General features: G+C 51.4%; 7 protein-coding genes and 1 non-coding gene across 25 annotated transcripts in view; 5 read left to right on the forward strand and 3 right to left on the reverse strand.

Annotated features, from left to right (window-relative positions):
* The first annotated feature begins 223 nt into the window (after nt 1-223).
* Nucleotides 224-12,709, forward strand: Helz2 (helicase with zinc finger 2). The gene is made up of 18 exons (XM_041641871.1): nt 224-640; nt 958-1,141; nt 1,215-1,322; nt 1,836-2,353; nt 2,453-3,094; nt 3,966-4,749; nt 4,928-5,003; nt 5,146-8,848; nt 8,975-9,177; nt 9,261-9,431; nt 9,514-9,675; nt 9,755-9,902; nt 9,985-10,101; nt 10,173-10,365; nt 10,507-10,860; nt 11,032-11,188; nt 11,289-11,456; nt 11,548-12,709. The coding sequence occupies exons 1-18, from the start codon at nt 363-365 to the stop codon at nt 11,670-11,672; spliced, it is 8,091 nt and encodes a 2,696-aa protein (XP_041497805.1). The 5' UTR covers nt 224-362; the 3' UTR covers nt 11,673-12,709.
* Nucleotides 12,710-15,108: 2,399 nt separating this feature from the next.
* Fndc11 (fibronectin type III domain containing 11) lies at nt 15,109-16,110 on the reverse strand. The gene has a single exon (XM_041641665.1). The coding sequence runs from the start codon at nt 16,108-16,110 to the stop codon at nt 15,109-15,111; it is 1,002 nt and encodes a 333-aa protein (XP_041497599.1).
* A 5,688-nt stretch (nt 16,111-21,798) lies between these two features.
* Nucleotides 21,799-28,038, forward strand: Srms (src-related kinase lacking C-terminal regulatory tyrosine and N-terminal myristylation sites). The gene is made up of 8 exons (XM_041641928.1): nt 21,799-22,199; nt 24,720-24,841; nt 25,244-25,410; nt 26,060-26,201; nt 26,302-26,460; nt 26,944-27,125; nt 27,206-27,362; nt 27,613-28,038. The coding sequence occupies exons 1-8, from the start codon at nt 21,799-21,801 to the stop codon at nt 27,804-27,806; spliced, it is 1,524 nt and encodes a 507-aa protein (XP_041497862.1). The 3' UTR covers nt 27,807-28,038.
* Nucleotides 28,039-31,525: 3,487 nt separating this feature from the next.
* Ptk6 (protein tyrosine kinase 6) lies at nt 31,526-39,510 on the forward strand. The gene is made up of 8 exons (XM_041641934.1): nt 31,526-31,755; nt 34,376-34,497; nt 34,885-35,048; nt 35,456-35,609; nt 36,058-36,219; nt 38,164-38,345; nt 38,814-38,967; nt 39,323-39,510. The coding sequence occupies exons 1-8, from the start codon at nt 31,526-31,528 to the stop codon at nt 39,508-39,510; spliced, it is 1,356 nt and encodes a 451-aa protein (XP_041497868.1).
* Nucleotides 39,511-45,632: 6,122 nt separating this feature from the next.
* Ppdpf (pancreatic progenitor cell differentiation and proliferation factor) lies at nt 45,633-46,842 on the reverse strand. 3 transcript variants are annotated; one of them, XM_041641779.1, is made up of 5 exons: nt 46,703-46,842; nt 46,433-46,514; nt 46,283-46,360; nt 46,066-46,162; nt 45,633-45,983 (listed from the first exon to the last, which is right to left on the reverse strand). In XM_041641779.1, the coding sequence occupies exons 2-5, from the start codon at nt 46,485-46,487 to the stop codon at nt 45,866-45,868; spliced, it is 348 nt and encodes a 115-aa protein (XP_041497713.1). In that variant the 5' UTR covers nt 46,488-46,514; nt 46,703-46,842; the 3' UTR covers nt 45,633-45,865. The 3 variants fall into 3 exon arrangements, with proteins under 3 accessions (XP_041497713.1, XP_041497712.1, XP_041497711.1); XM_041641778.1 differs by having other exon boundaries at nt 46,433-46,619; XM_041641777.1 differs by having other exon boundaries at nt 46,433-46,842.
* A 4,881-nt stretch (nt 46,843-51,723) lies between these two features.
* On the reverse strand, nt 51,724-51,825 carry LOC121440916. The gene has a single exon (XR_005973398.1). It is a non-coding gene; the product is annotated as a U6 spliceosomal RNA (small nuclear RNA).
* Nucleotides 51,826-69,308: 17,483 nt separating this feature from the next.
* Nucleotides 69,309-78,124, forward strand: Eef1a2 (eukaryotic translation elongation factor 1 alpha 2). Of its 2 annotated transcripts, none has more exons than XM_041641675.1 (8): nt 69,309-69,597; nt 70,803-71,019; nt 72,390-72,569; nt 73,059-73,355; nt 74,783-74,933; nt 76,025-76,281; nt 77,061-77,295; nt 77,704-78,124. In XM_041641675.1, the coding sequence occupies exons 2-8, from the start codon at nt 70,876-70,878 to the stop codon at nt 77,829-77,831; spliced, it is 1,392 nt and encodes a 463-aa protein (XP_041497609.1). In that variant the 5' UTR covers nt 69,309-69,597; nt 70,803-70,875; the 3' UTR covers nt 77,832-78,124. The 2 variants fall into 2 exon arrangements, with proteins under 2 accessions (XP_041497609.1, XP_041497611.1); XM_041641677.1 differs by lacking the exon at nt 69,309-69,597 and adding an exon at nt 70,566-70,683.
* Nucleotides 78,125-90,623: 12,499 nt separating this feature from the next.
* The window catches only part of Kcnq2 (potassium voltage-gated channel subfamily Q member 2), a 60,153-nt gene continuing 12,531 nt past the window's right edge, over nt 90,624-138,245 (forward strand). For 4 of the 15 annotated variants that reach the window (XM_041641859.1, XM_041641868.1, XM_041641864.1 and 1 more), the window contains exons 1-12: nt 90,624-91,114; nt 111,804-111,894; nt 112,854-112,980; nt 113,304-113,479; nt 114,385-114,510; nt 116,225-116,335; nt 116,791-116,886; nt 121,180-121,274; nt 122,445-122,474; nt 125,508-125,576; nt 129,655-129,684; nt 137,947-138,170. In XM_041641859.1, the coding sequence (XP_041497793.1) occupies nt 90,819-91,114; nt 111,804-111,894; nt 112,854-112,980; nt 113,304-113,479; nt 114,385-114,510; nt 116,225-116,335; nt 116,791-116,886; nt 121,180-121,274; nt 122,445-122,474; nt 125,508-125,576; nt 129,655-129,684; nt 137,947-138,170 (1,471 nt within the window). In that variant the 5' untranslated portion in view covers nt 90,624-90,818. Of the gene's footprint in view, nt 91,115-111,803; nt 111,895-112,853; nt 112,981-113,303; nt 113,480-114,384; nt 114,511-116,224; nt 116,336-116,790; nt 116,887-121,179; nt 121,275-122,444; nt 122,475-125,507; nt 125,577-129,654; nt 129,685-134,217; nt 134,272-137,946; nt 138,171-138,245 lie in introns of all 15 variants that reach the window. The other 11 variants (XM_041641855.1, XM_041641862.1, XM_041641857.1 and 8 more) reach the window with 5 other exon arrangements.

Raw genomic sequence — 138,245 nt, forward strand, 5'->3', positions numbered from 1 at the left:
ACCTTCCCCGCCTGAATTTGAAAGCTGCAGTGCAGGGCACCAGTGCTCTGGATAGGCCGCAAACCCCAGCTGAAACGATCCGAGCAGAGTTTGGTGGCCATTTCCAACTGCTCTGTGCCCTCTGCTTCAGGTGCCGTCCCCCATGCCTCCTTCCTGTGGATCCCAGGGGCCATTGCCCTAAGCACCAAATCTGCCCCACAATCCTCATTCATGTTATAACTGAGGGCCGAAAGCGGCAATTTGTGGAGGTGCGGCCACAGCCACAAAACAGACGTCCTTTAAACTACTGCAACTTTGTGGGCCGTGGGGTACCATGCCGCCACGGGGTCTCACGCTGTGAGTATGCGCACAGCGCTGTGGAGATGGCAGTGTGGAAGGCCGAGCAGCTGGATGGGCTCCAGAGAAGAGATCTGCTCACATACCCTCTCCTTGGAGAGGACAGAAGGAAAACCAGTCATGATCAGCCCCCTGTGGTCCAACTGTACTGCTATGCCTGCTTGGTCACCTGTAGTTCTCAGGAGGCGTTTGAGAACCACTGTTCCTCCCTGGAGCATGCGCAGATGGTGGCCTTTGACCGGGCTGTGCACTGGAAGCACCGTGCCCCACCAATGGGGCTCTCCAAATTTGAGCTCTGCCCTAGGTAAGGAGAGTTATGTGGGAGCTTAGGGTAGGAGAAGAACCCCTACGTCAGGTCAGCACCAGGGATTGTGAGGCCCCACATCTATGTGCCCTCTGCATGTCAGGCTAGTACTTCAGTGGCCTCTGAAGAAGGGCCCTTGTGCCAGCCCTTGCCCTGGAGATTCAGGGTGTAAAGCTAATGAAACCTCTATTCCCCTCACTCCAGTGTAGCATCTATTCCTACTCTCAGTACAGGCCAGGGTTGGGCTGAGAGGGTTAGCTTCCGAGGGGGGCTGTATCTCCGTGAAGTCCTGCTGATGTCACGGCTCATCTCTCCAGGCCTGACGTCTGTGAGCACGGAGATGTCTGCATCCAGGCACACTCACAACAGGAGTTGCAGGAGTGGGTTCAACGGGCGCAGGCTGTGGAGCTGCGGGAACAGGCTGCCTGGCAGGATGGGCTGGTGTCTTACCAGGCACGGTTGCTAGCTGAGTATCAGTGCAGCAGCAAAGAGGTGTTGGTGGTAAGTAGAGACTTGTGAGACTAGGGAGGTGAGCCGCAGGCTGCCCTGCTGAAAGTCAGGCTTTTGTGTGCAGATGGCTGAGACTGTCGATGGAGTATGTGTCACTTGCCCCCAGCCACTGGTGCACCAGGCCCAGGAGAAGAAGACCCAGCACGATTGGATGTTCTCCATCCACTCCAAGGTGAGGGTTCAACAGCCCTGAGATTTCAGATCTTATGGGCAGACCCTGCCATGGGTGGATAGGTGAGCAGATATAGGAAACCTGTGGTTTGGAGCTGTTGCTGCCAGGGGCTCCACTTCTGTGGACCTAAGATAAACCCTATAGCCTGTTTCCTCCCACAATGATAGGTGAGCATGGCACCCTTACCCAATGGGGTCACTCCACTCAGTAGGGTAAATTAACGGAAGAAACAGGTGTGCCAGTGTCCTAGAGGGTGAATGTGACTTGTAATTACAGGAGCCTGAAAATCCCAGCTGCTCATCCCTTTTTCTTTAATGTGTGCTGGGCCTTAGGCAAGCCATGAGCAGAGGTGAAGACCAGGGCAGACTGAGCAGTCTGAGGGTCCCATACTCAGAAAGTGACAGGCTGGCTCTCTCAGGAGGATTGGGTGGTCAGGGCTGAAGGAATCACCACGGACCCTGAAAGAGGCTGAGGGCGCATTTGATACCACTTCAAGGCTTATCTCCTTTCCAGGACCCTTTGCTACATGTGGCTCTACTCAAGCAAGAGCCTGGAGCAGCCTTCTCACTGGTGGCCCCCCGCCTCCCACCAGGCCAGCTCTATGCACGGGGAAATCACTTCTGTGTACCCAATTCCCCAGCCCAGTTCCAGGTAGGGGTGCATGTACAGGCTGCCTCCTTTGGCAGCTTTGAGCAATGGGTGGTCTTTGACTTCGGTCACAGGCCGGTGCTGCTCCAGAAACTGAAGTTGCAATTGGGCCAGGCGCAAAGCCTGGGTCTCTGTGGGAAGCCAGCACCCAGACAACCCCAGGAGCTAGACTGCTGGCATACAGGCAACCGCCATGTGGTGCTTGAGGTAGATTGGACACCTGAGCAGGAAGCCCTGATGGCCAAGTACAAGGTACCCTCCCTGGCCCTGGAGTTCAGTCACAGTACCGTGGTCTGGGGCCCCATCTCTCGTACAAACTACCGGCAGAGGATGCACAAGTTTCTCTATGAAGAGGAAGCAGCTCAGCAGAAGCTGGTAGCCAAGTAAGTGGGGCAGTGGGGCTAGTAGGAGCGACCCAAGTCTGGACTTGGAGAGGGGCCTTTGTCTGCGGCATAGAGAGCTGACCTGTAACTTTCCACCAGGCTGGCCATGAAGGGCCAGGTGTCCCTGAAGACGGCACTGCAGACACCGGCACTTGGCATGCTCTTTGCACCACCAGGAGCCCTCTATGCCGAGGTCCCTTTCCCTTCTTCTCTGTTGCCAGACACGGACCAGGGCTTCCTGCTGAGCCGGGCAGTTAGCACAGCCCTTGTAGCTCCTGTACCTGCGCCTGACAATACGGTATACCAAGTGCGGCTGGAGACACGGGCGAGCTCAGAGAATGCCCTGTGGCTGCTGTTATCAGCACGGTGCTGCGTGGCTTTGGGGCTGCGACCACAAGACACCCCCATCTTGGAGGTGCAGTTCCAGATTGACCCTCTGACCTTCCGGTTCTGGCATCAGGCAGTAGACTTGCTGCCTGAGGAGCGCCTGGTTGTTCCTGACCTGCCCGCCTGCTCCCTGCCCCACCCCTGGCCCGTCCCACCCTCGTTCCGTGGCAATCACAAACAGAAGCTGGCTGTGGAGCTCATTGCAGGCAGAAGACCCGAGGGCGCAAAGCCCATCCCACCGCTTCTCATCTATGGCCCCTTTGGTACTGGCAAGACCTACACACTGGCCATGGCTGCCCTGGAGGTTGTCCAGCAGCCCGACACCAAGGTGCTCATCTGCACACACACCAACAGGTGAGCTCAGAGCTGCTTTCAGGTTGCTCACCACTGCCCTGTTGCCCAGGATATCCGGCTCTTTGGTTCTTAATGAAGATGCCCATAGTGGCTGGTTGCAGTTTTCAAATCCAACTGGGGTGCCCTGAATCAATGCATATATTATGTGGGTAAGGAAATGTGGGTGGCTTTCCACAAACCTTGGACCAAGGAGAGGGTTGTAGTGGTGTTGTGTTTGGCCTACCCCATGTTTCCTGGGCAAGGCGTTGTTGTTTTTTTCTTTTTCTTTTTTTAAATAGAAACAGGCTATTCAACCGAGAAGTTCCTCTTTGACTAGTGTGGTTTTTCTAGTTCCCTAAATCACATATTATTACAGGCATTGAGTTTTTTCACCCAGAGAATGGGGTGAAAGGAAGAGCCCAGAGCGATGGCTGTGTGCCTTGCCTAGGCTGAGCTGAAGGTCTGAGTGGCAAGGCTATTGCTTACCTGGAAGGTCCTAGGCAGCACCTTCTTGGCCTCTCAACTCTCAGGCTCTGCTCCTGAGGGCCGGTCACCAGTTCTCGTTGCCAAAGCTTGCAGCACCCAGGAATTATGTTCAGGATCAGTGTCAGCCCCCGGCCACCAAGGCTGTCTCAGGCTACGGCTAGCTCTCTGCTTGGCCTCAACTCAGAGACCACCGTCTCTAAGCTACCCCTGACCACCCGGGCTCTGGCCCTCCCTGTGTCTTTGCTTTTTGTTCCCTTTTGAGTACATTTGAGTCCTTGGATGAGACCCCTGTCTGTCTGCCTTGTGAGTGAGTGTTCCTGGCATCTAGGCAAGGCTGAACACACATGTTTTAGCCAGCAGCCTGAGTCCTGAAGGAGCATCCCACAGTGCCTCACCCTTCCTACAGTGCTGCAGACATCTACATCCGGGAGTATTTCCACGGCTATGTCAACAGTGGCCATCCAGAGGCAGCTCCGCTCAGGGTGATGTACACAGACCGCCCCCCAAGGCAGACCGACTCGACCACGTTACGGTACTGCTGCTTAACGGAGGACCGCCAGGCCTTTCGCCCACCCACGGGACCAGAGTTGGTACAACACCGATTGGTGGTCACCACCACTTCCCAGGCTCGTGAGCTCCAGGTGCCAGCTGGCTTCTTCTCCCACATCTTCATTGACGAGGCAGCCCAAATGCTGGAGTGTGAGGCTCTTATCCCACTGGCCTACGCCTTGTCATTAACCCGTGTAGTCCTGGCAGGGGACCACATGCAGGTCACACCTAGGCTCTTCAGTGTGCCCAGAGCTAAGGCAGCCGGACACACCCTACTGCACCGCCTTTTCCTGTACTACCAGCAGGAGGTACACAAGATCGCCCAGCAGAGCCGCGTTGTCTTCCATGAGAACTACCGTTCAACCACAGCCATCATCAACTTCGTCTCCCACCATTTCTACGTAGCCAAGGGCAACCCTATCCAGGCCAGTGGCAAAGTCCCATGCCACCCCCAAAACTATCCTCTCATGTTCTGCCACGTGGCAGGCAGCCCCGAGCAGGACATGTCCATGACTTCCTGGCTTAACTCAGCCGAGGTCACCCAGGTAGTGGAGAAGGTGCAAGAGATCTACAACACCTGGCCTCACTGCTGGGGACCCCGGGAGCAGAGACACATCTGTGCTGTCTCCCATGGTGCCCAGGTGAGCTGTCTCCTCTGGCTTCCACGGCTTTACTTTCTTTACCTGTGAGGGATGGTTTTGTCCTTTTTCCAGTCTGATCCATGCGACCATGCTGGGGTGAGGGTGTATAGGGATTGGCGAGAGGGCCTGGTTCTTACCGGGTAACAGGCTCTCAGAACCCTGGACTTGTCTGCTGCAGGTCAGTGCACTGAGGCAGGAGCTAAGAAGGAGGAACCTGGGTGAGGTGTCTGTGGGCAGCTTTGAGATCCTGCCAGGTAGGTGATAGAATTGTGGGCCGGGGGCCGGCCTAATAGGGAGGTGGCTTCCAGCCCATTCCTCAGACTCGGATATGTAGGGTGGGACTGGGTTAGCCAGTCTGCTGATCTTACCTGGCCATCTGATCCATGTCTCCTACAGGGCGTGAGTTCCGGGTGGTGGTATTGAGTTCTGTCCACAACCGCAACAGTCTACTCAGCCCTGGGGCGCCGACCTCAGAATTCTTCACTGAGCCTCGGGTGCTGAACACGGTCATGACCCGTGCGCAGTCTCAGCTGGTGGCTGTGGGAGATGCTGTGGCTCTCTGTTCCTCTGGAGCCTGTAGAAAGCTCTGGAAAAGCTTCATTCGTGAGTGCATAGAGCACCACAGTGTCTTCCCTGAGGATCTGTCACTGGGGCAGATCGAGCAGGGTGTGGCCCAGAGACAGCACTGGGCTTCTTTGACACTCAGAGCTGGGGGCCCAGATGCGAACCACACAGCTATGACACAGGATCCGCCCAGACCCACAGCTAACGGAACCACAGTCACAGTGAAGACGGAGACTGGAGCCATAGCGGCAGTCACGGCACAGATGGCGGCAGTTACAGCAAGGGACACGGCAGGAGGAGGCTCAACCTCTCGGCATGCAGCAACGGGAACGTCTACCCAGGAGGGTGGAATGTCTGAAGAACCTGAGGATTCTGAATCTGACTTCTGGCCCTCTGACTGGGCGCTCAATGCTGATGATGCCATCCTGAAGGAACTCCTTGACGAAAGCAGGCAAGTGACCGTGACGGTTCGGGAGGATGGGCTTCTGGACACCATGGTTTGGCCTGCATCCCCACAGAAGGCCCGGCAGTACACAAACCTATCGACCACGATGCTGCGTAAGTTGCTGCGCTCAAACCCCAAGCAATACCGCCGCTGCAGCTTCCTACAGGAGACCTTTGAGAGAGCACTGGCCACGCCACTGGATGACACGGCCTCTAACCCTATCCAAGTTAGGGGTCGCCTGAACTGCGGGATGGCCTTCACTGGGGATGAGGTGTTAGTCCAAGTCCTAGGCCCAGCAGCTGATGATAGGGGCATCTCAGGAAGCCTGCGGGGTCGTGTGATGGGTGTGCTGAAGAGAAGGAAACATGAACTGGCCTTCGTATGTCGAATGGATGAGTGGGACCCCCGAATCATGATCCCCATCAACAATTCTGTGACCAAGATTTTTGTGGCAGAGATGAAGGACCCGCGGCAAGTTCCCATCCATCGCCTCGTTCAAGGCCAAGTGAAGCGCGTAAGGCATGAGAATCTCAAGCTTGAGGACCGGAGCACCCGGCTTTTCTGGGTCCGTATTGTCCTCTGGCGAGAACGTTTTTACTACCCACTAGGCATCATCCTGGAGGTGCTGCCCAAGGCCATCACCTGGGAGCAGGGCCTTTATATCCTTGATCTAGAGCATGGCCTGAAGGCCCACACACCAGACCCAGCCTCTGTTTCCAAGGCTTTGCAGAGATACCACTCAGAGCTAAACACGGCCTCTGGTCCCCGAGAGGACTGCCGCTGCTTCTTGACCTTCACTGTGGACCCCCAGGGTGCCTGCAACCTTGATGATGCCCTCAGCGTCCGGGATTTAGGCTCAGTGTGTGAGGTAGCTGTGCACATTGCTGATGTGGCCAGCTTGGTGCCCAAGGATGGAGCGCTGGACGTGGAAGCCCGCCAACGGGGCTCTGTGTTCTATGCCCCCAGCAGGGAGCCAGTACTCATGCTGCCAGCCAGCTTATGCCAGGATGCACTCAGCCTTCTGCCAGGCCAGGATCGCCTTACCATCTCTCTCTTCCTCACCATGGAGAAGGGCAGTGGCCAGATCAAGAGTCTACGGTTTGCACCGTCCATAATCTGCAATGACCGCCAGCTGTCATACGAGGAAGCTGAAGAACTGATCAAGGGGCACCCTGGGGGTGGCCTGGAGATGCCAGCCCACCTGAACTCTGTGGAAGCCTGCGTTGTGGCTGCCTGTTACTTCTCTTGGATGTTGCGCCGTCAGCGCCTGACAGCTGCCTGCTACTATGAGGCGCCAGATGAGGACAGCGTGCTGGGCTTTCGCACGGCCCACATCATGGTCCAAGAGTACATGATCCAGTTTAACAGCCATGTGGCTGAGTTCCTTGTGGGCAATAAACACATGCAGACACTGATACCACTGAGATGGCAGCCCACACCCAATAGGCAACAGCTTGACGGTGTTTTTAAGAAGCACGGAGGACTGGTGCCCCTGTCGCTGCACCTGTGTCAACACTTGAACACCCGCTACACCCCCAGCAAGCAGCTGTGTCTCCTGACTTCCCTCTGGAAGCAAGTGCAACTTGCAGCTGGTACTCAGGACTATCTCCAGATGGTGGATCTTATTGCTACCGATGACCTGCACCCTTCACTGGCTCCTGCGTGCCTGGACTTCCGAAAGGCTCTAGGCCGCTCTGTTTTTGGTCGTTCCAGCCAGGGTGAGCAGCAGCCCGCAGGTCACTACTCGCTGCAGGTAGATTGGTACACCTGGGCCACTTCGCCCATCCGTAGGTACATGGATGTTGTGCTGCAGCGGCTTATCCTAACGGCACTGGGCCACAGGGGCTATACATACTCTGCCAGGGACATCGACGGTCTCTGCCAGGACTTCAGTCGCCAGTATGCCTGTGCCCAGAGCTACCAACGGCGGGCCTACAGCCTGTACCTGGCCACCCAGCTCAAGGCCCAGCCTCGAGGCAAGCTGGGCTTTGTGGTGGATGTCGAGATGGGTGCCCGCTGCTTCAAGTTGCTTTTCCCTGTCAACCGAGAAACCCTGCCTGACCCCTGCCCTATCTACTACCCCTCCCTGCAGCTGGCCGAACACCCCGAGGAGCTAGTGAGCCAGACAGGCCTGCGGCTTGTATGGCGGCGCCGTATCTACTCGGTGCAGGGGTCCAAGCCAACTTTACCACTGCTGGGCACGAGCCTTGATCCACACACCCAGACTATAGATGCCGCCCTGTGGACTCAGCTCCTAGTGCTGGTGAAGGAGCAGCGCTGGGCTGAGGTCGCTGCCCTCGTCCAGGAGCAAGACAAGAAGCCTCCTCGTGGGAGGGAGCGGGTGCAGGTACACCAGAGTCGCTGTGGGCACTTCACGGAGGTGGCCTGTGAGCTGAGCAGAGGAGATACTCTACAAGTACAGCTTGGTGCTAGCCTGCAGCGGGGCTTCCTGGCACCAGCTTTGCAGCTGTGGACGGTGGTGCCTGGCTTCAGCCTCTGTCTGGAGCACATGGAACGGCCGGGTGACTGCTTTTCGGGTCCCGTGCACCAGGCTCTGAAGGACCGCTACCGAAAAGCAAGCGAGTACTCAAATGTGTGGAAGCCGCTTTGCGCCCTGGAGTCCCTTACCAGTGCCGTTTCAGAAAACGACTCCATTGTGCTGCAGAATGTTCATATTTCCTGGGACGCAGATCGGATATCCCAGGGGCAACTGCAGGGCACCTTCCAGCTGGAAGCTGCCTTTCTCCAGGAGAACAGTATCAACGTCCACTTTGACTGTTGCTATCTCTGCATTCGGCTTGAGGGGATCCCTCTCTCTTTAGCCAGCCCACTCCCTGCACCCAGATGCCTTGGACCCTTCTTGAGCATTGACCCTGATACATATACCTGGGTGGCCCATGGCCTGGCTGGTGACTGGGACCAGGGGCTGGGCGGTGACTGGGACCAGGAGAGTGTGGATGATCGGCAGGAGGTTCCCAGGCAGGTACATTTCTTCATCCACCACATGGCCATGGAGAAGGTTCCAGAAGAGGTGCTGAGACCTAATGCTCGGTTCACTGTGGAAATAATACCTAAGCAGCTTCCTGACCTGTGAGTGGTTCCTATCACCTGCAGGAGAAGGTCCCAGGACCTCCTTGGGCTCCCCTATCCTTGGAGGACATGGCCCCCTCCTTAGGAGAATCCTGTTTACTTTCCCATATCCCTTCTCATCCCCAGCCGCAAGGAAGAAGCTGTGCGTAGACTGAAAGACGCATCGCCACTGGTCATCAGCATTGCCTTGGGCCGGCCCATCCCCGAGCCCCTTCACCAGCCCCGTCACCGGCCCATCCTCGAGCCCCGTCACTGGTTTATCCCTGAGCCCCATCACTGGGCTATCCTCGAGCCCGGTCACCCATCTCAGCAGCACTCTTTCTGCAGGGGTAGGTCTGCTTTTCAGCTTCCCACCTCTCCCCAGTGCCTGGTGCTCAAATGATCCTTGGCTTCTGTTCCACTTCCACCCTAGCACCTATCAGCAGGTTCTCGGGGCGGCAGCACCTGCGACCGCCTACCGGCACGTTCTTGGAGCGGCAGAACTACAACATCCCTGGTGGGCGTCATAAGCTGAACCCTAGCCAGAACAGAGCCATCAGGAGTGCTCTGGAGAAGCAATTCACAGTCATCCAGGGTCCACCAGGTGGGGTTCGTTTACAGAAGCCAGGGACTGCCCTGGGCAGGCAGGTGTGGCCGTAGGTACTCACACTGTCCTCTGTCCACAGGCACAGGGAAGACCATTGTGGGCTTCCACATTGTATACTGGTTCCATAGGTTAAACCAGCAACAGATGCCACCTGGCCGAAGCCCTAGTGGAGAGGAACAGCTGGGGGGCCCGTGTGTCTTATATTGCGGCCCCTCCAACAAGTCCGTGGATGTCCTGGGAGGTGTGTGAGGAGTAATGTGTGGGACTCCAGAGGGTGCTGGGCATCGAGGTACAGTCTCTCACATCTTCACTTGCCCTAGGACTGCTCCTGAGTAGGAAGACAGAGTTGAGGCCCCTGCGTGTGTATGGGGAGCAGGCAGAGGCCACTGAATTCCCACTGCCAGGAGTGAGTAGCAGGAGTATACTCACCAAGACCTCCCAGGAAGGGAGGCCGAATCAGAGCCTTAGGTACATAACACATCAGTCTGTGCTGGGGCTGAAGCAAGGGGACCTCCACTGGACAGGGTTTCACCAAGGTTCTGCCTCCTAGGAGCATTACCCTTCACCATCGGATCCGCCAGGCCCCCAATCCCTATGCAACAGAGATCAGAAAATTTGATGCCCAGCTTCGGGAAGGGAAAATACTCACGAAGGAAGATCTTGTGGTGTAAGTGGTGGGCTTAGAGGTGGAACTGCCCTTTGGCAAGCTCACTGGATGACGTGTGTCACCTCACACAGGTACAGGAGAGTCTTGGGGAAGGCACGCAGGTATGAGCTCGAGCGGCACTCAGTCATCCTGTGTACTTGCTCCTGTTCGGCATCGAGAAGCCTGAAAACTCTCAGAGTTCGACAGATCCTTATTGACGAGGCAGGCATGGCCACTGAGCCAGAAACCCTTATTCCGTTGGTGTGCTTCTCGCGGGTTGAGAAGGTGAGGTTGGAGGGATCTGGAGCTGCTCTCTGGGTTCCTGGGGGCGGTAGGTAAGCATCACTCTCGGTTGAAGATGACCAAGAAGCGGGGATGCCTCTGGCCGGATAGCTACATGGATGCCCTACCTGTCTGTGCTTCCAGGTGGTTCTGCTTGGAGACCACAAGCAGTTGCAGCCTGTGGTCAAGAATGAACATCTGCGAAACCTGGGGATGGACCGGTCTCTCTTTGAGAGGTACCACAAGGATGCCATTCTGCTGGACACACAGTACCGTATGCATAAGGACATCTGCTCCTTTCCCTCCATGGAATTCTATGGGAGTAAGCTGAAGACCTGGTCTGACTTGAAGCGTCCACGCAGCATCCTGGGCCATGCTGGCAAGGAGAGCTGCCCTGTCATCTTTGGCTATGTGCAGGGCCAGGAGCAGAGGCTGCTGGTGTCCACCGAGGATGGCAATGAGAACTCTAGGGCCAATCCAGAGGAAGTAGCGGAGGTGGTAAGTGTCAGAGCACTCTCTTTGGTGCATGATAGGACAGGAGAGGCTTCCTGGATGAGGATGAAGGCTAAGGAAATCTTCAGTGGTCAGGAAGGCTGGGAGCAAGTGAGGCCCCTGTACTCTGGACAGAAGGACTGGGTTCCAGCTCCATCTGCCCCGTCATTTACTTAGGTCCGCATCACCAAGCAGTTGACCCTGGACCGGATGGTGGATCCCAAGGACGTTGCCGTCCTTACGCCCTACAATGCACAGGCTGCTGCAATCAGCAAGGGCCTCAGGCAAAGAGGGGTCATCGGAGTGACTGTGACTTCCATAACCAAGAGCCAGGGTGAGGCCACTCTAAGGAGACTGTTTCATTTGTGTGGGAGTCATCAGAGGGGTTGGTGGGCAAATGTAAACTCATCTACCGCTCCCTCCTCTCCTCCCAGGAAGCGAGTGGCGCTATGTGCTGGTGAGCACGGTCAGAACATGCCCCAGGAGTGATGTGGACCAGAGGCCAACCAAGAGCTGGCTCAAGAAGTTCCTGGGCTTTGTTGTGGACCCTCACCAAGTAAACGTGGCCATCACCCGGGCCCAGGAGGGGCTGTGCCTCATTGGTGAGGGTTTGCATTTCTGGGAAATGTTGGGGTGACGCGGTGTCAAGCATGCTCAGGGCAGAACTAAGAGCCACCTTGATTCTCCCTGCAGGGGACCACGTTCTACTACGCTGTTGCCCACTCTGGCACCGTCTCCTAGACTTCTGTGAGGCCCAGCACAGCCTTGTGCCTGCTGAGAAGGTGCGGGTCCAGAGAAGGTCTGCTTTATCTTCCTGAAGAACTCCCATCTGCCCAGCCTTTGATGTGCCAGCGACTATGCCCCTCATTCTCCTCTGCCAAGGCCCTGGGCATTCAGTGGATTGTCACAGATCTCTGTCCCAGCTAAACACTGGTAGACCACTTCTGCTATCTTCCTGGGAAAGACCTTGGTATTGGCTGCAGTGACAGTCTTATGGGCGGTGGCCTCTTCCTGGGCCGGAAGCAGGCTTAATAATGATGACCTTCCTGTTTGTGCCTGGACTTGAGTGGAAGGGAAAGAGCTGTAAGTGGGACCCTTTGATCCCGTGTTGCTTTTCCTGGAGCATTTGGTGACTAGGACACCTCTTAGTGGCCACAAAAGACCCCAGGATATATCTTTGCTGTCAGTGGGAGCTTAAACAGGAATGAAACTCCTCTGAGGCTGTACTCTGACAGAGATCCATCTGTTGTTGCACTGGGCACCAAGTATTCACTTGTCATATTTTTTAGTCTTAATAGCCTAAAGCTAGCTCCTCTTACTGTGCCCCTCAGAGTGAGCAAGGAGGCATTCCTGGGAGAAAGACTTTTTGTCTTTTATTAGCTACTACCTTATGTCACACAGGGCTGCCTGCTCGGATAGGGGCAGGGAGTGCAGAGCCAAGCCAAAAGATCACAACAGTCCTAGGAGGCGAAACATCACAGGCAGCTGGGAATTAGGTAGCCCAGTCCCACTGCTGGGCTTCTTCACCAAGCCTTCACGCCTGTTTCTAGGGCTTTAGGACAACCTAAGTCTCGATCTTTTTCTGCAGGACTGAGCAGGTCTCATACTCCCACCTCCTGGCAGTTCCAAGGCTGCAGCCACTCCCTTCTCAGTGACTCCCCTCTCCTGAGGTCAGAGATGCTGCAAGCCCACACCAGGAGAGGTGGGGCTTCTAAGATCTGGCTGCAGAACCTCCTGTGAGAATAATGTCTTGTGTTTTCTACAAATTAATTTTCTACATTCCATCTTTTAATCTTTTCTCAGGTCATGCCTTATATAACTGTATAATTTTATTATAAAAATTTCTCTGAAAGTTCTCATGGGTATTTTGTGGTATGGACAAGAGTAGACAGGACTGGCCTTCATCTTGTAGCCATTGAGGGAGTCAAAGAAGGAGCTGAGTACAGGACCTGGGAGAATGGGGAGAGAAAGTAGGGGTATCCTGTCTTATGACTGAGAAAATGACTACAGTCTTAGGAAGCTAGTGGATAATTTAGCAGAGATGGGCTGGAACTGGAGAGCTAAGTCTGTGCTGTAGGTTTGGCTGACTGCTCTTAGTCCCCAGGCTGAAGCAGGTCCAAAGTCTTTATGGCCGTGACCTCAATGACAACTTGTCTGTTCTGAAATTGTCCTCTAGTACTTTGGACCCCACAGCCCCCTCCAAGTCAACTTGTGACTTGAGTCCATTTGGCCTTTGACTTGCAGCCAAACTGACTTAACCTCACACAGCTGATACAAGAATGCTAGGCCCACGAAAACGTGGTGGGCATTCCTAGAGACTCTGTAAGAAGATGAGGTCCCTAAGGCCTGTCTGTTTCTAGAGTTGAGAGGAACAGCAAAGGACACCAGCTCCACCTGCCTCCTTATCCACCTAGGTCTGCAGCTGAGTTTGGCAGGGATGTAGTGTCCTGGCTGGGTTCCTGGGGGCAGCTTGTGCTAGAGTGTTAGGGGTGTGAAAATTGAAGATGAGCAAGGGGTTGAGTAGTTCAAGAGCAGCCATAGTAGTGGAGTTTAGGGGTGGATATGTACTAAAATAAACAAGGCATTTCTAGATGGTGACAGCAGGATCTCCCTCACCTAGAGTCAGGGAGGGCTTCTTAGAGGGAGGGGCCTTGAACTTGCTGGAAAATAGTAAGGATGGTTTAAAGATGGTTGTTGGAGTTCAAGAAGAGGAGAAAACACAGATCCCATCAGGAATAAAGTTGCGGAGTGTGGTGGAGGTGAGGGTAGGGAGCCTTGAGAAGGCATTGGCAATAGTGAGCAGTATACAGGCTGAGGAGTAGGCTCTGTGAGCCAGCTCCGCAGCATCCAGTGTCTGTAGTAGCTCTGCTGTGTGTCCACCTCTAGGCTACACTCTCTGGGCCCTAATGGGACATAAGGCTGGGCCATAGTTGGGGATGGGAGTCTTCTGGTCCCAGTTAGTCAGCATGCCAGGCTACTAGACCCTCATATGGGTCCATCCTACATTTTTAGAACTACATCTATCCTGTGAGACATCCATAAGCAATTGGCACTTGAACAACACGATACCACAGAGAATGACAGTCCTGATTTGTCTGTCAGTGACTGGAAGTACCTGACTTGCTACCTAGGCTGAGCCCCAACAGGCAGAGCCTATCCCCAGTAGGGGAAGTGGGGATCTTTATTACTCCCCACCCAATCCCACTCAGAAAATGACCCCTTTTCCAGTGGGGGTGGAGGGATTCCCTGTCTTTGACCACCTGACCACCTGCTTCTGACAGTCCCGGCCATGTCAGAATGACCATCACCCATGGTGTGTGTGGTGGGGAGGAAGCTGGGCTCAGTGTGCTGTGTCAGCTCTTGTTCCTTTCATCAACTCTGCTGCTTTGCCCAAGGGACAGGTGCTATCGTTCTGGACCCAGAGGTGACTAAGCCTGCATCTACCTTGTGATTATTTGTGCGTGTGCACGCATGCTTGTGTACACGCTCTCATACGTGCACACATGTGCATGTGCACGTGTGTTAACCTCGGTGGAAGACCTTAATGTCAAGGTGCCCTGGACAGCAGTGAGGAATGTTCACCTATGTGGACTGAGTATCAACTACTAACTAGCAAGGAGAGTAAGTGCTGCAGGAATGGTCACACTTTAGAAGCTAGGCACCACTGAATGTCTTAGAATGTCTTAGAGAAACTCCCAGCCAGGCTTCCTTTCTGGGATCCTCACACACTTGGGGTGCCCATGAACTTCAGCTTACTTGGAGAGAATGTAAGACCTTTATTTTAAAAATAAGACATCATTTGGTCCTGGGCATCCTTGCTCCAAGCCATCTGGGATGCTAACACCAAGGCTCTGACTGCCTTCAGTGGTGTCCAGACAGGACCAAAGTATCACCTTCCTCAGGAATCTCAAGTGAGGAGGCAGGTAAAGGACACTGGTTCTGGCTATGGGGGCAAGGGCCTTGTGAGGTTCTGAGGCTGAGGGAGCTGAGTTCCCTTGGAACAGCTCTCATTATTAGAGGTGGCAGCCAAGTACCAGGGGCCAGCACTTCCTGCTCCAATGGACTGTGGTCCTGAAATGTCCAACCTGGAGCTCTTCTGGAAAAGACAGAAGGCATAGGGGTTCTGGGGCTTGTGGGATGCTGGGCCATCAGGAAAACACTATATGGTTGTTGTTACCTTAAGGCCTAAGCAGGGCTGTGTCTTTAATCTGGTGTGTGTATATTCCTCTTTATTAGTGGATAAATATTAGAAAATCATCTCTCAGAAGGTGTGGTCAGGGGCAGGCTGGACTTGCCCAGCCGACTGGGGGCAGGCCCTTCAGGGGGTCCTGGTGTGGTCTGCAAGGTGAGGCTGTCCCGCCAGGGCTCATACACCAGGGTGTAGCTTTCTGCTCTCTTGATAGTGAACTTGTAGGTACGGTTGGGCAACAGGTTGTGAACGTCAAAGGTGCAGGCAGCCACGGGGACTATGCCGCACTGTGTACACTCCTGTTGTGTCCGCGGCTCCAGCAGTTTGAAGCGCAGCTCATACTGTTCTGGTGCTGCTGGCTGGATGGTGACAAACCAGCGTAGGCTGACCCAGTCCTGATGGGCCACTGACTCCTTCCGGTCGAACATAACTGGCATCTTAGTGCTCAACATAAGCCGGATGTGTGGGATTTTGGTGGCTCCAATGTCAGATACCAAGCGGTGCTTGACATGCAGGTGCCCTGGTACCATCATGGCCAGGAAGTTGTCCATAACAACTGACAAATCTGCCAACTGCTGCTCCACAAGCCCCCAGCCAGCCAGGAAGGGCCGTGGGTCAGGGGCCTCAAGCAGGGCGTCCAGTGCCGCTCGGCCATGGTCCAGCTGTTCCAACAGGTCCCCGAGCAGCAGGAGCTGGATCTTGGTCTGTGCTGTGCCCACCTTCTTCATGCGCTGAAACTTCCAGGGGTCAATGAGCTGGAACATGGTGTTAGGCAGCACCAGTGGGTTCTGGTCACCCAGGGCCAGATGCTTAGGGAGGATCTCAATGTAGTAGGAACACTTCTTGAGTAGTTGCATGCGGGCATGGTGGCGCTTGAGCAACTGGGGGCTCAGGTCTGTGGTCAGAAACTCACGCAGCACATTGCGGCGCTCCATATAGGTCCTCCAAGCCTCCGGCTCCAGCAGCTGCTGGTCCTCTGCTTCCTCCACCTCCTCTGAGTCCAGGAAGGAATGGGGACTGTCCAGCTTCATTTTGTCCAGGGCCAGGCCTGTCACCTGGAAGTTCATTGTCTAGGAGCTGAGGGTAAGGACTAGGCATCAGCTGTGACAATCAGACTGGCTGTGCCCCCAACCTAAGCCTTCTACCCCATAATGGTCTTTACTCTCCATCCCCTGGACCACAGCCTTCTGAGCAGAGAGAGACCCATGGATGGAGAGACTAGTAGGCTGGGTACTGGACAAAAGTAGATGATAAAGAAGAAACTTCTATCAAGGCACCAATAGTCTTTTGTGGTGATGAGCTAACCGGGTTGAGAGTGGGCTATAGGATCAGAGTGGTCTGGAAAGAAACTCTGGGATGCCAACCAGCTGGGAGACGTCAGGAGCCTCAAGTTCCTCACCTACCGTGGATAATGGATGGTTCCCATTAGGCTGTGGAGAAGCTTAGGATGACCCTTGGGGTACTGATGAATTGCCCATGTACCCTAGTAGTCTCCAGAGACCTGGTACACCTCAGCACTGCTACCATACTTGGGGACAGGGCTAAGCAAAGACCAGATTCTACATCACCCTCCCATGGAGAAGGTCCTTGTGTGCCCAAGAACAGAGTAGATTCCATCCTACCATCTCACAGATGGTCACTTTTTGATTTTGACATAGCATCTCATTCTGTAGCTCAGGCTGCCCTCCGATGTAGCTCAGGCTGCCCTCCGATGTAGCTCAGGCTGCCCTCCGATGTAGCTCAGGCTACCCTCCAACTCCTCTGCTCAAGTCATCTCCTCATCACACCCTCTTGAGACTTCAGGGGTATATGCTATTGTGTCTAGTTTATCCCAAAGTTGGAATTGTTGACCCCAGAGTCTTTCCCTCCTCTCCTTGTTCCCATACCAGGTCCCCAAATCTGGCCGGTATGCCACAAAACCCAGCAGCCAGAGCTTCCGGGAGGGACCAACATCCTGCCAGTTGTCCCTGGCACTGGGCCAGTGGCTTCACTTGGAAGTTTCAGGTTGTGGAAACTGGGGTTGAATGAGAAACAACTAAAAGACTGTATGACTAGCTTAAGGTCACCCACACCCGGGTCCCTACTAGTAAGGTTCATTCAAGTTGGCTTCACTTCCCAAAGACCATTTTAAAATTACTTGTGTGTGTAAGGAGTGCTATGACAGGCGTCTGGGACGGCAGAGAATGGTTCCTGAAAGCAAGCTGAGACCAGGGCCCCAAGACCCTGAGTCAACACAGTCCCTTGCATCGAGAAAGCTCTGTGGGACCCTCCAAAAATTACTTTCCCCATCTGTTATCCCATTTCCTCGGTGGAGACTACCCACCTCGAGCCCCTGGCCATGCCTCTCCAAACCCTCTACCTACCACTCCTCTTCCGGATCACCTCCGTGAGCCCCAGCCCCCCTCTGCAAAGTGCCTGGCGCCCACCTCCTCTGCGGAGTCCAGCGGGAGCCGCAGGTGCACTGTCTGGTCAAAGCTCCGCCTGCTTCTGGCCCACCTGTTGCCATGGGAACCACTGGCCCTTGTGACGCGGCGCGCTGGTTCAGGTGTAGGGAACTCTTGGTTTAAGGGCTAAACTCGGCCGCAGCAGGGATTTACGTTCAGGGCCGCGCGGGTTTGAAAACAAGTTCGATCTTAGCCCCACTGGCTAGTGAAATTGTTCCCTGGCTTGGTGCCTGCCAGACGCCCAGGAGCCACTATGGTGGCTGGGTTGACAGCTTGGCTCGAAGTGAGGTTCCCTGAATCACGGTAAACTTGTATCTTTGAGCGGGACAGCGCTGACGTCTGGGGCCCAAGAAGACCGCGGTTGCCAGTGGAGTGCAGGAAAGGAGCGCCTACTTGACGTTCCAAACCAAGCTGTAGCCTGCGGATCTCAGGGGAGATAGAAAAAAGAGGAAGAGATGGATAGGATCGCCTTAGCAAGCAGTCAGCAAGGCGAAGGGTGCTGGTTTTCCCAGATCTTCGGAAACTCTAGTCTAGATAAACGGGGTCTCCATAGCTTCAAGGGTCCTCAAAGGAATTTCCAAGTATGAATCACCCTCATACTACGTACTGGGCTCTAGAACCCTGAATTTACTACCCAGATCCCTCCTCTCTTTAAGAGTCTGCTTGGGGTTACTCCTAGCAAGGGTCCCAGACACCTGAAAGCTGCAGGCTCATTTGCATACAGTGGCTGTCCTTCCACAGAGCTCCCAGCCCCCTGGTGGCATCTAGCAAGCCAGGAAGTACCTTTCCTACTTGTCAATCTACACCAACTACCGGCCTTGGAGGGCCTGGAGGAGGAGGGAGAAGTGATGGATGCTGGGTCTGTGCTCCTCTAGGGTAGTCATGGTAACCAGTGTTGGGAGTCTCTAGTACAAGAACTAGATTCCCCTCCCCCGCCCCCAACGAAAGGGATGGCATCTGAAGGTCCAGGAGGAACAAGCCACAGGAAGAATGCCAGCTCCCCAGCTCTTCCTCAGGAAGGAGGTGGGTGAGGCTCACTACCCTCTTCTTGGGGGTTGGGCTTGCTCCTCAGTCCCACTCTATCTTCCTTTTTCTCCACTACTCTTAACTTTTTAATTTTACCGTATGTATGTGCACCATGAGCAGGGGTTAGAAGAGGGCATTGGATTTCTTGGGACTGGAGTTAGGGGTGGTTATTAATCCAGCATGTAGATACTGGCCTCTGAGCCCAGGCAGTCAGCAATAACAAGTGCTTGTAACGTCTGAGCCATTTCTCCAGCTCCTCTTATTTTTAATTAAAAATTTCATTTTGAGGTGTGTACAGACAGTCCCACGCAGATTTTGCTGTGCTTTTGTTTGTTTTTCACAAGGGTGTTAACCATGTAGCTCTCACTGATCTGAAACTCTGTAGAGCAGACTGGGTTCAAACTCACAGAGATCCACCTCCCTCTGTCTCCCAAACTCTGGGATTAAAAGGCATGCATCACATGCACCGCCACAGCTGGCTCTCTGCAGATGTGAAGAATGATGAGCCTACAATCCCACTTATCCTTCATCCTTTCTCCCAGATACAAAAAGTACAAGATTATACCACGATACAGGGTAAGGTCTGTGGCCGCAGAGACACCTCAGGGAGTCTGGCAGTGTCTTAGTTTTTATTGCTGTGACAAGATACCACACAACCAAGGCCACTTCTAGAAGAGTTTATTGGGATCATGACCATCATGGTAGGGAGTGTGGCAGCGGGCAGGTATGGTGCTGGACCAGTAGCTGAGAGCGCACATTCTTATCTGCAAGATTGAGGCAGAGAAAGCCAACTGGAGATGGCTGGGCTTTGGAAACCTCAAAGCCCCTCCCATCCATGACATACCTCCTCCTACAAGGCAAACCTAATCCTTCCCAAATGATCCAACTAACCGGGACCAAAAGTCAACTATGTGAGTCTATGGGGCCATTCTCATGTAAGCCACCTCATTCCATTCCCTGACCGCCACAGGCCTGCGGTCATACCATGATACAAAGTGCATTTAGTCCATCTTCAAAAGTCCTCATAGTCTTTTTGGAGTCTCAGCGCGGTTTAAAAGTCAGTCTCAAGGGACTCAAGGCAGTCTCTTAATTGTAAACCCCTATAAAATGGGTGAGATGCTTTTTTTTTGTTTGTTTTTCTGAGAACGGGATCCCACAAATTCTCTTCTTTCTCTGATCTTGGGGAGGGACTGAATTCTCCTTATCTATAGGAAGAGAAAGAAGACTCTTCTACCTTGCGGCTTTTCTGACAGCAATTGGCTCCTGTCCTCTCTCAGCATTTCCTTGAGCTGATAAAAGGTCTGGGGACAAGGACTGGAGAACAGGTCATTGGACAGAGCAGAATCCTCTACTCTTGACCACCAGCCTGTCTTTGGGCTTCAGCTACACATACAATGTGCTGAGTCACTGAGACCAGGACCTAGTGGCTTTAGGGGCAAGAGAGTATCCAGGAGGAATCTACATTCAGTGCCCTAGGCCTGACCTCACCGTGATCAGTGCAGAGGGAAGTTCTCCCTGTGGCTTCTCAACCTGAAGATAGGAAGCTTAATTTCTTACCAGGGAGGTACATCGTTAACACTGAGGACTTGGGTGTGAAAATTTCCATTTATATTCAGTGAGGCAGGTGGGTTGTGAGCATTGAGGCCTCTTCTGGCACTCCCCAAATTTTATATTCATAATTACCTTTTCTGGACACACACCAGGCTATATCTCTATGACATGGAGCTTGTGCCTTAGGGTTCCTGTCCCTTCCTGGCTGCTCAAGCCCACTAGGATTCAGCTACCTGGGATGCTGGAAGGACAAAGCCAGTAAGCTCATAGGTATCTCTGGTATACCGGAACTTACAAATTGCCCCGGGTTCTTCAGAGAAAAATCTCTGCTTGTCTAGGGTAGATGGGGAAGGAACCAGTTCGATATGTTTGTAGTATAAGCAGCAATTACATATGGAGGCTTAGTAGTCACCACTCAGTGCTAAGGTGCTGTGTTTGGGAGAGAGAAGCCAGCAAGGGGGCAGGCAGTCTGTTGGTGAGACCCCCCCTCCTCAGACTAAAACAGGAATATATTCAAGAACTGAGCTTGCTGGAGTTTGGTCCCCATTTCCTGACTCAGGAAAAATTGGGTGGCAGGCGGCTTGCTTCATTACAGACAGAAAATTTAGGAGTCAATAAGAGCCTGTCTGAGGCTTATCCCCGCCCTTTGCTTGCATTCTGACCATATCCCCAACCTGGAGTCCTAGGTATCGGTCTCCCCTTCTCTGCAGTAGTAGTGAGTATCTCCTGGCTGTGAAGTGACTCAGACATCATATTCCAGCCACACCTCCTAGGTACCCCAGCACCTCACGATTCCCCTGAGATCACTATCACCATTTTTCAACACAGAACCAGGATGCCAAGAGCTTACTGTGTGTTGAGCATTTACTCCAGAGGTCACTGCTAAGTTGGACTGGTTACCCAAGCTTACTGGCATCTGTCCTATTCGGTGTGATGTGGCAGGCAGGGATGGGGGTGAAGTGATGTGTGTGTGTGTGTGTGAGAGAGAGAGAGAAAGAGAGAGAGAGAGACAGAGAGACAGAGAGAGAGACAGAGAGAGAGACAGAGAGGAGAGAGAGAGAGAGAGAGACAGAGAGAGAGAGACAGAGAGAGAGAGACAGAGAGAGAGTTATGTTAAAGAATTAGCTAACATTTAAAAGCCAAATAGTGTTTCATAGAAATCTGGCCACTGGTGATGAGCTGCTCCCTCTGCAGACCCTATTGTCCTAGGGCAGCTACTGGCTGCACAAGCCGGGCTAGCAAGTCAGAGTGAGCCCCTATAACCTGTGCCTGGGAGTGTATAAGTAAGGGCAGCTTGTTCCTGTGGGACCTCCTCTCCCCGCCCCTTCCCATAGGCTCCGCCCAACTCCGTCTCGCCTGCTGCAGCGCAAATCTCAAGCCCAGCAGCTTTTAACCCTAGCCGAGATCCTGCTCTTCAGCGCACACAGCTGTGGAAGGATAGGCGCAGCACTCTGGGTGGCCCACGCATTGATACACCATCCAGGAAACTGACATGTGTTGTGTGCCTGATTGAGGAGCCCTCTGTAAAGACCTCCAAGGTTAGGGTTAGGGTCTGTGTCACCTGTCACTTCCCATCCCGTGCCGAGTAAGGACGTGGGCAGGAAGCACGGGGTAGCCTGGCTGTCCCACCAGCCTTTCCAGTTTCTTCCTCTCACCCTGGGCTCCTTGGTGCATGGCTGTCTTGTTCAACCGCCTCAGCGGCAGCACTGAAGAATACTGACCCAAGTCGGCTCCATGCGCCTCCGTCCACAACCGGGCCCCCTAGGCATGGAGCCTTTCTTCCGGAAGAGGCTCACTTTCTTGTCCTTTTTCTGGGATAAGATCTGGCCAGCCGGTGAGCCGGACGAAGACATCTCCCGGATCCAGGGACTCGACGACAATTCCGTGCTAGAGCAGCCCGCTGCCGTTGAGCCTTGCAGCTTTCCCGCCCCACGCGCCCGACTCTTCCGCGCGCTCTACGACTTCACTGCTCGGTGTGCAGAGGAACTGAGCGTCAGCCGCGGGGACAGACTCTTCGCCCTCAAGGAGGAGGGTGACTACATCTTTGCCCAAAGACTCTCTGGGCCGCCCAGTACTGGTCTGGTTCCAGTCACCTACCTTGCCAAGGCCACCCCTGAGACACCTTCGTACCAACCGTAAGTATCTGGGCTTGGGAGATGGAGCTAAAAGGCTGCCGTGCCCAGTGGAATACGTCAGGGTTTTGAGAGGAAGAAATACCTGCTTACAGTCAGGGAGGGCTTATAGAGTGCCGGCTGGCACTGGGCTAAGCAGGCAGGTGTGGCATCGCAGGAAGAGCTACATAGCTGAGGGGGGACCCGGAACTGAGCAAGTCCAGGCAACCAGTTGCTGGATAGATCAGGTGACATAGCATTGCACTGCTTGGAAAGCTGGGGGCCACACCTGAGCCTCCAGGTGGCTCTACAGGGTCCCCAGTACTTCCAGGCACTGTAAACCAGGGCAGATCCAATTGTTCACCTGCCCCTCTTATCTTTCCATATTCATCCAACCACCTCAAATGGAGTCTAAGTGTGAGGCAGATATATCTCTGATTTGTTTTAGTGAGTGGGTTTGGAGGAGAGCCTTCTCTTTGCCTCCAAAGCTAGGCAGTCACTGGCAGAGAAAGGCTGGTTTTGATGCCCCAATCTTGCATACCAGCAAGGATGCAGTGGGGTCATGGGCAGGAATCCATTCAAAGTTCAAGAGTTTGTCTAGGAAACTGTCTCTGGTTTTGCACTCAGCTGGTTCTGGCCTGAGTCCTCTGCATACCAGCCTCTGGCATTAGCATTGCTCAAATCAATCTCTAACCTCATGAGGACCCCCTCAGCCATAACGGCTTCCCAGGAAGTTTTGTGTGGTAGGTAAAATGGAGCCATAGAAAGGGATCCAGACACTTGCCCCGTGCCTGCTTGCTGGCTCTCAGCAGTGGGTAGACTGGGCCAAGTAGCTGTTTGGGTGAAGGTCTCAGGTGTGGGAGACAAAACTTGTGAACAGGTCCTGTGGGCTGCGGGCAGGGCAGGCAGGGCTGGGCTCAGGGAGGCAGCACTGCTAGTGGGAGAGTTAATGAAGGCCTAGACCTGAAGATCAAAGAGCTGACCACACTTACAGTGTCATTAGTCCCAGACATCTGGCCCTATAATCCAGGGAGAGACCCTGGAGGCATATCCTTCACAGATAGGGCTGTTGCAGAAGCCCAGCTGTATCCCATAGTGACTTGGATCCTGTCATGGCTTCAAGGAAGGACTAGGGCTGTGTTGGAGAAACTCCCACTTCTGCTCTCCCCCACAGACTTGTCCTGTTGTCCTGAGAAGGGACCTTACCCCAGGGGCTCTGCATCTGCCAGAAAATCCCAATTCCCTGCCCACAGATCCTATAAGTAATGGCTCTGGTTCTTCATAGAGAGGCAGTAAGCATCAATGGTCTAGGCTTCCAGGTTCTGAAATGAGTTTGTGGACTTTCCTGAGCCTGCTACGTAGCCCAGGCTCCATCTGTATCCTTGCCATCCCTCATCTGCATTCAGCCTGCCAGTACTAACCCTGCTTCTCACACCTTGGCCTCTGTCCTCTTATTTGCTAATATCTTTCTGTTCCAGCTGGGCTCATCCCCCCTGCTCCAGCCCAGGCCCACACCCTGGCCATGCCAGTTCTTCCCCGTGTATCCCTAGGAGTGGGCCTGTCTTGTCTGCTCTTTTGTGAGCTGACCCGAGTCACACCGAGTGTCCCCTATTACCTTGCCTCCAACTGAGGGGACTGAACGACTAAGCTCACAGGACTCTTCTTGTATTACTGTGGTCCCCAGCACACTGGGTTCCTGGAAGCTCTCAGAAGTGGAAAAGCTTGGACAGGAAGTTGACCAGCTGTGGAACCCTGTTTGGGACATGGGGAGCAGAGGTGGCTGCAGTGGAGTAGCTCTGGGAGTGGCTTGTCTTTCTAAGGTTGTTTCTGGCTCCTAAGAATAAAGGGAGTGGCCAAGCAGAGTGGTACATGTTTCTAATTCTAGCATCCAGAAGCTGAGGTAAGTGAATCTTTAAGGCCAACCTTGTCTACTTAGCGAGTTTCAAGCCAGCCAAGAGGCTGGTCCACCTAGGTATGGCCCTTCAGAGGGTAGGAGGTACTTAGAATATGCCCTCCCCCTTAACCTTCTACTGTCTGCTTCGGCTAACATCCTGCCCACCCTGCCTTAGCCTTCCTCTTCTGGGATACCCAGGTCCCATGTAAGCCAGTCTCTCAGATGAGCCATGCCCAGACAGGTAACACCCCTGGTTCCTTCCCTGGCCATACTAGCAGCGCTGTGGGTACTTTTGGGACTGTTCACTGGGGACCTCAGTTCCCTGTGGACCCCCACAGGGACTCAACAAAGTCTCAAGTTGGGGGTTTTGGTCTTTGTCCAGGGATGTTAGCTTTTGTGAGGCTTGGTAGTCACATTCTGAGCAGGGAACGAGAGTTATCTTAGAGAAACAGAATGAGTAGCCCAGGTTAGTGGACAGTCATACCCGTGTGAAGAAGATTCCAGTCACCTGATGGTGGTGGCCTGGGACCTCAGCTTCAGGCACTGGGCACATTTTCTCCCTGAGAGGCAGCAGGGCATTGAGGCCTCACACCTTTGCCAGGGTCACATAGCTGGGCCTGAGAGATGACTGTTGTGTCCTGGATTTGCAGCTGGTACTTCAGTGGGATCAGCAGAACTCAGGCCCAGCAGCTGCTCTTGTCTCCTGCCAATGCACCAGGGGCCTTTCTCATCCGGCCCAGCGAAAGCAGCATTGGGGGATATTCCCTATCAGGTACTCAGACAACCCCTCAAGACCTCATATCTTGTTCAGCTCTCCTTGGCCAGACTCTCTTGACTTTGGAATGGTTAATCCCTATACTGGAAGCCCTTATATAGACAAGTTAGTCATCAAGCTCCCTCCCTTCCTTTCTTCTACTTTCTCCCTCTCCCCACTTTCTCCATTCACGACCTAGCAGACTTAAAATTTCATTCAACATGTACCTACTTAACACTCTTAGTCCCCAGGCCCCCCTGGCTGTCCTGTGGCCCGTAGCTTCCCATGTCCCCTCTTGCACAGAGTATTGTTGACCTCAGTGACCCCCATGGCCAATCTGACCAGAGCCACTTGGGATGCTGGGATATGGGTATCTGGGGCAGGTGCAGCCAAGACACTGTTACTCATTTCTGTCTCCAGTCCGGGCCCCAACCAAAGTCTGCCACTACCGCATCTGCATGGCACCCAGTGGCGGCCTCTACCTGCAGGAGGGCCGGCTCTTCCCCAGCCTGGACGCATTGCTTGATTACTACAAGACCAACTGGAAGCTGATTCAGAACCCTCTGTTGCAGCCCTGCATACCCCAGGTGGACCTGAGACAGTCTCCATATCTGGGGACCACCGAGGACCCTATCTTAGAGTCTCCCAGCAAGCCTCTGGCTTAGACTTGGCCAGGGAATATCCAGTGTCCAATGGCTTCTTTATTCTGATGGGGTTGCCCCCATTCACCAGTTTTATCTCCTCTGAGGCTGTTGGAAGACTGGGGACCCTCAAGGGGGATAGGGGCACCCAGTTTTGTCGGGCATCAGGAGGAGTCAAGGCTAGTGTGGGAAGGCACCCAGATCTGCTTCAAGTCCCGAGGGCAGAAGCTGAGAGAGGAGATATTATTTCCCCTAGTATCTGATATTATTGGGTACAGGGCAGCAATCTGGTTCCTCTGGTTCTGTAATCACAGCCTAGCCAGGGGTTATAATGAGTGTTTGTAGACGGATGTCCGGCTCTGGTAAAGCGGATGCATAAGTCCCCAAAGCAATTAGCTTCATAGCTCTGGGCTTGGCCTCCTGGAGGTCAGCTATGGGCTCCCCTTTTTCCCTGACTGGGCCCGGAGTGAGGGAATGCTGGGGAGGGAAAGGCTGAGACCTGTTGCTGGGGTTCTTCCTGACACTCACAGGGAGGCTAGGTTCAAACAGGAGCTGGGGGAGTCTTAGGCAACACACTGAGTGTCCCTTCCCACAGATGCCCCTGGCTCAGGACGAGTGGGAACGACCACGATCAGAATTTGTCCTTCGGAGAAAGCTGGGTGAAGGCTTCTTCGGGGAGGTGTGGGAAGGCCTGTGGCTGGGCTCTATGCCTGTGGCGGTGAAGGTTATCAAATCAGGTGAGGCCTTGCTACCAGGCTTGGGCAGCACTGCCCTCTGACCCCAGAGCCTGGGGCAGTGGTGGCCAAGCACAGTCCTGGAGCGGCATCCTTTCCACAGCTGACATGAAACTGGCAGACCTCACCAAGGAGATTGAGGCGCTGAAGAGCTTGAGGCATGAGCGACTGATCCGGCTGCACGCCATATGCTCCCTGGGTGAACCCGTGTACATTGTTACTGAACTCATGGGCAAGGGCAACCTGCAGGTCTACCTGGGCAGTGAGTGAATACCCTCCCCGAAATCACCCTGCAGCAGCCACATCTGCCAGCCCTCATGATAGCATTCAAGCCCTGGGTCCACCAAACAGAATCTTTAGGCCTTTGGAAGGGACACATGTGGCCCAGGATGCAGACATCTGGTCCTACTGAACCTCTGATCGGCAAAGGCATTGAGGCCAAGGGTCTGGGCCAGGCCTACATTTGGCTACCTTGGGGGTAGTCTGGGTTAAGTACTATCTCTCTTGGGGGTCCAGGGAGGTGCCAAGAAGCAGCTTGCACTGGGGCCTGTGGTGAGGGCAGGACTCCCTTTTTCATTTTGTTCCTCGCCTGCTAGGCCTTAGCAAGTGGTGCTGTTCTCACTTCCTCCGAGATGGGGGAGGGGGAGCCAAGGCACAGAGGAAGATTGTGTGCCCGTACGCACTTGTCTTACTGGCTATCAGCCTGTGCCCTCGGGAGTTCGCCACCCCTCCCCTCTCTCTGCAGGCCCTGAGGGAAAGGCCCTGAACCTGCCTCACCTACTGGGGTTTGCCTGCCAGGTAGCTGAGGGCATGAGCTACCTGGAGGAACGACGTGTTGTTCACCGGGACTTGGCCGCCAGGAACGTGCTCGTGGGTGATGACCTCACCTGCAAGGTAGCTGATTTTGGCCTGGCCAGGCTGCTCAAGGTCAGTGGGGCTCTAGGCTCCTAACCCCGGCAGAGGGGAAGGCGTTACTCTGAGTTCCCCACCATTACCCTCATCCCCAGGATGATGTCTACTCCCCAAGCAGTGGCTCCAAAATCCCTGTCAAGTGGACGGCACCAGAGGCAGCTAACTACCGTGTCTTCTCCCAGAAGTCAGATGTCTGGTCCTTTGGCATCTTGCTGTATGAGGTCTTCACTTATGGCCAGTGTCCCTATGAAGGTGAGCTGTCTGAGAGGCAACTATAATTCATCATAGCAAGTTTAGTCAGAGGGAGGTAGCCTGGGGTCCTCCCTGAGAGAAGAGAGAGACTGCCCTGGGAGTCACTGATCCCCAAAGATAACCTGGATAGGGGCTGGAGAACCAGTACAGACTGGTCTTGCAGAGGCTGGGGTTGGGGGAATCTCTTTGGTGTCACCCAGACAGAATCAAGGCAACTGCTGCCTGGCCCCTCTCGCTGGCCCCTTACCAGGAATGACCAACCATGAGACACTACAGCAGATCAGCCGTGGATACCGCCTGCCACGCCCAGCTGCCTGCCCAGCAGAGGTCTATGTGCTTATGGTGGAGTGCTGGAAGGGCAGCCCCGAGGAGCGTCCCACCTTCGCCACGCTGAGGGAGAAGCTGAACGCGATACACCGGCGGCTCCATCTGAGCCTCACGTGACCACGTCTCCAGCCCCACAGGCAGCAGTTCTGGCAACTGCTTCCTGAAGGGTGTCTCCCCAGGGAACGCTCATCACTAACACACACGGGAGATGCTATACACCTGGGAACGGCAACAGCCTGCGAGAACCAAACACACCAGATGGATACATGCAGATGGGGCCTGGTCATGAGTACCCACTTAGAAGTGAGGGCTGATGTCCTCCTCCTGGCATAGTTTGAATCCCTGGTGTTTCCAAAGTGTTGATAAAGCATCGAAGAAGGGCTGTAAGAAAGTGCTGGACAACGGAATTCCAGCAAAGCCAGCCATTTCCTCCCTGCCCTCAACTCCCTCCTAAGATCAGGGATGAGAAGCCCAATTTCTCTCAAGTCTTACTGTGGATTAGATGGAATATCCGGTGCAAGGGTTCCCAAGCGTATCTCAGCCTTTTGAGCTGGATACTCAGAGGAGACAGTAGCATCACCTGCCCAGCCCACTGCCCCACAGGTATGGGCAAACCTTAGGCACACAGAGTCAGCTTCAATAAACGTGTTCCAAATGGATTCACATAGCGGCTCCCAGAATGGAGTGCTGGAGACTCTAAAAGATGGGAGTTGAACCGCACCCAGAGCCAAAGCGGCATTACAGTGTGGACCCCCATGATATTAGCGGTGAAGATTGCCGGAGCCAAGTGAACAGCCCCTTCCAGCTCCCTGGCCTGGGGCTGAAGTCAGAAGGCTCTTCAGTTTCAGAAAGGTGGTCAGAACTCCTAGGCCTTGTCCAGATGCAGAAGGATGGAGATATAGGAAGGGTTCTGACAACCAGACAACCTACTTTCTGGGGCAAAGCCCCTGTGGGTCACTTTTGTGTTTGAGCGTGACACCTGCAGAAGTTGGGTCCTGGGTCACTCAACACTTTAACCAGGAGTGATACACTGGGGATTAGGGGCTTCTGCTCAGGGACCCAAGGCCATTTCACTCTCCTAGAAGCTGTATCCAGAAGGCTGTAAGGCAGAAAGCCTGGCAGTCCCCTAGAGGAAATGGAATTTGGGGCCAGCTCTGCACCCACTGAGGCCAATTTGTTCATGACCACCAACCATATTTGTGGGTTGGGTAACAGAACTGGGAGCTGAACTTCACATGTGACGTGTTAAGTTACAGCAAAGAGTTTGGGGCTTAGCCAGTCATGGGCTTTCTCGTGGGGAAGCAGGGCTGAATGAGAGGGACTGAGGGCATGGATTGCACCATAGGTGGAGGTGGTGAGAACCCAGTCAACCTGGCTGCAGGTTCAGAACTGGATGTTCCTAGGAGCTGTGGAGTCCAGGCCGACAGAGTGTGCTGACGGTCTCTGTAGGTGGAAGGGGCAGTTCGGATTGGACTGAGGCTTCTCTGCCTTAACCCGCAGCTCTGATCTCTGGAGGGGAAGAATCTGGAACTGGCAGTTGGCTGCGGGGGTCTCCCTGCTTTGCCAGCACACAGAGCAGCAGTGTGGGTCCAAGGGCTGGTATAAGATGGTAGCATTCTGATGTTAAGAGGCTACCATGAGTCAAACCAGGAGGACACTAGAGACAGGATGGCACAGCCTGGGGAGAAAGATGGTGCTGGGATTGTGGCCAAGCCACGGAAGCAGGTTTGGCTGGGTCTTGGCACATTCCTGTGTGTTTAGTCAAAGATGAACAGGTTTGGCCCTCCGTGGAGAGGCCAAGGACTTTTGAGCTACCCGATGTATCTTCCATTGAGCTGCCCACGGTCTCATCTAGGGACACATAGCTGTCTGGGACGCAGCTTGGACTCAGAGGCTCACAACTCTGAGGGTTCTGGAGCAGACAAGGGAGGCAACCAGAGTTCCTGAGGCTGACCTCTGCCCGTACTATCCTTCCTCCTTTCCTCTTCCTCTAATGCCTCTTTCCCACACCTTATGGGAACTGGGTTGGTGTGAAGTTACTAAATAATACATGTTGCTATCCTTAATCCTATTAGGAAGCGGGGGAGTCGTGCTATAGCTCTTCAAAGAAAGAATATTCAAGACCTGGCCCAGTTCTCACCTGTAGATTGTTAGCATGCATGTGGACCAGGGTTTTTGATCCTTAGCATGAAGCAGCAGCATTCCCACGCTTCTCTGCCAAAAAAAAAAAAAAAAAAAAAAAAAGGACGAAAAAGATTCAAATAGTGCTGCAGCCTGGATAGCTGAGACTGGCAGGGGGTGCCGGGATTGAGACACCAAGGCTTCTTTTCAGGTGGAAGAAGAACAGCAACCTTTATTTTGCCGAGCAACCTTTATACCTCTACTCCTTCTGTGGAGACCCACCAGCCAGAAAGAACACAAACATCCTTGTCAATTACAGACCACAAGGAAGTTCAGCTGTCAGGGGGAGTGAGGGCAGCTTGATCACAACAAATGGGTAGTCTCAACAAATGTTATTTCCCATGTTACGCTTTCTTACAGACTTGTCAATTTCCCTTCCCACCCCTCTCCTCCTGTATAGGAGCACCCCACAGTGGATACAACTGACCAGCCGGAGTGAGAAAGGCGGTTAGGGTCCCTTTGGAGATGGGGAATCTTTGGAGTTTTAAAGGTTTAATGGGAGGAGAAGGGACAGTTAGGAAGACTGGAACAATCACAAGCAGGGCTGCCAGAAATTGGGGAAACATGGGAGGTGAGTTGAAAGGGGCCTGGGAGGGGTGTGGGGGGTAGGTAGAGGCAAAGAGCAGGAGGGAAGGTTGGGAAAGAGGGAGGAGGGGTTGCAGAGGCCCCGGTGGTGTGGGCACTTCTTAGTCATTCCTCACCTTCTATGGCTGCCCTCTTGTGTACTTATCTGGGAAGACAGGACGGTGCCTGCTTCTTGAGCTGATGTCTATAGTTTACAGACAAGTCAGAAGATACCAGGAAGCCCTCTAAACCATCCCATAACCCACACAGATGTATATGCCTTCATATTCCTTGGCTCTTGTTGTGTTCCCAGCTGTCATCATGTGGTCTAGCATGCTGTCCCTGGGGGAACTTCTTCAGTATACAGGGGCATCTGAGCGTTCTCATTTAAAGGAGGCTGGGATATGTCCTCTCTTGGTCCACAAGTCTCACCCAGGCCCCTCCCACCCTTGTTTTTAATGCAGGTCCTACCTGATTGTCTTGATGCCATCCCTAGATCTAGTCCTGCCAGTGTCTGGTGGGTGGACACCTATCCAGGGAGGTGGCTGTCAGGACTGTTGAGTCCTTCATGATTCTCAGTATCTGTTAGTATGTGCTCCATTGGCAGGCACCAGTCAGTGTGGGAGGGTTTCTCTGTAGAAAAGGCAGCTCCTGGCTCTCAACTCTGTTCCTTGTGTGTTCTAGCAACCTGCCCACCGTCCTTGAGATTTCCCTCTACCGCTCCCCTCCCCATTCTTTGGCTCTAAGACTCACACCCAGGGGTTGAGGGCTCAGCTGATAGCTGTATGCTCACCGTCTAGTAGGCTATTCCTTGTAACTGTGACTGGACCTTGTAAAGAGGTTGTTTAGATGGCAGACTTCCACTGGAGAAGAGTGTGAACACCCGGCATGGATTGATCCTGAGGACAAAGGCAGAAGGTCCTTTGGGGTGGAGACACTAGAGTCCATCTCCAATGGGTACTAGGAGAGGCTGCTCTTCTGACCGTATAAGGAAGTAGGTGTGACTAGCTGGCTGGGGAAAATCCTGCCTGTCCCTGCCAGCAGCAAGTGTCTACAAGCAGCTCACAGCTGGCTCTGCCATCGAGCCTGCCATGATGTCTCGGGACAAGGACTACCCGGGCCCTAAGTACATAGGCCTTTGGGACTTCAAGGCGCGAACAAATGATGAACTGAGCTTTCAGGCAGGAGACCTCCTGCATGTCACCAGGAAGGAGGAAAAGTGGTGGTGGGCCACCCTGCTGGATGCAGCAGGCAAGGCCTTGGCTGAGGGCTATGTGCCTCACGATTACCTGGCTGAGAAGGAAACTGTGGAGTCTGAGCCGTGAGTGACCCTCGAGAGATGGTACAGGGGAAGAGGTGGGAATTGGGATGGACTGAGGAAGTCAGAGGGTGTAAGATCCTAGCTAGACATTCAGTTGGTCATACTCTGATCTTTAACATCCTGGTACAAGGGTTGCCAATGGGGCTGTGCCTCTGTGTGGCACTGACTGGGGAATGGGGCCTCTCCTTTGGACCCACCCATGACTACTTTCCAGCCATAAGTACTGTTCTGCTAGGACTCAGATAGGACAGAAGGGCCCAGTGTGGATTTTTAGGATGCTGACTGTAAGGGACAAGATCTGTGTGGGAATTCAAGAGCTGTTGGAGGTGTGAAGTGCTCACTTTCCAAGCAGTCAGAACCAGATGTGCGACCTAGTTACAGGAAACCGAAGGCTACCAGGGCACGCCTATCTATCACCTATCACGTTTGGGTACATACAAACACGGTGGTATGTATCTTCATGTTTCCTCAAGAACCCCAGTCCACTGTTCCTGGCCACATACCTGAGCCCCTAGAGGCTTTGAGGAACTACAGTAGTGCCTACTGTGGGCACTGCCCACAGCCACCCAATTGCTCTGGGCTAAGGTTGGGAAGGGTCCAGCAGGAGGGGTCTCTTGTTTTGCTCCTCAGGCCCCCCCTCCCTAACTCCTCATCTCACATTGAGCACCTATTGTGCCCAGTGGAAGACTGAGCACACAGGAGACAAAAACCAGTGGTAAACGGTGCCTATGACAGTTTCAGAGACGGGCTCGTGATGGGAACAAGGTAGATGGGTGGTGTACATGAAAGACCGAGAGGAGTCAGGTGGTGGCACGTGCCTTTAGCATTCAGGGAATAAAGGCAGATGGATCTGTAAATTCAAGGGCAGTCTGGTCTACATAGTGAGGTCCTGTGGTGAGGGAAGGGGAGGAAAAAGAAGGGATCCTGTATAGAGAAGAGGCCACTATAGCAAGAGCAAAGGCCCTGAGGTGCTGAGACTTTAACACAGGTGAGGAAGTCAGAAGAGCAAAGCAGAGGCAGCCACGTGGTCAGAGGGGTCTGTGGGAGAGACGAGAAACTTCAAGAGTTTGAGCTGAATGTTGGGCTCCCTGTGGAGCCCATGTTCCAACCACTCTTGAGGGAGTTGGAGACTCCATGGACAGAGATGACCTATGGAATTCCAATGACCTATGGACTTTTCACCTGTAGTTCAGTTCAGGCATGTCCAGCCCTTGTGTTGGAAGCTAGCATGTAGAAACCCTTTTGAATGGGAGTATGTGCCACTGTGTCTATGCAAGTACATAAGGGTGTGCTTAACAGTATATGTGCATACTTGTGTAAGCATGTAAATATGAGTGTATGGATGGGTGTGTATGTCTGTGCACATAAGTGCACATGTGCAAATGGCTGCGTGTTATGTGAACATGTGTATGAAAGATCCCTCTCCCACTTCCTTCTGGGCCAAGGCTGGGGTCTGTAGGTCTGTGTTGTGGGATTCCCCTCTGTATGCTGTGAATATGTTTTGTTGTCATTGGTTGATAAAGAAGCTGCTTTCAGCCAATGGCATAACAGAATATTGATGTGGGAGTGATTTTTTTCTAATCTGTTGCTTTCATTGGTTAATTAATAAACTGCCTAGGCCCATTTGATAGGCCAACCCTTAGGTGGGTGGAGTAAACAGAACAGAATGCTGGGAGAAAAAAGCTGAGTCAGACAGTTGCCATGATTCTCCCACTCCAGAGAGATGCAGGTTAAGATCTTTCCTGGCAAGCCACCTCATGGGCTACACAAATTATTAGAAATGGGTTAGATGAATATGTAAGACCTGGCCAATAAGAGGCTGGAACTAATGGGCCAGACAATGTTTAAAAGAATACAGTTTCCGTGTAATTATTTCGGGTAAAGCTAGCTGGGTGGCGGAAAGCAGCCCGCTGCTCCTATTACAACAGAATATAGCCAGGCTGGTATGTATGTATATATACACACACACACACACACACACACACACACACACACACATATAGAGAGAGAGTGTGTGTGTGTAGGTGGAGTCAGAGAGATGCCATGTAGCTACAGAAGGAGACAGATACCCTGAAACCTTGCTGGTAAACCACGAGCCTCGTGGAAATACACAGAATAATAGAAATGGGTTAATTTAAGATGTAGGTGCTAGCTGGCAATACGCCTAAGTGATTGGTCAAGCAGTGTTTTAATATAGTTTCTGTTTGAGTATTTTGAGTCTGGGCAGCTAGGAAATGAATGAGCAGCTTCCATCAACAGTTCTGGTCCCACGACTGTTAAGAGACATCCACATGATGGAACTGTAAGCCTTTGGGGGTGGGGTGGACTGATACACAGGTGGTCATCGTCCAGAGCAGGATGATAGGCAGTGCTTTCCTATTCTACTTCTGGGCCATGAGGACCTGGTGTCCAGAACCAGCTATTTAGGATTTCCGGGGTCCACAATGGGCCCAAAGGCCTCTGCAGGGTTGGGAGCAGCATGAGAGAGAGGCAGCTTAGTTGGGAGCCGGGGTAGCTAGGACTCCAGATGGACATGGCAAGGGTTAGATAGTTGAGAGGCTGGGTGGATGTGGGGCTGGGGTGAGAATCAAGAGGCTGAGGTTGGCTTTCTCCCCTGCAGGTGGTTCTTTGGTTGCATCTCCCGCTTGGAGGCCATGGACAGGCTGCAGGCTGAGGACAACTCAAAGGGAGCCTTCCTGGTCAGAGTCAGCAAGAAGTCAGGAGCAGACTATGTCCTTTCTGGTACTGCTTCTCAGACCTCACCTCACCTATGATAGCTCTGAGGCTCTCCCAACCACACGGTCATCTGCCTTTCTTCTGGTTGTGAAGAAGCCCTGACTTCTCCAATTTTCAGTCTTTGGGGGCAGAAAGCTGGGTTGTATCCTTGCGCTTTCTGGCATGTCCTGTGTGTGTCATGGCAGCCATGGCTCCACAGGTGTTCCACTGAACACGCGGCCCAATAATTTCCTGCACTAGGAGTGCAGGAAACAGAGCAGCCATGGCTTATGACAGGAGGGCCAGGTAGCCATGGGCAAGCAGTGTTCAGGGTGGGATCAGGGGCAGGAAAAGTGGGGGACATCCAAGGTAGGATGCCTGATTATGCCTCTTTCTGCCGGCCACCCACCCCAGTGCGGGACACTCAGGCCGTGCGACATTACAGGATCTGGAGGGATGACGTGGGCTGGCTACACCTGAATGATGCGGTATCCTTCCCCGGCCTGTCTGAGCTTGTGGACTACCACAAGACCAAGAGCCTGTCCCACGGCCTGAAACTGACCATGCCCTGCTGTAAGGTAGGCCACTGGCTCCTCTGTGACACAGTTGCTTTGGGGTCAGACAAGTGGAGTACAATGTGGGGGCAGGAGGGGCTCCGAAGATGGCATTCCTCTTGACTGTCACTCTTAGTACACTGGCTCACCAGAGCTCAGTTGTGCTCCTGCCAAGTCCTGACCCCTGGTAAGCCTGACGACAAGGGTCAGTGACCAATTGTCTGAGGGAGCTTATCAACCTTGGTGGATGAAGACAGCTGCGTTTTTACGCGAGACACTCAGATATTACTACGCTGGATGTATCTCTAAATTTAAAGATAAACAGGGCTCCTGTCGTGGGGTTCAGAGCAAACACTTTCTGAAGACAGAAGATAAACTGAGCGACCCAGCTATCACTCCTACCACCACCATCACCCTTTCTGTTTCTCCAGCAAAAATCTGAGCCCTTGCCCCACTGGGATGACTGGGAGAGGCCAAGGGAGGAGTTCACACTCTGTAAGAAGCTGGGGGCCGGCTACTTTGGGGAGGTCTTCGAAGGGCTCTGGAAGGACCAGATCCGTGTGGCCGTGAAGGTGATCTCTAGAGGTGAGCGGGTCACATGCTACTTCCCTCCTAGCCCTGCCAGTGGGCATGTCTACACTGAGGGCATCCCAACATCCTGACTGGGCACCTGCATCATGGTGGGAGTCATTTCTTCCACCTGTACCCATTTTTATTGGAACAAGTCACCGGAAGTTTGAGTTTTACCCAGAATCCCAGCCTCGCCCTCAGGTTTATACCCAGTACCTCAAACATCAGGTCAGCCAAGACCTTGAAACATCCACCTGGGAAGTGTTGACTTTGGCAGTTGTGGCCAGGTGGGGCATAGGAGGGCAGATGATACATCAGGCTTGGGTCACCGAGGCCTTGGTGGTGGGGGCTTTAGCCGTTGTCTTCCTAGGCTGCCCGTATTTCCTGAGCTGTTTCAGGAGGCCCTAGCTCCTCCTTGGGGCACAGGTCAAGGGCTGTATTCACTGAGACTGGTGTCTCTCAGACAACCTTCTACACCAGCACACCTTCCAGTCTGAGATCCAGGCCATGAAGAAGCTGCGGCACAAGCACATCCTGGCACTGTACGCTGTGGCATCTGCAGGGGATCCGGTCTACATCATCACGGAGCTCATGCCCAAGGGGAATCTGCTGCAGTTATTGCGGGGTAAGTGGCAAGCTCCACCCTCCTTTCCCTGAGACGAAAGTGCTGGAGGCAGCAGGACACACACACACACAGAGACACACACACATACACAGACACACACACACACACACACAGACACATACACACAGACATACACACACACACACAGATATGCAGACCCCACCCATCCCTGCCTGACCCACACAAAACAGCTGGGAGTTCCCAGATGACCTTGTTGCTTTCTAGTTTAAAAAGATACTTTTTCTTTTCTTTCTTTCTTTCTTTTTTTTTTTAAAGCGGTGGTTGGTTGGGTTGGGACTGGAGAGGTGGCTCAACAGGTTAGGGCACTTATTTTTCTTACAAAGGACCAGAGTTTAGTTTCCAGCACCCACATGCTGGCTCACAACTATCCATGATTCTAGTTCAAGGGATCTGACACCCTCTTCTGGCCTCTGGAGGCACCAGGCATGCGTGCAGTACACAGACCTACATGCAGGCAAAATACTCAGATACATAAAATTTAAAAACTAAAGAGGGAAGGCGAGCATAGCGGCACAGGCCTTTAATCCCAGCACTCAGAGACAGGTTGAACTCTGAGTTCAAGGCCAGCCTGGTCTACAGAGCAAGTTCCAGGACAGCCAGAGCTACACAGAGAAACCCTGTCTTGAATCCCTGCTCACCACCACCACCAACAACAACAAAAAACCTAAAGATGGAGATCAAGAAAAGGCATACACATGTATACATGTGCACATACCCATAGTAACAAGTACATGCACCACACCACACACACTACATCCCCTCATACACACAAATTAACAAAACAAAACAAAAACCCAAATGGCTGGGGAGATGGCTTGGTGGGTGGGTACAGTATTTGCTATGGAAGCATGAGGACCTGCATTTTCAATCTCCAGACTATTGTAAAGCTAAGCATGGAAGCAGCCTGTTATCCCAAGGCTCCTACCGTGAGATGGGAGGAAATGGGAGAATCCTTGTTTTCTCTGGCTCCTCACCAAACAACAAAAACTCTCCTCGTAATTGTCAGTTGTGAAGACTAACATCCAAGATTGTCCTCTGACCGCCACATACATGTATACATACATGACAAAGAAGAAAAAAGCAAATGACTTAAACTATGACGAATCTACCAATGACCAATCATAAAGTTTGAAAAGGTACCGATAAGTACAGAAAAGAACACCCGTCCAAAATCTCTATACCCACTGTTAACTGAGGTCACTGCTATAGGCTCTGTGTAGCCTGCTGGTGACCTGCTTCTGCCCACCAGCTCCTCTCTCTTTCAGAGACTTGCTGTCCTGTCAGAACTATACATACTGATACACAAACACATGTAAAACACCGACACACACAAATATAGACGCTCACACACGGCACAGACACACCCTCACACAACTCCTCTCACCCACAAGAGGACACCCCGTCTGCTTTCTTCAACACAAAACCAGACTGTCTCCATTAGCTGAGATGCGGTGCAAAGATGCTGCCCAGCTTCACACATCAGTGAAAGGGAATGGGGCGGCGTAGGGCAATCGTGCTTGGGGCATGTGTATTACGTGTAGGGCAATCGTATCTGGAAGAGCAAAGTGTAGTCTATATGTTTCAAAAGCGGTTTCTGCAAGTAGTCTTTCAGAGACAGAACACATACCCCTTGTAGGCATAACACTTGTTGGATGTGCAACCTCTAGAAAGTCCAGTGGCTACCATACACCAAGACTATCTTGCAGCAACATCTTTGCTCTTAGATTGCTTTATAATTCCCAGAAAGGATGTGGGACAGAGCATGTGTGTGCTCTTTGTCTCTAGCTACATAACTGCAGAAGGTCTAGGGCTGTTCATGTTTCAATTAAGCCAGCCCAGCTGCCCTCTGCTGGAGCCTTCACAGCCGCAGCAAATGAGAACTGAACTCTGGCCAACTGACTTTGGCCTCTTATCACCCTGCAGACTCTGGTGAGAAAGGCCTGCCTATTTCAGAACTGCTGGACTTTGCATCACAGGTTGCCGAGGGCATGTGCTACCTGGAATCTCAGAATTACATTCACCGTGACCTGGCTGCTAGGAATGTTCTTGTTACAGAGAACAATATCTGCAAAGTGGGGGACTTCGGGCTGGCCAGGCTTGTCAAGGTAGGACCCTCGGATGTAGAAGCCAGAAGCAGGAATGGGGATTTATTTTCCAAGCCTTGAGCTGAACCCAGCCATGGGAAAGATGAGTTCTCGATAGGGTGGTGTTAACAGGCAAGGGAATGGCTTCATTCATACTGCCACAGCCTTATTCATGCCACACTGGCCCAGCTCTGGGCACCTTGGAAACAGCCATATGCACTGAGCTTTTCCTATTCCCACACATTGCAGCTCTTCCCTTGTCGTGAAGTGGCACTTTTGATACAAAGGGCCTAGCCATGATTCTAGCTGCTTTGGTGGCAGTTACCTCTGGTAGCTGTGGGGTGGTGTCGGTGGGTCAGATGATAAGGCAGCGTGTTTACACCTGCCCACTAGGACCTTGGCATCCATGCCTGTCCATGCTACACAGGAAGGGTAAAAGCGGTAGCTCCCTCTAGGGTCAGGGCCCCACGACAAGCCATCTTATTACAGGAGGACATCTACCTTTCCCACAACCCCAACGTCCCCTACAGATGGACGGCACCTGAGGCACTCTCCCGAGGGCATTACTCCATCAAATCTGATGTCTGGTCTTTTGGGATTCTTCTCTATGAAATTTTCAGCAAGGGGCTGGTGCCCTATCCAGGTATTATCCCCAAAATGCCCCCAAATGTGGACAGGCAGTGAGGTGGAGTGGGGGGCAGGTCTTGAATGGCTGACAGATATGACAGGAGGTACTTTCCAGAGCCTCAACCAGAGCCCCACCCCTGTTCTATTCTTTGAGCATCCAGGAGCTGCTGCTGAGATCACTTCCTGGAGACATTGTCCTCAGGGAAGGCAACAGCCACAGTGTGCTAGAAAATGTTCCGAGCTTGGTGGTGGTCATTCTTGTTGGAGACAGCATTCAGGGAGGGGCCAAAGGCAGCTGGGTGTAGCTTTCAGGGATTGGAGGGTGGACACTAGCTTCTTAGCTCTCATTTCTCTCCTCCCATGGGCCACAGGCATGTCCAATCATGAGGCTTTCCTGAGGGTGAATGCCGGCTACCGCATGCCATGCCCTCAGGATTGCCCACCCACCATGCACAAGCTGATGCTCAGCTGCTGGAGCCCAGACCCCAAACAGAGACCTTGCTTCAAAGCCCTGTGTGAGAAGCTCTCCGACACCAGCTGGTATGAGAACCTGGTCTGAGTTCCTTGGACGTGGCCAGGACCCATGGAAGAGGGGCTTCATGATTATCCCGGACCCCCACCAAAGCTGTGCATCATCCTTCAGCTTGCCGAGATGAAGGAATAGCAAACATACCAAGCATACCTCAGATACTTCATGCTGTAAAGGAAAGTGAAGAGGGAGCCATACTCTGTTCCCATCTATCCTCTTCCGGGAGACAGTTCACAAAATCCCAGAGGCCATCCCGGCTTCCTCCCTTCACCTGTGAAGACTTCATAGGACAGGAAAGCCAAGAAGGGTCTCAGCAACAGGCCTGTGGAGTTCTTGGCAGCATATCCCTTCCAGAGCGTACCTGTCCTTGGCCACTCCTCTGCTCAGCTGTCCACACACTCCTCTCACACTCCTCACCCCTTGGCACCTTAATTCCTCAGACTCTTGTGTCACAGAGCAAGTTTTGGAGCTTCAGGTCCTTTCCCTTCAGAGACAGCTGCTTCTGTCCTGAGCTCATGAGACACAACACCCTTTGTAGAAAACCACTGACCCCATGCTCTGCCCCGTCCTCCGTTCTCCCCTTTCTGTTTGGACCTGACTCTTCCCAGATGGCTCTGGCCCAGAGCTGCTTTCCTGTCTCCAGTGTTCTGAAGCCTAGCCGGACTATCTTCTCTCTGTGTCAGCTCCTTAGGCTTGGACATTGGGGCCCCAGTTCTCAGGGGGTGAGAGTACCCCAAAAGCATCTACCAGAGGGTGCCTTACTGCAAGTGGGTATAACCCTCTCAGCACAAACCTACCAGCTGTTTCCAGGCTGACCTCTCAAGTCGGGTGAACGTGCCCCAGCCTCCCTTGAGGAAATGTCCTCTCTGAATCCAAGAGATGACACTGTCTGTACTACTTCCTGTAAAGTCAAGCTGTCTTTTAAAAATACAGTCCTCAGCCGGGCGATGGTGGTGCACGCCTTTAATCCCAGCACTCGGGAGGCAGAGACAGGCGGATCTCTGTGAGTTCGAGACCAGCCTGGTCTACAGAGCTAGTTCCAGGACAGGCTCCAAAGCCACAGAGAAACCCTGTCTCGAAAAACCAAAATAAATAAATAAATAAATAAATAAATAAATAAAAATAAAAATACAGTCCTCAGCTGGACGGTGGCGCACACCTTTAATCCCAGCACTTGGGAGGCAGAGGTAGGCGGATCTCTCTGAGTTAGAGGCTAGCCTGGTCTACAAAATGAGTTCCAAGACAGCCAGAGCTACACAGAGAGACCCTGTCTCAAAATAAAACAAAACTCCATAAAAACAACAAAAACATCAAAATAAAAAACAAAACCCTGTTTAGACTGGTCTAGAGATGAATGTTCATTAAACATTCCTAAGTCCTCTCAGAAATACAGAAATAAGGTCAGATGTTCTTAAACATCATGATTTAGAATAACCTTTAAGAGTATTGGTAAAGGCCAGCGGTGGTGTCCCATGACCTTAATCCCAGCATTTGGGAGGCAGAGGCAGGTGGATCTCTGTGAGTTTGAGGACAGCATGGCCTACAAAGCAAGTTTCAGAAGCTCCAAAGCTACACAGAGAAACCCTGTCTCAGGAAAAAAAAAGTTGGTAAAATAAAAACAGGTATGTTCTCAGGTGTGTCAGCACTGAGTATGTATGTTCTCGGGTGTGTCAGCACTGAGAATGTATGTTCTCGGGTGTGTCAGCACTGAGTATGTATGTTCTCGGGTGTGTCAGCACTGAGTATGTATGTTCTCGGGTGTGTCAGCACTGATAAGGTAATGTTCTCAGCTGTGTCAGCACTGATAAGGTAATGTTCTCGGGTGTGTCAGCACTGAGAATGTATGTTCTCGGGTGTGTCAGCACTGAGTATGTATGTTCTCGGGTGTGTCAGCACTGATAAGGTAATGTTCTCAGGTGTGTCAGCACTGAGTATGTATGTTCTCGGGTGTGTCAGCACTGATAAGGTATGTTCTCGGGTGTGTCAGCACTGAGTATGTATGTTCTCGGGTGTGTCAGCACTGAGTATGTATGTTCTCGGGTGTGTCAGCACTGATAAGGTAATGTTCTCGGGTGTGTCAGCACTGACTGTGATACAGACTAGTTAGTGGCTCTCAACCTTCCTAACGCTGTGACCCTTTAGTACAGTTAGTTACTCGTGTCATGGTGACCCCAAACCATAAAATTATTTTTGTTGCTAGTTCATACCTACAACCTTGCTTCTGTTATGAGTCGTAATGTAAATATTTTTGGAGGCAAAGGTTTGATAAGGGGGTCACAACCCACAGGTTAAAAATCATTGAACTAGATAGGCTGCCCGCCACCCCTAGGGTTTAAACAAGTTTGTTAATTCTACTGGGTATTTAAAATGCTGAAGCCAGAAATGGAAGACCAGAGCACTATACAGAGGAAGGACATGACAGGGTGGTCTTTGCCTCTGTGGTGTTGGTGATATTTGCTTGATTAGTCACCAAGAGCAACTTTGTGCTGATACTTTGTGAGATCTTCATGACCATAACTGTTGAGTGGATAGGAATGTAAGCTGGGTAAAAGTTTAAATAAACTTTCAACAATAAAAGTCATTTTACAACCTTCAGCTTGTTCAGGCTTGAGAAATTTTTGTTATTCAACTTTGGGGTAATTCCTAAGGAAACATAAACTTAAGCTGATCTGCTTGTGGCCTCCGGTTTTACACAGGACGCAGGAACTGGGTGTGTTTGGGTCTGTAGTAAATCTGAGACGCGGTACAGTCTGAAGGACAAGCTGCCGCGGGGCCTGCAAAGGTTTCCTCCAGCAGCAATGCTGGCAGCCATGGTTCATGGGTGCCTACATCCGAGTTTGCACTAGAACTGGGGGACCTAAGAGTTAGGAATGATAATAATGTAATTAGAACCACTAGAAATGACGAGGAAAACCTCCTGTGTGCAAAGCAGATGAGGAGAACTCCATTTGTGGTAAGACTGTCACTTAGAGAGGAAGAGAATCATTGAGTGTTCCAGATTACGAAAAGGAGAAACAGCGAGAAAAAGATGATGGATCACCCCCACCCTCCAACCCATTTTTTTGAAACAAGATTTCTCAGTGTAGCCCTGGCTGTCCTGGAACTCGTTTTTTTGTTTTGTTTTTTTGAGACAGGGTTTCTCTGTAGCTTTGGAGCCTGTCCTGGAACTAGCTCTTGTAGACCAGGCTTGCCTTGAACTCACCGAGTGCTGGGATTAAAGGCATGCACCACCAAATTCAGCTTGTTGATACTTTTCAGATAGCCAAAGGCCTGGTGGACTGGTATCGTCTCGTGTAGTCAAAGCCAAGGACTGGAAAGATCTATTTAGAGTTCTTTTAAATTAGGTTAGGGGCTGGGGCTGTAGTTCAGCTGGTTGAGCACTTGCCTAAAAAGCATAGTCTTGGGTTCCACCCACAGCACTGGATAACCGAGCACGGTGGTGTGCTCCTGAAATCCTAGATCTTTGAGGAGGAAGCAGGAGGGTCAGAAGTTCAAGGGCATGCTTGTCAACTTGGCAAGTTTAATATCAACTGGGGCTACATGTGACCTTGTCTTAAACACCCCCCCAAAGAAATAATTTTAATGATAACACAGATATAAAACTAGTATCTTAAATTAGTTTAACTCAGGTAACCAGCCTAGGGTTTGTGTTCAATCTCATGTCTTCTTCATGTTGTGTGTGACTCAGTCTTTCATTAGTAAGGATAAGTTTTGCTCACAAATATGTAACCTAGATTTCCTTTAAATATCTTATTACTTTGCTTAAATAGATAACTAAGGTCATACCTAATCAAGTGTTTGATAATTCCAAAGCCAAATTCTAGAGTCGATTCTTCTAACTTCGATTAAAAGTTGGTTGACAAGGTGGGCAGTGGTAGCACACACCTTTAATCCCAGCACTCAGGAGGCAGAGACAGGCGAATCTCTGTGAGTTTGAGGCCAGCCTGGTCTACAGAATGAGTTCCAGGACAAGCTCCAAAGTTACAGAGAAATCTTGTCTCAAAAACCAAACCAACCAAACAAACAAAAAAGTTGCTTTAAACTTTTAAGTTTCCAGAAGGGGTCTTGTAGCCTCAGGATTTCTTTTTTCATAAAAGACAGCAATTAAATGAGGCTTATTTGATGTTAAGAGAAGCCTTGTCAAATACTAAGACATGAAACCTTCTTTAGGTTGTATTTGTTACAGGTGTTATATGAGCTGTAGAAAATTCCCGAAAATCTGGTATATCCAGGTGTCATCAGTCGTAATTCTATTCTACTTAAGCATGTGTTACAGCTCCTTAGCCTTGGCTTGATTTTCTTTCACAAATGTTTACTTTGGAGATAAAAAAGTATCAACTCAGGCTCCATCGACTTCTCCCAGGATGTTTACATTGCACAGGTGTCCCTACCCTCTCAGAATCACGTCTGGCTTATCATGAATCTGCTGGGCTCACTGCCATTCCCAGGAAATCTTTTCCCTTTCCCTGTGAAAGGTGAGGTGTATGTATCTTTCGCCTTCCTATTTTTCAGGAGTCTGTGTGTCACCAGGTACTCTGTGTTGGACAATTTCAGATGCTGTTGCTCAGGCAGGTGTCACTTTAAAAGAAAGGATCTCTCACCAATTAGACTAGGGTAGATGGCTCACCCACCTCAAGAACCTGCAGCCCCAGCACTGGACTAGCAAGCACTGCCACATCTGGCTTTCATGGGGATCCCAAAGGTCAAGTTTTCAGGTCTTCGTGTCCTCAGGGTAAGCCCTTCTCAACTGGGCTATTCCTCAGCTCTCGGTAAACAGAATAACTTTGGTGACAGAGGGTAACTCCATGGTGGCAAGATCTGTGGGAAGAACGGGCCTGGCTGCCTCACTGTGAGTAAAGTATGACTTTAGAGGGAGTGACCCAAACCCACAGGTGCTGTCGGCAAAGACCGTGGATGTGGCTGCCTGGCCTGAACACACTTTCAGAGTCTGACCTGAGATTCTGAGAACAAAGTCCCAATATCACACACAGGTGCCCGCCAGCACTGTTTGTGCTGCACAGTGTAAACCAACAGAAAGTGCAAACAGACCTGCCCTACTTTGTCTGAAATCATAGGAGGTTATTCCAGAAGCTGCAGGGCACTCAGCACCAGGCCCATCTGTTCTGAGGTTTTACCATCCGAGAACCAGAGTGGATCCCAACTTCTTTCCTTTATTCTGTAGCTTTGGAGCCTGTCCTGGAACTAGCTCTTGTAGACCAGGCTGGTCTCGAACTCACAGAGATCTGCCTGCCTCTGCCTCCCAAGTGCTGGGATTAAAGGTGTGCACCACCACCGCCAGCAGGATCACTCTTTATATGGCTATTCACAACTGTTTTCTAACCATTCTGCAGTCACTAAAATATTCACATCCCAGCTCTGCTGGCTGCAGCTACACAACCTGACAGGACTTCAGAGAAACCACAACTCACCAATGGGAACCCCTTGGGACTATGGGGAGGGAACTATGGGAAGATGGAACAATGCTAACACACTGCCTGGAGCTGCTGGCTGTGTTCCAGCTCTGACAATGAGCAGCTGCAATCAGCATTGTCTGCACAGTTCAGCCTGAGTGGGCCACATTTCTGGTTCTGAGTCCATCAAAGGTGGGAAGCGCCTCCTCCTCCTTCAGCTTGCTCAGGAGTAAGGGCAGCACCCCACAAGCCACCTGGACACCCCGAGGGCAGGCAGGAGGGAGGCTCAGCTGTCAGAGGCACAGGTCTCGGTTCCTTAGGCTGAGGGGTAAAGCAGCAGGAAGGCCTGTTGTGCCCACCCAAGACTCCTTACCCTGCTGGCTTAAGCCACCCTCCATGGTTCCTCAACCCTCTTACCCCGAGGCTAAACTACTTGTGGCTAGGGTCCTCTCTTGGTCTATGCCAGTATCCCCCAACCTTGGGGAACCACCCACACAGCAAGTTCATCCACCAGGTTCCTTTGTAGGCATAGGGTCCCTCCAGCAGAGAGCCCCCAAACTCAGCCAGAGGCCCAGCCTCCCGTGGGCTGTCTATCTAGTGGCTATCTGCTACCCTAGGCTCCAGATTATTGGGCTAGGCCAATTTATGAGGACAGCTCACCAGGGATATCACCAGGATAGGTCTCAAAGGAGCTGTCAGGAAGGCCTGGGAGCAGTGCAGCAGAGGAAAGGCTGAATTCAGTAATGTCTCGGACATACCATGGGGAGGATGGCTGCTGGGAGTTTATTTTCTGCTTGGTGCAAGGCGCAGTTACAGGATCAGGAAAGCTCAGTACTGTGTACCAACAGGGGTGCTTTCACTAGCTTCTGCTGGTGTCTGTTGCTAGGGCAACCTTCCTAGTTTACTGGGTGGGGTGGATGGGTGGGGCTCTGGCCTAGCACCACTGAAGTTGGGTTTGCTGTGGTTCTGCTAGGTCAGGACGGGGTTCTTCTGTTGGCCTGGCCGGGATGGACGACTGGCTGCTGCTTCAGGGTTTCAGGAGCCAGGCCACGGGTGATCGGGCTTCTGGAGGCCTGGGAGGATTCTGCCGGGCTGCAGGGAGAGAATAAGTCAGTGAGTCAGAAGCTAGTTTTAACTGGGGCCATCCCCGCAACTTTATGTAAGATGGACTCACTGCTCAGGAGACTCCAACACTGTGGTCATGAATGGGAGGGTGGACGTCCCAAAATAGAAGCTGCCCCACCAGTGGCCAGGGTTTGCCTTGGGGAGACCTGAGAGGAGCAAAGGAGGGTCAGGATGTTGTCATCCCAGTGGGGTCCTGTCCCTCTCCACACTCCCCCCACCTCAGGATGTGAACTTTGCCCTTAAGCCAGGGCTGGTTCTGCACTCACCCGGGGGGTGGGGCACGGTGTCCCAGGGGTACCCTGGACTTCCGCAGGCGCTGATGCTGGACCAGGAGCCCAGGCGTCCTGGGGAGGGGAGGAGGGTCAGCCACAAGGCCCTAGCCCAGCTCTGGGCGGGGCCGGCGAGGGGCTACTTACGCCGGTAGTAGTCATGGGTAGCCACGAGCGAGCCGCTAGAAGGGATGGCTGCCATCCTTCAGGACCCGCGCGCTGTGGAGACCTGAGCAAAATGTGGGCCTGGTCACCGCACAGCGGAGTGGGCTCCGAGTCCTCCCGGCACTGTTAGCCGCCGGGCTTCCAAGTGGTTCTAACCAGCCCGGACCGGCTGCACGGTGAGATAAAGGCGCTTTGTAAATGCCCGGCCCCTAGAAGGCGCGCGCCTCCCCCACCTCCGGCCGCAGCCTTCACCTCGGCCGCAACCCTTCCTCGCGGACCTCGGCGCACGATCACGGGGGGTAATGCGTGGAGCATTAGGCCACGGAACCCATTTGCAGGAATACCCACGGGAGACCGCGACGCCACGAACCGCGCGCGATGCGCACGCGCGGACTTACTCGCCGGCCTGCACGGGCAACAGACACGTCACGAGGGGTGGAGCGAGCGGAAAGGCCCCGCCTCCATCACGGGGGGGGGGGGGCGGGCATCCCTGAGATCTTTGAGCCCTAGAGACCTCTTTTAGATCCGCCCTAGCACGATGGGGTCCCGCCCTTCCCTGTTAGACTCCACCGCTAGCCGAGCGAAGATCCGCCCCACCTTCTGCAACGCTGAGTTTTACAGGTTCCACCTTGGCCCAAACCGCTTTGATCAGACATCAGGGGTCTACCTCTAAGCAAAGTCCAGCTCTGCTGCTTTTCACTTCCTTGTTCGGACTGGGGGCACCTGGTCCCAGATAGAAGTGGTTAAAGAATCTCCTGCGGTTCCTGTGCCCTCAGTCTGTGCCACCCCGCGTTCGTGGCCTCACGTAGCCCAGTTTGTCTGGTGTTTTCTCCTTTACTTGTTGCTGTCCGCTGTTTACGCTGATCTCCGCAGGCTTTGTTTTCCAAGTGCCTCACTCCGACTCTTGGCTCAGTAAGTTCATCTAACTCACCTAAGTAAGCACACAAGGGCGGCTGCCCCTGCGTGCGTGTCTGCGTCGCGATCTCAGTTTTCTGGTGCACTGCACAGTGCCCGGAGCCCCCAAGCGGCCCTTCAGGGACTAGCCGGCACTTGGGAAGCTCAGGAGTCACCCCTGTCCTTCCAAGTCATGCTTTGCTTGGAAAGGAGGGATGGAAGATAAGGTACAGATGAAGGCTTGGGGGCGGGGAGAGCTGTGAACAGAGGCAGTCTCTAGTAGCTATAGCATCCGGCAGATACTTGCGCTATTGCACTGTTGGTCAGAATCCTCGTGTTTGTGGGAATCAAGTGCTTGGAGCTCCAAGGTTGACCAGCATATTCCGGCCTCCTTTCCCTCCCCAGGCAGTTTTCTGCCAGACCCCCATGGGGACTGGGAGGACCATGAGCCAGTTTTGTGCAGCAAGCTTCTCTTACAACAAAAGATGCTAGACTTGCCTTCACGCCGGGGTTCAGGAAAAGCCTAGACTCGTAGGACCCAAGGGGTACTCTTGTGTCCCTGAGGTCTCGAGGAGACTTTCACTGAGACCCTTTGCTTGGATTTGTTGAGGCCTAGTCTGCAAACACGGGACACCAGACAAGAAGCGACCCAGCAGGGGTGCTGGTTTAGAGGCAACAGGGAGAGGGGTAAGGTTTGAGTTTGAAGAACCAGAGTTCTTCCATTTTGTCCTCTGCTTCCATCTTGTGTCTTGTGTAAGCTATTTCCTGTAAAACTCAGAAATGGCTAGGGGCAAAAGTAACAGGGTAGCCCTCTGGAAAGTACAGATAATACAGAATATCCCCACCTGAAGGTCAGCCAATAAGTAAACTTGACAAGCAACAGAAGAGTTCTAAAATAAAATTTCTGAAAAGTCCCTAGATATGAGCCAATCAGGATTGAACCCGTCGCCCCACACCCTGCTAATGTAACTTTTCTGGTTTTTACCTTTAAATAATGCCCTCTAGAAGGGCAGGGTACCTCCTCTTGCTGCTGGTGCGTCAGTTGCTTTGACGAGGTCCCTGCCGGCGTGTAAACGTGCTCACAGTAAGCATTGCTTTTGCCGGCGTGTAAACGTGCTCACAGTAAGCATTGCTTTTGCATTTTTGGTGAGTCGGTCTCCCTGGTGGTCTTTTGGGGTCCCCACGGGCTGGGGTATAATGAAAGAGAGGTGGGGGCAGTTGACATGGCAGCAGCTGAAGTTTGACCAGTCCAGGTGATACCAGAAGGGTTAGGCTTACTTCATGGCTTCAGGCTCTGTGACTTTCCCTGGACAGCCCTGACCAAGTACATGGGCATCACCTATAAGGTTAGTAGCTGTTTCTTTTAGTGAAACATTTCCTCTGAAAAGGAAGTAAGGAATCTCTCAGGAAAACAAGGGAGCTGATGAGGGTGGGAGGGTGGTGGTGGTGAAGTCTTTTAATTCCAGCACTCAGGAGGCAAAGGAAGGCAGATCTCTGTGAGTTTGAGGCCAACCTGGTCTACAGAGTGAGTTCTGGGACAGCCAAGGATACACAAAATCTTGAAAAATCAAAACCAAGGGCTGGAGAGATGGCTTAGAGGTTAAGAGCACTGGCTGTTCTTTCAGAGATCATGAGTTCAATTCCCAGCAACTCTAAGGTGGCTCACAACCATCTCTAATGAGATCTGGTGCCCTCTTCTGGCATACAGACAGAACACTGTATACTAAATAAATAAATAAATAAATAAATCTTTAAAAAAACAAAGAATACAAGAGAACTGTTACAGGAACTCACAAGAGATTTACCGACTCTCTCCAGGTGCTATAAAGAGTAAACAGTTTCAGGGCTGGAGAGATGGCTCAGTGGTTAAGCACACTGACTGCTCTTCCAGAGGACCTGGGTTCAATTCCCAGCGTCCACATGGCAGCTAGTAACTATCTTGTTGTAACTCTAAGATCTCACACCCTCACACATACATGCAAATAAAATAAAATAAAAATTTTAAAAAAGAGTAAACAGTTTCTGGAGACAAGGAGCTGTTTCAGCAGAGTTGCCTACAGGCTGGGAATTCAAGACTTGCAGCTTCCATGACTTGTCACCAGGCTGATGTGAGCTTTTGGTGATTGATGAAGCTGCCTGGGTCACTGACACTTTTGTAAGTAACCAATCATCCATTTTAATAGTTTATTTTCTCAATGGTATGACAAATTACCTGGCAAAAGTGACTCAAAAGAGCGTGTAGTCCATGGTGGGACATCATGGCAGCAGGGATGTTAGGCAGCTTGGTCACTTGGTGTCAGCAGTTGGGAAACAGAGAGAGAGAAATGCTCAGCTCACTCCCCTCTCCCGCTTTTTCTTTGTTTATTCAAGAACCTGGAATGGTGCTGTCCACATTTAGGGGATGCCTTCCTACCTCAGTTCCAATCTAGAAACTCCCTCACGGACGTGCTCAAAGGTTTGTTTCCGTGGTGATTAGAAATCCCTTCAAGTTAGCAGTTACGATTAACCACCACACCCAAGCTTTTGTCAGTAATTCTGATAAACTCACTGGTTCATCCACAAGCTAGACTTGGAATTTTCTCTTTGATCTGTCATAGATATCCTATCTGGGGTGAACGGATGCTTGCTCATGTTCCCCAGGAAAAGCCATGCAACATCTGTGTAGTGCAGGCCAAGGGCTAGAGAGACCAGGCTGAGGAAAGGGACTGCCAGGACCCAACTGCAAAGAACTTTGGAAGAAGGACTCAGACAACTTGTACAGACCTGAGACAGGCTCAGGGGTCGGGACTCACGCTGTTCATTTATCTGCCCTAATTTGAGGGATGGTGGTTACTCAGCAGGAACACAGATGGTTCAGATGGGGGTTAGGCAATATGCATAGTACTATCCCAGAGTAGGGCTGAGGTGGAGGACAGGCAGGGGTTTGGGGTTTCTATGTGGGGAACAGGGCCTCCAGGTCTTCTACTGAGGGTGACTGACTCTCTAACCTTGTGATCTGTTTCCAGGACTGGATTATCTCTCTACTCATCAAACGGGTCCTGATGTGTGCCATGCACAACAGGAGGTCAGATTTAGTAATATGAGTGGCAGGGCTGCGTCCCCAGCACCCCAGCCGCCTGCACAGCTAGCTTATGCCCGAAATAACAACACACAAACTGTATTCATTTAAAACACTGCTTGGCCCTTTAGCTCTAGCACTTACAGGCTAATTCTCACATCCCGATCAACCCATCTCTAATAATCTGTGAGCATCGGTCTTACCGGGAAGATTCTAGCCTATGTCCATCCTGGGTCGGAGCTTCATCCCGGGAGCGGGGCATGGCGTCTCTCTCAGGCGTCTGCTCCCGAGAGGAGAGCTGTCGAGACTGAGCTCACTTCCTCTTCCTCCTGGCATTCTGTTCTGTTTACTCCACCTACCTACATCCTAACCAATAAAATGGGCCAAGGCAGTTCCTTTATTAGCCAATGACCTTCCTCCATCAGTCAGAATGCAGAGATGCAGAGAGGCATTCACGGAAGAAGCAGCTGCTGCCCTGCACAGATACGGGAAGGTCCTGAGACAGGCAGGAACTATGTACACTGGTCCATTAAGGAGGTTGGAGCCAGGTCTCACCTCCTGTTCACTGCACTCAGCATGAGGTGCCTTGACTGCTTCCCACAGGGAACAGGATGTGTGTGGCTTGTGGTCACTGACAACTTCACAACCTGTGTTGTCCTGTTCTGGGGATGTGCAGCCTCTCCAAATCTGCTCAGTGGGTCTAGGTTGTGACCCACCTGGGGCCTTTCTGGATGTCTTAGGGCTAGAAGGTTTGGAGGTGCAGTCTTCTCCTGGGGTTGGACAGGTTAAGACTATAGAAGAGCTATGCCTGTTTCTCCGCTATAGGAGTCTCTTGGGAGCAGTTTGTGGTCTAAGGTGTAGCGTGTGGATCAGCACCTGAGAAAGGAGAGAAAAGGGACCGTGAGAAATTCCCACGTTGGGCTAACTAGGCGCCTCACTTGGATGGATGTGGCTGGGGGAGGCTTCATTGGGGAGACTGACAATGGGGACCATCTGCAGATTATCCCCAGCTTGGCCTTAAGGCTGCTGTCTCTCCCAGGCCACCCTTGGCTGTGCTCTGGGCCTGCCTAATCATCTCCCCTGTCAGCACCTGTAGTAGAGTCTGAAGTGAGTCTCTTTCATCTGTCTGTCCCTATGCGTGTGTGTCTCTCCCTCTCCTTCCCCCACCCTCTCCCTCTGTATCTAAGATGAAGTCTCACTCTGCTATCCAGGCTGGCTCTAGACCTTTGGGCTTAAGTGATCCTCCTGCTTCAGCCTCGCAAGCGCAGAAGTCCCAGGCATGCACCACGGTGCCAACTTTGGGATATTCCTTATTTTTCCTTGTAACTAGGAATGCTTCATGAATTTGCATGGCATCCTTGTGCAGGGACCATGTTAATCTCTGTGTCATTCCAGTTTCAATATATGTGACGCCATAGGGAGCATGGGATATTCTTTCTTTAAAGTGGAAAAATACAACCTGGCAAGTACAGCCACTTGTCTTGCAAACTCAGTAACCTGAGTTAGGTCTTTGGAACCCTCATAAAGGTGAATGGAGAGAAATGACTCCATGAAATTGTCTTTTGACCTCTACACATTCTAGTTAGTGTGGGGCAAGGAACTGTAGGGCTTGGTCCTCAGCTACCCAGCCTCTGTGCAGCTTGCTATGACCTCAGGGTAGACACCTAGCCCTTTCTTATCTCCTCTGACGTGCCTAGTGAGGCCAGTTACATCACTGTCAAACTCCAGCTGCTGACCTGTCTCTGGGTCATGGTTCATCTTGGAAATCCAGGCTTAGGAGCCCTGAAGTGTGGCCTCTCCCTGGCTACTTGATCTGGCTGGCAGCTGACTTGCGATTTCACGTCTACTATGAATTACAACAGGCGGAGTGGATGCCAGCCAACTAAAAAGGGTGAGGTCAGAGAAGACCCGCCTTTCTCTGCTTGGTGGATTTTGGAGGCCTCAGCGTCTGCAAGGCTTAGGTACTAGGCCAAGATAGAGGAGAATGAAAGGATATGAATTTTGGTCTCTAGCTATGGGAAACAAGGGCAGAGAACTATGTGTATGTGAGTCCACTGTTGGCTTGCTGCACAGAGCCTGGTTCGGTCCGGATTGCCGCTTGGATGCTGTCTTTGTACAGATGGTGCTGGTGGGCACGTGTCTGATGGCCCAAGTGGATGATGACCAAGATTTCACACTTAGTGGAAAGGAAAGGTGTTCAGAGTCTGTGTTATAATGTCTACCTGCCATCCCCCACTCCTTGCTGTGGGACATTCCTTCTGTACACTGTGAGTAGGTATTACCCTCATTGGTCAATAATAAAACTGGTTGTCCTAAAGCAAGGCAGGATAAAGTTAGGTGGGAAAATAAAACCGAGGACTCGGATGAAGAAAGGGGAGTCAGGAGAGGAGCCAGCGAGCCCCCCAAGGAACAAAATACAAGAGGATAGGTAAAGCCACAAGTCACAAGTTCTATTAATACAGAGATTAATAGAAATGGGTTAATTTAAATGTAAGAGCTAGTCAGTAATAAATCTGAGGTATTGGCCGAGCATCTTATGATTAATATAAGCTTCTGTGTGTTTATTTGGGACCAGGAGGTCAAGACAGAAAAGCTTTGCCAACGCTTACAACTCCTGAGCCTTATTCCTCTCTCACAGGTAGGTGCATAGGATTGGCTACTCCTGAGCAATGGGAACGGAACCCATGTTTGCTACCTGTACTCCACTCCAGCCATAGGCATCTGAGGTAGAAGTGGGAGCTCTGCCAAAGACTGAGACAGGACCAGGGTCCTTGGGACTTCTTGGTCTACTCTTGGGGAACGCTGTTTTCACAGTGCCCCAGCCCCAACACCTTTGCCAATGGCAGGACCTGGTACCATCTAGATGATGTCACTACTGCAGAAGAAAATAAAATGACTAATGTTTAATAAAATGACTAATGTTTAATAAAGCCTTACAATATAGGTGGTAGTTTATGTGGCCAGAAACTTTCTATTCCCTTAACTTCCTTTTGGTAAAATGCAAAAGTATCTTAGTTATAGGATGGACTATCTTGAGGTTAGGAAATTTCCTATACATTCTAAGATCTGTGCCTGGTACATGGTATGTGTTAAGTAGAAGCTAGATTATAGATGGAGTAATCATACAGAAACTATATTATTTACAGCACTGTTTGTCCAGTGGCTCAGAAATATTCCTAGCTAGCTCTTCCATCCTAAATTAACCCACAGTTCCTGTCTATATTTAGCCACATGGCTTGGTAACTTTTCTCAGTGAGGCATTCTCATCTTGCTTCCTGTGTATCTGGCTGGTGACTGACTTTCTGCCTTTCCCCTTCCCAGAATTCTTTTAGTCTGGTTGCCCTGCCTATACATCCTGCCTGGCTACTGGCCAGTCAGCATTTTATTAAACCGATATGAGTGACAAATCTTTACAGTGTATAAGAGCATTCTCCCACAACACTAGATATTGGGTAGGGGAAGTAGCTCAGTGTTGGAGTGCTTGCCAAAGGCCCTGGATTCAATCTCTAGAAATACACACGAGCACACATACAGAGAGGTAGCATACATTGTAAATCAGAGCACTCAAGAGGCTGAGGCAAGAGGATTACAGAGTGAGATCCTGTCTTAAAGAACAAAACAAGGCAAATATGATATTGTCATGGTTCACAATGTTTTGTCTTTGTTTTTCTTTTCTTTTCTTTTTTTTTTTTAATTTTTTTTTTTTTCGAGACAGGGTTTCTCTGTGGTTTTGGAGCCTGTCCTGGAACTAGCTCTTGTAGACCAGGCTGGTCTCGAACTCACAGAGATCCGCCTGCCTCTGCCTCCCGAGTGCTGGGATTAAAGGCGTGCGCCACCACCGCCCGGCTTTGTCTTTGTTTTTCATTTGCTGGCTAGGTGAAGTATGCAGGATAGTGCACCTGTCCATCTCTGGGTTCCTCGCAGCTAAGTAGAATCTGTCATGTAATAGTCCTTAAGTAGAGTAGAATACAGGCGGCAACCACAGGTGCCACCCCCCTTACCGAACAGTGGCCAGGCCTGGGAAGTCAAATGCCTTTCACAAGTCACCGTCATCAACTGTTTGTGAGAAAAGGACCAGGCTCATGAGTAGCAGGTGGCAGGCAGGCATTTCAATACAAGCTTAGAGCCCTTCCGTTCTACCCATCCTTCTGGAACCTTAGGCTCGTCCACTTGGACCATGTGGATAACAGTGTAAAATAGAGTCAATACTAAAATTATACAATTTAATGTGAAGCTCTACAACTTCCCTTCTGGATGCATTTTATTTTCTTTCTTTCTTTCTTCCTTCCTTCCTTTTTTTTTTTTTTTTTTTTTTTTTTTTTTAGTTTTTCTTCACTGTGTAGCCCTGGCTATCCTGGAACTTGCTCAGAAATCTACCTGCCTTTGCCACCAGTGCCCAGCCACCAAATTTACTTTTAAACTGTATAGAAATTCACGTAGACTTTGAGTCTTTATTCAAATAAAGATTGATTTGATGATTCAAATAAAGGTTGATTTTGATGTGTCATGCTTTAATTTATTTGCAAGGTTTTTCAGCAATAAAGTTTATAAAATAAAAAATAAATATTGCAGAATTATATTAAAGATTTTCAGGGGTTGAGGAGATGGCTTAGTGAATATAGTACTTGCAACATAAGCCTGAGGACCAGGGTTTGGATCTCTAGGACACTGTGGTACCCTGCCTGCAGGATATGGAAACAGTATCCTCAGAGCAAGCTGGCTAGCTACACTATCTTGAATGGGCAAACTCTGGTTTTAAGCGAGACACCCTGCTTCAAAACATAAGGTGGGAATGATAAAGGAAGACATCTACATCAACGTCTGAACTTGCAGATACAGCCATAACTAGTGCACACACACACACACACACACACACACACCCCTGTACCCACACAATGCTAACATGTATTCAAATATGTGTGTGTGGTTTAGAGTTTTTATTGTGGTGAAGAGACACTGTGACCATGGCAACTCAAGAGAGGGTTTCTCTGTGTAGCTTTGGAGCCTGTCATGGAACTCACTCTGTAGACCAGGCTGGCCTCAAACTCACAGTGATCCAGCTGCCTCTGTCTCCAGAGTGCTGAGATTAAAGGCGTGCGCCACCACAGTCCGGCTGATTTCATTTATTTATTTATTTATTTGGTCCCACAGCAACTCTCGTAAAGGAAAACATTTAATTGTAGTGGCTGGCTTCCAGTTCAGAGGTTTAGTCCATTATCATCATGGCAGGAAGCAGGGCACCATGCAGGCAGACATGGTGCTGGAGAAGGAGCTGAGAGTTCTTCCATTTTGACTCACAGGCAACAGGAAGTGTCTGAAACACTGGGTGTGGCCTAAGCATATATGAGACCTCAAAGCCCTCCTCCACAGTGACACACCTCCTCCAACAAGGCCACACACACTCCAATAAAGTCATCTCTCCTAATAGTGCCACTCTCTTTGGGGGTATTTTCTTTCAAACCACCACAGTGTGTGAGCATATACACACATATCCATCCATACACACATACACCACATACACATATACTTACAAAAATTATTTCCAGTCTTTTTGGCTGTGAAATCCATAAACCATGATCCTGAAATACAGTGGTTAACCTGGGCAAGGCTGTCCCAAGCATCTACTTCAGTGTTCGAGATTCTTTCGTTTCTTTCTTCCTTCTTCTGAGACAGGATCTCGTGTAGCCCAGGCTAGCCTCTAACTTGTTCTATAGCCAAGGATGGCCTTGAACTCCTGTTCTTTCCACCTCCACCTCTGAGTGCTGGGGTTATGTGCCACCACATAGTCTAGTGCTCTGGATTTCAACCAAAGATGTTTATTCATCGAAAACGCTAAACGACAGGATAAAATCTTTGGATTTTATTTTGCTAACTCAGCAGAAAAGAACCAGGAAAATTCAGTTTACACAGGAAGTGACAAGCAGCAAACACTAGCTCTGAGACTACACAGATGCTGGAATTATCTCACAAGGACTTTAAAACAATAATTGTAAAAAAATGCATCAACAAGCAACTCTGAACACTTATAAAATAACAGAAAAGGAGTGAGGGCTGGATGATCAATGTCAGTTCATGACAATGCTCTCCACAGGGAGTACCAGGAAGGAACATCTTCATCAAGTAAGGACTGTGGAAAAACTTTTGCAGGTTGGGACTCTTCTCTCTTACCACAGTTATTCCATACCCACAAGAAGTCCTAGCCAGAAAAATAAAACAAGGAAACAAGAAGCATGCCGATTGTAAACGGAGGTGTGAAACTATCTCTATTAACAGGCAACGGATGCGATTCTTTTTGTAGAGGATCTCAAGGAATCTATGAAGGAGACATTTGGACAAATATATATATGAAGGCAGCAAGATTGTAAGACGTAAATCAACACACAGAAACCAACGTGCTTATAGCTACCAGAAGCATCTAGTTAAAAAAGGATGTGTGTAGGTCAGGGGTCAACCTCAGATGTCATTCTTCAGGACTTGTCAACTTTTTACAAAAAGAGAAATGTTGGTCAAGCAGTGATGGTGCACACCTTTAATCCCAGCACTCGGGGGCAGAGGCAGGCAGATCGCTGTGAATTTAAGGCCAGCCTGCAGCCTGCTCTACAGAGTGAGTTCCAGTTCAGCCAGGGCAATTACACAGAGAAACCCTGTCTCTAAAAGCCAAGAGAGATGGGGGGTGGGGGTGGGGAGAGAGAGAGGGGGGATTGTTGAAATGTTGATTTAATGGCAAAGCTTAGCCCACTCCAGCACCAGGATTTGCAGAGTCAAAGCAGCAGGGGCAGCTGTGAGCCTATGGAGCCTCACAAGGAAAAGAAGATAATGAGAGAGATGGACAAACTGAAGAACCCCATGGCTTCAGACCAGGTAAAACCCAGAATAGCACAGAAAAACTGTTGTTTAAGAGATTGGGTTCAGGTTGGAGAGCTGGTTCAGCGGTTAAGAGCACTGTTGTTCTTCTAGAGGCCCTGAGTTCAATTTCCAGAAACCATACATATGGTGGCTCACAACCATCTAGAATAGGATCTGCTGCCCTCTTCTGGCATACAGGTGTACATGCAGAACACTCAGAAAGAAGAGAGGAGAGAGAGGAGAGAGAGGAGAGAGAGAGAGAGAGAGAGAGAGAGAGAGAGAGAGAGAGAGAGAAGAGAGAGAGAGGCACTTGGGAGTCAAAGGCAGCCTGGTCTACACGATGAGTTACAGGACAACCAGGGCCACACATGGAAGTCCTATTTTTGTTTTTTGAGACAGGGTTACTCTATAGCTATGGAGCCTGTCCTGGAACTAGCTCTTGTAGTCCAGGCTGGCCTCAGACTCACAGAGATCCGCCTGCCTCTGCCTCCCAAGTGCTGGGATCAAAGGTGTGTGCCACCACCACCCAGCTTGGAAGTCCTATCTTTAAAAAACATGGTTTCAGGGGAGAGACGGTGTCTCACTGAGACCTGTGTTCCACTGATTAGGCTAGCTGGTCAGCCAGCACCAGGGTTCTATCTGTCACTACAACCCAAGCATAGAGATCACAGTGTGTGCCAGCTTGCCTCATTTTTTTTTTTGATTTTTCGAGACAGGGTTTCTCCGTAGCTTTTGGTTCCTGTCCTGGAACTAGCTCTTGTAGACCAGGCTGGTCATTTTTTAAGTGGGTGCTGTAATGGATTATTAAAAATTGCTGCAGGATCCCTGGAGGTGACAGCAGAAACGCTGCAGTTCCCCAAGTGGTGAGCGAGAGACAGAGATGGACAGGTACACCATGCAGAGTGAGGTTGGATATTTATTTAATGGTTGTGGAAGGGAGGGGAGAAGGGGAGAAGAGCAGAAAGGGAGAGAAAGAGAGGGGGAGAGGGGGAGAGATGGGGAGAGGAAGAGAGGGAGAGAGGGAGAGGGGGGAGAAGGGAGAGGGGATAAAGGCAGAAGCTGCCTTTTTGAGAGGGAGACAGAAAAGGGAGAGAGCTCAGGCTGGAAGCTGAAGATCAGCTTGTCTCAGCAGGCAGGGGAGGGAGTGGGCGTGGCTTGCTGCTTAAAAAGACAGAACAGTCGTTACAGGTGCTGTGGATCTAACTCAGGTGCTCATGTTTGCCAACTTTCCAGCCCCTAGGAATAGAAACATATTAATTGTGTGTTGAGGAGAGAACTGGAAGGAGCCCATGTCCACAGGCTTCCACCCAACAGTCAGATACCAGCCCCTCCAAGCTGACCTACAGATTTCATGCACTCCCAGTGAAAACCAGTCAGGTGCTTTAAAGATTTAAACAAGCAGATGTTCAAGTTAAGTTGGAAAGACAAATTAAAACCACAAATTAAAAGCAGAATGCAGAGAACTGTGTTGCTCCGGTTTTAAGTAATGAGGTCAAATTTACGTAAGTTAAAACCAGTTATTTATTTTCAAAAAGTTTTAACGTACATGTCTGTGAGTTTTTATGTATACGCCTGTGTGTGTGCATGCATCTGGAGCTGGCCAACTCTGGTTATTCTAGCTAGTCAGCTTGCTACAGGGATCTTTTATTTCTAATTTTTCAGTGCTGGACTAAGTGGCTTCCATGCCTGACCAGCTTTTATTAAGTTATGGGGATGCAAACAATGGTTTTATTAAGAAAACAAAGACTTAAAATTTTCTTTCTGTCATTTCTCTTAGCATTATATATCAAATTAGCATATTAATGGACTGCATTGTCTTAGACTTGATTTTAAAAATAGCTGTTTGGGCCGGGCGGTGGTGGCGCACGCCTTTAATCCCAGCACTCGGGAGGCAGAGGCAGGCGGATCTCTGTGAGTTCGAGGCCAGCCTGGTCTACAAGAGCTAGTTCCAGGACAGGAACCAAAAGCTACGGAGAAACCCTGTCTCGAAAAATAAAAAAAAAATAAAAATAAAAATAGCTGTTTGGGTGGGGGGAAGTGGGGGAGCACAGGAGGAGGGGAAGGAGGGAGAACTGTGGTTGGTATGTAAAATGAAAAAAACTTATAAATAAAAAAACTTTAAAAAAAAACCCCAGCTATTAGGGATACTTGGGGCATAGTGGTGCCTGCCTTTAACCCCAGCATTCATAAGGCAGAAACAGGTGGATCTCTGTGAGTTCAGGGCCGTCCTGGTCTACAAAGAAAGTTCCTAACTCGTTACACAGAGAAGCCCTGTTTCAGAAAACCTTAAAATAAACAAATAAATAAATAAAAGGAAAGAAAGAAAAAGGCACAGGATAATACGGGCAGCAATTACAGAATAATCTAACTGTAACTGTAGCTCTCTTGAGAAGCCCACACCAACGTTTCTTGGGAGTGTACTGTCTTTTTGTCTGTATGTCCCTCTCTGTGAACATTTAATAAACTACTAATTTGTTTCAGTATGGCTCATTTTGAAATTTTCTTCTTTGGCACAATCAAGGATCCAGTTTTATCTAAGTAGGAGGGAAACTCCTTGAGTTCCTGATGGCCATACTGGGTTGTGTCTCTTTGTTACAACTGACATTGTTGGTTTGAGTTTCATTAAAAAAATAATTAAATGTAGCCTGGCAGTGGTGGTGCACACCTTTAATCCCAGCACTCGGGAGGCAGAGGCAGGCGGATCTTAGTTTTGGCTTGGGTTAGTATAGGGTTTCCAGCACTCTCTGAAATGGCCCTATACACACTTCTGTCATTTGTACATGTATTTATGTGAAGCACCATGCTAAGCAAAGCACTGAAGATGAAAGAATCAAATCAAAATCTTGATCAACTCTGAAAAATGCTGAAGATGCTATGTCCTACAATATCACATATTTGGCAGAGATTTAATTCTTTATGCAAAAATAAAAAAGCACACTCATCCAGGACAGGAACCAAAAGCTACGGAGAAACCCTGTCTCGAAAAAATCCAAAAAAAAAAAAAAAACACACTCATCTCATAAAAAGTAAATCTTGCTTTTTCTTTAATAAATGATAAAATTATATATTAAGTAGTAACTGGTAATGTTATATATTAAAAACTTCTAAAATAAATTTTTATTATATATTATCAGTAAATATTTGATTTATATTCTTATTTCATATACTTGTATCCCAGGGTTTATATAAAATTTCTCAGATGAAAAGAGGTCACAAGCCAGGGATAGTGGTGCACACCTTTAATCTTAGCACTCAGGAATCAGAGGCAAGCAGATCTCTGTGAATCTGAGGCCAGCCTGGTCTACAGAGCAAGTTCCAGGATAGCCAGGAACCTCTATCTTGAAAAACAAACAAACAAACAAAAAACAAAAAGAAAAGGGTCAAAAATGGATAAAAATTACGATACTATGAGAACGCTAGGCTTTTGCACAGAGACCCAGAAAAGACTCTTCTCCTGGTGTCCCAGCATAACCTCGGAATTGATACAGACCAAGTCTTCTAGTTACAGGAATGAATGCTATGATTGGTGCACACACCCTTCCTTCTATGGCTCAGGCAGTCTGCTTGTTTTGTAGGCTGACAGGGAGATGGCCACTTTTGCTGCCCCCTAGTGTTAGAACACTGAGACCAATAAAATGCTTCTCTCTGGTGTTTTTTTCTGAGAGCTGAGCTGGAAACACTGCAAAGGCAGTGGCAGTGACAGAGGTGGCTGTAGCACAGAGGACTTATGACTGTGTTTACTGAGGGTAAACAAGGACAGAAGGGGTAGAAACTGCATTCCTGGGGGGCTACAGGCGTTCTAGAGAGCCCTCAGGGTCACAGATACCTTAGACCCAAAGCAAGACCCTAGACAGACACCCTAGGCTAGGGATGTAATGCTTGCTCTGGAGCTAAAAGTTCAATACTCAAGATCGACACATTAGAATATGACACTTAGTGGCAATTGTTGCTACCTGCTGCAGGCATTTAACTCCTCCTGGAAGCAAAAGGTTACAAAGCTACCAAGCACTAGGCTCATGGTGAGTAAATCCCAGATCCGTAAACCTCCACACGGAGAGCCTAGAACTGTAAGTCTCTGGTTTCTGCAGGGTTTGTCTCTATAAGCCTCTGGATTTTAGCTCTGAGCACTGTTCAGGATTGCCAGAACTAGAGAAGTCTCTCCAAACTTGCCCACTGTCCTCTCTGGGAAGAGATAAAGGGCCCCGACAGAGGATTTTAACACTTCAGCCTTCAAGCTGCTTGTCTGGATATTTCAGACACATTGTGACTTTTGTGTCTCAGCAAAATGTTTCCACATTGTAGCAAGTGTCTCTTTTCTTTTAATGGTCAAATATATTTAACTGCATATAATCCAGCTCAGTATGCTGATGAATATTCAAGTTGTTTCCTCTTCTGGCTGCCGTGAACATGGTGCGTGTGTGCAGTTGGTTCTACCTTAGGGAGGGATCCGAGGATCAAACCCAGGTCATCAGACTTGCATTGCCAAATGTTTCACCCACTGAGCCATCTCACTGACCCCTCTAGTTGATTTTTATATATGGTGTGAGGTAAGGGTTCTTTCTTTTACACAGTGTTCCCAATACTGTTTATAAAGAGACTGGTCTTCCAAATACTACCTGATTTTAGAAATTGCTATAGAACAATAGGCAAAATAGTGAAGGCATTGACGAGAACAAAAATCTGTCAGTCAATGAAACCAAATGGAGAGCTTAGGAAAAGCCTGAAGAATGTCTTTAAGTGTGCTCTACGAATGCCGCAGAAGCAATTCAATGGAGAAAATGTAATCTCTATTTTTTCTCTTTTGCAAGATAGGGCTTATGGTGCAGCCTCAGGCTTGCTATCCTCTTTCCCGGATAATAGGAGAGTGCTATCTTGACTAGGTAAGTGTCATCTTTTCAACAAATGGTTCTGAGAGGAGTGAACATCTATAATGATTAAAAAAAAAGCAAGCAAAAAAACAAAAAACCCAAACTAAAATAAAAAACAAAAAACCAAAAACACTTTGCTCTACATTTCATACAAAAAACAACTACAAACCAGGCATGTGTAGCATACTCCTTTAATCCCAGCACTCAGGAGGCAGAGGTAGGCAGATTTCTGCGGAGTTCAAGAACACCCAGGTCCACACAGTGAGCCCCTATCTCAACAAACAAAGAAACCAACAAACAAAACAAACAAATCAACCACACACCTAGGACTAGATAGGACATGGACCTTAGGGTAAAATACACTACTCTTATTCTGCTAAATGAACATAGCAATAAAATGACTCTTTTTTTTTTTTTTTTGGTTTTTTGAGACAGGGTTTCTCTGTGGTTTTGGAGCCTGGAACTAGCTCTTGTAGACCAGGCTGGTCTCGAACTCACAGAGATCCGCCTGCCTCTGCCTCCCAAGTGCTGGGATTAAAGGCGTGCGCCACCACCGCCCGGCTTAATAAAATGACTCTTAGTGAGATATGATATGCCCATATATTGGCGCCTTGCTCAACTCTCATCAGAGGAGCTTCTTGCAGGAGGTGGCAATTATCACAGAGACCCACAACTGGTCATTGTACAGAGAATAAGAGATTGTAGGATGCTCAGCCTTAAAGGGGTATCTATGTCACACCTCTCCCCACAGGCTTAGGGATCTATGTGGAAGTAGGGGCAGGACGCAAAAGGTGGCAGAAGACATCAAGGAAACAATGTTTTCAAAACATAATACGGAGGTTGCACATACAAAGTCACAGAGACTGTGACGCTTGCATAGACTGTTACAGTTTCTAGGTTACAGACTTGTGAAAACTCAAGCCAGGCAACATTCAAGTTTGGAGGATGAGAGGCTGACATGAAGCCCACCCTGGGTAAGGCGCTGTTAACACTTGGCTGTTGCTAGGAGAACAAAAGCCAGTTTTATTTTTCAGTGGAGTGACACCTTGAATATAGACCATGCACCAGACACTCCAGAGCCTGGCCAATACAAGTTAAACTCTTTTGACTTTTTGTTTGTTTGTTTATTAGAGAGAGAGAGAGAGAGAGAGAGAGAGAGAGAGAGAGAATGAATATAAGAGCTCATTAAGTTGGGTGGATAGGGAAGAGAGGAAGAATCTAGAAGGAGTTGAGGTGGAGGGATGAATGTGATCAAAACACATTGTATAAAATTCTCAAAGAATAAGCCAAACATAGAGCTACACCTTTAGTTCCAGCATTTGAGGGGCAGAGGCAGGCAGACCTCTGTGAATCCCAGGCTAGCCTGGTCTACATAAGGAGTTCCAATGGTACTCTAGTAGCCTAGAATAAGACCCTGTCTCAAAAAGCACCCCCAACTCAAAGAATAAATAAAAACATTGCTATAAATCAGATATACAAATGGGTAACAGGCAAGTATGACTGTGACTGAGGCCAGCCAATGTAAAAACAGCACGCCATTCCAGATGAATATGTACACACTAGGCTACATCCAAGTTAAAATCTTAGTTGATCTTGTCAATATCACCTTTTAAGACACTGGGGTCAAGGGAGCCTCTCACACTCAGCCTTGGAGTTGTTGAAATTGCACGTCTACTCCACCATGCCGGAAAAACATTGTGAGCAATGCTGTTAAGAGACTGAAAAGCAACCTACAAACTGGAGGACAATATTTTCAAATCATACATCTGACAAAGGACTTGTGTTCACAATCTATAAGGAACTCTCAAAACTTGACACACAAAAAGATAAATAGCTCAATTTAAATTGGGTCAAGGACTTGACTAGACCTTTCTCCAGAGATTTACAAACAGCCAATCATTACGTGAAAAGATGTCTCTGGTCACTAGGGAAACTTAACTCTTCTTGTTGACTGACAGCCTGGAAGCCCCTCCCAGCTCACTCTCACCCAGCAGGAGCATCTACAGTGCAGAATATAAAGACAGGGCCTGGAGGTTCCAGTTGCTCTCACATTCCAGCCGCTCACAATCTCAAGGTCCCGTGAACCAAGACAGATAAATACTCAAAGGTGTAACTCATTGGACTTCACCCAGCCTGAGGCCACCACGTGGCTGAATAAAAAGAAAATTCTAGAAAACCAACGGCACTGAACAGCAATAGATCCAGCCGTCGTTTATATATTTATTTGAGGAAGGACTTCAGTTTGTAGTAATGCCTGTCCCAGATACATCCAGCACAGGTTCAGTGCAAGTCCACTGGAAGCCTTGCGGGGAGACGGAGGCTGAAGGCTGAATGGCACTCAGGAGTCTCATGGCGGCTCTAACATCTTGGGAAGCAGTCTGTGTATGTCTGGGAGCCAAACGTCAATTGAGCAAAGGCCAGCCATCTCCAGAGGAGATCACAGAAAACCCAGAGTCACTTCCTAAAGCTCTGTATACAATGAAGGGAAGCCAGGTATATGAGGAATGAGGGCAGTGCCATCCACGGTGAGGGAAGTCAGTCAGTCACCAACGGCTTCCAGCCACTCACAACTGGTCAGTGCTGCCTGGGGATTAGCCACTGCCTGGGTCCAATGGGGTACTGATACACATCTGGTCCACCATCACAGGGGTTGAATTTAGAGTCAAGAGGCAGTACGCCAAAGTCTTTGACTCTCTGTTTCAGAACAATCACTCACGACGCATACACACCTGTTTACGACAGGTTTGCTTGTAGCAGGTTAAAACTGCGTGGGATAGTGTCTGACACGGTGTGGCTGAATCCCACAGCCGTGATGGCTGTGGTGTAGTGTGGATGTGTTTGGAGGTTTGGTCCCTGAGGTGGGACTGTTGGAGAAAGCGGTTTCTTTAGCGCAGAGGCCTAGGAGAAGGTCTTTAGGGTACTGGACTGTGCCCTTGAGGAGGACTGGGAGACCTGGGCCTCTCTTTTTGCTTCCCGGATAGGAGGTGAGCGATTTTGTTCTTTGACATATTCTTGCCATGGTATGCTGCCTTGGCATGGGGCTATTGCACCACGAACCCCAGAGCTGAAGGCAGACTTCATTAGCCGCTCACATCAGGTGTCTGTCATGGTGACAGGAGCTGATGAGCAGGGAGGGGACTCAGACGGAGGATGCAGGTTGGAGGCTCTGGTTTGTGCTGTTTAAAAACAGCTCCAGTGAATCTGTGTCAGGAGTCCTCACAGGAGTGGCCACTGAGCGGTGGTCATTACCAGGAGGGGCACAAGGGAGTGATCTGGATGTTGATTCCGAGGCTGTGTTCACTCTCTGGAAACTCAAAAGATATGGTCTTCCAAGTCTGTTCACGCTCATTTGAAAGGATCTGCACGGGACTAGAGCGATAGCTCAGTAGTTAGGAACATGTGCTGCTCTTCAGGAGGTCTGTTTCCAACACCAACTTCCAGTAGCTCACAACTATCTGTAACTCCAGTGCCAGGGGATTCGATGTCTCATTTTCATGTATAGACATCCCTCAGATTTAAAATTATGCATAATTTAAAATAAATCTTTTTTTTTAAAGGACTATACCCTCTATATGTTGTACCCCCTCTGCGTCCCTTTGCCCTCAGGTGTGACTGACTATTGGTGGCATGGGATGATGGCCTCCCAGGGCTTCTCCTGGATCATGTAGACTATGGTTACTCCTAAGGTTGGCTGTTCCCTGTAGGTCCCTGCCCACTGTAAGGCAATTCTTTTCAAGGGGTGAGAGTTCCTACAGGCACTTGTGAGCACTGTTCCCTGGGCAGTCAGGTGGTTAAGAACATGTGTCAAACACAGGTGCTGTGGTGCCCTTTCCCCAGTTAAAGATAGGACCACTGACGGGAGATTTGCCTCCAGTGAGTCCTCAGAAGACCTGACCACACACCCAGGGTCCCCTCCATCCTACCGGACTTGGCTGTGGAGAGTGACTTGTCTCGTGTACTTTCCTGGTCTTCCCTTCTGTTTCTGGGTGTTACTGGATGGAGTACCCTGACCTCACCCCAGAAAGGGGTCTGCACTGATGGAATGTGACTTGTGTCCCACCGTGTCTGTCATACTCTTAACGGTTTCCAGAGGATGAGCAGTTCTCTGCTCCTTGGATGATGCAGTGCTGGGCTCCCTGGAGGAGGAGGGAGGAGCCTCCTGCCCGCTGAGCTGCTGCTCACCATGGCAACAGCTCCCTGTGGCTCTGGGCTCCCTGACAGACTCAGGATGCCTCAGACCTTGCAGGCCTCATGCCTTGGAGGATAGTATATTTGCTTCTGGCTAGGCTGAAATTTCCCAGGTCTGCAATTCACCTGCTGCCTGCCCAGCTGCTCTAACTCAGGAAGGTACCGATTGTTTGTTAAGGCCCCAGAACCTAGAACTCCCCTCATCATAGAAACCAGTTCATTTGCTGCCCCAGGAGCTTTCTCAGTCTCCTGGTACCGGCCTGGAAGCTGGTCTCAAGGGAGGACTTTGCTTCAGTGGCTGCCCAGGTCTCAGGCTCAGGTAAATGAGTAGTGATGGGCTCCATGCCCAAGGACCGTGTTTTGGGGCCGGAAGGCATCTGGCAGCCCAAACCAGGTGGAGCTCCCTGGAAACTCTCTGACTAGAAGGTGTCTAGTCACCCTGTCCCCAAGACCCCGTGTAAGCCACCATGGGCCAAGTGACACACATCTGTTGGACACTGACTCCAGGAGGCTGGCCTGGTAATGGCTCACAGAAGGCACCCACACAGGTGGTTAGCTGGGCACCGCAGCTATTATTAACCTGACAGTGACATCACCGACAGCCAATGGGAGGCAGGTTTATTTGCAGGGCTGGCAGCTTGATAACGGTTAATTTTAGCTGTATCTTCATTCCCAACATTTGTGAAACCCCCACCAGCCAAAGAGGGGGATGCTGTCTCCCCAAACAGCTTGGAGATGGCATCTGGGGGCTCCTGTAGGAGCTGAGGAGGGGCAGATCCTGCACTCTATCCTCCACACTGCCCCTAGGAAGAATCCTGGTTTCCTGTAGCCTCTCCTTGCCTGCCCTGCCCCACCTCTGGCAGCTTCCCAGAGTCACTGTGATTCGTAACCCAGAAGCAGGTCACAGGTGAGACCTAGGCTTCAATCTGAAAGTCATACTGTCCACAGTGCTAGTGTTTTGAGTCATCTACTTGCTATGTGATCTCAGGTGGTAGGCTTAGTTTTTCTTTGCCCAGTTTCCTCATAGGTTTTGGGGTCCCCAGGTCTACTTATTGGATCTGTTTTTATTTAGTGTTGCTGACTTCTTAGTTGGTTAAGTACTACTAACTATGCACTTGAAGAGGCTAGAAGCCCAAAGTTCTGGCAAGGTGCCCAACCAGGCCCTACAGAGGAAGTGGAAGGACAGGAGAGCCCTTCACAAGCACTTTCTATGGTGGTATTTAATCCATGGATAAGGCCAGCGCCCTCAGGACCTAAGTCCTCCTAGAAAGCCCCATCCCAGCCTTGGGATTCAGTCCCAGCGCTGAGCTTGGGGGATACATGCAGATAGAAGCAATAGTTGCTCAGTTGCTGGAGCCATTGTGTGCCTGGCAATTGCTGCTGGGTTAATAGCCTCTTGGAACTGCTGCCCTTAAGGCTGCTCAGTGGGGTTAGTGTGTTATAGCTCAGCTCCATTACCTCTTGAAGGTTTGTTTTTCTACATATTCACAGGGTCTTCCACGCTGGCAAAGGCTTCAGGGATTGGCACTGGTAAGCAAAGTATGTCCTAATGACAGGGTGGTACTTTTGGCCTGCCTCCCCTAGGTCAGCATATAGGTGTTTCAGGCAGGAGATAACCTCTTGCCATCAGTGGTCAGTCCTCTAGGACTAGGGCAAGCTCCTGGCCTTGCGTCTCAGATGCACATAGTGGAAGGCTACATAGGGAACGGGTGTCTGGTGATACCTCCAAAGTTGAAGGACTAGGGGCTATCCCCAAGGATCCTGGACTCTGGGCCCCTCTACTGAGCCCACCCAGCCTTCTGAATCCCAAACCAGGCCTGATCTCCATGCAAGAAGGAAGGCATTCCGTGGAGAGACGAGCTGGGCAAGCGGGTGTGGTGAATGCTAATGTCTTGCCAGAAACTTATTTTTAATTCCTGGCTCCCAGTTGACAGTATCAGCAGTCTGCGGAAGTGCCAGGTCATCTGAGAGGCCTGCCTGGTCTCTGACTGCCCTCAGCCAGACGGACCCTCAGCTTCACCTTTACCCCTTCTTCACACAGGGCACCCATCTCCAGGGGCTCCTCATGGGCACTGCCCCAGTAGGAGGTGCTGGGCCCTGACCTGGCACTTCTATGTCTTGGTCAATTTCACACCGGAGTGGAAGGGATAGACATAGGCCTGCTGTCGTTCAGTATAAATACCCAAGGAGCTTTTGCTTCCTGCCTGCCCTACCATACCCTGCAGTGGCAAACACTGGTGGTAGCATCAGAAAATAGGAAGCTCTGGGTGAGGTGACAAGATAGGGATCTCTGAAGAAGCCTCTGATGACACGTGGCATCCACAACCCCCTTAAGGCCTATTTTGGAATCCTCAGGGCCTCTTTCCCACCCATGGGGCCTGAAGGAAGCTGGTGCTCAATCCTGGGCTAGTGGGGGTCTGAACTCTGTTTGGATGTGTAAGACAGTCTGACCTGGAACTTGTGTCTGAACTCTGATGGGCTTCATGCATTCCCCACACCTAAGGGAATAGGTAGAAAAAGCCTCTTTCCAGGACTTCAGAACAAGGTTGTATCTGGGCTGGACTTGCTGACGGCCTCAAAGGTCTGCCATGTTGGGCCCATGTAAGCAAGCTTAGGGGCACTGTACCAGGGGGATCACATCACGGAAAGCCTCTGGAAACTGCCCTTCATGTTCACTGGGACTCAACTGTGAGCAGGGCAGGCACTGGATGCCCACATCAGGACTTGCAGGGACCTTGACCTGGGCTTGTGCCTCTTCTCTCCCTATCCCACCTCCACTCCCTGTCTCCCTGTCTTATGTTCCACCTTCCCTGGAATATCTTTATGTTGGGTGTACCTTTCATTCTTCTCTATAGCAACCACTGTCTCTGCTATCCCAGCTCTTCTGTAGGTTGCTTCTTTCCCTTCTTCATCCCTGCCCCTCCCTTCCTGGCTCTGTTTCCCTGCCCCCACCTCTGCGTGCTCCCCGCCCTTTTGCCTGTTTTTCTCTCCTGATCTGCGCTCTAGCTCGCTGATTCTCTCGCTTGCTCCGGTGCATCTTTGCAGCTGCGTCCTCTCGGATCCTCGTTACGCCGGCTGGCGCCCGTGGGTGCTTGGCCCCTACGTCCGCGCATCTCTCGCAGCCCATCCGCCAGCCTCCCGGAGCCCGCCTCCCCCCCCGCCGGTACCGCATTGCCGTACTGCAGGGGCGCAGTGCATTGCGCCGGCACCGTCAATAGGTGGACCCCCTCCTGGAGAGATAAAACCGCCGGCGCCGCCGCCGCCAGTCCCTCTGACTGAGACTTCGGCTCTGGGTAAGGACACATACTCGGGCCGGCGACCCTTGCTTAGGTTTCCACCAAGAGTTCGCCTCCCAGGGAATCCATCCCAAGGTAGAAGGGGACACGGGGTACCTAGCTGAGCTACACCCCTGGGTTGGGGGTCTCTCGGTCGCACACCGGGCATGGTGGGTCCCTGTGGCAGTCGAACGACGTGTCTCCTAGGCGATTGTTTACTTAGTGACAGTAGCAGGGGGCCTTCTCCTGAAACCTAGGATCACACTGTCACCGTGACCTTGGGGCTCTCCTGGGCGCTGCGGGGCTGGACAGGCTGGTCAGTGCGGATGTTGGCGTGGTTGGGGGCTCTGGGGGTGTCAGTGATTTGTCAGAGAAGGGTCGGGGAGGTGCTGAAACCTGAGGACCCCTACCCCGCCCTACGTGACTCCCACCCTAGTATCACCCCCCTCCCCGCCCCTGCCCAGCCCGGAGCTTCTCAGTTGATCTCAGCGATGCGCAGGTTCTGAGACCCAGGGCCTGGACCAGATGGTAGGGGGCGAGGGTGAGTGAGGGAATCTCTTAGGACATTTACTGAGCTGGGTCAGGGTGAGATTTTTATTTCTCTGGCTAGAACAGGACACTCACCTCACAGCCTTGATGGCTGCCCCCTGCTTGAATATGGGAGGGCCTGAGCTATTCTGGGCCCATGCCTGGGCCCCATCCAGCTGTCTCCCCTGCCAGCCTGTGGGCAGAGAGAGGAAGATGGCGCCCTCGCCTGAGGAGGGGCTGAGGAGTGCTGGCCTTTTCTTCATGGTGGCAGCAGATGGGGGTAGGGCAGTGTCTCTCCCTGAGCTGTTGTATGTGTGTGTGTTGGGGGGGGGGTGGCGGCATCGAGGACAGGGAGGACAGGGCACTGGAGAGCTGGGCACAGTGACTCATCACAGGGCTCTCCAGAGGATCACACAGCCTGCTTGCTGCTCTGTGATGTCCAGACCGGATTAACCCTTCCTCAGGGAACTTTCCTCCGAATCAACTCTCCAAACATTTACACACCAACAAACCATTTGGGCGAAGGAGAACAGGTGGCTTAAGAGTGCAACCTGGCCAGGCTGGGCTAGGACCAGGGTAGGGGGCAATCCTTCCTCGTTCTACCTCAGGTGATTGGGTGGGAGTGCTGTGGGTGTCTCTGCTGGGCTCTCTCTGGGCCTCCTAATCACCTGTCTTCCTTGCCACTGGCCCCACAGTGTTTCTGCCCAGCACACCCTCAACCCCGGGCCAGAGCCCCCACAGTGCCAGCCCCTCCCTCTACCAGGCAGAATGGGCAAGGAGAAGACACACATCAACATTGTGGTCATTGGCCACGTGGATTCAGGCAAGTCCACCACGACGGGCCATCTCATCTACAAATGCGGGGGCATCGACAAGCGGACCATTGAGAAGTTTGAGAAGGAGGCAGCAGAGGTGAGCACCCCGGGCTTGGTGCTGGCATTGCTCGGTTTACTTCCTTCCGTTCCAAGGATAGGGGTGACTGAGAATGCTGCTAGATTTGCTTTGTACTGAGGGAGGGAGAGTTTGTGCCCTGCTCAGGTCCACCAGAGGGCTCTGGATTTGTGATCTCAGTGGGCCAGAGGGCCCTCAGGCCTTATCCTCTTGCTCCTCAGGGCTGAAGCTGGATGTGATGCTGCCCTTGCTTGTCTTGTAACAGCCAGGGCTCAAGGATGCTATTAATAGCATCTTGATGGGCAGCAGCCTTGCCAGCTCCACTTTCTCCAGATAAGCTGGGGAAGGTTGCTGGTTCAGGATGATGCTTGGAGTGGGGGGTCTGGGTAGCCTGCTCCTGGCTGAGACCTACGAATGGGCAGTGGTTGTAACTGGATTCTCTTCTCTGCCCCCAGGAGAGCTGGCTCCTGGGTAAGGGCTGAGGGCAACAACTCTCTGTGCTGAATTCCTTCTCTGTGTGTATGTGTGTTTTGAGCCACAACTCTGTGTGTCTGAGCCTGATGCTTTTACCCTTTAGGGGGTGTTATGAGGTAGGAGGGAGCTGAGTGATTGAAGGTCACCTGGGTCAGGTCCCAGCTGGGTTTTGTCTGGGTCTGGCTGGACAGTTCCTCCAGGCTGGGTAGCAACCCTGGAATGTAAAAGCCTGTCCTGGGAGAGTGTGGTAGGGAGTTGTGTTAGGTTGAGCAGTGACCCAGTTGTGGTCCAGGCTGTAGGAGTCTCACCAGGACTCCCACCTTGGCAGAAGCTGGCAGAGAGCAGCCAGCCTTGCTCTTAGTAGGAGTGCTCTTTCTTTTCTTATTTTGGTGGAAGGGGAGAGGGGAGATGTCTCAGAGCTATTTGGAAGTACTCATCAGCTACAGAAAGAGCTGGAAAGCCAGACTTTTCTCAAAACCTTGACCAATTTATTTATTTTTAATTTTTTTGTTTTGAAATAACTCAGAGAGTTTTTTTTTTAATAGCCCCAAACCCATGAGATCATTGACCTATAACTGACTAGGGTGTGGAGCCTTAGCTTCAGTCAGTGAGGAACCCTTTGCCAGGGATAGGAGTTTAAATGAGGTCTGGCAACTTCCAGATCCTCATGCCCCCTGCTGGGGGACTTGTGTGTTCACAGCCATTTAGGAGGGGAGTAGGGGTGGGGCTGGCTGATCTGGGTGTCTTCATTTTGTGGCAGAGCAGGGTTTGGGGGTCAGGACCAGAGAGATGGTGCTGAGGTCCTTGGTTCAAGGTGCTTTAGCCCAATCCTAATCTCTCATGACTGCTTCCATGGCCCAGGGCAGGCCAGGCAGATGGATGTGACCCCTGAGTCCTGTGTCCCCCTACTCTTCCAGATGGGGAAGGGCTCCTTTAAGTACGCCTGGGTGCTGGACAAGCTGAAGGCAGAGCGGGAGCGCGGCATCACCATCGACATCTCCCTTTGGAAGTTTGAGACCACCAAGTACTACATAACCATCATCGATGCTCCAGGCCACCGGGACTTCATCAAGAACATGATCACTGGCACTTCCCAGGTGTGTAGGGAGAGCACCTGCCGGGACAGAGCCCCGCCCAGTTCACCTCCATCTTGCTTGGCACAGAGTTCCTCAAGACCTGAGTCAGTTGGATGGGGTACCTGCAGGGTTACCCCACCACTATTGGGGCCAGCGGACAGACAGAGGGGGAAATTGTAGCATGTTCCTTCACAGACAGAGTCTTGTAGAAGAGGCCACACGAGGGATGGTGAGAGATAGGTAGAAAATCAGTCAGATAATCACAGGAAGACAGAACAGAACCAGAGGCCAAATGACCCATCCAAGGGCACACAGCCTGCTGATGGTGGAGCTGATGGCCAGTTCTGGGCCTCCTTGACTCAGGGCCTGGGGGAGGAGTCCCCTGCTACCCTTGAGGTAGAGATCCTGAGTCTCCATCCCAAGAATAACTGCTCAGGCCCCATTTTGTGGGTGGTTGGGACAGGTAAAAGGCTGACCCAGGGGGCTCACTGTGTCTGACCTGCTGGATAGGCGGACTGTGCGGTGCTGATCGTGGCAGCAGGTGTGGGCGAGTTTGAGGCCGGCATCTCCAAGAACGGGCAAACCCGGGAACACGCGCTCCTGGCCTACACTCTGGGTGTAAAGCAGCTCATTGTTGGTGTCAACAAGATGGACTCCACGGAACCAGCCTACAGCGAGAAGCGCTATGATGAGATTGTCAAGGAGGTCAGCGCCTACATCAAGAAGATCGGCTACAACCCAGCCACAGTGCCCTTCGTGCCCATCTCAGGCTGGCACGGTGACAACATGCTGGAGCCTTCACCCAACGTGAGTGAGGGCGGGGGTGGTGGGGGAGGGGTGGGCCAAGTTCCCTTTGATCTAGCTGGGTTTCTGGGAGCACTGTAGTGATGGGTGCCAACCTCCTGGGACTCTCCCCTAGTAAGGGACCTGCACTTGGGGTCCTCGTGAGGCCAAAAGAGGAAGATGGGGTTCCTTCTCTGGCTGCTGCCTGTTGGGCCCAGGATCTCACTATGGGGGAAGATCAGTTTTTATTTCTCCCAAGCCTCTGTCCTGGCTTTCGAGACTGTGCAGGACCAGCAAGGCCACAAGGTCCTCCTTAGCTGCCTCCTCTGAGGTCTGAAGAGTGAGTTGGTATCTGGGAAGCATGCATGTCCCTGGGCTGGCCTGGATTATGGAGGAATGTCTCTTGGCTGGTCAATTGGAAAGCTTGAAGCTTCTACAGTTCTGGGCCTCTAAGTTGGGGGTGAAGAGGAGGTTTTCAGATAGAGCCTGGGACCTAGATCTTGGTCTATCCAGAGGAGACCCCTTGCCCAGAAAGGTGGGCACGTGGCTTTAGACAGCTTTTGCAGCTGCCCACAATGAATGAAATGGTGTGAGAATAGGCTCTCTGGAGATAGCTGGAGACCAGTGCCTGGTGGTATGGGGACAAAGTTTGACAGGCAGGGGATACCCCATCTTGCTCTTGCTGATGTATGATTATCAGGACCTTAGAATCCCCTGGAGACTTTTGATCAGTAGGGGTCCCCCACCCCCGCCTCCTACTGCTCTATTGTGCTCTGGGACTTTGTGCACCCATACTTCAAGAGCCATCTGTTGACCTGAGATGCCTGAGACTTTGTCATAAAGATAAAAGCAGGAGGACACACAGCCCCTTCAGTGGATTTACTTCTTATGTGTGGCAGGTGGACCACGAGGAGCTCTGTATTAGGAAGGGTTGAAGTCATCCTCCAAAGAGGCAGTGGTGGTGGTGGTGGTGGTGGTAGACCTTGGGCAGCTTGGTAGCCAGCAGGGCTTCGGGGTTGGGGCATAGGCTGGACTTTATCCTGGACATGGCCTTTGGTCAGACTTGAGTCCCTACTCTCCTGGTTCTTGCCCTGTCTTGGGCTGTGATTGACCAGGTCCCTGACAGAGCAGGGAATCAGGCCAGGTTGACGGGCCTCATTTGTAAGTGTTTGGGACATGGCAGTACAGTCTGGGGAGGTGTTTTTGTTTGTTTGGTTTTGGTTTTTCTCTTTGCCTCTTCCCTTTTTTCTAAGTTATGTTTGCTCAGAGTCCCTGTGAGGTTGGGGATGTGAGAAGGGATTGAGAGGCAAACTATTCATCTTGAACAGCGAGTCTCCTTTCCCAGGCTACTCTTTAGGCAGGTGCCACCCCCAGAATCTTGGAGATCTGAGGCTGAGGGGGTGCTCAGGTAGGTTGCCCTTTAATTGGCACCTTTTTTTCCTTCTGCCCAGATGCCATGGTTCAAGGGCTGGAAGGTAGAGCGCAAGGAAGGAAATGCAAGTGGTGTGTCCCTGCTGGAAGCCCTGGACACAATCCTGCCCCCAACTCGCCCCACTGACAAGCCCCTTCGCCTGCCACTGCAGGATGTGTACAAGATTGGTGGTGAGTGAGGCCTCAGTACTGGAGCTCCCTGCAGGTGCTAGCAGACTCTGTCCCCCGCCTTGACCAGGACATCAACAAGGAGCCCTCAGGCCGGTTGTCTCCACTTCTCTCCCAAGACCATGTTTTCTTATGCCCATTCATTTATCCACCGATCTTGATTCTTGTTCTATCCATTCATCCACATCCATGTGTCCACTCGGTCACCTCTCCCACTCACCTCCACCCACCCATCCATTCACGCAGCATTCAGTAGGATTTTTCTTTCCCACGCCCCACTCCCCCAAGCCACCAGCTAAAGACATTAGATGCGAGTGTTGAACTGACTTACACTTCACCTGCAGGGAGAGGGGTGCCTGTCTCATGAGGGGCAGTCTTAGTCCAGGAATGAGAATTACAAGTCATTAGTCAATAAAAACCAAAGTAAAACATGGAACAAGCAAAGGGAGAGGAATGAGAATATCATGCTGAGGCTTACTGCAACACAGAATCCAACGGTTGGCTCTTCTGTCACCCCACAATGCTACCACCCCCGTGCTCCCAGAAGACGGAGAGCAGTGCTCCCTCTCCCAGTCACTCATTCATCAAGGTATTTCTGTAGTAGCTACACTGTCATTGTGGGCAGGCCTGTCGGAAGGACTGGGACCAGATGCCTCTTCAGTGTTAGAACCGCAGAGTCACAGGAGGACCCAGGGAGTCCTGTGTGGGCAAGAGCAAGCCTAGTGAGTTGACCCATGCCTGGCTGTGGTTCTCAGAGAGAGGAGGAAGGCTTGTGATGCTCCCTCGGAGGGACAGCTGTCCTTTAGGGGACGATCCCATTCCCCTGTCTCTGCCCTGCCCTTTATCCTTGAGTCCTGGAAACTCTGATTTAGTTTCTCATTCCCTGACTGGAGCAGGGGATTCTCTCCTGCTGTCACCTCACCCACTGCTTTCCTAAGGACCCTCTGTCTTCTTTCTCCCTCTGTGAGTCTATTTCCATTGACCCCCTCCAGAGAGGAGCAACTCCTAAGCTCTGCCTACCTCCAGGCTCTCTGCTTTTGTTTTGCCCTGAACCCCTCCTCTGGCCTGCCCTCTCATGCCCTCTCTTGGCCTAGGCATTGGGACTGTGCCTGTGGGCCGAGTGGAGACTGGTATTCTGCGGCCCGGCATGGTGGTGACCTTTGCACCCGTAAACATCACCACGGAGGTGAAGTCTGTGGAAATGCACCACGAGGCCCTCAGCGAGGCCCTGCCAGGTGACAACGTCGGCTTCAACGTGAAAAATGTGTCTGTCAAGGACATCCGCCGGGGCAATGTCTGCGGGGACAGCAAGTCTGATCCGCCTCAGGAGGCTGCCCAGTTCACCTCCCAGGTTGGTGGCGTGTATGGACATTCCTTCTCGGAAGAGGGGAGAGACGGGCCGAGGTGTCACACAACAGTGACCTGGCACTGAAGGGGAAGCCCTTCATTTCATCCGAAGGCCACTCATGTTCCAAGGCTACACGGGTGCACATAAGTAAGCAGAGCCTCAGGTCTCCCTGAGCAGTCCTACTCTGGGGTATTCGACCTTAGAAAATACTTTTATTAACTTACTGACTGGGGTATCACTGTTAGCACTTTATTCTCTTAACTAAAAATAAGTCACATCTGCGTGTGTGTGCGTGCGTGTGTGTGTGTGAGCGTGTGTGTGCCACAATACATGTGTGGAGGTCAGAGGGCAACTTGGAATCAGTTCTCTACTTCCACCATGTGACTCCAGGGATTGAACTCAGGTCTTTAAGACCTGGCGGCAAGCACCTTTGTCCAGAGTCATCTTACTGAATCTCCTGCTCTACGTTTTCATGGCACCCTCTTTAACTACTTCTCCACGGGATAAGAGTTTTTAGGATAATTTCATTGAAATGTAATAGAAGCACTCTAATTGTTCTGGCCAGGGTTAATATGTCTGTGTCGTCCTGATCCTTTCAAACAGTGCAGGTGTCTGTTGATTGCCTTGTGGTTTGCTATATGCTTAGCAAGATGTTGGGGTCTGAGCCCAGAAGGGATCCCACACAAACATGGGGATCGGGAGGTGACCCTGTGACTGGAGCCACCCCATCTAACACTGTTCCAGGAGACCTGACTCATGGCTGTCTTCAACTCTGCTCTCAGGTCATCATCCTGAACCACCCTGGGCAAATCAGCGCTGGTTACTCGCCAGTTATCGACTGCCACACAGCCCACATCGCCTGCAAGTTTGCTGAGCTGAAGGAGAAAATTGACCGGCGTTCTGGCAAGAAGCTGGAGGACAATCCCAAGTCCCTGAAGTCTGGTGATGCGGCCATTGTTGAGATGGTCCCCGGAAAACCCATGTGTGTGGAGAGCTTCTCACAGTACCCACCCCTCGGTGAGCTAGGTGTTTCAAGGCCTCAACTAAGATGGTGGTTGGTCCAAGCTGGGGTCAATGCGCTGCTGGCGGGCGGGGTCAAGGGCTCCTTTACTAAGGCAAACTACTGAGCAAAGTGTAGTGTTTAGTAGGAGGTCTCATCATACACACACATACACACACACACACACACACACACACACTCGCATGCAAACACACCACCGTCCCTTTCTGTGCTTGACAGACAGAGCTGGGATGGTGCTTCTTATCTGAGGAAGAACCCCTGAGGGACTTCCCCGGGACCTACAGCAAGTCGAGAGATCCCCTTAAACCACTTGAACGGCAGCATTAACGCTGTTCTGCGGACGCCCAATGCACCTGCACGCTGCATCCTGGGCGCCCCCGCAGTTTATGCATCTCTCCCGGCAGGCCGCTTCGCCGTGCGTGACATGCGGCAGACTGTGGCCGTGGGCGTCATCAAGAACGTGGAGAAGAAGAGCGGCGGCGCCGGCAAGGTCACCAAGTCCGCACAGAAGGCGCAGAAAGCGGGCAAGTGAAGCGCGGGCGCCCGCGGCGTGGCCCTCCCCGACGGCGCCGCGCCGCGCCCCCAGCCCCGCCCCTGGCACTGGCCCCGCCCCCTCCCCCGCCCCAGGCGCGGCCCCTCCACCCCACCTCCCTGCCAGGCGCATGTCTGCACCTCCGCTTGTAAGAGGCTCTACGTCAGCGACTGGATGCTCGCCATCAAGGTCCAGTGGAAATTCTTCAAGAGGAAAAGCGCCCCCGCCCCAGGCTTCCGCACCAGCGCTCACCACGCTCAGTGCCCGTTTTCCCAATAAACTGAGCGACCCCAGAGCCGTGTGTGCCTACTGCTGGGGCCCTGATTGTTAAAGTCCTGTTGCCCAAGGTGTTCAGGCTGGCACATCTCACCGCTGACAGGTGACCTAGCCAACTACCCTCCTAAGCTGCGTGGGTAGGCGGTGGGGCCCACTGAGCGGGTGCTGGAAACTCCCAGCTAGGTGAGGATGGAAAGACCAAATGGCTTTGATGGCTAGGACCCGTTTTGTGTTCCTCGGTGGGATGTGCAAGACCAATCGTAGAACCAAAACTGTGGCTGGTTGTCACGAAGGGCCCCCTAAGGAATCGTGAGAACTGAGAGTTCTGCCCGATGAGTGTGGGCACACACTTCTTTCCCCTAGGTTTCTGGGCTCTGACAGAAGCCCATTCTTGCTTCCACTCTTGACTGCTGAACCAGCCCCATGTCCATGCCGCCCAGATCTTAAACCCTTAAATTGCAGCAACACCTGCTCCAGAAGCCAGGAGGCCAATGACTTATGTTAGGTGGGCTGGGATTGGTCCACTTGTTCCAGAACATGCCATGACTTTGATGGCCAGGCAAAGCTATTCTCCACTCAGAAACGGTCCTCTCCACTTCCCACCTCTCAAGGTCTGTTCATGTTATTGCACGTAGCAGTTGGATAGGGTGAGCAGATTTCCTCCATAAGGACTCAGGCAAGGGTACTTAGTGTTCCCAGGTCCCATTGTGTCAATCTCCCAGGGCTATTGTAACAAGTGGCCATACATAGTGTGACTTTGGAGCCAGATCAGGCTGAAATCAGCACCACTGGACAGAGGTGAAACCATTGCAGCTCCTGGCTTTGTTGGCATGTCAGAGATATTGTCCCAACCATTGCAGCCTGCTGTTTTCATGTAGCCTCATCTCTTCTGAATGTGAATCTCTCTTCTATGAGGAAACCCGTGGCTGTGCTTAGAGCATATCTGAGAACCCACATAAGCTTCCCCCTTACCAATTGCATCTTCAAAAATCCTTCCTTGCTCACAGCTGCTGTTCCAGGTGTCAGGTTTCTGACACCTTTGATACATTCAGGCCCTAGGCTAGGTAAAGACAGAGGCATTGCAGCGGTGATGGGCAATTCTGACCTCCAGAGAAACAGGCACACAGTCTGAATTCTCCCACCTAACCACAAGGCAGAATGGGTACCTCAGCATCCATGAAGGGGGGATAGGAAGGGAGGAAGACCAACATGGCTAGAAGATGATGTGTCTGGGAAAGTGGTCCTCAGAGTTGTGCCCACACACAGATCCACACGAGATGGGTCTGAACTGATGAACCCCCAGCCTCTGAGGGAAGGCTGTTGGATACAGATACCCAGGTGAATCTGAACGTCAGATGAATATCAGATACTTTTTTTTTTTTTGGAGACAGGGTTTCTCTGTGCAACAGCTCTGGCTGCTGTTCTGTAGAACAGGATAGTCTTGAACTCACAGAGATTCACCTGCCTCTGCCTCCCAAGTGCTGGGGATTAAAGGTGAGTCCTACCACCACCTGGCAGATACTTTTTTTTTAATATAAAAGATTTGAGACATTTATAGTAAAAATAAGAGTTGATTGTTAATCTGGAATTCTGATTTGGGTGTCCTGTACTTTGTCTGATGACTCTATCCAAGGACACTAGGCATATCCTGGACATTTGGCTAACTCTGGGTCTTTCCTGGGCCACTATTATTGGCAGGAAGGGTCAGGTAGAGTGTGTCAGTCACAAAAAGTTGTTTAACACTTAGTCCTCTTTGAATTAGAACTAAATTAAGGAAATCCATTAGCCCGAGAGAGGACAAATGTAAGAAAGAGCCCCTGGCTGGAGTTAAAGGAAACTGTAGGCAGACCTGCCTCATCCTCCTGTAGCAAACTTTTGTGTTCTCCGGGAACCTTGGCGTCCCAGTTCTGCCTGGCCAGCTGGTCACAGTTGCGTGTGTTGGGCCACGCTGTCCTTCGCTAGGCAGACACATTCCAAGGACTCCCTGGACTGCACTCTTGGGTCCCACTGGGGTCATTGGTAAATGAGTGTCTGTTGATTGTGGTGTCTAGAAGGTGGAGCCTCCGGGAAAGGTCTTTAAGCCTTGGGCCCCTCTTCCAGGCTATGGTGATGATAAAGGCAGACATAGATCTGTACAGTAAGGGTCTGAGGCCTTATAGTAGTCTCTACTCCAGGTCAGGGCAGAACTCCACAGTAGACTGGAGGAGATAGACATCTGGACTGAGTTCCTGGTGTCTATAGTCAGTGGGGCCAACACCTGGAGTCACCTCTGAGAGTATCAGAACGTTCCCTTTGTCTTCTGAGTTGGGGCTTCTTATGTTTATCCTACCTATATCTCTTGGAGGGCAAGGACTGATTTTCCCACTTCCTACTGGGTTTCTGGAGAATTCCAGGAGCTGCCCACACTTAGGCCAGGAGGGACATCAGAGGACAGTAGCCACTGACTACATATCAGATCTGAAAGATAAAAGAGGTAAGAGATGCATCTGCTTTCCTGAGGGATGCCCAGCGCTGGTTATGAGCACACAGCAACCATTGTACATGCCTCTGCTGCTGCCTGAGCCAGGGCTGAGATGGAGGGGTACTTAGAGCAGAGAGGACACATGGCAAACAGGGGCTGAGGGCAGGCAGGCACAGGGGGACATTGACTTGGGGTACGTAGCAGGCAGTCAGACAGGAAGGTTGTAGGATAATGATGCATCACCATAGCTGATAACGTTCAGGGGCCCGGCAGGAGTGACAGAATCAAGAGTCATATTTCTGAAGGCAGCGTATGGCATGGGGTGAGGGCCAAGGAATGCCACCCTATGCTGGGTTAGTGAACAATTTACAGCAGGCTCCACCAGTGCTGACCAGTAACCTCCATGTACACTTCGAAGGACTCTGAAAGATTCACAAAGCAAGTCTCAGGGATGCTGCACCCTCCCATGATGTTTGTAGAGGGACCTTTCTTTCCTTCCCCAGGATCCTGAGGGTGACAATCTTGTCTGGATGGTGGCTTCTGATCCCCCGTTAAGGACTGAGCCTTGTGGCAGCTTTGGGACTCTGGATCTTCCCACATTCTGTGATGATAGTAATGAGCCTCTTTGAGGATAGCTGTGGGTATGCTATTCAGGTGCTTCTGAATGGGCTTGTGAGTGTGAGGATTAGTGTTTACCAGTATGTGCTTGTGTGGACCTGGGGCCTTGTGTGGGTGTAGCCGGGGTGTGGAACTGCACCTATGCAGACTGTGAGGCAGAGAACCTGAAAGAATGTCTCAGAGATGTTAGAAGTAGCTTATATATGCAAGTGTGTGTGTGTGTGTGCATACAAAGAGATTGGTTTCTTGCCCGTGCTTTAGCTCTGTCTCTGCTGCTGGCTGGCTGCTGGGTTGGGGCTGACTGTCCAGGAGGGGCCTTCTGGGTGGCTGGAACAAAACAGCCCTGGGGAAGCAGTTTCTGCCATGCATGGAGCTGGTGTGAATTAGGACTGTACTGGAACATGCGTGGGCCTGGTGTCTACTTCAAGACTCTGTTTATTGGTGTGAGGGAAATCTCTTCTGTAGAGATGGTGAATGAGGACCCTAAATGAATTCTGGGGAGCTGTGAGGGGCAGGGTCAGTTCTGGCTTCCTTTGCTGCGCCTGATGTCTTAGTTGGGGTTGGTTGGCAGAAGAGGGCCATGAGCAGCAACAAGGCCGTTGAGGCTGCATGAGGCTGCGAGCTGCTTAGGTGTAGCATTGGTCATGGTTCCTGTCAGTGTGTTGGTCAACTTAGACCCATAAAATCACTCAGAATTTGGATGGAGGGTCTGAGTGGCTGGAGGCACAGAAACTGGGATAGTATGAGAGAATGTAGAGCCCTACTTCTTGTTCTCTATCTCCAAGTGGCTGGAAGGAGGCCACTTGGTAATGAGGCCTTTGTCCTGGCTACAGTGCAGGGGTGTGCCACTATCTGGCTGCAGGCCCCTACTCTTCCTGGCACTGGCTCACTTTGTTCTTTGGAAGATGCTACAGCACCAAGGACTGAAGAACACTGCGGTAGGTCTCTTTCTCACAAGGAGACAGGCTGGATGGGCTGGGACTTGCGATGTAGCAGGAGCTGAGAGAGTACTGTGTAACCTGGGGCAAATAGCAGGATCTGAGTGTGGAGCAAGAACTAGTGCATAAAGAGTCAGGGGCTGTAGTAGAAACTGGTGGCATATCAGGAGCTGGAGGTGTAGCAGAGATTGGGGGTGCAACAGGAGCTGGGGGTACAGAAGGAGCTGGGGGTGTAGCAGGATTTTGGGGTGTGACTGGAGCTGGAGATATAGCTAGAGGCAGCGCTTGTATAATGCGTCTGGGAAGGGATTTGTGGAACACAGAGAAGTTCACATTCTCTGGTTGTCTCCCTGAAGATGCCAAAAAAGGCTGCCACCCTGCCTTGTTCTGGGTGTCAACATCCTGAGTGGGAAGGGATCCTTCAGCCCAGGCCTGTGCAGGGTGTGCCGTGGGTCATAGGCTTTTCCTTGTATTTCCACCTCCTGGAAGGTTGAGGCTGCTTCCAACTGGTCCTTTAGCTGTCTTTGGTACCCTCTCACTGCTTCCCTGATGCATCCCTGATGGCTTCGGGTTTTGTCCTGAGTGCTGAGGAAGGCAGAGCCTGGCAGAGATAGGCCTAGCCAGCTAGAGTTGGCTCATTTATTTTTACCTTACCACTTATATAATACTGCACAGCATTGTTCCAGTGCTTCACAAATCTCATTCCACTGTCATCACAATCCTGCAGTGTGATTGTCTTATTCCCATTATAGGTAAAGAAACAAAGGCACAGAGACTCAGTTACCTCCCCATAACCACTCCTGGAAGTTAAGCTTATAGCTGTAAAACACAGGCAGTGGCCCTGCTGTCCTGCAGAACTCTCAAAGAAGCATCAGCCCGCCAACTGAGAACAGAACCACCAAAGTTGCTTTGCTGAAATTGGACGTTGGGGTCACACCAATACTTTCTGGATGTCCTAAAAGCCCTTCCTGGGGGATGAGTAGCCTTCTTTCATGTGCTTCCATTCTGTCTTGCTTTCTCAAGAAAGTTATCATCTCTTGGCTTTGGCGTACTCAGAGCAACATTGAGGTGGGTGGTGAGTGAAGGATCTGTTTATTTTGGCTGTTTCATGCTAGGTTACAAATGGTTACATACTACAAACAGGTGCATTTAAAGAAGGCTATGTTTCTGACATTTCTAGAAGATACAGTATCACAGAAAACTGCCTGATGCTCTTTCTGACTCTTACAATCTTTCCACCCCCCTTTGCACTATGTTCCCTGCAGGAATTGTTTTGTAGATCTGTTCCCTGGGACTGGGCTCTGAAACCCATTTTGATTGGTTGTGGTTTTCTGTAATGGTATCCATCTGTTATAAAGAGATGTTTCCTGACAAAGGGTGAGAACTACACTTACCTGTGGGGGTTAAGGACAAATATTTAGAGTGTAGTTACGGGATTATGTTGATTTAGTAAATCGGTTGCTGTAGGTTCTCCTCCAAGACCCATGCCTTCACTAGCCCTGGGTAGTTGGTTAGGTTTCCAACACCAAGCATGATGCCCTTCTTGCTGAATGGGTTTTAATTCCAATAAAAGCACTGTTAGTTATGCCAAGGTGTGCATGGTACTACCACTGCTGCATGTTCAGGGTTATGTGCCATGTTTGTCACTGTGTGGTTCAGAGGCATCAGAGCTAGGTAGGACTGACTGCTGGTGTTGTTCTTTTTTTAAAAATGATCCAAGATTCCCGGTGGCAGTAGGCAGCAGAAATGCTGTAGGTCCCAAATGGTGGCGATGGGCCATGTGGTGGCAGGCAGCGGGCTCTGGGAGCAGCCAGTCCCAGGCAGAAATGGCTGCCGGTCCCAGAGCGGTGGCCTGAGCGGTGGTGGTGTGGCGGCAGACAGCAGCGGGGCCCCAGGCAGAGATGGCTGCTGGTCCCCAAGCAATGGCTGGTTCCAGGCAGGGAGACACATGGCGGGCGGGCGGGCAGAAGACAGAAACATGGATAGACACCACATGCAGGGTGAGGTTGAATGTTTATTCAGGGGGTTATGGAGGAGGACGGGTGAAGGGGGGGGGCAGAGAGAGAGGGGGGAGAGAGAGAGAGAGAGAGAGAGAAGAGGAGAAAGAGACAGAGAAGGAGGGAAGCAGAGAAGTGGGGAGAGAGGCAGAAGCGAAGCTGCCTCTCCGAGAGGAAGATGGAAAAGAGAGCGAGCTCAGGCCGGAAGCTGAAGATCTGCCTGCCTCAGCGGATGGGGAGGGGGAATGGGTGTGGTTTGTCTCTTAAAGGGACCAAAACCATAACATTCCCAGGTCTTCCTTATAATAAAAAGCAGGCAAGTCAAGGAAGCAGAAAAGGAAGGGCCCAAGATGGCTGCAGGCAGGTCAGAGGTAATGGGAGTGGGCGTGGCTTGTCCCTTAAAGCGACAGGAAAGCACAACAGCTGGTTGCTTCCTTTCTTTGGAAGCTGGCATGGTCCTTCCTAGGACGATGAAAGCTACCATTTGAAAAAGAGCAAGGAGGATTATATGACAGGCCTTTGGAGGGAGAAAAAGGAAAGGGGAATGATGTAATTATATTGCAATCTCAAAAATAAAGAAAAAACCCAAAACAAAAAAGGAAGGATATAGTTAACCCCCATTTCTTAACTTTAGCTCCAGTGACATTTGAGCTGGATCATTCTCTTGTGGGGATGGTGTGTCTTTACACTGTAACACTGTATTAAGTGTGATTACACTCGTTTTGGGGACAGGTAGCCTCCCTGCAATGCACATTTTACTGTCTTTCTCTTAAGAGCCAGCCTTGGGTTATGTAGCATTCCCTCTTCTTCTGTAACCATGGGAAGGTCTGTATTGGAGCCATGGAGGAGGCGGATGCTTGGACCTGGGTCACTGTGGGCATTCTCCTGTCATTAAGTAGCTAGACACAGCTAGGAAGGTCAAGCTGTTTTGCCATTTGTTCTGTTCTAAGAGGAGGCTGTGATTCTCCTTCTGCTAGAGGAAGACTGGGGGCTTTGTTTGCAGCTGTGACAGAAGAACTCAAAGCCAGGACATTTTGGAGATGGAAGTCCAGGACTAAGGTGTATGGGGAGGGTCTGCCTCTGGACCTGCAACCTTCTCTGTGGCCTCATGTGCAGGGATCAGCGAAAGCACTTAGGCCTCAGCTCCCTAGGTAGCCTTGGACTGGACCATGGGGCTCCATTGTCACCATTTGCTCTTCCCCAGATGCCCTGAACTGACACCATCACTTTGGGGGTAGGACCCCAACAAATCAACTTGGGAGACACAAACAAACTGAGTCTAGTCCAAGATTTGCTCAAACAAATTGAGTCTAGCCCTTGGGCTGCCCAAGGTCATCCAAACTGCAAGAGCTACAGGGCTCCTGGGAGCCACACTTTGTAGCAGGCATGTGTTGTAATAGGAGCGGCAGGGCTGCGTCCCCAGCACCCCAGCTGCCTGGCTAGCTTATACCTCGAAATAATTACACAGACACTGTATTCTTTTAAACACTGCTTGGCCCATTCTGCTTGGCCCATTAGCTCTAGCCCTTACTGGCTAATTCTGATATCCCGATCAACCCATTTCTAATAAACTGTGTAGCACCAGTCTTACCGGGAAAGATTCAGCATGTCAGACCTGGTGGCTTGCTTCATCGCTTGCGTCTGTCTGGGAGAGCGGAGCATGGCCTCTCTGAGCTCACTTCCTCTTCCTCTCAGCATTCTGTTCTGTTTTCTCCTCCCACCTACATTTTAACCTATGAGGGCCAAGCAGTTTCTTTATTGCTTAACCAATGAAATCAACAGATTGATATATGACACTCCCACATCAGGCATGACCCGGCCCTGCCCTTATTGTACCACCTTGACTTTGACAAAAGTGGAAGGCAAATTTGCTGGATGCTGGGATATAGCCACAGGGGTCACAGGAAGAGGCTGAAGCTCCTGTTGAGTATTCTCAAGTCATCTGCTAATGGGGCATTTGCTAACTTTGTCTGAGGATAAGAGCCAGTTGCAGAAGAAACCTCAAAGACCCATGGGTGCTTCCCCAGGCTGGAAAGCATTGTTCAAGCCTACTGGTCAAGCAAGGCACCATAGCAAGCCTGGACTGGCTGTAGGCAGGAGCCAGCAGCAGATAGCTTGTGCGTGGGCAGGTGCTGATCACTCTGCCAGCAGGAGCATCACTAGAGAACAGAGTTCCAGGCACCCACACCCTCCCAGAGTACACTCCAAGGGCTCCAAGTCGTGTAGTTCCTGGGTTGCCCTCCAGGGCTCATGTGGCTGGAGGCTCAGAGTGACCATTCTCTGATGAAAGTGGACAAGTCTCTCTGTGGATTAGGCTGTGAACTGTGAGGGGTCATAAGACCCTGAGCCAAGCTTACTGCACAGGGAAGATGAGTATACGGTAGGCAAATGTGCCAAGTTTTAGACCAAAATGGAACTTGGGTTGGAAGAGAAGGCAGTGGAATGAATGGCTTTTCAAACACAGTGTCCATCCAATACCAGGACAGGGAACAGCATTCTAGACAGAGTGCACTGCCTGTAATTGTGTGGAAGTCACTGGGGTGCTGTGCTTGTGTCTGAGAGGTGGTGGCAGAACCAGTCTCACAGATGAGCGGCTGTGAGCTGGAAAATGTTAGCACACACGTGCCCTGGCATTGCATCTTGGATTGCTCCACAGTGGGGCCTGTAGCAAGCTCTCACTGGATCAAGGGGCTGCTATAGTCTTCACCTTTTATCTTCAACGGGACGGGGAAAATTGCCACAGCTTCTAGGATGTGAGGAGGGGTGTGCAGGTGGTACTTACAAAACTGTGGTCCAGAAATGAAGAAGGAGGGATACAAAGACATAAGACTATCATAGAAGAGGGAGATCAGAGCTTTCTAGAAGCCTGGAAAGTTGTCTTGGGGACTCTTTGGACACTTCTAGGGCTGCCACCATTCCCTGTCTGTCTCTATCTGTCACCACAGTGAAATTATTACCAGTGGTTGGGAAGTACAAGTTCACTTCCTCATGTAATTAGCTAGTTTGCCAGGGGCTAGGGCAGTTGTTGAGAGCTCTGGTCCTTAAAAAAATGAAGCAACTATAAATTAAATTCCTATTGACTTCAACCAGTAAGTGTTCCTGTCAGATTAAAAAAACAAAACAAAACAAAACACTTTCCCATCTTGTCTTTCCCTCACTTCATTGCTTTCCATTATCCAGACCAACGCAGTCCTTCTTAATAGTGGAAAATTCCTTTGAGGGGGCCCTTTCTGCCTGGGTAGGCACTTCCTGTTGTCCAAATTATAGGATTAAAACAACCACAGCTCTGCCCAGTCAGAGTGACTGAGAACCTGTCTCTTCTCATTTCCCCAAATTGAGTCTGTTTCCCGGCTGGCAGCGTTTTCCCTTCTGGTCCACAGCAGCTGTTCTGTCTTCTTGAGATCTCGCTGGGAAGGAGGTCTCTGTTGGAAGGGCTGCAGTGGGGAGCATCTCCATGTACTGTGATCACTGACCCTTAGCATGAGGGTGACCAAACTCCCGGCTGTGAGTGCTATTATGTAACAGTCAAGTGTGCTGAACGCATGAAGCTGGGCTTCCGGCAGGGGTTTTGGATGGTGGCAAGTGTCTGCACATATTCTCTGTGGCTTCACTCGAGGCTTCTGATGGTCTGGGCAGCACAGATCGTGGAAGCTGGACATTCTTTTCACATCCTTTTCCAAGCATTCCCTGTGCTTGGCATCTGTGAGACCAGAGTCCCAGTCTCAGCTGGATGGAAAAGAATGGTAGGTTTCCATCCAGAAAGTGTTGGGATTCCTCTGACTGGTATAGCTGTGTGTAGCTCTCCATCCCAAGTAGCCACAAGAACCATGGCTTATAGACCCTCACCTGTGTCCGGCTCTGGGACACTGGGTACAAAGATACAAACTCAGAAAGACCCAGGTAGAAAATATGTGGCCATAACCTCTTGAATTTTATTCCTTCTTTCTTTTTTGCTTTAAGATTTGTTTTTTATGTGCATTGATGCTTTGCCTGTATGTATGTCTGTATGAGGGTGCCAGGTCCCCTGGAACTGGAGTTACAGACAGTTGTGAGCTGCCCTGTTGGTGCTGGGAATTGAACCCCGGTCCTCTGAAAGAGCATCCAGTGCTCTTAACCAGTGATCCATCTCTCCATTCCCCTTCCTTGTTGCTTGTTTCTTGAGGCAGGATCTTTCTGGCCTTAAATTTTTGATATCCCTCCCATCTTAACCCCTGAGTGCTGGAATTAAAACTGTGACCCACTAGGCCTGGATAAATACATTAATTTTGGAAAGGTTCTGGGGATGAAACCCAAGACTTTATACACCCTGAGGAAGCACTTTACCACCAACTCATATCCCCAGGAAGGAATATGAAGGAGGACTCCAAGGGCAATGGGCATTGGCATGAACTTCAAACTGCTCTTTGATAGAGCAGGAGCCAATGTGATTCCATGTTTTGATGGCCTGATGTCCCTCCCTGTTTCACGTAGCTCAGTGATAGCAGAGTAGGGGAGCCCTCTCTATCCTCCCCCATTCCCTGACCAGGATCTGGAGAGGGAACAGGCTGAGCTGTCAGGTTGCGAAGCGGGTGCTGAAGGGACAGCGCCCAGCCGGAGGATGACTTTGCTAGCCTGCAGCCTGGACCAGAGCTCTCTTTCCTCGGCTGGAGCTGGGTATCGGGTGCATCTGAATTTTTCCACCCCCACCCCGCCCTCTGGCATCCTGTCGATGCAGTCTTGGCATAGATGGCCTGAGTCTGTAAGCTTTTGCCATATACTTTTAAATCAAATGAAATTCCTGTTGCTTGTTTGACTGGGTGTTCATGACACACTTTCTTGGGTCTTGGGGAGGCCAGTGGCATTTTGGTAACTGAGCTGCTGACAGTGCATGGCCCACAGGTATGCAAGGCATGATATTTAAAAAATATCATAAATGATTAATGATCCAGCTTGCTGGGAAGGCATCCTAAACAGAGGAAGCAGGGAGTTACAAGCCACGATGAAGGAGTCACTTTCTAGAATCTTCTGAAATGTAGCAAAGCTGTAGGTCCATAAAACATTGGTAGAGAAGAGAACAGAGATCTGGGGAGTGTAGTGGAGTCTGCATAGTGGAGTCTGCACCAAGCTGACTCCCCTATTAGCTTCTGTGTGTGTGTGTGTGTGTGTGTGTTTTTGTGTGTTCTTACTCTGCAGCACCAGGGAGTTTGTGGGCCTAACTGATGGCTCCTAACAACCCCAAGGATATGTTCCCATATTTTTTTCCCCTGAAAGAGAACATGATGTTATGGAAGTCCAGACAACCTTGAACCTTGCCCCCTTCTCAATGCCTCCTCTTGGAACACATTTCCCTTCTTGGGAACCAGGACCTTTGTCCCTCAGGTCTCTGACTTCTAATCAGAAAAATTGCTGTCCCAGGAGGAGGGATGAAATGAGCGAGGCCCTTCCAAGTTGTCATCAATGAGCTGTGGTCATTTATCTAGTTATTTTAAAAAGTATTATTTTTAATTTTTATGTTATGTGTATGTATATTTTGCCTGCATGAATTTACATGTACCATATGTTTTCAGTGCCCAAGGAGGCCAGAAGAGGGCATCGAATCCCCTGGAACTGGAGTTACAGACAATTTTTTTTTTTTTCCGAGACAGGATTTCTCTGTAGCTTTGGAGCCTGTCCTGAAATTAGCTCTTGTAGACTAGGCTGGCCTCGAACTCACAGAGATCCACCTGCCTCTGCATCCCGAGAGCTGGGATTAAAGGCGTGAGCCACCATCGCCAGGCCTTACAGACAACTGTTAACTGCCGTGTGGGTGCTGGGAACCAAACCTAGGTCCTCTGTAAGAGTAACCAGTGCTCTTAACCACCGAGCCATCTCTCTAGCTCGACTTAAGTAGTTCCTTTACAGAGACTTGCTTGGAGAAGATGACCCAGAGGTCATGATAAAGCCAGTCTGCAGAGGGAGTGGGCAGCACTTTTCTCCTCTGGAAAAATCAAGACCTCCTCTCACTGATTGGGTTGAGCCAACTGGACCTCCCTTAAACAAGTCCAGTTGGCTCAGTAAGCCTGAAGTAGGCAAGGATTCTGTTCTAGGGCTGCTCAGGCTAACTCTTGGAGAGCCTCTACAGCCTTCCAGCATACCTACCCAGTGAAGAGGTGGTGCCCCCATGTCTGGTCCGCTTGATGCCAAGAGCTAAGATCCTAGTGGGCTGATCTTTAACTCACAACTTGACAATGGTCAGTATCATCCTCTCCCAAAAGGATCCATTTCTTGACCCAGGTCCACTCTGGACCCACTTTGGGATTCCTCAGAGAACTGGAGCTGGGTCACAGGACTTGCTTGTGTAGCTTTGCCTTTCTCAGAGGTGACAACATGGTTGGACTCCCTGTCAAGCATCACGAGGCTAGGAGAGTGGGAAGCTTTGTCCAGTGAGGCAGTACACCTGGACCTACTCTCCCTGCCTGCCTCTGCAATGGCGTCCTAGGGGTTAAGGCACGCGGGGCGGGGCGGCGGGCGGAGCCCTCGCGGAAGCGGGCCAGGCACCGAGGCGCGCGCGGAGCCGGGCGGCTGCGGCGTCCCCGCGCGCGGCCGGGCCAGGTAGGAACGCGGAGCCGCAGCCGCCTGGGCCATGCGGCTGCCGGACCGGAGGCCTGGGCTGGGGCCCGCGCCACCCCCCGCGCGCCGCCCCCGCTGAGTCCGCGCCCCACTGGGCGTAGCAGGCACCATGGTGCAGAAGTCGCGCAACGGTGGCGTGTACCCCGGCACTAGCGGGGAGAAGAAGCTCAAGGTGGGCTTCGTGGGGCTGGACCCCGGCGCGCCCGACTCCACTCGCGACGGCGCGCTGCTCATCGCGGGCTCCGAGGCCCCCAAGCGCGGCAGCGTTTTGAGCAAGCCGCGCGCGGGTGGCGCGGGAGCCGGGAAGCCCCCGAAGCGCAACGCCTTCTACCGCAAGCTGCAGAATTTCCTCTACAACGTGCTGGAGCGGCCCCGCGGCTGGGCGTTCATTTACCACGCCTACGTGTAAGTGGCCAACGATGTGGTGCGCGGTGGGCCTGCGATACCCTAGCCCGGCCGTGGGTTGATTGCGAGCGCAGCTGCGGACTGAGGGGCCCTGGTGTGCGTGTCCCCGCTCGCGCTTGGGTCGCGTCGTGGGCGTGGGGTTTGGGTCACGGCACTGCAGTCTCTGGTTAAAGCGAAGGACAAAGATTGGAGAGTGACTTTGGAGATCATTCTGGAGTCACTGATTTTTTTTTTTTTTGCACGCGCGCGGGGGGGGGGGGGCGTTTACGGCTGCCTGGCTGGGTTGTACCAGCCCTTCCCCCGCAGGACGGGATGTGCTGGTGCCCCAGCCCCCCTCAGCCGGAGAGGCCCCTCCCCACGGCCCGCAGCGCGGAACAAAGGGCCGGCGAGGAGGGAGGGCGGCTAGGCTTTAGGTTTGAACTCATCAGCCGCTTTGCACCCATGGGTCTCACCGACAACCAAGTAAGGGTGGTGAAGAGGGCTGGCTTCTTCTCATCCATCCTCCTAACCTCTTGCTACCCATCTGAGCTTCCGGGTTGCAGAAATGGGGAGGGGACCTAACATCACATCACCTCAGCGCTGGGCTGAGGGCAGCTGCCTGCACCCATTCCTTGAGGCCCCCTCACCTTGTCCTCTACACTTCAAGCAGCCCGTTTGCACCTGCTGATGGCCCCTCTACGCATTCTGGGCTCTAAATCCCCAAGTGGAGACCAGCAGTAGGGACCACTGTTGACCCCCAGCACTGCCAGCTTTGGGTCTGGAAGGGACTGGCCCTTGTCTCCAAGTCTGGGACTCCTCCTGGGGCACAGCTGGCAAGGGGCAACCCTGTGTTCATGCGCACATGAGTGTTCGTGTGTGTGTGTGTGTGTGTGTGTGTGTGTATAACCTCCCAGTGCAAGGACGCTGGCTCTCCCATTCCAGTGGAACCAGGAACAGAGGAGGAGCACTGAGACTCGGCCATTTTGTATGAGAAGCATTTGGGGATGGGAGTGAGATTCATGTTCAGGAAAAGTCTCTGTCAAGGTGCTCACCTGTCCTGGCCTCGGCAGGATGTGTGTCCTGTGAGTGGGCCAGTGTGTGTCTGGGGGTGTTCTGTATGTGGTTTGGATAGGTCTGGGGACAAGGGATGGTCCATAGAGGAAAATTCTGAGGTCCTTGCAGAATGATGGGCAGAGGGTAGCCACAACTGGTGTGTGTGTGTGTGTGTGTGTGTGTGTGTGCTCCTGTGGACAGTCCTGAGATTCCCCGAGGCAGAGGTTTCTCCAGATAGGCTGGCCAAGGTGAGCAGCCCATGAATCAACTCCTACCCCTTCCAGAGAGGTGAATTTGATTTTCCCCTGCCCCAGGGTGCTGTGTTTTTCTTTACTCCAAGGAAGAGCCCATGTGTTCTTCAGCTATAGCTATTTTTTCCATCCTTGTCTTGGGGCATAAGGGTTGCTACTGTGGTTGGCTGTAGATTGTCAGGTCCTGGCCCCAGGTGACTCCTGGGGCACAGACAGGATGGAATCCTGTGTCCACAGGGCTGGATGTGGATAGCCAGGATTGTAGCATTATCTAGGATTCTTCTTTTGAGTCTGTAGCTTTTATGGGGCCCTGTCCTGTCCCTGGGTTTGACTTGTCAGTTTCTCTGTGTCTGCTGCCTGCATCCTGATTCCTAAAAGCAGCAGCATACAGAGCTCAGAGTCCAGCATGGGAGGCCCTTGCTTTATGGACTCTGTGTGCTACTCCAACTTACCTATCCCCACGTCAGCCCCAGTTCATTAGAGAGCAACCTCTGTCCCTGAAGTGTGCCAGACTTTAGGGCACACTTCAGGGTTTAGACACTTTAGGGTTTAGACTTCTAGCATGAAGGCGTCCTGCTTCAGCCTGCTGCAGGTCCCTTGGCTCCTCTACTTTGTGGCTAGAGCTCACAGGGAGGTGCCTGGGGGTTGGGGGCAGGAGGGAGAGCATTGAAGAACAGAGGATCTCTGGTGCTAACTTGGGGCCAAACACAAGTGTTTAGTCTCAGAACCCCTGATAGCCTTATCTTTTCATCAGTAAGGCTGTAACAGCCACTCCTGGCTCCCTGGACTTTATATAGACCAAGTGATATTTTCTAGGCTGCCTATTGATCCCATTGTAAACGGTGACACATCTCTAACTGCCTATCTTGCTCACGACCCATCCCCCCAGCTTCCAGACATGGAATCCTCCACACTGACCTCTATCTGATTTAGGCAGTCCAGTGGCTTGAGATTCCTGAGCTTGCGTTCAGCCCTTGTGTTGACAGTTGCCCCCCTACCCCCCATGGACTAGGCCATGCTGTGTGCTAGGCAGTATTTGGTTTGTTCATTAGTTACCAAGGAAGATGCAGCCTCTCCTGGTATCTCGTGGGGAACAGAGCCAAGGCTCATAGAAGTGAGTCCTCATCTAAGCTGTGCTGGATTTCCCTGGGCTACTTTCCTTCTGCCTTTGGCCATCAAAGCCTGATCTGTGAGAGGTGCAATTGTACCAGCCTCTTGTCCAGTCCTGTTGGCTTGCTGAAGGTCAGCCGCTGTCCAGAGTCAGGAGAGAGGTGGCCACCCTTGGTTTGGACTCTGGTGGTCAAGGCCAATCGGACCCACCATCCACAGGGCCCTGCCATTTGCCTTTTACAAAGTGATGCCACTATGTACTGCTTGTGAGAGATATTTTCAGAAACAGTTCTGCACTCATCTGGAGCAGGGGCGGGGGGTCACCCAGGCAGACACTGTGGATTGCCTAGCTCTTTTCAAGGGTGAGCCACAGCAAAGACAAATCTAGACAGAGGTGGGAGTATTATGGGGGCCTTGGAGGAATCAAATCCATCTGTTGTGCTCAAGAGAACTGGAAGGGAGCTCCAAGTAACTCAGGGACACAGGGAAAGGTTGCTGGGTCATGATGCTCCTACCACATGCTAGCCTTATTGCCTCATGGCCAGAGGAGCTTGGTGGGGGAACTGAAGCTGGTGGGAACTGTCTCCTGTGTAAGCAGAGAGGTGGCTTGCCTTAGAACTGAGAGTGTGGACAACCTGGCCTTTTCAACATCCAGGCCAGCAGCCAGCTAGAAGAAAAACTAGCATTTAAAACAGCTAAGTGGAAAACCAAGTCATGAAGGTTTGTACTGTGGATTCTGGGCTTTCCCATGGCTCATCTCTTTGGGCTGATCACCAATACCCCTCTGTCCACCGTGTCTAGGTATCCCTATAAGGGCTCTAGGAGTCCCAGAGCCATTGCCAGGGGCTGTCCAACCAGGTAACACCTCCCATTTCATAGTCAGAGCAACATCCAGGATCAGGTTCAAGGGTCTTTGAGTGCTTTGGGCCCAGATCGGCCTCCTTCCCCAGTGGAATGGTGTCCAGGCTGCCTTGCAGCTCTTTCTCATTCCCCTTAACTGCTTTTAGCTCCAAGGCTGGAAGTTGGAATTGGAGGGTCATTTGAGGAGTAGGTACAGGCCTGGTCCTCACTAGAGCAGACAAGAAAGGTGTTGACTTGGACGTCCAAGGTCTGGTCTCCGACGGTATGGTTTATGGCATTTGGGGAAGAACCCTGATCACTGAACGTTGATGTGTGCTCAGCTTCTCTCAAGTAGCAGGTCTTCCTGCAGCCTCATTGACTGAGATTCAGAAAATCTTATGGAAATTTCCAAAAAGATGGGAATACCTCAGAGAGTTGTGGTTTCCAGGGAAACCTGTGTTTCTTCCCCGGCCTGCTCACAGTTTCAAACCCTCAGCGATAACTCAACAACATTGAAGAGATGAACAATTGCAGTCCCTCTGCCCTGGTTATGTGTAGAGTAAATCTTGAAACACCCTTGCATCTGCAAAGAAACAATGAATTAGCAAGTAGGCAAGGAGCCCTCTGGGTAGCATTCCAGATGCCAGCAGAGAAACCTCATTTCTACGGACACCAGCATGAGTCAGACATGTAATGAGTCAGATATGTAAAGTCATCAATACGGAGACTCAGGAGGGCCCACAGAATGTCGCCAGCCTGAAGAAATTTGACGTGGAGATTGCTAGGTGCTGGGAGTGCTCCCAAGTGCTGGCCTTGTAGGTAGGACGCCTATCTCTGATTCTGAAAGTACTTGAGTCTGGAGTGCTTTCAAGGAGCCAGGGACAATGTCTAAGTACAGATGGAACCCAGTGGTGAATGTGGGGTGTTTAGTGTCCAATGAACAAAATGCACAGACTTCTGTAGATCCTGATGATCTTGGCTATGTCATTGCATCCTGGGTGAGGTGTTCTGACCCCTGTTATTGAAAGAACAGGGTCCCTCAGTTGAAGTGAGGACAGGTGAGTCCACTACTTATTGTAGAGTTGAATCTGGGGAAAAGGGCAAGTCCTTAGGACCAAGGGCTCTCTGGAGAACTGTGGAGTGTACTAACAGCTGGATTTGAGCACGTGTAGGCTGAATTGACATGGAGAGGCATGGAGAAAGGATGTGGCATGTGCTGTGTGCCATCTGTATATCCTTGAAGTTGGATGAAAGGGTTGGCCCTGGCCCTGATCATGGACATTTTCTTTAAAGGCTGAAGTGACACTTGTGAGCCCTTTTCTGGGAGGAGAGTAAGCTCTGAGCTGGCCACTGTTGTCCCCTGGTAATGTAGAGTTGATGAAGGGAATGCTTCTTTTCAGGGACCTTCTTATTATTACAAATAGTGTTAAGTGAAGTAGACCACCTTGTCACATAACGACCTACGCGTCTTCCACCCACCATGTTTGCACCTTTGTGCTCTAGCTGCTGAAGGTGGGGTTGGCGGGGGACTCTTATCACCTCTCAGGGATGAAGGATGATAGGGTGGGACTGAGGGTTCTGGATGACCCTCCTGCCACTGACTAGTTCCAGATTCTGGACATCAGTTTCCTCGTGATGTTCCTAGGTAGGTGTGAATTTGGGTCGTTAGACACAAAGGTTTATAGGTACTGATGTTCATGGATTATGCTGCCTGAGATTGGCAGATTGCAACCTTATCCAGTGATATGGAAGAGTGGGGACCTCTGGCCCAGTTGTAGACAGTGACTTTCCGCCTCCCACACATCAGTCAACCCTTAGGCAAAGCCTCGGGATATAGTCTGTACCTTGACCCTGGAAAGCTTATTTGGGCCACTGTTTAGCAGGAGGCACAGGTTTAGAAGGCTTAGGCATGAGTTCTGAGTGTCAGAAGCTTGTCCAATGCTTGTCAGCTCCCAGAAAACCAACCGTTTTCCTAGAACAGTGTGTTTGTGTGTTTGGGAGTTTGAGGATGTGTTCCTGTGTGGGGCTGAGCGACATATGTTGCAGGACTCTCATGATTGGGCATTGAGGAGAGGAACGATTCTGTCTTGACAAACGCAGTGTGCAGGTTCTACCAGTAGTCCCTCAGACTGCAGAGGAACTGCTGTGTAAGCCCTGTCGACATCTGGTTTCTACCCAGATGTGGATGAGTTGGCTTGGCTGGGCCCCCTTCACAGCGAGCATTGTCCTCTGTGTGTGGATACCTGCCAAGCATGGGCCTCTCCTTGTCATGGCTGGAACTTTGCTTCCAGATAACAATTTGCTGGTAGCTCCAGGAGCTTCTTCAACACTGCCTCACTCACAGACACCAAGCCGTGGTTTGGAGGAGGAAACCCAGCTGCAGCCCTCCAACAGCCTAACAACAGCAGAAGCAGTTCAGCCAATTTGAGGGCAAATGCAGGGTGTCGAGTTGACCCGTGACTGTCCCCAAAGATCAGGTTGGCAGTGACTCATGGCTGCCATGTGCCTGCCCAGCCCTTTTTACAGTCAGGCCTCCTCTGGGGTCTGTGCTCCAAGTGAACTCTGCTTTCTTGCTGACTTGCTTGTAGTTCTCAGGATCCCAGGTGTGTGCTGTGAGCTGTGTGCGGGTGCTATACTTTATGTCCACGGTCAAGGGCCTTGAGAGCAACTGTCTAGTGTGGAGATGCACCATTCTGTTCAGGACTACCGCCTTGTGCAGGACTGGAGGCAGCAAGAGTCCTGGTACTCTGCATCCTCTCTTATCCTGTGTGTGCAGGTCTATGTGTGTAGAGGCAAAAGGTTAACCTTAGATGTTGCCCAGAAGCTATCCATCTTCCTTTTTGAGACAGGGTCTCTCACTAGGACTTGGGCTTCTCTGATTCAGTTAGGCTGTCTCTGCCTCCTCAGTGCCGGGATAACTGTACCACTATGCCTTTTTTTTTAAACACAAGTACTGGGGATCAAACGCAGGTCCTCATGCTTGTATGTGAAGGATTTTACCAACTGAGCCATCTCCCTAGCCTCATTTTTATTCTCTTTATCATTCCTGGCACCACCCAAGGTGAGAGACTTAGTGGTGAGGCTAAGGATTGTTCCAGAGGGACATGCTGAGAAAGAAGTGGGCTAAGAGCAGCAGCAGCTGCCCCCATGCATTCCTTCAGAGCAGGTGGTCTTTGGTCTGGGTATAGAAACCCACCCAAGGGGAAGCTCTTAGCATTTTCCCTGGTCATCCCTATCTCTCTTCAGTTGGCTAAAGGGAGTGGCTGCAAGGGCTGTGGGACATTGGCTTCTCTATGTGGAAAAAGGAGGCAGGATATGTTCCAGACACACTCTTCATTGTCTTTGGGCTCTGCTGGCTATCCAGCTGGAGCAGAATTAGATCTTCAATTTCTTTTTTTTCTTTTTATATTGGGAATAATTTTGTGAATGCCTAGCAGAGCAATTATTCTAGAATATTCTAAATGAGAGTTGCTTGGAAACTGTCTGCATAGATTCCGTGATGATCTCACGGTGTCAGTCACTTCCAAGGTGGCATTCCTGGAGAGCCTTCCTTCCCCTAAGTAGGGGGGCTCTTCTGGCTCCAGGTTCTGCCTGGACTCTGGTCCCTTCCATACAAGAGCCACCAACTTTGTCCTGTGCTGGAGACATCACAAGACTGGTGCTACCTGTCTACTTTGACTTGGAAAGACCCTGATTGGTGGGCATGAGGCAAGGGTCAACTCAGTTTTGGGACGCAAGATAGAAATGAGAAAAATTTGGAGACCCTGTTCAGAAGAGGCTGTGTTGAAGGATTGTGCAGTGGATGTGTGGGGTTCTGAGCCAGATGTAGTGGTGCTGTGTGATGCCTGGAGGAGGCACATGAAGGACTTCTGGAGCACCAGGGTTTGGCGGGAGGCTCTTTAGATGCTCTCTTTATTTTTGTTTGGATATTTTTTGAAAGATTCACACACATATGCAATATATCCTGATCCCATATCCACGCCTGTTCTCCCTGCTCCTTTCCCCAGCTATCTTATCTGCTTCATGTCCTCTTTTTAAATTTTGTTTTTAATCTTAGATTTACTTTTACTTTATTTTGAGAAAAGATCTTACCGTGTAACCCTGGCTCACCTGGAACTTTATATGTAGACCAGTTTGGCCTCAAACTCACAGAGATCTTCCTGCTTGTACCTCCCAGTGCTGGCATTAAAGGCCTACACCACCACACTTGGCTGTTTTACTTTTTATAACCCACTGAATCCAGTTAGTATGGCCTTTAAAACGTGGGTGTGGGCTATCCACTAGGGCCTGGGCAACCTACCAGTTGTACCTCCCAAAGAAAGGCGACTCACCCTTCCACAGCAGCCATCGACTGCTGATAGCTCCTTAGCTGTGGGTGTGACCTGGGTGACTCTCCTTCCCTTCTGGGTTGGAATTATTAACTGGCTAATCTTGTGCAGGTCCTGTGTAGGTAAACCCAGTTGCTATGAGTTCATGTGTCCAACGGATAGGTCACGTCCAGAGGACACTTCACAGAAGCTTTCCAATCTTCCAGCTCTTACTTTTATTTTTTTATTTTTACAAGACAGGGTTTCTCTGTGGCTTTGGAGCCTGTCCTGGAACTAGCTCTTATAGACCAGGCTGGTCTCAAACTCACAGAGATCCGCCTGCCTCTGCCTCCCGAGTGCTGGTATTAAAGGCATGTGCCACCATCACCAGGCTCAGCTCTTACATTCTTTAGTTTTCTCTTCTTTGATGTTCTTTGAGTATTGTGTGTGCATGCATGTGTGTGCGTGTGCGCGCACGTGTGTGCGTGCATGTGTGTGTGCGCATGCATGCGTGTGCACATGTGTATGTGTGTGTGCAGGCATCCTTGTGTGTGTGTGTGTGTAGTTATTAGAACTAGGTGGAGGGCATTATTCACCCTTTTCAGCCCTTACTTCCAGAATAGGCAAAATTCACATGAATCACACAGCAGTACAGTGGAAAAACCTGGGGCTGTATGAGGTGGTTAGCAGTGCAGAGATTCTCCAGACTGGCCTTCTTACTGCTTGGCTGTGTCTTCCAGCCTATTCTTTCCTCTAGAGATATGGTTTATACATATTCCCAGGGTACATTTTTAGACCATGTGGAATCTTTAATAGCCCTGTTTTTGCTACCTTTACCCTGCCAGTCCTGGCATTTTCCTGTACTGAGTGTGGGGGAGCTGCCCAACCCCACTCCAGGCCCGCTGCCTGGGCACACCCTAACGTGTGTGAAGGGTTCCTTGTTGATGGAAATGAAGGACATATCTGAGCTTTTGCCTCTGCTAATATTGCCGCTGTGAGGCCCCTGGATGTCTTAATACACACGTCTGGGCTGTAGGAGATATGGCAAAAAGCTTTAGACTGCTGTGAAAATGTTCTCATCCAAAACCAGTATTTCTCCTCAGGCTGGATGTACGGATTCGGTGCTTGGTGTTATTTGTTTGTAGAAAGCCTCTGGTGGAGGACAGCAATGTGGAGCAAGGCAAGGGTCTGGACCGTTCTTGTCACCCCTTCTGTTCAGATGGCCAGCACAGAGGAAGGCCTGCTGCACTTGGGGAGGAGGTGGGGGTTTCTGGAATTGGGAAGGGTCAGGAAAAGGATGGGGCGGGAGTGTGGGGGAGCGGGAATGGCTCCGTGGTGCTGACCGTGGTCCTGGATTCAAGTGCACAGTTGTATTTTCTTTTGGGTGAAAAGCTCCAAGCTGTGATTGCTGCTCCCTCCTTCCCACAAAATGAGGCTCAGCTCAGTTGTTAGCCCTGGAAGGCACAAGAGCTTGGGGGATGATTTCTATGGGGGAGTAGGGACTATGAGTCAAAGGCACAGGGAGGTTTCCTTCTTCCTGGGTCAGCATGAGAACTTCTCCATAACGGCGCTCCGTGACACCTAGTTGAATTAGCCAGGTGCTGAATTCTGGCATGCAGAAGGAATTGTGTGGGCGGACAGCTCTGGAGGCGTTGGTATGACCAGCTTGCTTTGTCTCTCACAGAAGCGCTTAGTTATGGATATTATTTCTTTTCCGTTTTTATTATATCCCCAGTGTAGGAAACTGGGAACATGCTGGAAAACAAGAAGTGTGTAGAGATTTCCATCCTTTGCCTTTCTGTGAGCTTGTAGAGCAAAACGAGACCTGGAGTCTGGTTTCTATCCTGTGTTCACACCACACTGGGGTTTCCTTATGGATCATCTGTTCTGTGCTGTGTCTTCTCCTAGGGACTGTTTATCATTCCGTCTAGTTCACTTGGGGACACCCAGGTTAGTGTCTGAGTTAGTGTCCTGTAAGCCTGTATGTCTGTCCATGGTATATCCTGTGCAGATGGGTCATTTCTGCAGGCTGTGCTTCTGATTATGGCCCCGTCCCTTGCTCTGTTCATTTGGATCATTGGGAAGTCTGGTAAGGAACAAGAGAGGCCCTGCTGTGGCCCAGGAGAGGCTAATATCAGGACGAGCTTCTGTTTGAGGGATGAGATCTCCATCAAGGGAGCTGTGCACGTTGTGGAAAAAAAGTATTCAGTAATGATCAGGAATCAATGCTGTGAGCTGTGGAGCCAGCCCAGGAGCACAGCCTGGGCAGGAGGCAGGGGCATGGCTGTCCATCTGACTTGGGATAGTGGATGGGGAGACCTGGGAGGTATTCTGTCAGGAAAGCCGTTGTTGGAGTACCACGAACACCTGATGGACCGCCTGAACCATGGAAGAAAATGGAGATTCACATTCAGGAGGGGTTGAGGTTCCATGGTGATCTTTCATCAGCAGCAGCTAGGGAGAAATGTCACTTTCATGAGGACTTCTATAAGCCACTTCTACCCCTCACAGCTACAAGGTGGGGCCTATGGGGGGAGGAGCTCTGGCTAAGTTCAAAAGTATCTGTGTTGGGGGTTGAGTATCAAGGAATAGTGGGTACGGAAAGGAGAGCCTGGGCACGGAGGGACGGGCACTGGTACTGACCAAGGGCATCATCTTTTCAATGGTGGGAGAGGGCATGTTCTGGAAGGGGTGATGCCAAGTCCATAGTTGCTGAGGTTCTTTCACGATCTGGAAACACCATATATTCACAAGTCTTCCCAGAGAGACTGGGTTGGTCTTGTCCCAGAGGCCCCAGAGAGCACCCTTCCTCTTTATCTCCATTTTCACCAGGATGGCCCCATGGAGCCCAGTGATCACAGGCTAGGTAGTCTCTGGAGAGCATGCAGACTGTCCTTTTACAAAGAGACCCTAAAGCAGAAGTATTGCTTGGAGCACAGAGCTAACCACTCTGGAGAAATAATTTACTCTGTTTGCCTGTTGTCTTTTAAAACTGAGATGAAATTCTCCTAGCATAACCCTTACCATCTGTGGGTGAATAAATCGGGGGTAGTTTGAGGAATTACCACGTGGCCAGCAGTGTTCTGTGTTGTCGAGGACTCAGGTCTCTATGGGCAGTTCCCCACAGTGCCCATTTCCATGTCCTGGTGCTCATTGATCTCTTCCTGTCTGTGATAGGTTGGTTCCAGTGTTTTTCCCCATGTGCGGCTTCCTCTGAGTGCCTGGGTTGTAGGGCAGTGGAGCCTTACTTCTTTCTGTGGGTGGCTGGGGTCTATTTTGTCTGTTCATCTGTCTGCTGATGGATACGTGGGTTATCTGTATCATTAGGCAATGCAAGCCCAGTTGCCATGTAATTTCTCTGGGGACACAGTGTTGTCTGTGGTCAGCTGTTTTTGCGCCATGCCAGGCTTAGGGTGGCCAGGGTCTTGTGCAGCCCCGCTCTCATCTGTGCTCAGACCTACACACCGTACTGACTTCTGTCTTGGCCTTCTTGGTCGTGCTTGTGAACAGTACGAAGAACCCCCAAGTGATGCTGGAACAGGCATGAACACGTGTTCTGGAGCTGGCTCCAGTATGGTCAGGGCAGGATCCAACTAGTCAGGACCTATGGCCTGTGTACAGGTGTGGGCGTGGCTTTCTGGGCATTGGCAAGGACAGAACAGATGAGATGTGTCCTCAGTGAAAGTGAACTTGCTTGAGGAAGGAGAGTCTGGAGAAAACGCTACTCTGGGTTGTGTGAGTAGAAGGAAGCTCCAGGTATCAAAAGGAGATGTACAAAGGCCCCGAGGGATGGGAGGGTCATAGCAAGGCTGAGAAAGAGTGGAAAGGAGTAAGGAAAGAACCAGGTATGGCCAGGATCTTAGGGCCCTGGGGCCAGCATAGAGCTTTGAACCCGCTGACACACATTTCCACCGCAACTCTGGCCGCTCCTGGGATTGAGATGGGACAGGTTTCCTGTGGTCTCAGGGGGCTGCACAGCGGACTGGCATGGGGCATCCTGGAGGGGAGGGCAGAGATAAACTCCTGGGAAGGGGTAAAGATGCTAGGTTCAGGGCTATGAGCCTTCAGTCGGGCTGCCTTCTTGGGTGATTCGACAGACAGGGATGCAGTGTAGGCCCGGGACAGCCATAGCTGATATATACCGAGCTCTGGCCGGCACCCATGGAGACTAATGGGAGTAAACTAACCTTGTGGAGGTATAGTATCCAGGGATCTCATTTAAGAGGTGTCAGGTCCTGAGGTGGTGCCTGGGTAGGGCTCTTCCTGTGCTGAGCTGGCAGGTTTCTGCCAAACCGAGCCCTCCATGGTCCTCAGCTTGGCCATCTGTGCCTGTAGCAGATACCTGGGCTTTCTGGGGAAGCCTAATGGTGTCTGTAGCAGCTTCTGAGGCTGGAGTCCCTGTGAATCTTGGACTTCTGATGGGATGAATAACAAGAGAGCAATGTGTAGGGGCAGTGGAAGCTCCAGACCTCTGTAGCAACCCCCATCCTTGAGATAACCATTGTCGGTCAGCGGGGATGAGGGGGCCCATGAGAATCCCTCCCGACCTTGGTGTTTGGAGATGAGGGACAAGATGGGGGCCATTTGTGGAGGTCTCGAATGCTGAGTCAGCAGCCGAGCCTCAGAGAACCTGGGGCTTCCTGAGCTGCGGTCTTCAGGGTCTAAGGCATTTTCAGAGCATCTGGTGTGTGCTGGGCCTTGTCTGTCTCTTCTGGGCAGCTTCCTCTCACCTCTTGAGGACTTTATGCTCTGGTGAGTGGCTCTGGGTTGGGTAGATGGACCTTGGTGTGACAGACAGGCCAGTACTCCTCCGGGGCAGGGCAGCATGAGGGCCTCCCTCCGTCCTGTCCAAGTCCAGGGGATGAGCAGCCATCAGCATCCCAGCTCCGCTCCATTTCCGACATCGAAGGAGGCAGTCGTCCTGGCAGCAGAGCAGTTTATTAGGGGCAGAAATTAGATTCCAGGTTACAGCGCTGCCTGCGCCTAATGGACGAGGCGGCAGGAGGTCCTTGGGGAGTCATGTGTGATCTGCACCAGAGGGGATGTGCATGGCCTCACGGTGGCTGCCCTCTTCGGGCCTTACGGTGCTCCTGCCTCAGACCAGGAGAGGCCCAGCCTTATGGGAATGGGGATTATGGTGGTGGGGATCCCGTGTGGGCATATGATTCCCTTCTATGGACGGGGTTCCCATACAGGGTAACTTCGCCTGCTGTAGTTGAATCCCATGTGGGCCACGCCAGTGACCGTGGAGAATCTTTTTTACCGTTTGTAAGCGGGGGCAAGAGCAGCTGTCTGCGTTTAGGGTCATCACACCACACACCTGGCGTGAAGTATGCCAGCTGAGACTTTCAGCGCGTGGAGCCAGCTCTCACTAGTCTAAGAGTTGTGGGCAGGGCTGGAGGTCTGTGCTAACCTGTCTTCCTTTACTGTCCAGACATTAGATCTTCTTCAGTTACCAAACATGCAATAGGATAGTGGACCCTGGTCTCCTTGGGGCAGCCTTTATGTCAGGATCCAGGCTGGAGTGTGTTCTGGGTCTGGCAGTGGGATAGCCAGTGGGAGGCAGTATTGGGAGGAGATGGCAGCACCTTTGTTATGTTTTTCTAGAAGAGAAAGATTCCCAGTTATAAGACTGAAGAGGCGGGAGGAGGAGTGTTTCCTTGGGGTGGCAGCCTTCCAAGTGTGCAGGGATCCTTGCATTGGCTGCATACATATCCAAACTGTGCCCTCGACAACGTAGGCTTGCACCAGTTGCCACTGACCACTAGGAGGTGCTTCTGGGCCTGACTGAGGGCCGCTTGGCCCTGCGTCTTTGCCCATCCCCCACCTTTGCTCCCAGCCTGTCTCCTTTCTTCTGTATTCTGGTTCAAGTGATCGCCCTCTACCCAGAGTTGAGAAGTCCCTCTAGCTGCTGGATAAAGATAGCCTGGCTCTAATTCTCCCAGTGGTTTCTTGTGATTTGGGCCTGGATATGTCTCTAGTTTCAGAACAGTTCCATGCAAGCTTCATTTCTAGGTGACTTTCTCCGAGCTAGGCTGGGTTGTCAAGGGCTGTCTGAGGTCCCTGCCTTGCTCCTTTTTGGCTCTTGAAATCTGAGGCTGGGGACCAGCTGCTCGTGATGCTGGTCTCCTTGGCAACTGCTGTCAGGGAAGCCTCCTGAAGTTGAATCTATTATCATAATTAGCCCCGAAACCCCTTGTGCTGTAATTCTTGGCTGCAGAGAAACCAGCTCTCTTCCTGACCCAGGCCTCTTGTTCTTTCTGAGCCTCCAGACTTAGCGATGGCTGCACTGCAGACTGTGATGAACCTTTTCTCATCCAAGGCTCCTAACCTTGGTTTGGGGGTGCTGTGGGGGAGATTTGGCCAAGTGTCAGAGGGTGTCTCATGGCTTGGAGCTCCCAAAACTACTTCTCCCATGTTTCTCCAGTCCCATCTGGTTGAAGACAATGCTGAATTCAAGTCTGAATGTTTGTCACAGGGACAATTCTTGTGATGGCCGGTTCCGGTGGATGGTTCCAGGCCCTGTGAACACTGGTGCTCATGCTGGCTGAGTACCCCCAGGGTTTCTGTCTTCTCTCAGAGGGGAAGGAAGATGCTGCTTATCTTCCTATTGCAGTTCCTATGAGTTGTCAGAAAGCAGAACACAGCATAGCAGGGCAGGGGGGAAGGGAGGGGATGGACATTCCCAGGACAGTTTCTGCCCGTGGTTGAATGACCACTGACACATGATGGCTTAGCCTGGAGGAGGCTAGCCTTGTGTAGGGGGTAGGTCTGAGGGAGACCTCTATGGTTCTCCTGTTGTCATTTCTCCCCCATACTGAGGCAGAGACCTGGATCCTGTGAAGTACCGCATCATGGAGGCTAGAGATTAGGGGAGCATCCATTACCCCTCCCAAGGTTAGAAGGTAGGAAGAGCCCTACTTTCTAGAGCCCCAGTGCCCCTCCTCATCTCTAAAGCGGACACGAGTGTGGGATGTGTTGGGGCTGGTATGTGCTGGATGGGACAGTCACGTCACTGAGGTACTTACAGGTGGATGGGTTACGAGTGTCTAGGTAGCCGTCTTGGGCCTGGAGGCATGGCTAGGCTAGGCCCCCTCTCCTTGGAGGCTTCCTGCCTGGGAGGAGCCTGGTCACACAGCCTGAGCTCCTTCCTGTCTCTGAGCTTCCAAGAGCAGCGTGGGCGCTGCTCTTCCTGCGTGTCCCTCGCAGCCTCCCCTGCACCAGCCTTCCTGGAGGGGGCCATCTGCTCTGTCTGTTCTGAAAACTTAAAAAACAAACCGTGGAGTGGAGGAGCCATGGCAGGCACTTTCTGGAGTCTGCTGGGGTAGCAGGGCTCCAGAGTGGTTTTTCTCCCTACGGTGATGATCTATAACCCGCTGGCTGCATGAGAGTGTTCTGGGGAACTAGGTTTATGTTCCCGCCATTGGCTTTGTATAACCAGGACATCATGGCCACATTCATACATGCCCCTGCCTGTAGGGCCCCTAGAATGTTCTGAGAGGGCTTGGTTAACTGGCACCTCGGCCTCGGTGGTTTTTATTTAAATTTGGGTCTGACTGATCAGGTCATCGGGTCAGGTGGCAGACTCTTTTTCCTGCGGAGCTATCTCATTGGCTCAGATTCAGTGATTTTTTTTCTTTTCTTTTCTTTTTTTTTAGTTTTTTTTCATGGGAAAAACCTGGGTAAATTTATTCTTCACTTTTTATTGTTTGAGATTTCACACATGCATATAATGTGTTTTTAAACTTACCACCATCCCCTCTCTCATTGCTCCCTTATCCACCCACCACCATTTTTTTCTCCCATCTTCATGCGTTCTTTTTTTAAAAAATCTACTGAGTTCACTTGGTGTTGCTAATGTGTAGTGAGTGTCAGGCCATGGGCTGGGGGATAGATAGCCTCCTGGGGGCAGGATCCTTGAAGACAATGGGCTCCATCTCACCCAGCATCCCTAATCTGCCAATAGCTCTTCAGCCAGAGGTGGGACTTCACAACCACCGTGCTCTTCCATTCTGGTTTGATCTGGCACGGGTCTTGTGCATGAAGCCAAGAAGCCCAAGAAACCACTCAGGGAAAACAGGGAGGTTTCAAGGGAGGGATCAGAATGCAGATGGTATGAAGGGGCAGGGAGGGAATACTGGTACAGGAAGGGTCAAGTGAGATGGGTAATAGGAAGACAGAGTCCCTTGGGTCTTTTTAACATAAAACAATATGTTGTACCACAGGGAGTTGGATTTTTCTGAACTAAGTGTGGATTCTGTTTCTGAGGTCTGCCCTTGAAGGTCTGTCCCTGGCCCTGAATTCCTTTCTGTCCAGGTCCAGCACATATCCATCCTCTCTGCCAAATCATTCTTCTGTCAAAACACCTTCCCTGCTTCCCTTCTGGCCAAGCTAACTCCTCGTTACTCCGCAGGCCCTGGCCCCAGGGACCCCTCTTTGTGGAAACTTCCTCTGGGTTCCTGCCAGGCTAAGCTGCTCCTGGTGTGCTTCCGTGTTCCTCGCGTGTTTTCATCGCCTCTCAAGCCTCCGTGATCCTTATCAGGGCACGGGCATCTCCGTTAGCCTTCCCTCTCCTTTCCTGCTGCCCACGTTGGGAGTAGACACCCAGGCAGTCGGAATAAGTGCTAGGAGGCATTTGAGATGTCTGTACTTTCTTTTATTTATCTTTTCAGTGCTTAGTTAATTGAACAAATTGGCTAATGAGCAAAGGAAATTAATTGCAGTTTTGAAATGTGACTGCGGCTTTTGTGTTGTTCTGATTGCGCCACTGCCGCCAGAGCCTCTGCTCAGGAGCACGGAAGCCCGGGGCTCCAGGGCTGGGTGCTCTCAGAGCCACAAACCTGGGACCTGTCGGAAGCCCGGGGCTCCAGGGCTGGGTGCTCTCAGAGCCACAAACCTGGGACCTGTCGGAAGCCCGGGGCTCCAGGGCTGGGTGCTCTCAGAGCCACAAACCTGGGACCTGTCGGAAGTCTGGGGCTCCAGGGCTGGGTGCTCTCAGAGCCACAAACCTGGGACCTGTCGGAAGCCCGGGGCTCCAGGGCTGGGTGCTCTCAGAGCCACAAACCTGGGACTTGTCGGAAGTCTGGGGCTCCAGGGCTGGGTGCTCTCAGGAGCCACAAACCTGGGACCTAAGTCCAGGAAGATCATCAGGGACCGTGCGTCTCTTCTGGGCCAGTGTTGGTGGAGCTTTAGTTAAGGCTAAGGTTGAGGATCCTGGGGACAGATGCTTCCTGAATGCTGCTGGCTACCTGCTGCTGTGGCCTGATTCAAGCTGGAACATACAGTGTGGGCCCCTGCGGCATCCTCATCTCTCGCTGGGGGAAAATGGTGTCTTGACTTCTGACTGGTGATCAGAGTGATAGGGTACACTGTCTCTCATGCAAGCTGACTTCCTCTCAGTCTCTTGGAGTTACTTTTCGGTGTTTGAACTCTATACTTCGTTTATCTCCCTTGGCCAGTTACCTGTGTCTTTCTGAGAGTACCATCCCAACCTCACCATCCTCTTGGGCTGGATATATGCCTGCAGGCATATTGCACAGATCATGGCATGGTATATTCACCAGCCTGCATGGGTCTTTATGGTACCTGCTAGTTGGCATTTTGAGAGCAGGGTAACCAGGTCCTGGGTAGATGTTGGTGAGATCAGTGTTGAGTGATGGAGACATTTGCTGGTGGCACCTGGCCCCAAATCTCTTCCCATGGCAGCCCTAGAGTATCATCAGGGCATTCCCCTTTGACGGCTAACTCACCTGGGGTCCCCAAGCACATGGCTAAGCCCCCTTATCCTTTCCTTACCTATGCAAGTCATTTGTCTATTTCAGTGTGGCTGTGCTAGTATATGCCATTGGCCAAGCACGTCTTGGTGCTGCTGTGTTTTCAGATGTGATGGACGCTTTCGTCAGAAACCATAGTACAGGTCACGCTCTACAGAGTTTAGGTACTTGGAATCAGGGAGCCAGGAGCCTGCAGAATGGGGGATGAGATAGTAAGCCTCTATGAGTAAGGCCTCCAGCAGGTCCCTGAGTTCAGGCGACCAGGTGAGCAACTGATGATTGCACAGGATGGGTATGTATTGATTACTGATAATGTGTCAGGCTCTATCAACGAAGTGCTTGAATTTCTGTTGCTACCCCGATGGGCCAGTTATGCTTTGGAAATGTGGGACCAGGACCTTGAGGGTCTGAGATGCCAGACTAGTGGCCCTAGACTCTTCACCTAGACAGTGGGCCTTTGGACCTGTGTGCTGTGTACTGTTTCATCTCAGGATGTGGGACCCAGTTTTGGGGGTTCAGGATTCTCCTGCCTCTACCTCCTGAGTGCTGGAATGATAGGTGGGTATCACCATGCCTGGCTTATACTCTGCTGGGTACCAAACCCAGGGACTTGTGTATGTTAGGCAGGAACTCTGCCAACCAAACAGGACCCACAGCTCCTTGTTTTCTGCCTTATGTCTTATTGGTTGTCTGAAGGGAAGGGGCCAAGGCGAGGTAGACCACAGCACTATTATGATGAGCGGTGATATTGTAGAAAGGCCTTCCCTGACCCTCAGCCACTTACAGCCTAGAAAAGTTAGAAGTCTTTAATCTGCAGGACCAGACACCAGATGCAGCATCTTTAGTGATGGGCGTCATCTCCCGCAGCTCCAGGGGTTCTGGCAGACCTGGATGGGAGGGCTCAGCTGTGTGCTTTTTCTCTTCCCCATCTGCCTGTGGCTGGTTCCCAGGGACTTAACTCACAGACTAATTTCCTAGGCTAAAACCATTTTCCAGGTGGAAAGGGTCACCTTTGTCCTGGTTGTCTGAGCAAAAATCCTGGGCTGGTACTTCTGGCATTGGCTGGCTAGGATTTTACCCGTGAGCACTCCGAACCCTGGACTAAAAAGGACAGTTAGGAGGTAGAGTATGTCTGTATGTCTGTGCCGTACAGGAGAGAAGGCACACGCTCCCCACACTGATAACAGCAACTCAATGACAAGTGGTTGTGTTTGTGTTTGAAGTGATCCCCAAAGAGACCCGTGACAAGGGGTATGTCTGTGAGGAGGACCCTGCAGGTGGTCATGGCAGGTAGGGAAGCAAACTGTGCCCAGGTGAGAATGAAACCTGGTTCACTGACTCTTTCAACCTGGATCAAACTTTCTAGTCTCTAGGATCTAGAGAGTCTGATGCCGGGGTGGGTGGGGCTTATTGTCAGCATATTTAAACACAATAGAATTTGGGGGAAATTTTCCGAGTGTAATACAATCCCTGGTATACAAGGAGCCATAATTACATTGAAAGTCTACTCAGGGTACATGTCATTTCTTCCAAGAGGATGGGCTCTGGAGATGGGCTACCTGTATTAGCTTTCGGGCCTAAGGAAGGATCTGGCCTGATCTCAGTCATACGGCTATAGTAGAGGTCATTTGGACGATTCGCCACCTCTGGTCCTGGCTGTGGGAGCTTGATATCCCTGGCCCAGCAGATAATGCACATCACCAGGCTGTGAATCACCTCCAGTTCCCAGCTTTCTGGATAGAGGAACAGGTTTTAAGTCCATTCCTCTGAGAGGACAATTCTGTGTGCTTAACACTCCTGGTTTTCCTGGAGATCTTTGGGCGCAATTCCGTTGTGCTGTGCTCCAAACCTGTCTGGGCTGGAGGTGACCACCGAAGGGAGCATGCCCTCATGGACAGCACCCTGAGCCTGCAGTCGCATAAATCAGAATGGCAAGAGGGAAGTTGTGAACTAACGGGTGGGGACAGTGGCCGGTGCCACACATTAGGCTGAGAGGGAGATTTGTGTGGAAGGAACCCAACCCTCTGGACTTGTCTGCTATCCAAAGGTAGGGGTCACAGGAGGACACAGAGGCCCAACAGGAGCATGGTAGCTCTGTTGACATGGTCATCATCATTGCTATCATTGTGTGGTGGGCATGTGGTTGGACGCCTGGCTTTTGAAGGTAGCAGGGGACGGCTGGCAGGAGGAAACAGGCCCGAGAAACTCTTGGAGCAAGAGTTCTTGTGGTTCTGATGGACGTGAAGTTCTTCTTGGTGCCTTGTGGCCAAGCATGTTCCATACACAGGACCCCATGGCTCCGTGTTGGATGTACCTCTTTTGTGTGATGGGTTGTCATCTGCAGGGGAGCTGCCTAAGAGGTGGGTTCCTGACACACACACACATCCCATGCACACCTGCGAGGCTCATTTGTATTGGAGTTTTCATTTTCTGTTTAAAATTTTTTATTATAGTTCTCTCTCTCTCTCTCTCTCTCTTTCTCTCTCTCTCCCTCTCCCCGTCTCCCTCTTTTTCCTCCACCCCATCCCCTTTATGGGAATTGGTTTTCTCCTACCATGTGGTCTAGGGGAAGAAACTCAGGTCCTGAGGTTGACAGCAAGCGTCTTTACCTGCTGAGCATCTCACCGGCTCTAGAGTCTGTCTCTGGTGATTTAGCTGCAGCTGTTCCAGTCTCCCGGGATGAGGTGTGGGTGTGGTGGCCCTCAGCTGGCAGTGTTATTGCTGTGTTGTCTATCATGTGTTTAGGTCGCTTGGTGTGCCCTTGTCAAAGGCTGCAAGCTGGGCTCCTGTGGTAGGACTCTGGCACTTGTCCTCTGGGGTTGGGTAAGGGAGAAAGCATACAGCTTGTCAGAGGATGCGCATAGCCATGAAAGAGGCAGAGGTTTTGCAGGAGAATTTTGGTAGGCCAGGGAGGGTCAGGTAAAAAAGGGGAACGGAATAATTACAGCATACACTGGTCAGCAGGGGTCTCTACATCTTAAGGAAGGGGAGATGGAGAGACTATGACAGCGAGGGCAAGGCTAGAACGATGATCTGAGAAGTTCTTGCTCAGCACCAAATCCAGTAGAAAGAGAAGCTTTCTGCCTCTGAACCCAGGGAGGAAGTGTCGCATTTCGTGAAAAAGGATGAATGTTTGTCTTCTGTGGGGCAGTGTGGGGGTTGGTTCTTTTAATTGCTCTTGCACTAGCTAAGGCTGTTCAGGACCCAAACCGGATAGACCAGAGAAAGGGAGGGGGCCTGGCCAGCAATCGGTGTGATTAGAGAGTCTTGGGTAGGAAACGGGGAGAACTGTGCTCTCCCTGCTGCTCTCTGAGGGCCCTCCAGCGACTGTCGTCCCAGGCTGGCCCACTAACCGCGTGCCTCTCACCTCCTGCAGGTTTCTCTTGGTCTTCTCCTGCCTTGTGCTTTCTGTATTTTCCACCATCAAGGAGTACGAGAAGAGCTCAGAGGGGGCCCTCTACATCTTGGTAAGCTGCACCCTTGGTCAGGGCAGCAGGGAGGAGGGCCTGGCTGGGAAAGAGCCCTGGTTGATCCCATGGTGAAACCTCTGCTGTAGTCTTCCTCTCAAGTCTTGGAGCCCTCCAGTTATGTCCCTAATCCTGAGTGTTTGAGCGAGTCAGGCCTTTGTATCCAGGGCTCCTCCAGAGCAGAAGGCTTTTGTGCATCCACAGCCAATGATGCTTCCGGCTTTGTGATGCAGACCTCAAGCCCCTTCCCAGACTCCCAGTCCATAGCAGAAGTGACATCACAACAAACAGCTCTCACCGCCTCTCCTTCCCACCCGGCTCTCTGGAGTCTAAGTGCATAGGTGTTTCCACTGGAAGTGTGGATGCTCCACAGAAGATGTGGGTGAAGGGGTGGGAGGCCGTGATGCTCACTCACATAAATCCTGCGATGGGGCCGGGGTGGGTGTCATGGAAACAGTACGTAATTGCTCTGTTGCCGTTGGTAACGGAGGTGGCCCTTCAAGGAAAGCGATCCCACTAGGATGCTCTTCCACCCACTTTGCCCCCACTGCCCCGGGGCTGCCTGAATTCTAGAGGAACCCGCTCTCCCTTCGCTTTGACTAAGAACTCGCTCAGTGCCGGTGTCAGTGTGCCCACCCAGTACCCTGACACCAGAGCCTCCCATGCCATCTCAAACAGGACAGATATCGCTCAGAAGGGAGGCAGGAAGGGTGGTTCCTCTGGCGGTCTACAGGCCAGGACTTGCTGATCGCAGTGAGCCCTGGGAGAAGTGTATCTATAAGGGATTCAGTCCTGGCTGACGTGAGCTGGGGGACCTGTGGGGTAGACCTGCAGCTCTAACTTCTAGCTCCTGAGCCATGGGACTTTATCTATCCCTGTCCTGAGACTGCCCGTGTAGTATGCAGCCCGTCTTCCTAAGACCTCATAGTGTCCTCATCTGTGCTCCTCCCACCTCCCAGGAAATCGTGACCATCGTGGTGTTTGGCGTTGAGTACTTTGTGAGGATTTGGGCTGCGGGCTGCTGCTGCCGGTATCGAGGCTGGAGGGGCAGGCTCAAGTTTGCCAGAAAGCCGTTCTGTGTGATTGGTGAGGCCTGGCCGACATGGCCACCAGAGTTGGGTCTGGGGCAAGAGTTGCTTCTGTCTTGGCCACTGTGGGCTGAGTGAAAGGGGAGGGTCTTCTGGAAACCTTTCTTACTACTGACTTGGAGTTGGTGCCCCTGGCTGACAGGGCCTAGATGTTGGGAGGGACAAAGTGCTGGGCAGTCTTCCCTGGACACCACAGGTAGGCAGGGTGGGCACTGGGAACCACCCTTCCGCAGGCCCTACATGATCTTGTGTGTCTATGGGGCCATTGATCCTTTGGGGGTCCAGAGGAGGTGACCCTGGGCACTGTGCCTGTCTCCATAGATATCATGGTGCTGATTGCCTCCATCGCTGTGCTGGCTGCCGGCTCCCAGGGAAATGTCTTTGCCACATCTGCGCTTCGGAGCCTGCGGTTCCTGCAAATCTTACGTATGATCCGTATGGACCGGAGGGGTGGCACCTGGAAGCTCCTGGGATCCGTGGTGTATGCTCACAGCAAGGTGAGCCCTGGCCCAGCCTGGGTCTTGCTGGTTACCCTGGCTCCAAAGTCTGGGGGTGCTCTAAAGTAGATGTAACCAGGGACCAGATATGGACGATCTTCCCCCTTCCTTCCTCACCTGTCCCCAGAAGCTCTTTTCTATTTTTAGTTTGAGCTGCCCTCCCTATAGCTGGCAGCCCCTGTAGCTGAATGTTTCCCTTCCTGGTTCTGAGGGCCTGGATCGATACTATGCCTGAATCACCTGCGTAGGGATTGTTTAAGGTGTGGCTTGTGGTGGCTGCTGACCAGGGAACTCATGGGATGACTGTGGGCACACGATCTGTGTTGAAGGAGTTCTCAGTGGCCAAGACCTGTACTATTGGGCCTCTATGCACGTGATGGACTCATTGAGTCAGATGCTCTCTATCCTGCTAGCCCCCCCTTTTTTGGCCATGGTGGTGTGGGAGCAGGCACTGGACCCTGGGGAAATTGAGCTCCCTGGAACCTGATCTCTCCCTTCCTTCATTGTACTCTCAATTTTAGGAACTGAGTGTATACCTGTTTAGGCCTGCACCCCCTTTTGAGGATATCTCCACAGTATTCAGTGCTGGGACATCAGTTCCTGGCTTGGGATATGTGTTCCCAGCCAAGAACAGGATGTTTACTGGGCTGTTGGATGCTCTGCTCCAAGGTCTAAAATATTCAGTTGAAAGAGTTGTGCTGGTCGGCCAGAAGTCACCCTTGATTGTCAGACAAGCCCTGCTGCCGGCCCTGACCAGTGTCTACTCTAGCAGTACCTTGTTGGCCTCACGAGGGGACTCTGTCCCCCAAAGCCCTTGAGGTGCACAGTTCAGAGCAGGGCTCTCACGCTTGACATTGTCCGAGTTGGCCCGAGTGGGGCAATGATATGTTCTCCTGCCTTTGCAGGAACTGGTGACTGCCTGGTACATCGGATTCCTCTGCCTCATCCTGGCTTCCTTTCTGGTGTATTTGGCAGAGAAGGGTGAGAATGACCACTTTGACACCTATGCAGATGCACTCTGGTGGGGCCTGGTAAGTCCTGGTCATGAATCACTTCCTCCTCCATGTCCCCCCCCCCCTTTTTTTTCTGTCCTGAAGATATACCCTGCCCCTTGGGACCTGGAGGAGAGACCTGACAGCCCTTAGGCTGACCGGGGTGGGCATGTCTCTTGGAGGCCCCCTGGTGGCTGGCTGTAGTCATGCTGGAGATGACAGTTGAGGGTGCTGTGATTATTGTGTTGGTAGACGTGGTAGCGGACAGACTGGGTTCCTTTCTCCCCGTCACCTGCTTGCCGTGAGAGCATGGAAGTTTCAGTTTGGATCTCCAGCACCCACGTAAAAGCTTGAGTGACCACACACACACACACACACACACACACACACACACATTGCAAAGGGGGCCCTGACTCTCTGGGGCTTTTTTAGATGGTCTGCAACCTGCTGACAGTGACCCCGACTTGCTGCTGCCCAAATGCTAGAACCTTACCTGGCCTTTATGCCTGAGGCTCCCCATGCTGGACTCTGGATACTCCAGAAGTCCCCTGCCATTGTCCCTTTTCAGAGGGACTGTGAGACACCGTTGGACTTCTGCTTGGAGTGGGCAAGGATGACAGGCTTCCTGGATCCCTTTTTTTCTGAAGACCACACTAGTCCTGAGATCCATCCCAATCAGAGAGAAATGGGTTTCTTGTAGTCCCTCCTACTCCAATGCTCTGGACTCCTTGGAGGTTCAGGGAAGAGGCTGTTGTCACCTGAAAACCCATGAGATGGTGATCTCGACAGGTGCTGCACTTGCAGTCTCTGGGAGAGGATCAGACAGCGTCCCCGGGGATGAAGCCACAGGGTAGTTTATTAATGATCTTCCTAATGTCCTCCTGGGGAGGAGCAGGGCTGTGGGAGTGAAGTGAATTTAAGGCTGGGAGGTAAGTAGCAATGGCGAGCGTGTGATGGGCACAGGGCGGGAGCAGCTGGACTGTCTGTGTACCCAGGCTCTGCCACAGGAATCAGCTTGGTGCCCGGGAGATCTGAGCTGTAACCAGCTGGCCCTGGGTCCTGGAGGGTGATGCAGTCCATTCTCTTCAGAAATTTTTGGGCCTAGGCCTTTCTTCTCTCCCAGAAATGAAGCAAACATTTTATCGTTATTGTTTCGAAGTAATTCTTGTATTTTAAAATGTCTGCTGGTTCCTAAAATACAGCCCCCTCACTGCTATTCATTTGTGTTCTTGGCCACCCCCTATCTGCCACCACTGCCCTCCTCCCCTCCTGTCCTGAGAGACTGTCCCCATCATCCCTGAATCCTACTCTCCTTGCCCTCTATGGACCCTGGCATCCTTGCACTTCCTATCAGTTCACTGATGCCCCCTACTTCTGAGCACAGAGCAGGGGCTTAGATACATCAGCACCTCGCCTGGTGGCAACTGCTGTCCTTGTTTGGTTCTGGTGTGTACTGTGTAGCCCACCCATCTCAAGTGTTCCCTAGAGTCTTGGGAATGAAGAGAGATTGGGGTTTGGTAGGATCGAAGGATAAAGGACAGCCTTGCTGACCCTGGCCTTGCTTTGCCCTAACATGGGTTATGTCTGTCCAGCCCAAGTCTGAGTGGCTTCAGTGTCCAGCTGCCCCCAAAGATACAGGCAAACTACTTGGGAGAGCTTCTCACGACTGAGCAGGGATGTCTGGCCTGGGATTAAAGGCCTCTGGTAGGCCATTGCCAGTCTGCCCAAGTGACCGGAGCCTCCTGCCCCTCAGATCACCCTGACGACCATTGGCTACGGGGACAAGTACCCTCAGACCTGGAACGGGAGGCTCTTGGCTGCGACGTTCACCCTCATTGGTGTCTCATTCTTCGCCCTTCCTGCAGTGAGTCCTACGCCCCTTCCTGCCCCCGGGATGTTAGGGGGTGTCTCAGAGGCTCCCTGTAAGACTTGCCCACAGGCCACCTGTGAACTGTCCCCATGGGGTTCACATTCCCTAGAGAGGTCCCATACCAGTCCAGGCCTTTTGACACAGCTCTGTTGACTTCTGTGGTTATCCCATCTGAATGACCCTAGACAGTGGGGTCCTCATTCACCCTATACAGATTAGGATGGGCGTGCCAACTGCCACCCTGGGGCTGGCAGAGGGCAGCTGGCTGCAGCTGCCTTGTGGACAGAGCAGGTTAGGAGGGCTCCTGTTTGGGATCTGACCAGAGAGTCCCCCAAGCCTGGTCTCTAGGTGACGAGGTGCTAGGGAATTCCAAGGATGCAGGAAGCCTTGTAGGCAAGGGTGAGGAGGGTCGTGGTCCCAGGATGTGGTCTGACCTCAGTGACTTGCAGGGCATTTTGGGATCTGGCTTTGCTCTGAAAGTCCAAGAGCAGCACCGGCAAAAACACTTTGAGAAGCGGAGGAACCCTGCAGCAGGTCTGATCCAGGTGAGCCTCAGTCCCTGCCAAGGACTAACCCCCGTTCTGATTCCACCTTACCTAGAAGGGAGCCCCCCCCTCCCCAAGATTTTGGCATTGACAATGGCTGTACCAGGCTTTTCCATGTCTATGGATAGATCCATGTTTGGAAGACAAGATTATTTTCAGTATGAGAATAGTTCAGACAACCTGAGGTCACACACACCCAGTGACTCACGGTAGTGATGCTAGCTGGCCCTCTTCCCAGCGGGTTATTGGCTAAGGCCATACTGTCCCAGTAACCATGCAGATCCTTCCAGTGCCCTGTGGGTAGGTGTCTCATCATATTCGTTCTGCAGCCATGAGACCCACAGCTTAGAGATGTTGGCAGTTTGGCATCAAGTGGCTCTTGAACCACATCTGTGCTAATTCAGCCTAGCTGCTCAGCCTGTGGACACTGTGCCTTCCTTCACTGAGCTTATCCAGCCGGCCTTATCATTTAGGGGCAGATGGAATGTAGAACATCTGAACATGTGTGCAAGAAGACAGATATTTCTGCTGGACCCTAGAGCTGGCCAGGATTTCTTGCCAGCTGAATGTGGCCCTATATCTGTCTCTCTTTTCTAAAGGTGTGGCCTTCACAGATTTGACCTTGGGTCCAGCCTCTTTTTGTGTATGTATTACATAGCTTTTACCACAAAACACATGGCTACTGTTTCGTAATTGCAAAAAAACCAAAACAAAGCAAAAAAAAAAAAACTCAAACAACAACAACAAAAAAACCAGAATGCCTATTTGAAAAGAAAATGACTGCATGCCCACAGGGTCCAAAGGTTTAACAGAAGGCAGCAAAAATTGAGTATCTCCTCATATACTCCTCTCAAAGGCCATTCAGCAGCTGCCTATGAGTCTTCCAAAAGTCAGAAGTGACACCAAAGAGCAACAACATTTGCTGTCCCTGCTTTACCCACAAGTGACAGAGGACATCTGTGGGTGAAGTCTCTCTGCCTTACCTGCACGGTTTTCCCCCTGACTTCAAGATGGCTTCGAGAGCTTCAAGATATCTCCAACCCATTTATGATGCAAGGCCGTAGAATAATTGATCAAAATGTCCTTCCTCTGAGTGAAGCTGGCCTTCCTGCATGTTTGGGGGCCAAAGATTTGGTTAGCGGTGACCCCAGTAACCTTGAGGTAGGGGCAAGGGTATAAAGACTGGTTTTTCAAGAGATTTATCACTTGGGTATGATTCTGGATCCCAAGCAGAAAAATGCCTGAAGGGGAGTCTCAGAGGAGGTACCAGGGCCTCCTAAGCCATTCTGTAGAAGTCAGTCTGACCAACCTGGACTCCATGTGCTTGATGTAACTGAACTATTGATGGAGACCAAAGTAAGTCATCCCATGTTCATGGACCAGAAGACTTCATCTTGTTATAATGCTCTTCCCAAACATTGAAATGCAGGTCCATTGCATTGGTCATAAGTCCAACGACTTCCACCCCTAATCCTAAGGTGTCTATGGAATTATGACAGACTCTGAATATCCAGGCAGTGCTGAAGCAGGAGAACAAAGTATGGGGACTCACACTTTCAGCTTCTAAATTACAAAGCTGTGGTCATCAAAACGGTGTAGTTTTCATGTCAGGGCAGGTACACCAGCAGAACAGTGAGTGCCCATCTGCAGGCTGCTTACAGATGAGAACGGTTTCAATCCATGGTGTTGGACAAATGGAGACCGGTTTTGCTATTGTTACTGCTTTTTTGCTTGTTTTGTAACAGAAGCTGGCCTCAAACTCATGTGATCCTCTTGCCTCAGCCTCCTAAGTTCTGTACCACAGACATCATACTCTGGAGTTTTGTTTTCTTTTTCAATGATGTGGTGCTTGCTTGTGTTCCCAGAACTCTGGAGACGGAGGCAAGATCTCGAGCTTGAGGCTAGGCTGGGATGTATAATGAGACCTTGCCTTAAATAAAAGAGTTAAGACTATTAAACACTTTAGAAGCAAACAAGATTTATTGTTTTATCTTTTATGTATGATACCAAAAATCACAAAGGTAACAAAAGAAAACAATTAGAGAACATTAAAATTAAAAACTCGTTCCTCAAAGGACATTCAAGAATGAAAAGACAACCCATAGAATGGGAGAAAAGTTTGGAAATGAATTTAATATCCAGAATATATAAAGAACTCCAAAAACTCAATCACAAAAAGACAAACAACTCGGAGGGTTTTGAGGCAAGGGACTCAAAGAGACATTTTTCCAAGAAGAGAGACAACTGGCCATGAGCCTGTGAAAAGATGCTATGTTATTAGAGAAATGAAAATTAAATCATGAGATGCCACTTCACACTCACTGGAATGGTTAAAACTTTAAAAAAATGGAAAATATGTGTTGGTGGGGACTTGGTGGCATTGGGCCTTTACACATCACTGAGGGGATGTGTGGTACAGCAACCACTCTGAAGACAATAATCAGAGCTGGGCTCACGGGTAGAGCTCTTGGCTCCCACGTGCAAGGCTCCGGATTCTACCCTCAGCACCGAAAAGAAAAGAAAAACAGAAAAGAAAGTGACACGTGGAATTGTTTCCTTACCCACACGTTCTCTCCTTTGTTAGAACCCAAAACAGGTATTGAGTCAAAAGCTTCCGTGTTTATCATGCTCTATACACAACAGCCAGAATATGGGATAGCTATGATCACTGGTGGATGATCAAAGTGCATGTGACATACCTGTACAACCAAGTGTTTCGTCAGGAAAGGGATGGAGCTGAGTGCACACTGAAGTTCAGGTCAGCTCTGAGGGCCTTTCCCTCCATGTAAGAAACTAACAGACCATACATATAATCATGGTTAGGAAATTTCCAAAGCAGTTGAATCTCTCGAGACTAAAAGGCTGATGCTGCCAGAGCCTGGGAGGAGGCTGGAATGGAAGTCTGGACAGATGGGCATGCCTTTCTGAGGGTGAGAAGCTGTGGTTAGATAGCGGTCACGGGTTTGCATTCCCACCAGCAATGGGTGAGTGTACCCCTTTCTCCACAACCTCTCCAGCAAAGGCTATCATTGGTGTTTTTTATTTTAGCCATTCTGACAGGTGTAAGGTGGTATCTTAAAGCTGTCTTGATTTGCATTTCCCTGATCGCTAAGGAAGTTGAGCATGACCTTAAGTGTCTTTTGGCCATTTGAAGTTCTTCTGTTGAGAATTCTCTGTTCAGATCAGTGCCCCATTTTATAATTGGGTTGATTAGCCTTTTACGGTCTATCATGTTCCTAGAGAAGCTAAATAAGGTGAATCCAAAGACAAACACATAGGCATCCTCAGGATTATTAACCTTCATCAGGCGATGAAAGGAGACAGAGTCAGAGACCCCCAAGGGAGCACCGGACAGAAATCTCAAGGTCCAAATCAGGAGCAGAAGGAGACGGAGCACGAGCAAGGAACTCAGGACCACGAGGGGTGCACCCACACACTGAGACAATGGGGATGTTCTACCGGGAACTCACCAAGGCCAGCTGGCCTGGGTCTGAAAAAACCTGGGATAAAACTGGACTCGCTGAACATAGCGGACAGTGAGGACTACTGAGAACTCAAGAACAATGGCAATGGGTTTTTGATCCTACTGCACGTACTGGCTTTGGGGGAGCCTAGGCAGTTTGGATGCTCACCTTACTAGACCTGGATGGAGGTGGGTGGTCCTTGGACTTCCCACAGGGCAGGGAACCCTGATTGCTCTTTGAGCAGATGAGGGGGGGGACTTGATCGGGGGAGGGGGAGGGAAATGGGAAGCGGTTGTGGGGACGAGGCAGAAATCCTTAATAAATAAATAAATTTAAAAAATAAATAAAAAAAATACAAAAAAAAAAAGATAGCGGTCACGGTGACACAACGGCGTGGGTACTTCAAAGCAGTCAAAGTGATGGACTTTATGTTGTGTGGATTGTGTTGCATATACAAAACAAAACATAACAACAACAACAACAACAAAGTATAGGGAATGGAAAGAAGCCCGAGCCAGTGAGGAAGACCAAGCCTGCGCCATCTTGCCTGGAGGAAGGAGCTACCTCCTTACCTTACCTCCCTCCCTAGGTCTCATGGGGTTGGGTTAGGTCTTGTTTGGACTGGGGAGGGCAATGAAGTCACCCACTCGATGTCAGGAGAGACGGAAGGGAAGATCACCACGCTCACTGTGAGCCAGAGCAAGTATCTCCCACACCCTGAGGCTGTGGGGTGAGGACAGGCACGGGGGCTGCAGTTCTGTGTCGATGAGGTCCCTGGAGCAGGGTAGCCTCAGCCTAGCCGCAACCATCTCACCTCTTTCCACTGCAGTCTGCCTGGAGATTCTACGCGACTAACCTCTCACGCACCGACCTGCACTCCACTTGGCAGTACTACGAACGTACAGTCACTGTCCCCATGTACAGGTACCGCGCCAGGCCCGGCCTCCCCACCCTGCACGGTGGTTTGCTTTTTAATTTCCATTTGTTCTTTACCCCATTGATTTTTATTTCTTTTTTCCCCCCCATGCGTATGTATTTTTCCACAAAGGATTCTGTGTGGTTTATTTCACCGTATTGATTTTGTTCTTTGTTTTACAGTGTCGTGGCTTTTATTTCTTACTCTTGTTCCCATCCTTTACTTTCCACTCCTCTTTGGGGAACATTGTGTTGTGATCCCCACCCCAAGCTGTTCCGTGAGATGAGTGATGGCCTTAGTGCTGCAATGCCAAAGAAGGGCGGTGGTGACTGTATTCTTCTGACTGTGTTCTCCAGAAGAGACCAGGGTGATGATGGTATGTGTGCGTGAGTGTGCGTGTGTGCGTGCATGAGTGAGTGTGTGCGCGCGCACGTGTGTGTGTGTGTGTACGTGAGTGTGAGTGTGTGCGTGAGTGAGTGAGCGTGTGCGTTAGCAAGGCAGAGCACAGGATACCCCACGAAGGTCTAAAAAGCAGGAAGAGGTCAGGAGGTGCCTTTCTGGGGGGTCACCAGGGAAGAGTGTCAGCTGGACTGAGGGCCACTGCTCAGAAGTCAGGTAGCAGCACTGGCTTGGAAATTGTGTGCACAAAACTTGAGCTGAGGTGAAGATGGGAGGCCAGATGTTTTAAGTCAGAGCGCCTTGGGTGCTGTGAGAGAGAAGAGGCTGGACCAGCTTCAGCTTCATTGCCTCTGTCAGAACATTTCATCCCACCTGTTTCTATCCATCCAAGTCACCTCCAGGTGGCATGGGCACAGCGCTCTGCCAGGGCTCCTGGGCTGGGGATCATCTTCAGGGATCTGGCAACGGTCAGATAGACCACCCACCACTCTGCCTGCATCAGTCACAGCCGGGCATTGCTTGGGACAAAGATGGCCTTGCCATTCCTCCTTCAGCACCCACCCCAGGCTCCTCTGGAGCCCTGAGCCCTTGCCTGGCCCTGCCCCAAGCTCCATGCTCCTTGCAGGGCATTGGGACAGGACTGAGCTATGGGCTAATTTTCTTTATTCTGTTGTTTCCCCTACTTCCCTCAACTGTTTTTTTCATTTTCTTTGTCTTATCCCGTTCTTTTAAAAATTTTTGGTTCTTTTCCCTCTGTGTGTGTGTGAAACCCTTGAAAGCTCGCAAACTCAAACCTATGGGGCCTCCAGGTAGGACATGCATGGGATGGGAGATGTGTGTAGCTCTCGTCTGTCTGAGTTCGGAGTGTGGCAAGCCCTTTAGAGCCTATATCCCACCCCAGAGTACCGGCCCTTAGTTCTAACGCTACCATCGTTGGACCCTGTCGCCCTGTGGCCCCTCCCTGCCTGGAGTCCCTGTGTTAACCTGTAGCTCCTTCTAGACCAGTGTGAGCATATCTTGCCTCTCTGACTCCTGCTTCCTCAGCTGCTGCTTTCCCGTTGCTGGATCCCTTGTCCTCAGTGTGTCTTGTTCCTTGGCCTGCTTCCTGCCTTGTCTTACAGCTGATTCCCTACCCCTGCCTCTACTCCACCCCCACAGCCCCACTTACGAGCAGAGTGGTGGTCATAGGACTCACCATGCTTCTGAGAGACCCATGTCTGGGACCAGGAGCATACCCCAGACCGTTATCATACTCTGGTCATCTGTTCCAGGGGCTCCCTTCCAGAGTCTGAATCTCCAACCCTGGAGCCTTAATACCACAGTGGAGAAAGTGTGAAGGCTCAGGAAACAGATTATTTTGAGTGGCGACTCCCCCTTGCTGTGTTTAGGGCCAATTTGAGAAGCATGAAGCTTATTTTTTGCTCGTGTGCAGGCAGCTGAGCTGCCCAAGAAGGTTTACCCTACCTGTACAAGGCGAGCCAGCCCCTCCCTGCTTGCATGGTGCCCGTGCTGGAGGAAGACCCATGTACCAGCACAGCCCTATAAATTCCCTCCTGACCTGGCCCGGGAGCAGGTATAGGTTCTTTTTTCTGGAGCTGCAACCTGTAGCTTTTTTTTTTTTTTGTAGGGACTGGACTAGGACTCTCAAAATAGAAGGGTTGTTCTCTTGGGAATGCCCTTGGATTTCTCCTTCCCAGACGGCAGAGGCATAGGCAGCTGTGGAAGTAGCATCCTAATGTCCAGCCTTTCCTGGGGCTCCCAGTCGCCTGGGACATGGAAGACCTGTGTCCTGTCCTGCTCCTCCTCGCCTCAGCCCATCTTCTCCAGCCAGTACCATACCCAGAAAGAAGATGCCCCCAAACACACACACAGACACACACACGCCACACACTGTCCCCAACCTGTGTGACTGGAGTTGTCCCATGAGACCAACACTATCCTCAGATCAGCCAGTATTCTCCTGGGGTTGCCCCTCCCTCAAGCCTCTGTGACTGCTTAGGGGTGACCAGCTTTGTGCACGGCCCCACTTCCATGTGTCTGCCCCTGGTGGCTGCTTTGTGTGTCCTAGGCATGCGTCCAGTGTGGCTGGGAGGACTGGTTTTACATGTGTCTAACCCGGGCTGATGTGGTGGTGGTTGTGGGGGTCCAAGGGAGATAACTGTGCCAAGGACTCTGCTCCAGGCCCCAGGGCTGGGTGAAAAAGCGGAGGGGAGGCCCTCGGGGTTCTAGCTCTAACTTTGATTGCTAGGCTCCTGCTTTCTTGCTGACTTGTTAAGGGACAGTGAATGGCCTGGGGGAGGGGAGGCAGAAATGGGTAAGGAGAGAAGCTCATGGGACTTCTGTTTTTTTTTTTTTTTTTTTCTTCCCAACATTTTCAGCGACCCTCTAGGTCTGGCTCTGGGGCTGTGGCTATGAAGCAAGGAGGGGCCCAGATATAGGTATCCTTGCCAGAGCCTGTGCCTCTGGGGTAAAGGGAGAGGGGAGGAGAAGACAGAAGCAGCAGTGGCCCAGAGGTGCAGGGTAGGTCTCTCTGAGCGGAGGAACAAGATTGAAGAGCAAGACTAGTTTTCCAGGAAACCCAGTGTTCCTTCTGTGTTGGAGGTGGTGGGAAGCCATTAAATGTTTGAGCAGAAGAATAGCAAGACTGTTGGGCTTAATGGAAAGAGCTCATGGAGTGGGGTGGGGCAGAGAGATGGTGAGAGTCCAGGTGAGGCAGGCGGAGGATGAGGAAGAGAGGACATTTCCAGAAGGAGGTTCCCATGACCACACTGAGAGGAGGCCTGGCAGTGATGGGCCAGGAGGTGACTAAGTGTTGTAGGAACCCAAGCACAAGAACCCAAGTTCTGCGTTTCTTACCTGAGGGGCCAAGAATGAAAGACAAGAACAAGGACAGAGCGAGGGTCCTGAGGGTCCGGGTGTGTAGTTGGGACTCCAGGAGGTCAGTACTGAAGGAGATACAAGAGGATCTGCAGAGTGAGGCTGTCCTAAAGCAGGTAGTGTCAGAATCGGGATAAGAGTGTCAGGACTTGGGGTCACAGGAGCCAAGGGACCACTGTGTTTATCCTAAAATGAGGAGGGGGGGTTATAAAAAAAGGCATTTGCCAGGGGAAGCTGAGGGTCTAAGGACGAAAATGGGTTGGGATGAGATTTTTGCCCCTATCCGGGAAGGGAGTCATTCACCTTCCACATGGCAGCATGTTTGTGGTTGTGACAATGGGCTGACCAAGTGCCAGGGCGGGCAGGCAGAGGCCAGGCAGGGGGCTGAGAGTTGTGTGCAGCCAGGTCCCCAGGGCATCAGGGCCTGATTGATACCAGAGCTTTCCCCTCAGTTGTCCAAGCTGGCATCCCATAGACCCGGAAATGAGCTTCTCTTTGCCTGGCAAAGCCCTTTTCTGTGACCTTCCCCCATACCATTCTAGCCAAGAAGCTCCCCCAGGGGACTTAGGAGACTTTGAATATGTTGGGGCGCCGTGCTTGCGGCTCCTTGAAAAATTTCAGGGGCAGGGAAGTAGACTGGAAGGGAGGTCAGGGGAGGAGGTATCCTAACTCTGCTCTTGATCTACTCCATGCTGAAGGGATGGGCCCCCATGGCCTGCTGTCCATGCTGGGTCCTGACCATTTCCTGTGTCTGAGACCCCAGGAACAACATGAGAGTTGAGAGAGAGAGAGAGCCCTGGAGCTTGGGAGAGGTGGAGGCGCTGAGCTCAGAGCTGCAGGTGTTCCACACCCATGCTCTGGCATCTGCTGCCTGCTCCCAAGGGTGAGGGGGATGTGGATGTGCAGAGCTGAGCCTCAGCTCTCGTGAAGGTTAGGCCTACTCACTTCTTCCTCTCTTGCCCCAGACTCATCCCACCTCTGAACCAGCTGGAGCTGCTGAGGAACCTGAAGAGCAAATCCGGACTTACTTTCAGGTCAGCACTGGGTCTCCTCCTAAGGCTGGAACACTGGGCCGGGTGGGCAACCCGAGTCTCCCGAGAGACTCTCAAACCTTGGCCAGTGACAAAAGGCCCTGGGACTGGTGTATACTTGACTGCTAGTCTTGATGATGTTGGTGACTTCTGCGTCTGGATTGAGGATCCTGCTCCTAAGAGAGTAGCTAGTTGAGGGATGGGCCCAAGGTGAGTGGGGTAAGGAGTGGAATTTGATAAAGGATCATCTGGCTCCATTCGTGGCTCATGCTTAGGACCCTGGTGGGAAGTAGTGTCCCAGCAGTGTTGGGTGGTAACATGTCATAATACCTACTGGTTCTTTAATTACGGAATCTGTGACTCGCAGTATTTGGACCAGTGATAGGTGTAAAGAAGGGCTTGCTCTCCCCAGAAGTAGACAATAGGGCTAGCTAGATCCCCAAGCAGCTTCCTGTCTCTGAAGAACCTTTGGAAGGGCAGGAGGGTGGCAGTGGGCTAGCGGTAGGCCCTGTTCCTGAAGATATATGGGAATTTCTGAACCTGCTAAGGTGACCTTCAGCAACCGTTCTGCACCTGGATTTTCTGAGTGGACCCTGGATGCATTCATAATGTCCGTATGAGAAGAAGGATTTTGGAGTAAGTCACAGGGAAGGGAAGCTAAATGAAGACACAGGCAAAGGCTGTAGTGATACAGCCACAAGCCAAGGCTACCTGGAGGGGCAAGGTGGATCCTCCCCTTGAGATTGTGGAAGACATGCAGCAACACCTTGACGTCTGGAATCTCTACTCCATGACTATAAGAGAGTAACGTCTTGTGGGTTCAACAACTCGATTATGATGTTCTGTTGATGAAGCTCCAGACAGCTCAAATTTTGAGTCTATAAAATGGGGTGATGTTGTAAAAAATACCCAAAAGTGTGACCGTGAGTTTCAAAGGGAGTAATGATTGGGTTGGAAGAAGTTTGAGGTGCATGTTAGGACAAACACACACTACCCTGAAGGGATGGCTGATAGAAGTATTGGTGTTACAGACTCTCGGGGAGGTCCCCCAAGAAGTGAGGTTTCGGTTTATGGTTGGTTGGTTCCATTGCTTGTAGGATGTGGGAAGACAGAACCATCATGGCAGAAGAACGTGATGGATAAAAACTGTCCATCTTATGATGGCAAAGAAGAAGAGAGAGGCAGGAAGAAGCCAGGAGCATGACCTGACTCACCCTTCACACGCACACTCCACTGCTCTGTCTCTGTCTACAGTCCCTGTACTGCTAACAGCCTGTTCACTGTGAGCTCATGAATGGATTAACTCAATCACGTCTCAATAAAGCCACTGTCTGGGGACCAAGATTTCAGCACATGTCAAGGAGTTGCTTCCTATCCAAACTAAATGGGAATTGATACTGATGGTACTTCTGGTACCATTCAGAAGGAGGTCAGCAAAGAAAACTAAGAAAGATGGTGCCTGTGGTGGAGTTTCAAAGGCTTGCCTGCGTTGTTCCCCATTGGGTGGAAGCAGAATCATGAAGTCGATTTGGATGGTTAACCACTGGAGGAGTTTTCTTGCAAGTACTGAAGAGTACTGCCTGATTTTTCCTCGATGTTCGTGTCAAATTTTAGAAGTTGAGGAACCCATATGGGAAACTTGAACTTGGAAATCTGGGATGTTCTCAGCCTGTCTGGACAGCAAAGGACTTTGCCTGAGGAGAGGCAGTTCAGGGAGAGGCTGCTCAGCTACAGAGCGTAGGCGGCAGGTGAGGCAGAAAGTCGGTGTGTGAATCAGGGCCAATCACTCATCTTGATGGAAGTCAGGCTTGAAGGTGCTTATCCGGGAAAGCTGTGCAAAGGCCTCTTCCATGGAATGACATCCACTCCTCAGCTGCCTCAGGCTCACAATGGATGCTCATATCTAATGGAATCCACTCCTGGACTGCCTCTTGGCACACAGAGAACTCTGACTGAAGTCATTCATGCTGAGCCCCTTCAGGGTTCTACGGTGAACTCTCCTGACCAATGGGTTTTATCATGGGTCACTTCAGTGTGCCACATCAAGACTCTGGCTAGTGCCACCCACCTCGGGCCACATCAGAATTACACAGAGGACCCCCCCACCCCCCGAGGCTCCTTGGGGTACCACGACCTTCTGGGCAGCAGAGACACTTCAGCTTGGACTGAAAAGGGCAGAGACAAGTGAAATGAAGGCGGTTCTGTAGATTGTTACAAGCAGGAAGGATGCCAGTGGTCACGTATGTCGTCAGAGCAGCAGAGGTGGAGATTAACAGAACAGGGGGTTAGCTTTTACTAATCTGAGTAGAATTTTGCCTTTTGCATTTCAGACTTTGGTAGCGAGGGATCCCTTTACCAATGTTTCCATTTTGAGAGAAACTGTCACCTTGTGTCCGTCCCTGCCATCACAACCACTAAGTGAGTGATTTACTTTTGAGATTCATGCCTGTGTGCAGAGGACTTTTCCACAGGACAACCACACTGGAGTCTTGATAACCTCGTTTATGTGGTTTTAACAGGCAATTAAGTGATTCTTTTCAAGACAGGGTTTCTCTGTGTATCAGCCCTAGATGTCATGGAATTAACTCTTGTAGGCCAGGCTGGCTTTGAATTCACAGAGATCCGCCTACCTCTGCCTCCCAAGTGCTGGGATTAAAGGCGTGCGCCACCACCACTTGGTTTATTAAGTGATTTTTTTTTTTTAAACAGAGTTGATGCTGCAGAGGGTTGAGACTTAAGGAATTGAGGGATGGGTGGTGTATTCTAGACCTTACACACACACAAATATAGGTGCATTAGCACTAACTCTCAAGACATGTCTGAATATGACTTTAACTTGAAAAAAGCCCCTTGTTCATGTTGTAAGTTAAAAGCTTCAGCATCTACATGACTGTCTGCATGAAGGTCAGGAGAGGAGACACAGAATGCCGGAATGTACGCAAGGGGAAGATGGAAGAAGAAATTTAAGAAATAAGCTGTTTACCAAAATAAGCTGGAACTCCAAAATTGGAAGAGGCAGCCATTTCCCTGGTCCACTGGAGGAGTGGCTACCCATACCTTAACTTTGGATTTGTGGCCTCCAGAGTCAAGAAAGGAAATCTCGAATGTCTGACTGCCCCCAGATGCAGCTGGGGTTGATGGGGTGGGCAGGAGTGTGCACATCCCCCTGCTGTTCAGGCTCCCTGGGAAAGATCACAGGGTTACCTCAACTGGACCCTCACAGGTGTGTGACTCCTCCATGAGGCTGTGGAGGGAATTGCAATGGCTTGGGCTTATCGGAAGCAGGTGCAGGAACCTGTCTGAACCGCGTCTCTCTGCTGTATCTTCTCTGCCAACGTCAGAGGTACAATAGCTGTTGTGCACATTTGGAAATGTAATGGCGAATCCTTGTCATACAAAAGACTGGCCTGGCACTGCCTTCCTGAGGGCACCAGGGCTCACTCCTCATTTCCCCTTCTCCGCTAAATAAGACCCAGCCACCGTCTCAGTGTTGCCACCAGAAAGAACCAATCCCAATAAAACAGATAATGGCCACCATAGGCCTTCAAGTAGACCAGGGCCGGGAGATGACTACTGGCCTTGAAACAAATGCTGATTCTAGACCATGACAAAGTCCTTGTCTGATTCCCGCTACCACTGAAAAACTGCACGGAAAGAGGGACATTCTATTAAGTCAAGAACTTTCTCCAACCACATTTCTTTTTGTAATTTTATTATTATGCTGGTACGATCCTGCTGAAATGAGTATCCATTAATCTCAAATAAAAGAGCCCTCTGGGTTAGAGGATCTCAGTCCTGTTGGGAGTCCCTTTCTTCCCCTTGCTCCTAGGCCTTGTCAGGTACTCTAGGAAGACCACTCTTTGCACTGGGTCCTATAACATACAACCCAGCCTGTGGGCATGACAGGCTGAGTAGATCGGAGGGATCCTAGGGGTGCCATGGGGCTACCAGAGGGGGTATCTGCTTACTCTCTCTTCCTCTGTTTGACAGATGTCAGGGCCTGAGTAGATCGGAGGGATCCTAGGGGTGCCATGGGGCTACCAGAGGGGTATCTACTAACTCTCTCTTCCTCTGTTTGAAGGAAGGAGCCACAACCAGAACCATCACCAAGGTCAGTCCCTCCTGCCTCCAGCTGCCCTGGTGTGTGCCGCGCCCATCTTGCCTGCTCCCTCTGTGTAAACCATGTGCCATGGGGCGGGGCTACCGTGGGGCCCTGCGTGTGCTTCTATGTGCAGTGTGTGGTAGTGTGTCCTGACACACATCCGGAGTCACTGCTCAGTTACAGCCTCCTCACAGGGATTTGGGCAGTAGAAGGGTGGGGCTTCTTGGGATCATTTCCCCCACCCCCACCACTGCCCACATGGGATTCTGAGGCTGATTCCTGTGTATGCTGCTGGGATTTGCAGACCCAGCTGGCAACCCAAGCAGGTGTCCTTCTCACCAATCTAGTGGAGGGGGGATATCGAGCCAGATGCTGGCAGAGGGGAAGAGAACCTTGCTACCCTGATAGCCCCCTGGGGTGGGAGAGAGGTTAAGGTGCCCTATCCCCTCTCATATCTCCATGGAGATTTCCACCTCGCTGCTCCCTTTCCTGATCCCTGCTGCCCTCCAAGAAGGCTCCATTTGCTCAGGCTGGTTAGATGGGGATCCAGTGTCAGCATCGCTTGGTAAAGATGGACACAGACCATGCTGTCATGGTGCTTATAAGCAAAGAAAGACTACCTCACAGATTTTGAGTTCGGTGTGCATCTGCCTCGGTCTCCAAGGCCTTTAGGCTGAGTTGTCCCTCCCCTCAAGTGACCTGTCCACAAGGTGCAGTGTGAATATGGCCCCTAGATTCTAGGCCTGCCTTCTTGTGCTCCCCTGACCCACGGATAGCAGGGTAACCTAGAATATATTTTTTAATAAACTGCTCTTGTGCAGAGAAGGGTAGAATTAGGCTGAACCTGTCCTCTGTCCCCTGGAGAAGGACACCGTCCTCCCCTCCCATACAAAAGGAGAATTCATGTGTGGTTGTCCGAGTGGCAAACACTGGCTTCCCCAAGTCAGCTCAACGGACAACCATTGAAGGGAAACCCTGGTCACTGAGAAAGCTAGCTGAAGAGAGACGGGCAGTCTAGTGTGGTCGTGGTTGTTGACAAGTGAAGGTAGGCGAGCCAGCCTCGCCTGGCCTTGGCGTGGGTAAAACAGCACTAGCAGCCTCACTGTCCACGGGCATACTCTCACTCCTCACTGTCCATCAGGGCTATTCTGCTCTGTTCCTTGCGCAGCACTGTTTCCAATGGCCCCAGGGCTAGGACACCAGGGCTGAGATTGGCCTAATGCTCGGCCGTGCCCCAGGTGAACCGAGACTGTCCTGTTGGTGATGGGTCCAGACCTTTTGTCTCGTCTCCACACTACCCTGACTGGGAGCGAGCTGCGCAGGAGGCATCTGGCCTCCCACAGTTTCTTGCGCTTGTTGCCATAGCTTTAGCACGCCCTGCGCGATCCTCGTCTCAGCCTCTCTCTTTCTCTCTCTTCCTCTTCTGCCCCCATCTGGAAAATCTTGCTGCCCCCAAGTGCTTTTAATCACTGTCATTGCCCTTCTTGGGCCCCTTTCTCGTCTGCTCTGTCTTTTGGGATGAGGTGCTGACCCTGAAAGCAGGACTCAAGGTGAGGACCCACGGGAGCCCCCCCGGCTCTCCGGTATGTTCCATGGTTCCCCCGCTCTCCACCCTGCCACTCCTCTGTCTTCCCCGCGTGTCAGTGGCCCCTGCCTGCCTGTACCTCCACACCCTTCCCTGAGGGCCAGCGCCCACCAACCCGGTCCTCCTCCCAGGACGCCCTGCTTCCAAAACGTTCAATTGGGGCAGCAGTTTGCCATCCCTGGGAAGGGTGTGCAGGACCTTTGCACGGACACTGGGCTCCTCAAGGAGGTTGGGGCACCTGGAGAGCTGAGTGTTGGAGCGAGTGAGGAACAGCTTCTGTCAAGGGAGACCCCAACGCCTTCATTGGGTTGTACACCTGCTGGCCAGGTCATGGAGGGCGGAGTGGTATCTTTAGCCTCTGCCACAAGCAGCTATATCCTCTCCTTAGCATCAAGAACATAGGACGTGTGCAGGAAATTGCTGCTTAAGTGAAAATAGTAGAATGAGCCTTGTTTGAAATGCTGAGTGTGTGGGGCAAGCCCAGTTCCCCAGAGTCTCTCCATCCTTGGACTCACTAGCTGTAGTCTAGCAGTGGCCATGCTCTGACGGGCTCCAGACACTGCCTGGCAGTCCTAGGTAGCATTATCTATCTAGGCACGTGGGTGGTGTGACCCCAGGGCCTCGTCCTCAGCTGTCTGAAGATGCCTTCCCAGTGTCTTACGACTCAGGACAAGGTGTATGGGGGATCGGTTCCTGAGGAGACCCACGTGACTAGGCTGGACTCACTAGGGACATCTGGGTTGGGGGATCCAGGGCAGGTGGGAGCTCAGGCCTGTGCTGTATCAGTGTTTCTTGTGACTGCACTTGCTGTGACTGTCCTTTGTGGGCCTGTCCTCTTCCTCATTGTCTCCTACCCTGTGCCTAGAGGAGTCCTTAACCTCAGCTTTGCCTTTCTTGTCCATACGGATCCACTCTTCCTCACAGATGGAGGTGTCTGTGTGTCTTGGTGCCCATCTGCCCTGTTTGGCCTGAGCCGGTGTCTGTGGACATATCTGTTCCCCCACTTGGGTTCCTTGTGGGCCGGCCAGTTGGTATCTGCGTGGGATTGAGATCGACCAATCATTCACAGATACGACAGAGCTTCACATTGCTGATGGGTCAGAAAAACGGGGTCCGAGGGATCGGACAGTGCCACACCCTTGACACCCACCAATCAAAGAAGGCTGTGAACAGAAGCTTCCTCTTCCTCAGATCTTGTCAGGCTCTCAAACCTTGTTTCCCCAGACAGGAATGACCAGCCACTTGCAGCATTCATTAAAATGGACACAGTTGGTGTAAATTCCTGAGTCTCAGTGGCCAGGTGCGGTCAGTGGCTACCCCACTAGACAGCACAACTATCAGAGATGGTCTCTACTGCAGAACTAGGCCTCAGATCCTGGCTTCTCAAGAAGCCAGAGAGCTGGGGAACAAAAGGGACTTTTGTCAAAGGTGTTAGGAATGAACCACCTCTGTCTTTTGTTCTCAGTGTTGACACAGGGGCCATGGCCCAAGGGGCTAGGTGCTCACTTGCTGCTTAACCCTGGGTCAAGTCATAGGGAATGCTCCTGACAGCAGCACCCTGTAGCAGGTCGTGGGGATGTGTCCAGTCTGTGTCCTACATCCTGAGAGTGTGTGAGCTCCTGAGGCTGCTCATTTACCTAGAGTGCCAAACGTATGTGGATGCCAGGGCAGAAGTGCAAACAGTTTGGGGGCTAGCCTGCTCTCCAGAATCTAGCTCCAATTCTAATTTCAATTACACCAGTTAGCGAAGTATGTCCTTTGTCCCTAAGCGGAGAGGCTCCCGCATCAGTGACACAAAGCTGAGAGTGGAAGTGGCTTGAGTCTGGGGCTTGTTCCTGATCTGAGACGGTCCTTTAGGCTGCTTTCCTCAGGTGCACAGTTTGCACCAGCGCCACTAGAACTACACAGGAAGAAGGCCTGGAGAAAAAAAAGTGTTTTTGTAATTTTCTCTTTTTCTTTTCTTTCCCTTTTCCTTTTTCTTTTTGTTTTTTTCAGGACAGGGTGTCTCTGCATAGCCCTGGCTGTCCTGAAACTCACTCTGTAGACCAGGCTCTCCTTAGACACCAGTTTCTTCCTTCTTACTTTTCCCTTTCTTCCTTCCCTCCCTCCCTTTCTTCCTTCCTTCTTCCTTCCTTCTTTCATTTCTTCCTTTCTTCCTTTTTTGTTTCTTCTTCTTTTTTTTTTTTACTTTTTTTTTTTTTGCATGTTCTAATGCAAAACAAATCTCAAAAATTTGGAGGGATTCTTGGAAAGGGCCAGTGTTTGCTAGGATTTTGCTAAGGTATCTCAGGTACCTCTTTGGAGTTCTGTTGGCCCAGGCCATCGCAATAAGGTGGACTCATGGAATCCCAGATGAGTGTACTTGGTCAGTCCTAAATACGAGTGTGTCCCCAAGCCTCCTCTCTTGAGCTTCCTTCTAACTGGGGGCAGCCATTGCCTCCTGGATAAATCAAAGTCCACTGCCAACAGGGCCATAGGCTGGTGTGGCAAAACCTCGCCGCTTGCCGTTCGGTTTGTTAAGCTAAACTGCACATTGTTTCCCTCCCTAAAAGGCGCATGCTTTGCAGCGGTCACATCCCAGACTATCTCCATCCACATCTGGCCTCCTGCAACATCTTGGTTCATGTATTATTATTATTTTGTTGGCATGAATATAGCAGAAAATAATACATCTCTTAAAACATGAACCCACACTCTCTGGCTTTGGAAGGAAAAGGTATTTTTGGAGGAAAACCACAGGGGTTCTTTTTCTCCAAAAATAGAAAACTGTTTTCTTTCCCAGGCCGCGGAAGACTTTCGCGCGCACCCCTTTCTCTCTGTCCCTGCTCAGGCGCAAATACTGCGGCTGGGGGACTGTGAGCCTGAACTCCCCGGGTGGTCACAGTGCCTCAGTTACCTGCTCTCTGTTCGGGTCCTGTCGCCGCCCCCGGGACTAACTATGCTCTCCTCATTTCCAGTAAAGGCAGACCGTGCCGAGGGTGCCTGTGTGGATGCTGCCCCGGACACTCTAGGTACCACGCAATGCTCGCACGGACTGACCACGCTGCACGCTCCTGCCCTCCCTGCTTACTAGAGGTTCAGGAGGAGCCGGCACAGTGCCCACCCAACTCTGAGTTCCCTGATGCCTAAGCACAGGGCGGAGCTGGGCGCCTGGCCTCTGACTCTAGATAGAGCCCCCTTCTGTCAGAGCAGGGGGCTGGCTGGCCAGGGTTACTGCTCTAGAAACAGTCCAATGTCCTTCAAGGAACATTTCCTCTGGAGCCGGCCACTCTGGTACCTCTACTAGGCATTAAGGACCGAACCTTAGCCGGCACCTCACTGAGGGAGGCAGCTCGCTGTGTTCTGGGCCCTTCAGGACCTCCAAAAGCCAAAGGCCATGTCTCCCCCTTCTGACTTGCAGGCCTGGATTAGGGAAGACTGGAAACGGGATAGTGAAAAGCCTCCTAACCCTTTGCACCTTGACTACACCTTTTCCGTCCCATCCCCCTGTCTATTGTCCATGTGTGAAGGCATCTGTCCTGCTTGCTCTGGGGCCCCTGCCTCCTGGTTGCCCTCCCATGCCTGTCCCTTTCCTGGCTGGTGCAACCCAGCCATATGCAGGCAGCTGTGGTGTCCCCCGCATGGGGGAGCCCCCATCGTGTGCATGTGGCCGGCCGTGCCGAGCAGCATGCTGTGCATTTGCACCCGTGCATGCTCCGTGTCCTTCTCCACTGGGAGAGGGGCTTGAAGGCCACCTCCACACCCCCACGGGCCTCTCTGCTGACTGTGTGCTGGAGGTGGGTGCTTGTGGGGAGAATGTTGCAGCTGTAGACAGGGAGCTGGGTGTCTGCACTGCCCTGTGAGGCAGCCTACTGAGGCCCTGGCTGAAACTGCCTTGCTTGCCCATGGCCTTCGTGGCCAGGTGCTTCTGGCCACAGGTTGGACCTTCAGGGCAGAGGCTAAGGTCAGGCTGCTTGAAGACCAGGAGGGTTGGGAAGGATGGGCCTGCAGGAGCCCAGCTGAAGTCTGCTTTGCCCTACGTGTTCTTGTAGACTGTCTCTTGGGCATCCTCGGTCCAGCACAGACTGGGCAGTTCTCTATGGATGCTGGCTCCCTGCATTGCTGAGTCTGGGTCCCCATGCACTGACTAGGGCGAGGACCACCTCATGGCTGGTTTCCTTTTGTAATTTTAACTCTGGGGAGGGTGACAGGAAGAAAGAGGCTGGGGTTTGCTTGCTTCCCCAGTCTGTCTTCCTGAACTGACTCCTGGCTGATGCCATGCCTGTAACACACTGGGTAGTTCTGTTCATGGGCTCACTTCCTGGGGCTTCTGGGGTCACTCTGGAGAGCCTCCTCCCTGATGTTTGCTTTGATCTTGGCTTGGTGACTTGGGAGGTAAGAGGGAGTTCCTTAGACTCCATGCATCTATCCAGGCCCTAGAGATGTCCTGGCAACAGCAATCCACTTTGTTCCTTTCTGTCAGGGCCTCCTTCTAAGGAAGAGACAGCGTGAAGAGCTGGAGACTGAAGAACCAAGATTAAGGGTGGGGGTCCCTTTCCTGGCAGCTGTATCTCTGCTGTGGGCTGCAGCCCTGTGTAGGGCCTGCATTTGTGTGGTTGATAACTTCTCTTGGTGCCTGTGGAAGAAATCACTACTAGGAAGGAAAAGGGGCTGACTTGGGGTAATCCGCCCGAAGGGACCTGCTTAAGTCCCTCTTGATGTAACAGGAGTCAGGGGTCAGGAGTCAGGGGGAGCCTGACTTGACCTCACCAGCTCAGTCTGACTGACAGCCGGAGTTAAATGCACACTGATTATAAATTGTTGCAACACTGGGTGACTCCTGGGACCCCAGCAGGAAGGCAGCTCTGTAACTTGATTCGCGGTGATCAAAGCCAGGCTGCTTGGCGGTGACTCATTTCCCTTCCTTCAGTGTGTGAGCTGGGTGGGAGTGGGGCGGATAGAGGAAGAGCCCCAGAGTGATACTGGGAAATGTGAGCTCCCCCAGCCTGGCTCCGACCCTGTCTTCCCTGGGATAGTTCCTGTGATAGAGGGGCCCACAGGAGGAGAGAACATTATGGAAGCCACAGACCCTAGAATATCCAGTTTTCCTTAGACCCAACTAGACTTTTCTCTTCAGAAAGGGGTCAGAGAATCATGTTGATTCTGGGTGTCCCTGGTCACCAACTGCCTATGTGTGGCCTCCAGTATTTAACACAGAAGTCCAGACTCAGGGCCATTTTCCAAAGCTAGCAGATGCCCCTGGCTCCTGATGCCCCCAGGACACAGGACATTTTGAATCTTGACATCCTATTCTTTCTCCTTCTTCTTTAGAAAGTTTGAGCAGGCAAGGATGGTCTCCCAAGTCACCTACTGTCCCAATGGGGTGGGGAGGGCCACTAGCTCCATCCGCAGTCCAAAGTGGATGGCCTCAGCACGGTGGCTTCTCTGCAATAGTCAGCTCTGCTCTGTCTGCTGAACATGTCTCTGGCTGGTGGCCCATGGTGGGGCACTGTGGCTGGGTGTGAAGCTGGGTTCTGAGGCATTGATGAGCAATACTGAACACTGAAACTTCCTGGGAGTTACCCTTAGTATTCTGTCAGGAATCGGCATGGGCCCCATCTGCAGCTACTCCTGCAAGTCCTGTGACTCCTATGTGGCCAAACATGTGAGTCCCACTTCACAAGAGACTCGCTGCCTTCTGCCTCTGGAGTTACGGTGGGGTCATCAGTAGAAAAAGTAACTAGCCTGGACTGAGGCACGTTGCCCCCAGAGTAGTGGTGGAGGTCACCTCTGTCTGGAGCAACCTAGTCACAGACTCTCTGTCTCTTGATGTCTAGATCACAGTGAGCTGCTGAACTCTGGATTATGAAGAAACACAGGGTGAGGGAGGTCTTAGGACCTTCTAGAGTCTGGAAACAGCAGCCCAGTGGGAAAGAACTTTGGGCAGGGGCTGGCTATCATTACTCCATTTCTACAGCCACCGCCTGGGGCCGGCCGAGGCTTGGGATAGCCAGTCCTGTGACAGTGGAAGCCTAGCCTCAGAGTAACCTCATCCCTGATGTCCTCCTAGAATCATCCTGGTGGGGGTGGGGGTGGGGTCTGAAGTCCAGAGACCAGACAGTGTTGGGCATCAGTCCCACACAGAGGCCAGGCAGCTTCTGGGACTCACGGAAAAGGCTGGAACCAAGGTGGAACTAGACACATTAGTTGTAGCCCTGATTTCTGGTGATTCTGGAAGAGAGGGAAGTGGTAGGATGATGGTGGAGACATTGGCACAGGCAACAGGGAAAGCTGTTGGCTGGGCCAGTACAGACAAGGTCCAGGGAAGAGATCCAGTCTCAAGTGTATGGGGATGTGTCTAAGAGTCATTTGGGGAAGCGGACAGGACAGTGTGGAGAGAGCTCTGGCACCTTGTGGTGTTAGCCGAATGATTCAGGAGTCCCGCCGTTGCTTCCCCGGGTCTGGCCACACCTGTGCAGCACCTCACCTCTCCCCCGTGCTTCACCAGCCACTGCTCCCTGTTCCCGGCGTGATCGGTTCCTCTTTGGACTTGCATCTCCCTCCTAGCTTGGGGGTGGGGTGGGGGTATCAGTCTCAAAGAGATGTGACTTGTTATTTCCAGAGTGATTTCTCTTGCTGTTTTTCTGTCTGTCTGTCTGTCTGTCTGCCCGCCCGTTCTGTCTGCTGAATGGTTATCCTGGGAACAGTCAGAAGGTCAGTTTGAAAGATCGTGTCTTCTCCAGCCCCCGAGGCGTGGCTGCCAAGGGGAAGGGGTCTCCCCAGGCCCAGACGGTCCGGCGGTCCCCCAGTGCTGATCAGAGTCTCGACGACAGCCCAAGCAAGGTGCCCAAGAGCTGGAGCTTTGGTGATCGCAGCCGTGCACGCCAGGCTTTCCGTATCAAGGGTGCTGCATCCCGGCAGAACTCAGAAGGTGGGTCAGCACCACCTTCCCCAAGGCTGCTGGGGGTCGGGCATTAGCACTTGGCTATATGGTACAAATGGAAGT

This window comes from Microtus oregoni, unplaced genomic scaffold, assembly GCF_018167655.1.
Source record: "Microtus oregoni isolate MIOR12 unplaced genomic scaffold, Mior012 000071F_ref0000514, whole genome shotgun sequence".
In the NCBI taxonomy this organism is placed as follows: Eukaryota; Metazoa; Chordata; class Mammalia; order Rodentia; family Cricetidae; genus Microtus; species Microtus oregoni.

Bases quoted from the DNA above. Each gene is read 5' to 3' on its own strand.
- Helz2 (XM_041641871.1), top strand. From the start codon at position 363: ATGGCAGTGTGGAAGGCCGAGCAGCTGGATGGGCTCCAGAGAAGAGAT. The intron at 5,004-5,145 runs GTAGGTGATAGA...TGTCTCCTACAG, and splicing joins CAGCTTTGAGATCCTGCCAG to GGCGTGAGTTCCGGGTGGTG. The intron at 9,178-9,260 runs GTAGGTCTGCTT...CTTCCACCCTAG, and splicing joins GCAGCACTCTTTCTGCAGGG to CACCTATCAGCAGGTTCTCG.
- Fndc11 (XM_041641665.1), bottom strand. From the start codon at position 16,110: ATGAACTTCCAGGTGACAGGCCTGGCCCTGGACAAAATGAAGCTGGAC.
- Srms (XM_041641928.1), top strand. From the start codon at position 21,799: ATGCGCCTCCGTCCACAACCGGGCCCCCTAGGCATGGAGCCTTTCTTC. The intron at 27,126-27,205 runs GTCAGTGGGGCT...CCTCATCCCCAG, and splicing joins GCCTGGCCAGGCTGCTCAAG to GATGATGTCTACTCCCCAAG. The intron at 27,363-27,612 runs GTGAGCTGTCTG...GCCCCTTACCAG, and splicing joins TGGCCAGTGTCCCTATGAAG to GAATGACCAACCATGAGACA.
- Ptk6 (XM_041641934.1), top strand. From the start codon at position 31,526: ATGATGTCTCGGGACAAGGACTACCCGGGCCCTAAGTACATAGGCCTT. The intron at 31,756-34,375 runs GTGAGTGACCCT...TCTCCCCTGCAG, and splicing joins GAAACTGTGGAGTCTGAGCC to GTGGTTCTTTGGTTGCATCT. The intron at 36,220-38,163 runs GTAAGTGGCAAG...ATCACCCTGCAG, and splicing joins TCTGCTGCAGTTATTGCGGG to ACTCTGGTGAGAAAGGCCTG.
- Ppdpf (XM_041641779.1), bottom strand. From the start codon at position 46,487: ATGGCAGCCATCCCTTCTAGCGGCTCGCTCGTGGCTACCCATGACTAC. The intron at 46,361-46,432 runs GTAAGTAGCCCC...TCCCCTCCCCAG, and splicing joins TACCCATGACTACTACCGGC to GACGCCTGGGCTCCTGGTCC. The intron at 45,984-46,065 runs GTGAGTCCATCT...CTCTCCCTGCAG, and splicing joins GTGTTGGAGTCTCCTGAGCA to CCCGGCAGAATCCTCCCAGG.
- Eef1a2 (XM_041641675.1), top strand. From the start codon at position 70,876: ATGGGCAAGGAGAAGACACACATCAACATTGTGGTCATTGGCCACGTG. The intron at 73,356-74,782 runs GTGAGTGAGGGC...CCTTCTGCCCAG, and splicing joins TGCTGGAGCCTTCACCCAAC to ATGCCATGGTTCAAGGGCTG. The intron at 77,296-77,703 runs GTGAGCTAGGTG...CTCTCCCGGCAG, and splicing joins CTCACAGTACCCACCCCTCG to GCCGCTTCGCCGTGCGTGAC.